This window comes from Rutidosis leptorrhynchoides, chromosome 1 (assembly GCF_046630445.1).
Source record: "Rutidosis leptorrhynchoides isolate AG116_Rl617_1_P2 chromosome 1, CSIRO_AGI_Rlap_v1, whole genome shotgun sequence".
Taxonomy (NCBI): domain Eukaryota; kingdom Viridiplantae; phylum Streptophyta; class Magnoliopsida; order Asterales; family Asteraceae; genus Rutidosis; species Rutidosis leptorrhynchoides.
Genome location: NC_092333.1, coordinates 316,178,321 through 316,322,499, shown reverse-complemented (window position 1 = coordinate 316,322,499; position 144,179 = coordinate 316,178,321).

The window sequence follows — 144,179 nt, the reverse complement described above, 5'->3', positions numbered from 1 at the left end:
TGTTGTTGTTGCGGTTATTATTGTTGTTGGGATGATTGTTGTAGTTGCTGTTGTTGTTGTTGTTGTTGTTGTTGGGCCGTTTGTTGTAGTTGCGATTGATGTTGCGATTGTTGGGATAATTGTTGCGATTATTGTTGTAATTGCTGTTGTTGTTGTATTGGTGATTCTTATCACCGTTTTCCTCCCACTTTCTTTTGACTTGCTTCACATTGGCCTCTTCAGCAGTCTGTTCTTTAATTCTTTCTTCAATCTGGTTCACTAGTTTGTGAGCCATTCTACATGCCTGTTGTATGGAGGCGGGCTCGTGTGAACTTATATCTTCTTGGATTCTTTCCGGTAATCCTTTCACAAACGCGTCGATCTTCTCTTCCTCATCTTCGAATGCTCCCGGACACAATAGGCACAATTCTGTGAATCGTCTTTCGTACGTGGTAATATCAAATCCTTGGGTTCGTAACCCTCTAAGTTCTGTCTTGAGCTTATTGACCTCGGTTCTGGGACGGTACTTCTCGTTCATCAAGTGCTTGAATGCTGACCACGGTAGTGCGTACGCATCGTCTTGTCCCACTTGCTCTAGATAGGTATTCCACCATGTTAACGCAGAACCTGTGAAGGTATGCGTAGCGTACTTTACTTTGTCCTCTTCAGTACACTTACTTATGGCAAACACCGATTCGACCTTCTCGGTCCACCGTTTCAATCCGATCGGTCCTTCGGTTCCATCAAATTCCAAAGGTTTGCAGGCAGTGAATTCTTTGTAGGTGCATCCTACATGATTTCCTGTACTGCTAGATCCAAGGTTATTGTTGGTATGTAGCGCAGCCTGTACTGCGGCTATGTTTGAAGCTAGAAAAGTACGGAATTCCTCTTCATTCATATTCACGGTGTGTCGAGTAGTCGGTGCCATTTCCTTCAAAATAGTTAAATGGAACAAGTTAATCATACAGAATATTAAGAGTAGTTAATAGTATTTCGTAGCATAATATGAACTCATTTATAAAAGCTTTTTCTTCATATTAGCGTTTTATAAGTTTAAATTCGGGTAGTACCTACCCGTTAAGTTCATACTTAGTAGCTAATATACAATTCAACTACTACAATTCTATATGAAAAACTGATTATAATAATATTTCGCGTTCAAACTTTTATACAATATTTTACAAACTTACAATACCGCTTATTTTACATAAAGCATGAAATATAGCACACAATAACTTTGATACAAGATAGTTGTGAAGATAATTCTAGCTAGTACACAAGTCGTTCAGCAAAGGCAATAAAGACACGTAATTCATACGTCCAGAAACAAGTCATGCATTCTGGTTTTACTAGGACTACTTCCCATCCTTGGTCTTGTGCAACATAACCGTTATGGCCGTTGATAAGACAGCGTGTTGTAACGTCATCAAAGGGTTACGTAATGTCCAACAGTCCCGTAATAATCTAAAAACCTCATTTCTTACCCCAATTACCGACTCCGTCACTTGTGGAAACGTTTTGTTTAATAGTTGTAGCCCGATGTTCTTGTTCTCACTTTGGTGAGAAGCGAACATTACTAATCCGTAAGCATAACATGCTTCTTTATGTTGCATGTTAGCCGCTTTTTCTAAATCACGAAGTCCAATATTCGGATATATTGAGTCAAAATAATTTCTTAACCCGTTGCGTAAAATAGCATTTGGGTTCCCCGCAATATATGCGTCAAAGTAAACACATCGTAACTTATGGGTTTCCCAATGTGATATCCCCCATCTTTCAAACAAAAGTCTCTTATAAACCAAGACATTCTTGGAACGTTCTTCGAATGTCTTACAAACTGATCTCGCCTTAAATAGTTGTGCCGAAGAATTCTGGCCGACTCTAGAAAAAATTTCATCAATCATGTCTCCGGGTAGGTCTCTTAAAATATTGGGTTGTCTATCCATTTTGTGTTTTTAAACTGTAAAATAGACAAGAGTTAGATTCATAAAAAAATACTTATTAATACAAGCAATTTTTACATATATCATAAAGCATAAGAACACTATATTACATATATTACACCACACGAATACAACTATCTTATTCCGACTCGCTCGTTTCTTCTTCTTCAGTTTTGGTTCGTTTTGCCAAGTTTCTAGGGATATATGATGTTCCCCTAATACGAGCCGTCGTTGTCCACATTGGTTTAGAAAAACCTGGTGGTTTAGAGGTTCCCGGGTCATTGTTACAACTTAAGGACTTCGGGCGTTGACGATACATATAAAGTTCATCGGGGTTGGAATTAGATTTCTCTATTTTTATGCCCTTTCCCTTATTATTTTCTTTTGCCTTTTTAAATTCAGTTGGGGTAATTTCTATAACATCATCGGAATTCTCGTCGGAATCCGATTCATCGGAGAATTGGTAATCCTCCCAATATTTTGCTTCCTTGGCGGAAACACCATTGACCATAATTAACCTTGGTCGGTTGGTTGAGGATTTTCTTTTACTTAACCGTTTTATTATTTCCCCCACCGGTTCCGATTCTTCTTCCGGTTCCGATTCTTCTTCCGGTTCCGATTCTTCTTCCGGTTCCGACTCTTCTTCCGGTTCCTCTTCGGGAACTTGTGAATCAGTCCACGAATCATTCCAATTTACATTTGACTCTTCATTATTATTAGGTGAGTCAATGGGACTTGTTCTAGAGGTAGACATCTATCACATAATATCAAACGCGTTAAGAGATTAATATATCACATAATATTCACATGTTAAAAATATATAGTTTCCAACAAAATTTGTTAAGCAATCATTTTTCAAGTAAACACGGTCGAAGTCCAGACTCACTAATGCATCCTAACAAACTCGATAAGACACACTAATGCAAAATTCTGGTTCTCTAAGACCAACGCTCTGATACCAACTGAAATGTCCCGTTCTTATTGATTAAAAACGTTCCATATTAATTGATTTCGTTGCGAGGTTTTGACCTCTATATGAGACGTTTTTCAAAGACTGCATTCATTTTTAAAACAAACCATAACCTTTATTTCATAAATAAAGGTTTAAAAAGCTTTACGTAGATTATCAAATAATGATAATTTAAAATATCCTGTTTACACACGACCATTACATAATGGTTTACAATACAAATATGTTACATCGAAATCAGTTTCTTGAATGCAGTTTTTACACAATATCATACAAACATGGACTCCAAATCTTGTCCTTATTTTAGTATGCAACAGCGGAAGCTCTTAATATTCACCTGAGAATAAACATGCTTTAAACGTCAACAAAAATGTTGGTGAGTTATAGGTTTAACCTATATATATCAAATCGTAACAATAGACCACAAGATTTCATATTTCAATACACATCCCATACATAGAGATAAAAATCATTCATATGGTGAACACCTGGTAACCGACAATAACAAGATGCATATATAAGAATATCCCCATCATTCCGGGACACCCTTCGGATATGATATAAATTTCGAAGTACTAAAGCATCCGGTACTTTGGATGGGGTTTGTTAGGCCCAATAGATCTATCTTTAGGATTCGCGTCAATTAGGGTGTCTGTTCCCTAATTCTTAGATTACCAGACTTAATAAAAAGGGGCATATTCGATTTCGATAATTCAACCATAGAATGTAGTTTCACGTACTTGTGTCTATTTTGTAAATCATTTATAAAACCTGCATGTATTCTCATCCCAAAAATATTAGATTTTAAAAGTGGGACTATAACTCACTTTCACAGATTTTTACTTCGTCGGGAAGTAAGACTTGGCCACTGGTTGATTTACGAACCTATAACAATATATACATATATATCAAAGTATGTTCAAAATATATTTACAACACTTTTAATATATTTTGATGTTTTAAGTTTATTAAGTCAGCTGTCCTCGTTAGTAACCTATAACTAGTTGTCCACAGTTAGATGTACAGAAATAAATCGATAAATATTATCTTGAATCAATCCACGACCCAGTGTATACGTATCTCAGTATTGATCACAACTCAAACTATATATATTTTGGAATCAACCTCAACCCTGTATAGCTAACTCCAACATTCACATATAGAGTGTCTATGGTTGTTCCGAAATATATATAGATGTGTCGACATGATAGGTCGAAACATTGTATACGTGTCTATGGTGTAGTGACCCGGAAATTTCCGATCAAATTTAAACTTTAATCTTTATATGTATCCGACACGATAAGCAAAATCTGTAATGTTGAGTCTCGAAAAGTTTGAAAACTATATTCATGTAATCAATTACCCTTTGACCATGTCTGACGATTCACGAACAAAAATGTGTAAATAGAAATGTATGTGTATGTACATATGTGTATTTTTTTTTTTAAGCTAAGAAATATTGATAAAACATTTAAGAGCTTGGTGATACAAAAATAGATTATGAGATTATTATGTGACTTGAAAGCATTGAACGAATTAGTTGATATGAATATAAGCTACGAGATCTATTTTATGAACATAGAAATGCTATCACAGTAGTTAGTGAATAATACTTTACTTGAACGTATTTGTTCGATGTAAGTTTATCAATGAGATTAAAAGATAATATCAAGTGATTGATTTATCAGGTACATTGAATTATAATTACGAGTCTTTGTTATGAGGTCCACTTGAATTAGAAAACTCTTACTTTTAACGGTATTCGGAATATTTAGTAAAGTGATTCCATGTAAGAACAAAAGTGTTATTATTGAGGATTAGACAGAGGTTAGCGGAGAGTCTCGTTTAATTATCAAAAGCGTACCTTGCAATGATTGACTTGTGTCACTTGGTAGGTTAATTATTTAGTTTTCTTAATATTGAAGACGTTTTACGATATAGATGAAACCTTTTAAAGAATGATTTTGAATATAACTAATTCTGGAAAACTAAATTATATTTATTCAATTTAGTACAAACACATTTTTTTTCGATATAATAGAATTTGATTATAAAATATTTTTATGGATTTTCAATGATATAAAAATAAAAATAAATATAAAATAAAGATTTCTAATGAGCACCAAAAGACTACAACATTTCATCACAAGATTGAAAGTTAAAATGTTGGAAATCACTAAACCTGCGCACTTGCACGAGAAAAATCATAACTAAATCATACTGACTCGAAAAAGGGTGATTCCGGTGTCCAAACGACCGTAACTCAAAAATCTACAACTTTCATGAAGACACCATACACGAATCGTGTACCTATCTACACGAAACGTGTAATCTTGTGCCGACATATTTTGGTGGCGGCTCACTATGCAACATGTTTTTAATTTTTATTAATATTATATTATATTATTATATTATTTATAAATCTATATATATAGGATCGATCATAATTGTTTTCTAACTATCTATCTCTCACACTCTCTCTATAATTATATTTATTATTATTATTGTTAGTGTTATTATTATTATTATTATTAGTATTATTATACATAAAATACTACGACGAGGTCATGGGCGAGTTATTTCAAAACGGGTTTTATGAGCGGGATAGAGCTAAGGAAATTATGAGTTATGGTTATGGAGGTGATGGGTATTGTTCATGGGTATGCTTGTGAGGTTAAACTAGTGTTTGTCACCTCCATTGCGTCTACGTACCTTTCCTACAATATTGAACCTCAATATTGATACGTGAGTACTCCTAATTTAATTTTTACATACTAATAGTGTATCCCTGACTAGTGCTCGAGAAAATAGGATTATGCATGCTTGTAAATTTGATAGTGCCCTTAGATAGGTTATGCCGAATCTTAAAGGTTGTTATATTATAGTTGAAGGAAGATATAAGATTTGCATGTCCTTAAAAAGCTAGAAAAAAATTAAGAACTTTTCCTTTAGATGCCAAATAGATTTGATGGACGGATTAAAAGTTATAGTCAATTAAAATTTCGTAAAAATGATTATTATCGTCGTTAATATCGTTGTCTTAATTTTTTTTATCAAATTGTTATTATTCCAAAATAACACGACTGTTACTTATTATTATTATCAATACTATATTATTAACTAGAAATGTAATACAAATTATATAACTACCTTAATAGAATCTATCGCAGTATTTTTATGATATTAAATGAACTTTATAAGTTTTATTACTTAAGATATATAAAAGTATATTTTAATATAAAATTTTATTTATAAACGAATTATATTATTTACTTTATTAAATCTTTAAAAAAAAAAAATATTTTAAAAATATAAAACGACGATATTTAAATTATATAATAAAACATTTATAAAGTTTTGAAATCATTTGGAGTTAAACTAATTTTTGTCGACCTTTGCATACTAGACTCGAGCATTAGGATTGTGGTACACTATGACTTAACTTAATGTATTAGACAAATATTGACAAATACATAATAATTTAGGTTCGTGAATCCAAGGCCAACCTTACACTTGTTCAATGATGTTATATGTATTTTTACTACAAAATACAGTATGGTGAGTTTCATTTGCCTTTTTACCCTTTATATTTTTGGGCTGAGAATACATGCGCAATTTTTATAAATGTTTTACGAAATAGACACAAGTAATCGAAACTACATTATATGGTTGAATTATTGAAATTGAATATGCCCCTTTTTATTAAGTCTGGTAATCTAAGAATTAGGGAACAGACACCCTAATTGACGCGAATCCTAAAGATAGATCTATTGGGCCTAACAAACCCCATCCAAAGTACCGGATGCTTTAGTACTTCGAAATTTATATCATGTCCGAAGGAGGATCCCGGAATGATAGGGGATATTCTTATATGCATATTGTTAATGTCGGTTACCAGGTGTTCACCATTTGAATGATTATTTTTGTCTCTATGCATGGGACGTATATTTATGAGAACTGGAAATGAAATTCTTGTGGTCTATTAAAATGATGGAAATAAATGATTATGATAAACTAATGAACTCACCAACCTTTTGGTTTGTAGTGACCCGAACTTTTCCATGTTTATATACATTAATTGAGATTGATGTTTACATGATTAAATGTTTCCAACATGTTAAGCAATCAAACTTGTTAAGACTTGATTAATTGAAATAGGTTTCATATAGACAATTGACTACCCAAGTTGACCGGTGATTCACGAACGTTAAAACTTGTAAAAAAACTATATGATGACATATATATGGTTATATATATAGTTAACATGATATTATGATAAGTAAACATATCATTAATTATATTAACAATGAACTACATATGTAAAAACAAGACTACTAACTTAATGATTTTGAAACGAGACATATATGTAACGTTTATCGTTGTAACGACATTTAATGTATATATATCATATTAAGAGATATTCGTACATCATAATATCATGATAATATAATAATTTAAAATCTCTTTTGATATTATAAACATTGGGTTAACAACATTTAACAAGATCGTTAACCTAAAGGTTTCAAAACAACACTTACATGTAACGACTAACGATGACTTAACGACTCAGTTAAAATGTATATACATGTAGTGTTTTAATATGTATTTATACACTTTTGAAAGACTTCAATACACTTATCAAAATACTTCTACTTAACAAAAATGCTTACAATTACATTCTCGTTCAGTTTCATCAACAATTCTACTCGTATGCACCCGTATTCGTACTCGTACAATACACAGCTTTTAGATGTATGTACTATTGGTATATACACTCCAATGATCAGCTCTTAGCAGCCCATGTGAGTCACCTAACACATGTGGGAACCATCATTTGGCAACTAGCATGAAATATCTCATAAGATTACAAAAATATGAGTAATCATTCATGACTTATTTACATGAAAACAAAATTACATATCCTTTATATCTAATCCATACACCAACGACCAAAAACACCTACAAACACTTTCATTCTTCAATTTTCTTCATCTAATTGAACTCTCTCAAGTTCTATCTTCAAGTTCTAAGTGTTCTTCATAAATTCCAAAAGTTCTAGTTTCATAAAATCAAGAATACTTTCAAGTTTGCTAGCTCACTTCCAATCTTGTAAGGTGATCATCCAACCTCAAGAAATCTTTGTTTCTTACAGTAGGTTATTATTCTAATACAAGGTAATAATCATATTCAAACTTTGGTTCAATTTCTATAACTATAACAATCTTATTTCAAGTGATGATCTTACTTGAACTTGTTTTCGTGTCATGATTTTGCTTCAAGAACTTTGAGCCATCCAAGGATCCATTGAAGCTAGATCCATTTTTCTCTTTTCCAGTAGGTTCATCCAAGGAACTTAAGGTAGTAATGATGTTCATAACATCATTCGATTCATACATATAAAGCTATCTTATTCGAAGGTTTAAACTTGTAATCACTAGAACATAGTTTAGTTAATTCTAAACTTGTTCGCAAACAAAAGTTAATCCTTCTAACTTGACTTTTAAAATCAACTAAACACATGTTCTATATCTATATGATATGCTAACTTAATGATTTAAAACCTGGAAACACGAAAAACACCGTAAAACCGGATTTACGCCGTCGTAGTAACACCGCGGGCTGTTTTGGGTTAGTTAATTAAAAACTATGATAAACTTTGATTTAAAAGTTGTTATTCTGAGAAAATGATTTTTATTATGAACATGAAACTATATCCAAAAATTATGGTTAAACTCAAAGTGGAAGTATGTTTTCTAAAATGGTCATCTAGACGTCGTTCTTTCGACTGAAATGACTACCTTTACAAAAACGACTTGTAACTTATTTTTCCGACTAGAAACCTATACTTTTTTTGTTTAGATTCATAAAATAGAGTTCAATATGAAACCATAGCAATTTGATTCACTCAAAACGGATTTAAAATGAAGAAGTTATGGGTAAAACAAGATTGGATAATTTTTCTCATTTTAGCTACGTGAAAATTGGTAACAAATCTATTCCAACCATAACTTAATCAACTTGTATTATATATTATGTAATCTTGAGATACCATAGACACGTATACAATGTTTCGACCTATCATGTCGACACATCTATATATATTTCGGAACAACCATAGACACTCTATATGTGAATGTTGGAGTTAGCTATACAGGGTTGAGGTTGATTCCAAAATATATATAGTTTGAGTTGTGATCAATACTGAGATACGTATACACTGGGTCGTGGATTGATTCAAGATAATATTTATCGATTTATTTCTGTACATCTAACTGTGGACAACTAGTTGTAGGTTACTAACGAGGACAGCTGACTTAATAAACTTAAAACATCAAAATATATTAAAAGTGTTGTAAATATATTTTGAACATACTTTGATATATATGTATATATTGTTATAGGTTCGTGAATCAACCAGTAGCCAAGTCTTACTTCCCGACGAAGTAAAAATCTGTGAAAGTGAGTTATAGTCCCACTTTTAAAATCTAATATTTTTGGGATGAGAATACATGCAGGTTTTATAAATGATTTACAAAATAGACACAAGTGCGTGAAACTACATTCTATGGTTGAATTATCGAAATCGAATATGCCCCTTTTTATTAAGTCTGGTAATCTAAGAATTAGGGAACAGACACCCTAATTGACGCGAATCCTAAAGATAGATCTATTGGGCCTAACAAACCCCATCCAAAGTACCGGATGCTTTAGTACTTCGAAATTTATATCATATCCGAAGGGTGTCCCGGAATGATGGGGATATTCATATATATGCATCTTGTTATTGTCGGTTACCAGGTGTTCACCATATGAATGATTTTTATCTCTATGTATGGGATGTGTATTGAAATATGAAATCTTGTGGTCTATTGTTACGATTTGATATATATAGGTTAAACCTATAACTCACCAACATTTTTGTTGACGTTTTAAGCATGTTTATTCTCAGGTGATTATTAAGAGCTTCCGCTGTCGCATACTTAAATAAGGACAAGATTTGGAGTCCATGCTTGTATGATATTGTGTAAAAACTGCATTCAAGAAACTTATTTTGTTGTAACATATTTGTATTGTAAACCATTATGTAATGGTCGTGTGTAAACAGGATATTTTAGATTATCATTATTTGATAATCTACGTAAAGCTTTTTAAACCTTTATTGATGAAATAAAGGTTATGGTTTGTTTAAAAATGAATGCAGTCTTTGAAAAACGTCTCATATAGAGGTCAAAACCTCGCAACGAAATCAATTAATATGGAACGTTTTTAATCAATAAGAACGGGACATTTCAGTTGGTATCCGAGCGTTGGTCTTAGAGAACCAGAAAATTTGCATTAGTGTGTCTTATCGAGTTTGTTAGGATGCATTAGTGAGTCTGGACTTCGACCGTGTTTTCTTTAAAAATGATTGCTTAACATTTTTGTTGGAAACTATATATTTTTAACATATGAATATTATGTGATATATTAATCTCTTAACGTGTTTGATATTATGTGATAGATGTCTACCTCTAGAACAAGTCCCATTGACTCACCTAATAATAATGAAGAGTCAAATGTAAATTGGAATGATTTGTGGACTGATTCACAAGTTCCCGAAGAGGAACCGGAAGAAGAGTCGGAACCGGAAGAAGAATCGGAACCGGAAGAAGAATCGGAACCGGATGAAGAAATAGAACCGGTGGGGGAAATAATAAAACGGTTAAGTAAAAGAAAATCCTCAACCAACCGACCAAAGTTAATTATGGTCAATGGTGTTTCCGCCAAGGAAGCAAAATATTGGGAGGATTACCAATTCTCCGATGAATCGGATTTCGACGAGAATTCCGATGATGTTATAGAAATTACCCCAACTGAATTTAAAAAGGCAAAAGAAAATAATAAGGGAAAAGGCATAAAAATAGAGAAATCTAATTCCAACCCCGATGAACTTTATATGTATCGTCAACCCCCGAAGTCCTTAAGTTGTAACAATGACCCGGGAACCTCTAAACCACCAGGTTTTTCTAAACCAATGTGGACAACGACGGCTCGTATTAGGGGAACATCATATATCCCTAGAAACTTGGCAAAACGAACCAAAACCGAAGAAGAAGAAACGAGCGAGTCGGAATAAGATAGTTGTATTCGTGTGGTGTAATATATGGAATATAGTGTTCTTATGCTTTATGATATATGTAAAAATTGCTTGTATTAATAAGTATTTTTTTTATGAATCTAACTCTTGTCTATTTTACAGTTTAAAAACACAAAATGGATAGACAACCCAATATTTTAAGAGACCTACCCGGAGACATGATTGATGAAATCTTGTCTAGAGTCGGCCAGAATTCTTCGGCACAACTATTTAAGGCGAGATCAGTTTGTAAGACATTCGAAGAACGTTCCAAGAATGTCTTGGTTTATAAGAGACTTTCGTTTGAAAGATGGGGGATATCACATTGGGAAACCCATAAATTACGATGTGTTTGTAGTGACCCGAACTTTTCCATGTTTATATATATTAATTGAGATTGATATTTACATGATTAAATGTTTCCAACATGTTAAGTAATCAAACTTGTTAAGACTTGATTAATTGAAATATGTTTCATATAGACAATTGACCACCCAAGTTGATCGGTGATTCACGAACGTTAAAACTTGTAAAAACTATATGATGACATATATATGGATATATATATATAGTTAACATGATACTATGATAAGAAAACATATCATAAAGTATATTAACAATGAACTACATATGTAAAAACAAGACTACTAACTTAATGATTTTTAAACGAGACATATATGTAACGATTATCGTTGTAAAGACATTTAATGTATATATATCATATTAAGAGATATTCATACATGATAATATCATGATAATATAATAATTTAAAATCTCATTTGATATTATAAACATTGGGTTAACAACATTTAACAAGATCGTTAACCTAAAGGTTTCAAAACAACACTTACATGTAACGACTAACGATGACTTAACGACTCAGTTAAAATGTATATACATGTAGTGTTTTAATATGTATTTATACACTTTTGAAAGACTTCAATACACTTATCAAAATACTTCTACTTAACAAAAATGCTTACAATTACATCCTCGTTCAGTTTCATCAACAATTCTACTCGTATGCACCCGTATTCGTACTCGTACAATACACAGCTTTTAGATGTATGTACTATTGGTATATACACTCCAATGATCAGCTCTTAGCAGCCCATGTGAGTCACCTAACACATGTGGGAACCATCATTTGGCAACTAGCATGAAATATCTCATAAAATTACAAAAATATGAGTAATCATTCATGACTTATTTACATGAAAACAAAATTACATATCCTTTATATCTAATCCATACACCAACGACCAAAAACACCTACAAACACTTTCATTCTTCAATTTTCTTCATCTAATTGATCTCTCTCAAGTTCTATCTTCAAGTTCTAAGTGTTCTTCATAAATTCCAAAAGTTCTAGTTTCATAAAATCAAGAATACTTTCAAGTTTGCTAGCTCACTTCCAATCTTGTAAGGTGATCATCCAACCTCAAGAAATCTTTGTTTCTTACAGTAGGTTATCATTCTAATACAAGGTAATAATCATATTCAAACTTTGGTTCAATTTCTATAACTATAACAATCTTATTTCAAGTGATGATCTTACTTGAACTTGTTTTCGTGTCATGATTCTGCTTCAAGAACTTCGAGCCATCCAAGGATCCATTGAAGCTAGATCCATTTTTCTCTTTTCCAGTAGGTTTATCCAAGGAAATTAAGGTAGTAATGATGTTCATAACATCATTCGATTCATACATATAAAGCTATCTTATTCGAAGGTTTAAACTTGTAATCACTAGAACATAGTTTAGTTAATTCTAAACTTGTTCGCAAACAAAAGTTAATCCTTCTAACTTGACTTTTAAAATCAACTAAACACATGTTCTATATCTATATGATATGCTAACTTAATGATTTAAAACCTGGAAACACGAAAAACACCGTAAAACCGGATTTACGCCGTCGTAGTAACACCGCGGGCTGTTTTGGGTTAGTTAATTAAAAACTATGATAAACTTTGATTTAAAAGTTGTTATTCTGAGAAAATGATTTTTATTATGAACATGAAACTATATCCAAAAATTATGGTTAAACTCAAAGTGGAAGTATGTTTTCTAAAATGGTCATCTAGACGTCGTTCTTTCGACTGAAATGACTACCTTTACAAAAACGACTTGTAACTTATTTTTCCGACTATAAACCTATACTTTTCTGTTTAGATTCATAAAATAGAGTTCAATATGAAACCATAGCAATTTGATTCACTCAAAACGGATTTAAAATGAAGAAGTTATGGGTAAAACAAGATTGGATAATTTTTCTCATTTTAGCTACGTGAAAATTGGTAACAAATCTATTCCAACCATAACTTAATCAACTTGTATTGTATATTATGTAATCTTGAGATACCATATACACGTATACAATGTTTCGACCTATCATGTCGACACATCTATATATCTTTCGGAACAACCATAGACACTCTATATGTGAATGTTGGAGTTAGCTATACAGGGTTGAGGTTGATTCCAAAATATATATAGTTTGAGTTGTGATCAATACTGAGATACGTATACACTGGGTCGTGGATTGATTCAAGATAATATTTATCGATTTATTTCTGTACATCTAACTGTGGACAACTAGTTGTAGGTTACTAACGAGGACAGCTGACTTAATAAACTTAAAACATCAAAATATATTAAAAGTGTTGTAAATATATTTTGAACATAATTTGATATATATGTATATATTGTTATAGGTTCGTGAATCAACCAGTGGCCAAGTCTTACTTCCCGACGAAGTAAAAATCTGTGAAAGTGAGTTATAGTCCCACTTTTAAAATCTAATATTTTTGGGATGAGAATACATGCAGGTTTTATAAATGATTTACAAAATAGACACAAGTACGTGAAACTACATTCTATGGTTGAATTATCGAAATCGAATATGCCCCTTTTTATTAAGTCTGGTAATCTAAGAATTAGGGAACAGACACCCTAATTGACGCGAATCCTAAAGATAGATCTATTGGGCCTAACAAACCCCATCCAAAGTACCGGATGCTTTAGTACTTCGAAATTTATATCATATCCGAAGGGTGTCCCGGAATGATGGGGATATTCTTATATATGCATCTTGTTATTGTCGGTTACCAGGTGTTCACCATATGAATGATTTTTATCTCTATGTATGGGATGTGTATTGAAATATGAAATCTTGTGGTCTATTGTTACGATTTGATATATATAGGTTAAACCTATAACTCACCAACATTTTTGTTGACGTTTAAAGCATGTTTATTCTCAGGTGAATATTAAGAGCTTCCGCTGTTGCATACTAAAATAAGGACAAGATTTGGAGTCCATGTTTGTATGATATTGTGTAAAAACTGCATTCAAGAAATTGATTTCGATGTAACATATTTGTATTGTAAACCATTATGTAATGGTCGTGTGTAAACAGGATATTTTAGATTATCATTATTTGATAATCTACGTAAAGCTTTTTAAACCTTTATTTATGAAATAAAGGTTATGGTTTGTTTTAAAAATGAATGCAGTCTTTGAAAAACGTCTCATATAGAGGTCAAAACCTCGCAACGAAATCAATTAATATGGAACGTTTTTTATCAATAAGAACGGGACATTTCAGTTGGTATCCGAGCGTTGGTCTTAGAGAACCAGAAAATTTGCATTAGTGTGTCTTATCGAGTTTGTTAGGATGCATTAGTGAGTCTGGACTTCGACCGTGTTTTCTTTAAAAATGATTGCTTAACATTTTTGTTGGAAACTATATATTTTTAATATATGAATATTATGTGATATATTAATCTCTTAACGTGTTTGATATTATGTGATAGATGTCTACCTCTAGAACAAGTCCCATTGACTCACCTAATAATAATGAAGAGTCAAATGTAAATTGGAATGATTTGTGGACTGATTCACAAGTTCCCGAAGAGGAACCGGAAGAAGAGTCGGAACCGGAAGAAGAATCGGAACCGGAAGAAGAATCGGAACCGGATGAAGAAATAGAACCGGTGGGGGAAATAATAAAACGGTTAAGTAAAAGAAAATCCTCAACCAACCGACCAAAGTTAATTATGGTCAATGGTGTTTCCGCCAAGGAAGCAAAATATTGGGAGGATTACCAATTCTCCGATGAATCGGATTCCGACGAGAATTCCGATGATGTTATAGAAATTACCCCAACTGAATTTAAAAAGGCAAAAGAAAATAATAAGGGAAAGGGCATAAAAATAGAGAAATCTAATTCCAACCCCGATGAACTTTATATGTATCGTCAACCCCCGAAGTCCTTAAGTTGTAACAATGACCCGGGAACCTCTAAACCACCAGGTTTTTCTAAACCAATGTGGACAACGACGGCTCGTATTAGGGGAACATCATATATCCCTAGAAACTTGGCAAAACGAACCAAAACCGAAGAAGAAGAAACGAGCGAGTCGGAATAAGATAGTTGTATTCGTGTGGTGTAATATATGTAATATAGTGTTCTTATGCTTTATGATATATGTAAAAATTGCTTGTATTAATAAGTATTTTTTTTTATGAATCTAACTCTTGTCTATTTTACAGTTTAAAAACACAAAATGGATAGACAACCCAATATTTTAAGAGACCTACCCGGAGACATGATTGATGAAATCTTGTCTAGAGTCGGCCAGAATTCTTCGGCACAACTATTTAAGGCGAGATCAGTTTGTAAGACATTCGAAGAACGTTCCAAGAATGTCTTGGTTTATAAGAGACTTTCGTTTGAAAGATGGGGGATATCACATTGGGAAACCCATAAGTTACGATGTGTTTACTTTGACGCATATATTGCGGGGAACCCAAATGCTATTTTACGCAACGGGTTAAGAAATTATTTTGACTCAATATATCCGAATATTGGACTTCGTGATTTAGAAAAAGCGGCTAACATGCAACATAAAGAAGCATGTTATGCTTACGGATTAGTAATGTTCGCTTCTCACCAAAGTGAGAACAAGAACATCGGGCTACAACTATTAAACAAAACGTTTCCACAAGTGACGGAGTCGGTAATTGGGGTAAGAAATGAGGTTTTTAGATTATTACGGGACTGTTGGACATTACGTAACCCTCGTCCCTTTGATGACGTTACAACACGCTGTCTTATCAACGGCCATAACGGTTATGTTGCACAAGACCAAGGATGGGAAGTAGTCCTAGTAAAACCAGAATGCATGACTTGTTTCTGGACGTATGAATTACGTGTCTTTATTGCCTTTGCTGAACGACTTGTGTACTAGCTAGAATTGTCTTCACAACTATCTTGTATCAAAGTTATTGTGTGCTATATTTCATGCTTTATGTAAAATAAGCGGTATTGTAAGTTTGTAAAATATTGTATAAAAGTTTGAACGCGAAATATTATTATAATCAGTTTTTCATATAGAATTGTAGTAGTTGAATTGTATATTAGCTACTAAGTATGAACTTAACGGGTAGGTACTACCCGAATTTAAACTTATAAAACGCTAATATGAAGAAAAAGCTTTTATAAATGAGTTCATATTATGCTACGAAATACTATTAACTACTCTTAATATTCTGTATGATTAACTTGTTCCATTTAACTATTTTGAAGGAAATGGCACCGACTACTCGACACACCGTGAATATGAATGAAGAGGAATTCCGTACTTTTCTAGCTTCAAACATAGCCGCAGTACAGGCTGCGCTACATACCAACAATAACCTTGGATCTAGCAGTACAGGAAATCGTGTAGGATGCACCTACAAAGAATTCACTGCCTGCAAACCTTTGGAATTTGATGGAACCGAAGGACCGATCGGATTGAAACGGTGGACCGAGAAGGTCGAATCGGTGTTTGCCATAAGTAAAAGTACTGAAGAGGACAAAGTGAAGTACGCTACGCATACCTTCACAGGTTCTGCGTTAACATGGTGGAATACCTATCTAGAGCAAGTGGGACAAGACGATGCGTACGCACTACCGTGGTCAGCATTCAAGCACTTGATGAACGAGAAGTACCGTCCCAGAACCGAGGTCAATAAGCTCAAGACAGAACTTAGAGGGTTACGAACCCAAGGATTTGATATTACCACGTACGAAAGACTATTCACAGAATTGTGCCTATTGTGTCCGGGAGCATTCGAAGATGAGGAAGAGAAGATCGACGCGTTTGTGAAAGGATTACCGGAAAGAATCCAAGAAGATATAAGTTCACACGAGCCCGCCTCCATACAACAGGCATGTAGAATGGCTCACAAACTAGTGAACCAGATTGAAGAAAGAATTAAAGAACAGACTGCTGAAGAGGCCAATGTGAAGCAAGTCAAAAGAAAGTGGGAGGAAAACGGTGATAAGAATCACCAATACAACAACAACAGCAATTACAACAATAATCGCAACAATTATCCCAACAATCGCAACATCAATCGCAACTACAACAAACGGCCCAACAACAACAACAACAACAACAACAACAGCAACTACAACAATCATCCCAACAACAATAATAACCGCAACAACAACAACAATCAGAAGCAACTATGCCAAAGGTGTGAAAAGAATCACTCGGGGTTCTGCACCAAATTTTGCAACAAGTGTAAAAGAAATGGTCATAGCGCGGCGAAGTGTGAGGTCTACGGACCAGGGATTAATAGAACGAAAGGAACAAATGGTGTCGGAACGAGTAATGGCGGAGCAAGTAGTGTCGGAGCAAGTTATGCCAATGTAGTTTGTTATAAATGTGGAAAACCGGGCCACATTATTAGAAATTGCCCGAACCAGGAGAACACGAATGGACAAGGTCGCGGAAGAGTTTTCAATATTAATGCGGCAGAGGCACAGGAAGACCCGGAGCTTGTTACGGGTACGTTTCTTATTGACAATAAATCTGCTTACGTTTTATTGGATTCGGGTGCGGATAGAAGCTATATGAGTAGAGATTTTTGTGCTAAATTAAGTTGTCCATTGACGCCTTTGGATAGTAAATTTTTACTCGAATTAGCAAACGGTAAATTAATTTCAGCAGATAATATATGTCGGAATCGAGAAATTAAACTGGTTAGCGAAACATTTAAGATTGATTTGATACCAGTAGAGTTAGGGAGTTTTGATGTGATAATCGGTATGGACTGGTTGAAAGAAGTGAAAGCGGAGATCGTTTGTTACAAAAATGCAATTCGCATTATACGAGAAAAAGGAAAACCCTTAATGGTGTACGGAGAAAAGGGCAACACGAAGCTACATCTTATTAGTAATTTGAAGGCACAAAAACTAATAAGAAAAGGTTGCTATGCTGTTCTAGCACACGTCGAGAAAGTACAAACTGAAGAAAAGAGCATCAATGATGTTCCCATTGCAAAAGAATTTCCCGATGTATTTCCGAAAGAATTACCGGGATTACCCCCACATCGATCCGTTGAATTTCAAATAGATCTTGTACCAGGAGCTGCACCAATAGCTCGTGCTCCTTACAGACTCGCACCCAGCGAGATGAAAGAACTGCAAAGCCAATTACAAGAACTTTTAGAGCGTGGTTTCATTCGACCAAGCACATCACCGTGGGGAGCTCCTGTTTTGTTTGTCAAGAAGAAAGATGGTACATTCAGGTTGTGTATCGACTACCGAGAGTTGAACAAACTTACCATCAAGAACCGCTACCCACTACCGAGAATCGACGACTTATTTGATCAACTACAAGGCTCGTCTGTTTATTCAAAGATTGACTTACGTTCCGGGTATCATCAAATGCGGGTGAAAGAAGATGATATTCCAAAGACTGCTTTTAGAACACGTTACGGTCATTACGAGTTTATGGTCATGCCGTTTGGTTTAACTAATGCACCAGCTGTGTTCATGGACCTTATGAACCGAGTGTGTGGACCATACCTTGACAAGTTTGTCATTGTTTTCATTGATGACATACTTATTTACTCAAAGAATGACCAAGAACACGGTGAACATTTGAGAAAGGTGTTAGAAGTATTGAGGAAGGAAGAATTGTACGCTAAGTTTTCAAAGTGTGCATTTTGGTTGGAAGAAGTTCAATTCCTCGGTCACATAGTGAACAAAGAAGGTATTAAGGTGGATCCGACAAAGATAGAAACTGTTGAAAAGTGGGAAACCCCGAAAACTCCGAAACACATACGCCAGTTTTTAGGACTAGCTGGTTACTACAGAAGGTTCATCCAAGACTTTTCCAGGATAGCAAAACCCTTGACTGCATTAACGCATAAAGGGAAGAAATTTGAATGGAATGATGAACAAGAGAAAGCGTTTCAGTTATTGAAGAAAAAGCTAACTACGGCACCTATATTGTCATTGCCTGAAGGGAATGATGATTTTGTGATTTATTGTGATGCATCAAAGCAAGGTCTCGGTTGTGTATTAATGCAACGAACGAAGGTGATTGCTTATGCGTCTAGACAATTGAAGATTCACGAACAAAATTATACGACGCATGATTTGGAATTAGGCGCGGTTGTTTTTGCATTAAAGACTTGGAGGCACTACTTATATGGGGTCAAAAGTATTATATATACCGACCACAAAAGTCTTCAACACATATTTAATCAGAAACAACTGAATATGAGGCAGCGTAGGTGGATTGAATTATTGAATGATTACGACTTTGAGATTCGTTACCACCCGGGGAAGGCAAATGTGGTAGCCGATGCCTTGAGCAGGAAGGACAGAGAACCCATTCGAGTAAAATCTATGAATATAATGATTCATAATAACATTACTACTCAAATAAAGGAGGCGCAACAAGGAGTTTTAAAAGAGGGAAATTTAAAGGATGAAATACCCAAAGGATCGGAGAAGCATCTTAATATTCGGGAAGACGGAACCCGGTATAGGGCTGAAAGGATTTGGGTACCAAAATTTGGAGATATGAGAGAAATGGTACTTAGAGAAGCTCATAAAACCAGATACTCAATACATCCTGGAACGGGGAAGATGTACAAGGATCTCAAGAAACATTTTTGGTGGCCGGGTATGAAAGTCGATGTTGCTAAATACGTAGGAGAATGTTTGACGTGTTCTAAGGTCAAAGCTGAGCATCAGAAACCATCAGGTCTACTTCAACAACCCGAAATCCCGGAATGGAAATGGGAAAACATTACCATGGATTTCATCACTAAATTGCCAAGGACTGCAAGTGGTTTTGATACTATTTGGGTAATAGTTGATCGTCTCACCAAATCAGCACACTTCCTACCAATAAGAGAAGATGACAAGATGGAGAAGTTAGCACGACTGTATTTGAAGGAAGTCGTCTCCAGACATGGAATACCAATCTCTATTATCTCTGATAGGGATGGCAGATTTATTTCAAGATTCTGGCAGACATTACAGCAAGCATTAGGAACTCGTCTAGACATGAGTACTGCCTATCATCCACAAACTGATGGGCAGAGCGAAAGGACGATACAAACGCTTGAAGACATGCTACGAGCATGTGTTATTGATTTCGGAAACAGTTGGGATCGACATCTACCGTTAGCAGAATTTTCCTACAACAACAGCTACCATTCAAGCATTGAGATGGCGCCGTTTGAAGCACTTTATGGTAGAAAGTGCAGGTCTCCGATTTGTTGGAGTGAAGTGGGGGATAGACAGATTACGGGTCCGGAGATTATACAAGAAACTACCGAGAAGATCATCCAAATTCAACAACGGTTGAAAACCGCCCAAAGTCGACAAAAGAGCTACGCTGACATTAAAAGAAAAGATATAGAATTTGAAATTGGAGAGATGGTCATGCTTAAAGTTGCACCTTGGAAAGGCGTTGTTCGATTTGGTAAACGAGGGAAATTAAATCCAAGGTATATTGGACCATTCAAGATTATTGATCGTGTCGGACCAGTAGCTTACCGACTAGAGTTACCTCAACAACTCGCGGCTGTACATAACACTTTCCACGTCTCGAATTTAAAGAAATGTTTTGCTAAAGAAGATCTCACTATTCCGTTAGATGAAATCCAAATCAACGAAAAACTTCAATTCATCGAAGAACCCGTCGAAATAATGGATCGTGAGGTTAAAAGACTTAAGCAAAACAAGATACCAATTGTTAAGGTTCGATGGAATGCTCGTAGAGGACCCGAGTTCACCTGGGAGCGTGAAGATCAGATGAAGAAGAAATACCCGCATCTATTTCCAGAAGATTCATCAACACCTTCAACAGCTTAAAATTTCGGGACGAAATTTATTTAACGAGTAGGTACTGTAGTGACCCGAACTTTTCCATGTTTATATATATTAATTGAGATTGATATTTACATGATTAAATGTTTCCAACATGTTAAGTAATCAAACTTGTTAAGACTTGATTAATTGAAATATGTTTCATATAGACAATTGACCACCCAAGTTGATCGGTGATTCACGAACGTTAAAACTTGTAAAAACTATATGATGACATATATATGGATATATATATATAGTTAACATGATACTATGATAAGAAAACATATCATAAAGTATATTAACAATGAACTACATATGTAAAAACAAGACTACTAACTTAATGATTTTTAAACGAGACATATATGTAACGATTATCGTTGTAAAGACATTTAATGTATATATATCATATTAAGAGATATTCATACATGATAATATCATGATAATATAATAATTTAAAATCTCATTTGATATTATAAACATTGGGTTAACAACATTTAACAAGATCGTTAACCTAAAGGTTTCAAAACAACACTTACATGTAACGACTAACGATGACTTAACGACTCAGTTAAAATGTATATACATGTAGTGTTTTAATATGTATTTATACACTTTTGAAAGACTTCAATACACTTATCAAAATACTTCTACTTAACAAAAATGCTTACAATTACATCCTCGTTCAGTTTCATCAACAATTCTACTCGTATGCACCCGTATTCGTACTCGTACAATACACAGCTTTTAGATGTATGTACTATTGGTATATACACTCCAATGATCAGCTCTTAGCAGCCCATGTGAGTCACCTAACACATGTGGGAACCATCATTTGGCAACTAGCATGAAATATCTCATAAAATTACAAAAATATGAGTAATCATTCATGACTTATTTACATGAAAACAAAATTACATATCCTTTATATCTAATCCATACACCAACGACCAAAAACACCTACAAACACTTTCATTCTTCAATTTTCTTCATCTAATTGATCTCTCTCAAGTTCTATCTTCAAGTTCTAAGTGTTCTTCATAAATTCCAAAAGTTCTAGTTTCATAAAATCAAGAATACTTTCAAGTTTGCTAGCTCACTTCCAATCTTGTAAGGTGATCATCCAACCTCAAGAAATCTTTGTTTCTTACAGTAGGTTATCATTCTAATACAAGGTAATAATCATATTCAAACTTTGGTTCAATTTCTATAACTATAACAATCTTATTTCAAGTGATGATCTTACTTGAACTTGTTTTCGTGTCATGATTCTGCTTCAAGAACTTCGAGCCATCCAAGGATCCATTGAAGCTAGATCCATTTTTCTCTTTTCCAGTAGGTTTATCCAAGGAAATTAAGGTAGTAATGATGTTCATAACATCATTCGATTCATACATATAAAGCTATCTTATTCGAAGGTTTAAACTTGTAATCACTAGAACATAGTTTAGTTAATTCTAAACTTGTTCGCAAACAAAAGTTAATCCTTCTAACTTGACTTTTAAAATCAACTAAACACATGTTCTATATCTATATGATATGCTAACTTAATGATTTAAAACCTGGAAACACGAAAAACACCGTAAAACCGGATTTACGCCGTCGTAGTAACACCGCGGGCTGTTTTGGGTTAGTTAATTAAAAACTATGATAAACTTTGATTTAAAAGTTGTTATTCTGAGAAAATGATTTTTATTATGAACATGAAACTATATCCAAAAATTATGGTTAAACTCAAAGTGGAAGTATGTTTTCTAAAATGGTCATCTAGACGTCGTTCTTTCGACTGAAATGACTACCTTTACAAAAACGACTTGTAACTTATTTTTCCGACTATAAACCTATACTTTTCTGTTTAGATTCATAAAATAGAGTTCAATATGAAACCATAGCAATTTGATTCACTCAAAACGGATTTAAAATGAAGAAGTTATGGGTAAAACAAGATTGGATAATTTTTCTCATTTTAGCTACGTGAAAATTGGTAACAAATCTATTCCAACCATAACTTAATCAACTTGTATTGTATATTATGTAATCTTGAGATACCATATACACGTATACAATGTTTCGACCTATCATGTCGACACATCTATATATCTTTCGGAACAACCATAGACACTCTATATGTGAATGTTGGAGTTAGCTATACAGGGTTGAGGTTGATTCCAAAATATATATAGTTTGAGTTGTGATCAATACTGAGATACGTATACACTGGGTCGTGGATTGATTCAAGATAATATTTATCGATTTATTTCTGTACATCTAACTGTGGACAACTAGTTGTAGGTTACTAACGAGGACAGCTGACTTAATAAACTTAAAACATCAAAATATATTAAAAGTGTTGTAAATATATTTTGAACATAATTTGATATATATGTATATATTGTTATAGGTTCGTGAATCAACCAGTGGCCAAGTCTTACTTCCCGACGAAGTAAAAATCTGTGAAAGTGAGTTATAGTCCCACTTTTAAAATCTAATATTTTTGGGATGAGAATACATGCAGGTTTTATAAATGATTTACAAAATAGACACAAGTACGTGAAACTACATTCTATGGTTGAATTATCGAAATCGAATATGCCCCTTTTTATTAAGTCTGGTAATCTAAGAATTAGGGAACAGACACCCTAATTGACGCGAATCCTAAAGATAGATCTATTGGGCCTAACAAACCCCATCCAAAGTACCGGATGCTTTAGTACTTCGAAATTTATATCATATCCGAAGGGTGTCCCGGAATGATGGGGATATTCTTATATATGCATCTTGTTATTGTCGGTTACCAGGTGTTCACCATATGAATGATTTTTATCTCTATGTATGGGATGTGTATTGAAATATGAAATCTTGTGGTCTATTGTTACGATTTGATATATATAGGTTAAACCTATAACTCACCAACATTTTTGTTGACGTTTAAAGCATGTTTATTCTCAGGTGAATATTAAGAGCTTCCGCTGTTGCATACTAAAATAAGGACAAGATTTGGAGTCCATGTTTGTATGATATTGTGTAAAAACTGCATTCAAGAAATTGATTTCGATGTAACATATTTGTATTGTAAACCATTATGTAATGGTCGTGTGTAAACAGGATATTTTAGATTATCATTATTTGATAATCTACGTAAAGCTTTTTAAACCTTTATTTATGAAATAAAGGTTATGGTTTGTTTTAAAAATGAATGCAGTCTTTGAAAAACGTCTCATATAGAGGTCAAAACCTCGCAACGAAATCAATTAATATGGAACGTTTTTTATCAATAAGAACGGGACATTTCAGTGTTTACTTTGACGCATATATTGCCGGGAACCCAAATGCTATTTTACGCAACGGGTTAAGAAATTATTTTGACTCAATATATCCGAATATTGGACTTCGTGATTTAGAAAAAGCGGCTAACATGCAACATAAAGAAGCATGTTATGCTTACGGATTAGTAATGTTCGCTTCTCACCAAAGTGAGAACAAGAACATCGGGCTACAACTATTAAACAAAACGTTTCCACAAGTGACGGAGTCGGTAATTGGGGTAAGAAATGAGGTTTTTAGATTATTACGGGACTGTTGGACATTACGTAACCCTCGTCCCTTTGATGACGTTACAACACGCTGTCTTATCAACGGCCATAACGGTTATGTTGCACAAGACCAAGGATGGGAAGTAGTCCTAGTAAAACCAGAATGCATGACTTGTTTCTGGACGTATGAATTACGTGTCTTTATTGCCTTTGCCGAACGACTTGTGTACTAGCTAGAATTGTCTTCACAACTATCTTGTATCAAAGTTATTGTGTGCTATATTTCATGCTTTATGTAAAATAAGCGGTATTGTAAGTTTGTAAAATATTGTATAAAAGTTTGAACGCGAAATATTATTACAATCAGTTTTTCATATAGAATTGTAGTAGTTGAATTGTATATTAGCTACTAAGTATGAACTTAACGGGTAGGTACTACCCGAATTTAAACTTATAAAACGCTAATATGAAGAAAAAGCTTTTATAAATGAGTTCATATTATGCTACGAAATACTATTAACTACTCTTAATATTCTGTATGATTAACTTGTTCCATTTAACTATTTTGAAGGAAATGGCACCGACTACTCGACACACCGTGAATATGAATGAAGAGGAATTCCGTACTTTTCTAGCTTCAAACATAGCCGCAGTACAGGCTGCGCTACATACCAACAATAACCTTGGATCTAGCAGTACAGGAAATCGTGTAGGATGCACCTACAAAGAATTCACTGCCTGCAAACCTTTGGAATTTGATGGAACCGAAGGACCGATCGGATTGAAACGGTGGACCGAGAAGGTTGAATCGGTGTTTGCCATAAGTAAGTGTACTGAAGAGGACAAAGTGAAGTACGCTACGCATACCTTCACAGGTTCTGCGTTAACATGGTGGAATACCTATCTAGAGCAAGTGGGACAAGATGATGCGTACGCACTACCGTGGTCAGCATTCAAGCACTTGATGAACGAGAAGTACCGTCCCAGAACCGAGGTCAATAAGCTCAAGACAGAACTTAGAGGGTTACGAACCCAAGGATTTGATATTACCACGTACGAAAGACGATTCACAGAATTGTGCCTATTGTGTTCGGGAGCATTCGAAGATGAGGAAGAGAAGATCGACGCGTTTGTGAAAGGATTACCGGAAAGAATCCAAGAAGATATAAGTTCACACGAGCCCGCCTCCATACAACAGGCATGTAGAATGGCTCACAAACTAGTGAACCAGATTGAAGAAAGAATTAAAGAACAGACTGCTGAAGAGGCCAATGTGAAGCAAGTCAAAAGAAAGTGGGAGGAAAACGGTGATAAGAATCACCAATACAACAACAACAGCAATTACAACAATAATCGCAACAATTATCCCAACAATCGCAACATCAATCGCAACTACAACAAACGGCCCAACAACAACAACAACAACAACAGCAACTACAACAATCATCCCAACAACAATAATAACCGCAACAACAACAACAACAATCAGAAGCAACTATGCCAAAGGTGTGAAAAGAATCACTCGGGGTTCTGCACCAAATTTTGCAACAAGTGTAAAAGAAATGGTCATAGCGCGGCGAAGTGTGAGGTCTACGGACCAGGGGTTAATAGAACGAAAGGAACAAATGGTGTCGGAACGAGTAATGGCGGAGCAAGTAGTGTCGGAGCAAGTTATGCCAATGTAGTTTGTTATAAATGTGGAAAACCAGGCCACATTATTAGAAATTGCCCGAACCAGGAGAACACGAATGGACAAGGCCGTGGAAGAGTTTTCAATATTAATGCGGTAGAGGCACAGGAAGACCCGGAGCTTGTTACGGGTACGTTTCTTATTGACAATAAATCTGCTTACGTTTTATTTGATTCGGGTGCGGATAGAAGCTATATGAGTAGAGATTTTTGTGCTAAATTAAGTTGTCCATTGACGCCTTTGGATAGTAAATTTTTACTCGAATTAGCAAATGGTAAATTAATTTCAGCAGATAATATATGTCGGAATCGAGAAATTAAACTGGTTAGCGAAACATTTAAGATTGATTTGATACCAGTAGAGTTAGGGAGTTTTGATGTGATAATCGGTATGGACTGGTTGAAAGAAGTGAAAGCGGAGATCGTTTGTTACAAAAATGCAATTCGCATTATACGAGAAAAAGGAAAACCCTTAATGGTGTACGGAGAAAAGGGCAACACGAAGCTACATCTTATTAGTAATTTGAAGGCACAAAAACTAATAAGAAAAGGTTGCTATGCTGTTCTAGCACACGTCTAGAAAGTACAAACTGAAGAAAAGAGCATCAATGATGTTCCCATTGCAAAAGAATTTCCCGATGTATTTCCGAAAGAATTACCGGGATTACCCCCACATCGATCCGTTGAATTTCAAATAGATCTTGTACCAGGAGCTGCACCAATAGCTCGTGCTCCTTACAGACTCGCACCCAGCGAGATGAAAGAACTGCAAAGCCAATTACAAGAACTTTTAGAGCGTGGTTTCATTCGACCAAGCACATCACCGTGGGGAGCTCCTGTTTTGTTTGTCAAGAAGAAAGATGGTACATTCAGGTTGTGTATCGACTACCGAGAGTTGAACAAACTTACCATCAAGAACCGCTACCCACTACCGAGAATCGACGACTTATTTGATCAACTACAAGGCTCGTCTGTTTATTCAAAGATTGACTTACGTTCCGGGTATCATCAAATGCGGGTTAAAGAAGATGATATTCCAAAGACTGCTTTCAGAACACGTTACGGTCATTACGAGTTTATGGTCATGCCGTTTGGTTTAACTAATGCACCAGCTGTGTTCATGGACCTTATGAACCGAGTGTGTGGACCATACCTTGACAAGTTTGTCATTGTTTTCATTGATGACATACTTATTTACTCAAAGAATGACCAAGAACACGGTGAACATTTGAGAAAGGTGTTAGAAGTATTGAGGAAGGAAGAATTGTACGCTAAGTTTTCAAAGTGTGCATTTTGGTTGGAAGAAGTTCAATTCCTCGGTCACATAGTGAACAAAGAAGGTATTAAGGTGGATCCGGCAAAGATAGAAACTGTTGAAAAGTGGGAAACCCCGAAAACTCCGAAACACATACGCCAGTTTTTAGGACTAGCTGGTTACTACAGAAGGTTCATCCAAGACTTTTCCAGAATAGCAAAACCCTTGACTGCATTAACGCATAAAGGGAAGAAATTTGAATGGAATGATGAACAAGAGAAAGCGTTTCAGTTATTGAAGAAAAAGCTAACTACGGCACCTATATTGTCATTGCCTGAAGGGAATGATGATTTTGTGATTTATTGTGATGCATCAAAGCAAGGTCTCGGTTGTGTATTAATGCAACGAACGAAGGTGATTGCTTATGCGTCTAGACAATTGAAGATTCACGAACAAAATTATACGACGCATGATTTGGAATTAGGCGCGGTTGTTTTTGCATTAAAGACTTGGAGGCACTACTTATATGGGGTCAAAAGTATTATATATACCGACCACAAAAGTCTTCAACACATATTTAATCAGAAACAACTGAATATGAGGCAGCGTAGGTGGATTGAATTATTGAATGATTACGATTTTGAGATTCGTTACCACCCGGGGAAGGCAAATGTGGTAGCCGATGCCTTGAGCAGGAAGGATAGAGAACCCATTCGAGTAAAATCTATGAATATAATGATTCATAATAACATTACTACTCAAATAAAGGAGGCGCAACAAGGAGTTTTAAAAGAGGGAAATTTAAAGGATGAAATACCCAAAGGATCGGAGAAGCATCTTAATATTCGGGAAGACGGAACCCGGTATAGGGCTGAAAGGATTTGGGTACCAAAATTTGGAGATATGAGAGAAATGGTACTTAGAGAAGCTCATAAAACCAGATACTCAATACATCCTGGAACGGGGAAGATGTACAAGGATCTCAAGAAACATTTTTGGTGGCCGGGTAAGAAAGCCGATGTTGCTAAATACGTAGGAGAATGTTTGACGTGTTCTAAGGTCAAAGCTGAGCATCAGAAACCATCAGGTCTACTTCAACAACCCGAAATCCCGGAATGGAAATGGGAAAACATTACCATGGATTTCATCACTAAATTGCCAAGGACTGCAAGTGGTTTTGATACTATTTGGGTAATAGTTGATCGTCTCACCAAATCAGCACACTTCCTACCAATAAGAGAAGATGACAAGATGGAGAAGTTAGCACGACTGTATTTGAAGGAAGTCATCTCCAGACATGGAATACCAATCTCTATTATCTCTGATAGGGATGGCAGATTTATTTCAAGATTCTGGCAGACATTACAGCAAGCATTAGGAACTCGTCTAGACATGAGTACTGCCTATCATCCACAAACTGATGGGCAGAGCGAAAGGACGATACAAACGCTTGAAGACATGCTACGAGCATGTGTTATTGATTTCGGAAACAGTTGGGATCGACATCTACCGTTAGCAGAATTTTCCTACAACAACAGCTACCATTCAAGCATTGAGATGGCGCCGTTTGAAGCACTTTATGGTAGAAAGTGCAGGTCTCCGATTTGTTGGAGTGAGGTGGGGGATAGACAGATTACGGGTCCGGAGATTATACAAGAAACTACCGAGAAGATCATCCAAATTCAACAACGGTTGAAAACCGCCCAAAGTCGACAAAAGAGCTACGCTGACATTAAAAGAAAAGATATAGAATTTGAAATTGGAGAGATGGTCATGCTTAAAGTTTCACCTTGGAAAGGCGTTGTTCGATTTGGTAAACGAGGGAAATTAAATCCAAGGTATATTGGACCATTCAAGATTATTGATCGTGTCGGACCAGTAGCTTACCGACTTGAGTTACCTCAACAACTCGCGGCTGTACATAACACTTTCCATGTCTCGAATTTGAAGAAATGTTTTGCTAAAGAAGATCTCACTATTCCGTTAGATGAAATCCAAATCAACGAAAAACTCCAATTCATCGAAGAACCCGTCGAAATAATGGATCGTGAGGTTAAAAGACTTAAGCAAAACAAGATACCAATTGTTAAGGTTCGATGGAATGCTCGTAGAGGACCCGAGTTCACCTGGGAGCGTGAAGATCAGATGAAGAAGAAATACCCGCATCTATTTCCAGAAGATTCGTCAACACCTTCAACAGCTTAAAATTTCGGGACGAAATTTATTTAACGGGTAGGTACTGTAGTGACCCGAACTTTTCCATGTTTATATACATTAATTGAGATTGATGTTTACATGATTAAATGTTTCCAACATGTTAAGCAATCAAACTTGTTAAGACTTGATTAATTGAAATAGGTTTCATATAGACAATTGACTACCCAAGTTGACCGGTGATTCACGAACGTTAAAACTTGTAAAAAAACTATATGATGACATATATATGGTTATATATATAGTTAACATGATATTATGATAAGTAAACATATCATTAATTATATTAACAATGAACTACATATGTAAAAACAAGACTACTAACTTAATGATTTTGAAACGAGACATATATGTAACGTTTATCGTTGTAACGACATTTAATGTATATATATCATATTAAGAGATATTCGTACATCATAATATCATGATAATATAATAATTTAAAATCTCTTTTGATATTATAAACATTGGGTTAACAACATTTAACAAGATCGTTAACCTAAAGGTTTCAAAACAACACTTACATGTAACGACTAACGATGACTTAACGACTCAGTTAAAATGTATATACATGTAGTGTTTTAATATGTATTTATACACTTTTGAAAGACTTCAATACACTTATCAAAATACTTCTACTTAACAAAAATGCTTACAATTACATTCTCGTTCAGTTTCATCAACAATTCTACTCGTATGCACCCGTATTCGTACTCGTACAATACACAGCTTTTAGATGTATGTACTATTGGTATATACACTCCAATGATCAGCTCTTAGCAGCCCATGTGAGTCACCTAACACATGTGGGAACCATCATTTGGCAACTAGCATGAAATATCTCATAAGATTACAAAAATATGAGTAATCATTCATGACTTATTTACATGAAAACAAAATTACATATCCTTTATATCTAATCCATACACCAACGACCAAAAACACCTACAAACACTTTCATTCTTCAATTTTCTTCATCTAATTGAACTCTCTCAAGTTCTATCTTCAAGTTCTAAGTGTTCTTCATAAATTCCAAAAGTTCTAGTTTCATAAAATCAAGAATACTTTCAAGTTTGCTAGCTCACTTCCAATCTTGTAAGGTGATCATCCAACCTCAAGAAATCTTTGTTTCTTACAGTAGGTTATTATTCTAATACAAGGTAATAATCATATTCAAACTTTGGTTCAATTTCTATAACTATAACAATCTTATTTCAAGTGATGATCTTACTTGAACTTGTTTTCGTGTCATGATTTTTCTTCAAGAACTTTGAGCCATCCAAGGATCCATTGAAGCTAGATCCATTTTTCTCTTTTCCAGTAGGTTCATCCAAGGAACTTAAGGTAGTAATGATGTTCATAACATCATTCGATTCATACATATAAAGCTATCTTATTCGAAGGTTTAAACTTGTAATCACTAGAACATAGTTTAGTTAATTCTAAACTTGTTCGCAAACAAAAGTTAATCCTTCTAACTTGACTTTTAAAATCAACTAAACACATGTTCTATATCTATATGATATGCTAACTTAATGATTTAAAACCTGGAAACACGAAAAACACCGTAAAACCGGATTTACGCCGTCGTAGTAACACCGCGGGCTGTTTTGGGTTAGTTAATTAAAAACTATGATAAACTTTGATTTAAAAGTTGTTATTCTGAGAAAATGATTTTTATTATGAACATGAAACTATATCCAAAAATTATGGTTAAACTCAAAGTGGAAGTATGTTTTCTAAAATGGTCATCTAGACGTCGTTCTTTCGACTGAAATGACTACCTTTACAAAAACGACTTGTAACTTATTTTTCCGACTAGAAACCTATACTTTTTTTGTTTAGATTCATAAAATAGAGTTCAATATGAAACCATAGCAATTTGATTCACTCAAAACGGATTTAAAATGAAGAAGTTATGGGTAAAACAAGATTGGATAATTTTTCTCATTTTAGCTACGTGAAAATTGGTAACAAATCTATTCCAACCATAACTTAATCAACTTGTATTATATATTATGTAATCTTGAGATACCATAGACACGTATACAATGTTTCGACCTATCATGTCGACACATCTATATATATTTCGGAACAACCATAGACACTCTATATGTGAATGTTGGAGTTAGCTATACAGGGTTGAGGTTGATTCCAAAATATATATAGTTTGAGTTGTGATCAATACTGAGATACGTATACACTGGGTCGTGGATTGATTCAAGATAATATTTATCGATTTATTTCTGTACATCTAACTGTGGACAACTAGTTGTAGGTTACTAACGAGGACAGCTGACTTAATAAACTTAAAACATCAAAATATATTAAAAGTGTTGTAAATATATTTTGAACATACTTTGATATATATGTATATATTGTTATAGGTTCGTGAATCAACCAGTAGCCAAGTCTTACTTCCCGACGAAGTAAAAATCTGTGAAAGTGAGTTATAGTCCCACTTTTAAAATCTAATATTTTTGGGATGAGAATACATGCAGGTTTTATAAATGATTTACAAAATAGACACAAGTGCGTGAAACTACATTCTATGGTTGAATTATCGAAATCGAATATGCCCCTTTTTATTAAGTCTGGTAATCTAAGAATTAGGGAACAGACACCCTAATTGACGCGAATCCTAAAGATAGATCTATTGGGCCTAACAAACCCCATCCAAAGTACCGGATGCTTTAGTACTTCGAAATTTATATCATATCCGAAGGGTGTCCCGGAATGATGGGGATATTCATATATATGCATCTTGTTATTGTCGGTTACCAGGTGTTCACCATATGAATGATTTTTATCTCTATGTATGGGATGTGTATTGAAATATGAAATCTTGTGGTCTATTGTTACGATTTGATATATATAGGTTAAACCTATAACTCACCAACATTTTTGTTGACGTTTTAAGCATGTTTATTCTCAGGTGATTATTAAGAGCTTCCGCTGTCGCATACTTAAATAAGGACAAGATTTGGAGTCCATGCTTGTATGATATTGTGTAAAAACTGCATTCAAGAAACTTATTTTGTTGTAACATATTTGTATTGTAAACCATTATGTAATGGTCGTGTGTAAACAGGATATTTTAGATTATCATTATTTGATAATCTACGTAAAGCTTTTTAAACCTTTATTGATGAAATAAAGGTTATGGTTTGTTTAAAAATGAATGCAGTCTTTGAAAAACGTCTCATATAGAGGTCAAAACCTCGCAACGAAATCAATTAATATGGAACGTTTTTAATCAATAAGAACGGGACATTTCATGGTTGACACTTGAAAGCATGTTTATTCTCAGGTTTGAAAGAGATCTTCCGCTGTGCATTAGCTCATTTTAAAGATATTACTTGGAGTCATTCATGACATATTTCAAAAGACGTTGCATTCGAGTCGTTGAAGTTCATTAAAGATTATTATTAAGTAAATGACAGATTAGGTCATTTATAGTTTGGATATTATGAAATGGTATGCATACATGTCAATTTTCGATGTAAAGAAAGATTGTCTTTTAAAAACGAATGCAATGTTTGTAAAATGTATCATATAGAGGTCAAATACCTCGCAATGTAATCAACTATTGTGAATCGTTTATAATGTATATGAACGGGTCCTTTCAGTTGGTATCAGAGCGGTGGTCTTAGCGAACCAGGTCTGCATTAGTGTGTCTAACTGATAAGTCGTTAGGATACATTAGTGAGTCTGGACTTCGACCGTGTCTGCATGTCAAAAGTTTTGCTTATCATTTCGTGTCGAAAATTACCTGCTTATCATTTTTAAGTCTAGACGCGCTTTCCTGCATTTATTGCATAATAGTGTTTAGACGAATTCTTATCTTAGCATATCTGATACTGTGAACTTTGACTGACATTTTTCAAAGATTCTCCGTAATTTATGGGATTTTGGTATTATATATACATATGTAAATTATGTATAGAAAGATATCAAATCTAACTCCTATAATCTATTTCATGTCAAAAATTCATTCCCTTGATCATACGAGATGGATCCCTCAACCAGTTCGAATTCCTCAGATTACGAAAGCTATTCCGATATGGAGTCTCATTCCAGCTCCGAAAGCAGTATGACCGGAATAGATCAACCAATCAATCATCACCTATTCTGGATGAAATGGGGATGGGTTCGTAGCCTCCTCAATTATTGGAGACAAGAAGAAGGTGATCCTTTCCATCCACCAAATTGCCCTATTGACAATGAACCTGAAGCACTTACCGGCGAACCTGTTCGAGAAACCATTTTCTCTCTCATCTCCAGAGTATCTCGTCACGATTATATACTACACCAAATTCTTGATTATATTTATCCGCTCGTCCGAACCGACGATCACCCCGGTGTAATAGAAGAAGTTAACGAGCTTCGCGCTCGGGTAGTGGCTTTGGAGAATACGGTGCGAAGGTTACAAACACCATCAGCAGCACCAGCAGCGTAACCAGTACCGCCAGTAACATCCACATCGCAAGTCTCAATACTAAAAGCACCAGCAGCATCACCGACATCAACATCAACCACCATTATTAACATCAACAGGATCATTACCACCACCAACAATCACATCCGCATCACACACCTCAATATCCCAATCTGTATATCGGATATCAACGTCACACGCACCAAAGATACCAAGGAGTACCAACAACAACAAACGATGAAGTATTGATTCATAACTGCATCGGAGAAACATTCTGTGGTGATTAGGTAATCTCTAAAGTTTTAGAGATTATCTATCTCAGCCTTAACCGTAAACCAGATGAGTGGACAGAGATGATAGAGAGAAGAACCGAAACCCTAACAAGACTGGTGCGTAAGGTACAAGCTAGACTTGTTTTACCAACATCATCAGCAGTACCAATAGCCTCACCAACACAGTCAATGCTGTCAACATTGTTAGAATCGTCAGCACCTCTAACCTCACAAGTTTCGCCAATTCAAGAATCACTGTGGAAACCATTACAAATTAATAACAAGTATATTGTATCAACGAGTTATGAAGTATTAACTCAGTTCCTCCGAAGAATTTATATGTATATTCTATAAAAAAAAATTTTTTACCATAATAAATCTTTCTGTACTAAGCTATTATGTATGGAACTTAACTATCTGGTTAATTCATATTACTAATTTGCTATGATGTACATTCTTCGTTAACAATTTAATCATTGTTAACTACAATCTCTGCTTCAACTCAATGAATTTTATTTCATAATAAATCAAGTGTATCATTCAATAACATGTTTGATTATACACTTTCATCTTTGATATACCCGAAATTTACGGGAAAACAATATTCGTATCTTGCGAAGTTAGCAAGAGTTCCATGAGCATCAGCATGATTCACTAAGGAAATACATATAAATATTGAAGCATTGATTACATTAGTGAAATACTCCGCAAAGTTTATGTAATCTCTACTGTTTTAGAGAAAATTCATTTCTAATTCAATCCGAAAATCAAATGAGCTTAGTATGATATTAACTCATTGAATCTGTACTACATCTGAAGAAAATATACCCACATATATTTTCATAAAGATTGTAATGAGAATTCTTGTTCAAAATATTATTTGTGAAATTTTTTTAACGGGTAGGTAATACCCGAGAGATATATAAAATCACAATTAATATGTTACATTCTTCAACTCTGATTCAATAATCATCAACTAAACCAATATACATTCTTCTATAGAAATCAAAACAATCATACTCATTCGAATCTAATTACATATTCTGATTTTGGGAATTTCAGAATTCAACTCGAGATACAACCAAAATCATCACTCTTAGATCCTTATATTTTTCAAAGCTATACTTTGACTTCAAAACTGTGATAGCACATCACTTTTAATCGTAACACACAAGATGGATATGAGAAATCATTCGGGACTTAGGACGATTTCATCATTTGGATATTGACTATGACAATCTGCAATCAAAACCCTCCGAAATTCTAGAAGACACTTCAAATAATAAACAATTGAGATGATGATCCAACCACACGTTACCCGAAGTTTTGTACCTGAAAAACTCTCTAAACCAAAGTCATAATCTAACATGTACCTGCGTCGAATTCTTCTAGCAAGAACAACATTTCGATTCCTTTTCAAAGTAGCCAATTTTGTCACGGATCCAGCAAGTCAACTTCGATTTTTTCAGTCGGACCAGTCTTATTATAACCCTGATAGATACGTTGCCCTTTCGTCATTATTACTGGGGAACCTTTCATATTCCACCATATTACCACCAGCGTTTAATCATCTAAAACACGATTCTTCTGAACCCACCTCAGATTGATAACCAGAGATTCAGATATTATTGCATTAAATGCAGAGGAAACATAAAAATGGTAGATGGTTTAAACGGTCAAAAGTTTGATGATAAAAGATAGTGAGTTGGTAAAGCTCAGAAAAAGAACGGATTTGGTACTGAAAAATGGATTGAGCAAAGTATGAAGGAAGCCATGGACAAATCACAGAGACTGAATCTGCCTTCAAAGGATCCAAATGATTTAGTGCCTGCTGAACTCGTTAGCGAACACCTTATTTCTTATTCTAAATCTCCACAGACAAATATTATTCATCATCATCATATCTTGAATATTCTAAGATATCATAGTATCTTTCATTATAAATATCCTTGATAATTCTGAAGATATTTTCATAAGTATTCTCATTTGAAATCAATTATCTCTCTGTAATATCTGCAACATAAAAAGAAACTGTGTTAGTTTCTAAATACTGAAAAATTCGAATATGAATGTTTTTGAAGTAGTGTTGGGAACTGATACATGAGTTAATATAATATAATGACACTTGATCAACGTCATTATATTACAGTAGGTCATGTTAAGTTTCTAATGGGATGTGATGATTCACAGCACCATCATCATGTGCCATTTACACGACTCTTACATTCGATCTAATCCTTAAACATAGCAAGAAAATATTTCTTGATGATTCGATCTTTTACAGGATATTCTGGTAATTTGACAAGTCAAAATCGCATCATTAAGATTTCCTTCTTAGAACATTAACTATGTTCATTCCGAAATTCATAACTGCAAATTCTGGACCATTACTCGCTTGACTCGAGGACGGGAAGAGGAAACGAAAGAATGAAGCTCCAAACTAGAAATTGGAGCATAAACCGCAGCAAATAAAAGAGAATATTAATTATGGGTGACAATGATTATAGAAGACAGATGCAGGGGCATCGAAATATAAGGGAAGATATAAAACTCAACAACCACCCTGAAGCTACAAACCGTGCATATCAATACGTATTGCCACGTAAAGGCACGGAAAAATTAATAACACTATAACCCCAAGATAATAGTAGAAGTAAATAAAATCTTCCGGTGGTAGATGAAAGAGAAGGATGACAGATGTAAAAATTAAGAGTATATCAAGGATCAAAATGGGATGGAGCATATTGACGAATGTTTTAAAGTATGAACTGAGGAGAAAGAATAGAAGGTGTGAGTTGTAAGGAAACAAAGAGGGTGGATTTATAGAAAAATATCCGACAGAGCAATCGGAACAGATTATTACATTTACTCAAAGAAGATCCTGATTTCCTAAGTCGCCGAAGAACCAAATCTTATTACGAAAATTTTCTTTAAATCCCTTAAATTCCGGAAATCAATCATAGCTACGTCATCAGTTAAAACAAATCTACATTTACTCATTTCGCTCTTTTACGATAGCTTCACTCATACGCTTCGAGAAATCGAATTATTTTATCCGTACTTCTTAATCATGATAAAACTCTATGTATCAGCTTATATTCGTCATAATAACATTCTTACTATTAGCTATGACGACCTCTATCAAATTTCGGGACGAAATTTCTTTTAACGGGTAGGTACTGTAGTGACCCGGAAATTTCCGATCAAATTTAAACTTTAATCTTTATATGTATCCGACACGATAAGCAAAATCTGTAATGTTGAGTCTCGAAAAGTTTGAAAACTATATTCATGTAATCAATTACCCTTTGACCATGTCTGACGATTCACGAACAAAAATGTGTAAATAGAAATGTATGTGTATGTACATATGTGTATTTTTTTTTAAGCTAAGAAATATTGATAAAACATTTAAGAGCTTGGTGATACAAAAATAGATTATGAGATTATTATGTGACTTGAAAGCATTGAACGAATTAGTTGATATGAATATAAGCTACGAGATCTATTTTATGAACATAGAAATGCTATCACAGTAGTTAGTGAATAATACTTTACTTGAACGTATTTGTTCGATGTAAGTTTATCAATGAGATTAAAAGATAATATCAAGTGATTGATTTATCAGGTACATTGAATTATAATTACGAGTCTTTGTTATGAGGTCCACTTGAATTAGAAAACTCTTACTTTTAACGGTATTCGGAATATTTAGTAAAGTGATTCCATGTAAGAACAAAAGTGTTATTATTGAGGATTAGACAGAGGTTAGCGGAGAGTCTCGTTTAATTATCAAAAGCGTACCTTGCAATGATTGACTTGTGTCACTTGGTAGGTTAATTATTTAGTTTTCTTAATATTGAAGACGTTTTACGATATAGATGAAACCTTTTAAAGAATGATTTTGAATATAACTAATTCTGGAAAACTAAATTATATTTATTCAATTTAGTACAAACACATTTTTTTTCGATATAATAGAATTTGATTATAAAATATTTTTATGGATTTTCAATGATATAAAAATAAAAATAAATATAAAATAAAGATTTCTAATGAGCACCAAAAGACTACAACATTTCATCACAAGATTGAAAGTTAAAATGTTGGAAATCACTAAACCTGCGCACTTGCACGAGAAAAATCATAACTAAATCATACTGACTCGAAAAAGGGTGATTCCGGTGTCCAAACGACCGTAACTCAAAAATCTACAACTTTCATGAAGACACCATACACGAATCGTGTACCTATCTACACGAAACGTGTAATCTTGTGCCGACATATTTTGGTGGCGGCTCACTATGCAACATGTTTTTAATTTTTATTAATATTATATTATATTATTATATTATTTATAAATCTATATATATAGGATCGATCATAATTGTTTTCTAACTATCTATCTCTCACACTCTCTCTATAATTATATTTATTATTATTATTGTTAGTGTTATTATTATTATTATTATTAGTATTATTATACATAAAATACTACGACGAGGTCATGGGCGAGTTATTTCAAAACGGGTTTTATGAGCGGGATAGAGCTAAGGAAATTATGAGTTATGGTTATGGAGGTGATGGGTATTGTTCATGGGTATGCTTGTGAGGTTAAACTAGTGTTTGTCACCTCCATTGCGTCTACGTACCTTTCCTACAATATTGAACCTCAATATTGATACGTGAGTACTCCTAATTTAATTTTTACATACTAATAGTGTATCCCTGACTAGTGCTCGAGAAAATAGGATTATGCATGCTTGTAAATTTGATAGTGCCCTTAGATAGGTTATGCCGAATCTTAAAGGTTGTTATATTATAGTTGAAGGAAGATATAAGATTTGCATGTCCTTAAAAAGCTAGAAAAAAATTAAGAACTTTTCCTTTAGATGCCAAATAGATTTGATGGACGGATTAAAAGTTATAGTCAATTAAAATTTCGTAAAAATGATTATTATCGTCGTTAATATCGTTGTCTTAATTTTTTTTATCAAATTGTTATTATTCCAAAATAACACGACTGTTACTTATTATTATTATCAATACTATATTATTAACTAGAAATGTAATACAAATTATATAACTACCTTAATAGAATCTATCGCAGTATTTTTATGATATTAAATGAACTTTATAAGTTTTATTACTTAAGATATATAAAAGTATATTTTAATATAAAATTTTATTTATAAACGAATTATATTATTTACTTTATTAAATCTTTAAAAAAAAAAATATTTTAAAAATATAAAACGACGATATTTAAATTATATAATAAAACATTTATAAAGTTTTGAAATCATTTGGAGTTAAACTAATTTTTGTCGACCTTTGCATACTAGACTCGAGCATTAGGATTGTGGTACACTATGACTTAACTTAATGTATTAGACAAATATTGACAAATACATAATAATTTAGGTTCGTGAATCCAAGGCCAACCTTACACTTGTTCAATGATGTTATATGTATTTTTACTACAAAATACAGTATGGTGAGTTTCATTTGCCTTTTTACCCTTTATATTTTTGGGCTGAGAATACATGCGCAATTTTTATAAATGTTTTACGAAATAGACACAAGTAATCGAAACTACATTATATGGTTGAATTATTGAAATTGAATATGCCCCTTTTTATTAAGTCTGGTAATCTAAGAATTAGGGAACAGACACCCTAATTGACGCGAATCCTAAAGATAGATCTATTGGGCCTAACAAACCCCATCCAAAGTACCGGATGCTTTAGTACTTCGAAATTTATATCATGTCCGAAGGAGGATCCCGGAATGATAGGGGATATTCTTATATGCGTATTGTTAATGTCGGTTACCAGGTGTTCACCATTTGAATGATTATTTTTGTCTCTATGCATGGGACGTATATTTATGAGAACTGGAAATGAAATTCTTGTGGTCTATTAAAATGATGGAAATAAATGATTATGATAAACTAATGAACTCACCAACCTTTTGGTTGACACTTGAAAGCATGTTTATTCTCAGGTTTGAAAGAGATCTTCCGCTGTGCATTAGCTCATTTTAAAGATATTACTTGGAGTCATTCATGACATATTTCAAAAGACGTTGCATTCGAGTCGTTGAAGTTCATTAAAGATTATTAATAAGTAAATGACAGATTAGGTCATTTATAGTTTGGATATTATGAAATGGTATGCATACATGTCAATTTTCGATGTAAAGAAAGATTGTCTTTTAAAAACGAATGCAATGTTTGTAAAATGTATCATATAGAGGTCAAATACCTCGCAATGTAATCAACTATTGTGAATCGTTTATAATGTATATGAACGGGTCCTTTCATATGGTATCTCAAGATTACATAATATACAATACAAGTTGATTAAGTTATGGTTGGAATAGATTTGTTACCAATTTTCACGTAGCTAAAATGAGAAAAATTATCCAATCTTGTTTTACCCATAACTTCTTCATTTTAAATCCGTTTTGAGTGAATCAAATTGCTATGATTTCATATTGAACTCTATTTTATGAATCTAAACAGAAAAAGTATAGGTTTATAGTCGGAAAAATAAGTTACAAGTCATTTTTGTAAAGGTAGTCATTTCAGTCGAAAGAACGACGTCTAGATGACCATTTTAGAAAACATACTTCCACTTTGAGTTTAACCATAATTTTTGGATATAGTTTCATGTTCATAATAAAAATCATTTTCTCAGAATAACAACTTTTAAATCAAAGTTTATCATAGTTTTTAATTAACTAACCCAAAACAGCCCGCGGTGTTACTACGACGGCGTAAATCCGGTTTTACGGTGTTTTTCGTGTTTCCAGGTTTTAAATCATTAAGTTAGCATATCATATAGATATAGAACATGTGTTTAGTTGCTTTTAAAAGTCAAGTTAGAAGGATTAACTTTTGTTTGCGAACAAGTTTAGAATTAACTAAACTATGTTCTAGTGATTACAAGTTTAAACCTTCGAATAAGATAGCTTTATATGTATGAATCGAATGATGTTATGAACATCATTACTACCTTAATTTCCTTGGATAAACCTTCTGGAAAAGAGAAAAATGGATCTAGCTTCAATGGATCCTTGGATGGCTCGAAGTTCTTGAAGCAGAATCATGACACGAAAACAAGTTCAAGTAAGATCATCACTTGAAATAAGATTGTTATAGTTATAGAAATTGAACCAAAGTTTGAATATGATTATTACCTTGTATTAGAATGATAACCTACTGTAAGAAACAAAGATTTCTTGAGGTTGGATGATCACCTTACAAGATTGGAAGTGAGCTAGCAAACTTGAAAGTATTCTTGATTTTATGAAACTAGAACTTTTGGAATTTATGAAGAACACTTAGAACTTGAAGATAGAACTTGAGAGAGATCAATTAGATGAAGAAAATTGAAGAATGAAAGTGTTTGTAGGTGTTTTTGGTCGTTGGTGTATGGATTAGATATAAAGGATATGTAATTTTGTTTTCATGTAAATAAGTCATGAATGATTACTCATATTTTTGTAATTTTATGAGATATTTCATGCTAGTTGCCAAATGATGGTTCCCACATATGTTAGGTGACTCACATGGGCTGCTAAGAGCTGATCATTGGAGTGTATATACCAATAGTACATACATCTAAAAGCTGTGTATTGTACGAGTACGAATACGGGTGCATACGAGTAGAATTGTTGATGAAACTGAACGAGGATGTAATTGTAAGCATTTTTGTTAAGTAGAAGTATTTTGATAAGTGTATTGAAGTCTTTCAAAAGTGTATAAATACATATTAAAACACTACATGTATATACATTTTAACTGAGTCGTTAAGTCATCGTTAGTCGTTACATGTAAGTGTTTTTTGAAACCTTTAGGTTAACGATCTTGTTAAATGTTGTTAACCCAATGTTTATAATATCAAATGAGATTTTAAATTATTATATTATCATGATATTATCATGTATGAATATCTCTTAATATGATATATATACATTAAATGTCTTTACAACGATAATCGTTACATATATGTCTCGTTTAAAAATCATTAAGTTAGTAGTCTTGTTTTTACATATGTAGTTCATTGTTAATATACTTTATGATATGTTTTCTTATCATAGTATCATGTTAACTATATATATATATCCATATATATGTCATCATATAGTTTTTACAAGTTTTAACGTTCGTGAATCACCGATCAACTTGGGTGGTCAATTGTCTATACGAAACATATTTCAATTAATCAAGTCTTAACAAGTTTGATTGCTTAACATGTTGGAAACATTTAATCATGTAAATATCAATCTCAATTAATATATATAAACATGGAAAAGTTCGGGTCACTACACCTACCCGGAGACATGATTGATGAAATCTTGTCTAGAGTCGGTCAGAATTCCTCGACACAACTATTTAAGGCGAGATCAGTTTGTAAGATATTCGAAGAACGTTCCAAGAATGCCTTGGTTTATAAAAGGCTTTCGTTCGAAAGATGGGGGATATCACATTGGGAAATCCATAAGTTACGATGTGTTTACATTGACGCATATATTGCGGGGAACCCAAATGCTATTTTACGCAACGGGTTAAGAAATTATTTTGACTCAATATATTCGAATATAGGACGGGTTAGTAATGTTCGCTTCTCACCAAAGTGAGAACAAGAACATCGGGCTACAACTATTAAACAAAACGTTCCCACAAGTGACGGAGTCGGTAATTGGGGTAAGAAATGAGGTTTTTAGGTTATTACGAGACTGTTGGACATTACGTAACCCTCGTCCCTTTGACGACGTTACAACACGCTGTCTTATCAACGGCCATAACGGTTATGTTCCACAAGACCAAGGATGGGAAGTGGTCCTAGTAAAACCAGAATGCATGACTTGTTTCTGGACGTATGAATTACGTGTCTTTATTGCCTTTGCTGAATGACTTGTGTACTAGCTAGAATTATCTTCACAACTATCTTGTATCAAAGTTATTGTGTGCTATATTTCATGCTTTATGTAAAATAAGCGGTATAGTAAGTTTGTAAAATATTGTATAAAAGTTTGAACGCGAAATATTATTATAATCAGTTTTTCATATAGAATTGTAGTAGTTGAATTGTATATTAGCTACTAAGTATGAACTTAACGGGTAGGTACTACCCGAATTTAAACTTATAAAACGCTAATATGAAGAAAAAGCTTTTATAAATGAGTTCATATTATGCTACGAAATACTATTAACTACTCTTAATATTCTGTATGATTAACTTGTTTCATTTGACTATTTTGAAGGAAATGGCACCAACTACTCGACACACCTTGAATATGAGCGAAGAGGAATTTCGTGCCTTTCTTGCTTCAAACATAGCCGCAGTACAGGCTGCGCTACATACCAACAATAACCTTGGATCTAGCAGTACAGGAAATCGTGTAGGATGCACCTACAAAGAATTCACTGCCTAACCTTTGGAATTTGATGGAACCGAAGGACCGATCGGATTGAAACGGTGGACCGAGAAGGTCGAATCGGTGTTTGCCATAAGTGTACTGAAGAGGACAAAGTGAAGTACGCTACGCATACCTTCACAGGTTCTGCGTTAACATGGTGGAATACCTATCTAGAGCAAGTGGGACAAGATGATGCGTACGCACTACCGTGGTCAGCATTCAAGCACTTGATGAACGAGAAGTACCGTCCCAGAATCGAGGTCAATAAGCTCAAGACAGAACTTAGAGGGTTACGAACCCAAGGATTTGATATTACCACATACGAAAGACGATTCACAGAATTGTGCCTATTGTGTCCGGGAGCGTTCGAAGATGAGGAAGAGAAGATCGACGCGTTTGTGAAAGGATTACCGGAAAGAATCCAAGAAGATATAAGTTCACACGAGCCCGCCTCCATACAACAGGCATGTAGAATGGCTCACAAACTAGTGAACCAGATTGAGGAAAGAATTAAAGAACAGACGGCTGAAGAGGCCAATGTGAAGCAAGTCAAAAGAAAGTGGGAGGAAAACGGTGATAAGAATCACCAATATGTAGTGACCCGAACTTTTCCATGTTTATATATATTAATTGAGATTGATATTTACATGATTAAATGTTTCCAACATGTTAAGCAATTAAACTTGTTAAGACTTGATTAATTGAAATATGTTTCATATAGACAATTGACCACCCAAGTTGACCGACGATTCACGAACGTTAAAACTTGTAAAAACGACATGACGATATATATATATGGATATACAGGTTAACATGAGATTATGATAAGTAAGTATCTCCATAAGTATATTAACAATGAGTTACATACATATAAACAAGACTACTAACTTAAGGATTTCGAAACGAGACATATATGTAACGATTATCGTTGTAACGACATTTAAATGAATATATATCATATTAAGATATATTAATATATCATAATATCATGATAATATAATAATTTAAAATCTCATTTGATATTATAAACATTGGGTTAACAACATTTAACAAGATCGTTAACCTAAAGGTTTCAAAACAACACTTACATGTAACGACTAACGATGACTTAACGACTCAGTTAAAATGTATATACATGTATTCTTTTAATATGTATTCATACACTTTTGAAAGACTTCAATACACTTATCAAAATACTTCTACTTAACAAAAATGCTTACAATTACATCCTCGTTCAGTTTCATCAACAATTCTACTCGTATGCACCCGTATTCGTACTCGTACAATACACAGCTTTTAGATGTATGTACTATTGGTATATACACTCCAATGATCAGCTCTTAGCAGCCCATGTGAGTCACCTAACACATGTGGGAACCATCATTTGGCAACTAGCATGAAATATCTCATAAAATTACAAAAATATGAGTAATCATTCATGACTTATTTACATGAAAACAAAATTACATATCCTTTATATCTAATCCATACACCAACGACCAAAAACACCTACAAACACTTTCATTCTTCAATTTTCTTCATCTAATTAATCTCTCTCAAGTTCTATCTTCAAGTTCTAAGTGTTCTTCATAAATTCCAAAAGTTCTAGTTTCATAAAATCAAGAATACTTTCAAGTTTGCTAGCTCACTTCCAATCTTGTAAGGTGATCATCCAACCTCAAGAAATCTTTGTTTCTTACAGTAGGTTATCATTCTAATACAAGGTAATAATCATATTCAAACTTTGGTTCAATTTCTATAACTATAACAATCTTATTTTAAGTGATGATCTTACTTGAACTTGTTTTCGTGTCATGATTCTGCTTCAAGAACTTCGAGCCATCCAAGGATCCATTGAAGCTAGATCCATTTTTCTCTTTTCCAGTAGGTTTATCCAAGGAACTTAAGGTAGTAATGATGTTCATAACATCATTCAATTCATACATATAAAGCTATCTTATTCGAAGGTTTAAACTTGTAATCACTAGAACATAGTTTAGTTAATTCTAAACTTGTTCGCAAACAAAAGTTAATCCTTCTAACTTAACTTTTAAAATAAACTAAACACATGTTCTATATCTGTATGATATGCTAACTTAATGATTTAAAACCTGGAAACACGAAAAACACCGTAAAACCGGATTTACGCCGTCGTAGTAACACCGCGGGCTGTTTTGGGTTAGTTAATTAAAAACTATGATAAACTTTGATTTAAAAGTTGTTATTCTGAGAAAATGATTTTTATTATGAACATGAAACTATATCCAAAAATTATGGTTAAACTAAAAGTGGAAGTATGTTTTCTAAAATGGTCATCTAGACGTCGTTCTTTCGACTGAAATGACTACCTTTACAAAAACGACTTGTAACTTATTTTTCTGACTATAGACCTATACTTTTTCTGTTTAGATTCATAAAATAGAGTTCAATATGAAACCATAGCAATTTGATTCACTCAAAACGGATTTAAAATGAAGAAGTTATGGGTAAAACAAGATTGGATAATTTTTCTCATTTTAGCTACGTGAAAATTGGTAACAAATCTATTCCAACCATAACTTAATCAACTTGTATTGTATATTATGTAATCTTGAGATACCATAGACACGTATACAATGTTTCGACCTATCATGTCGACACATCTATATATATTTCGGAACAACCATAGACACTCTATATGTGAATGTTGGAGTTAGCTATACAGGGTTGAGGTTGATTCCAAAATATATATAGTTTGAGTTGTGATCAATACTGAGATACGTATACACTGGGTCGTGGATTGATTCAAGATAATATTTATCAATTTATTTCTGTACATCTAACTGTGGACAACTAGTTGTATGTTACTAACGAGGACAGCTGACTTAATAAACTTAAAACATCAAAATATATTAAAAGTGTTGTAAATATATTTTGAACATACTTTGATATATATGTATATATTGTTATAGGTTCGTGAATCAACCAGTGGCCAAGTCTTACTTCCCGACGAAGTAACAATCTGTGAAAGTGAGTTATAGTCCCACTTTTAAAATCTAATATTTTTGGGATGAGAATACATGCAGGTTTTATAAATGATTTACAAAATAGACACAAGTACGTGAAACTACATTCTATGGTTGAATTATCGAAATTGAATATGCCCCTTTTTATTAAGTCTGGTAATCTAAGAATTAGGGAACAGACACCCTAATTGACGCGAATCCTAAAGATAGATCTATTGGGCTTAACAAACCCCATCCAAAGTACCGGATGCTTTAGTACTTCGAAATTTATATCATATCCGAAGGGTGTCCCGGAATGATGGGGATATTCTTATATATGCATCTTGTTAATGTCGGTTACCAGGTGTTCACCATATGAATGATTTTTATCTCTATGTATGGGATGTGTATTGAAATATGAAATCTTGTGGTCTATTGTTACGATTTGATATATATAGGTTAAACCTATAACTCACCAACATTTTTGTTGACGTTTTAAGCATGTTTATTCTCAGGTGATTATTAAGAGCTTCCGCTGTCGCATACTTAAATAAGGACAAGATTTGGAGTCCATTCTTGTATGATATTGTGTAAAAACTGCATTCAAGAAACTTATTTTGTTGTAACATATTTGTATTGTAAACCATTATGTAATGGTCATGTGTAAACAGGATATTTTAGATTATCATTATTTGATAATCTACGTAAAGCTTTTTAAACCTTTATTGATGAAATAAAGGTTATGGTTTATTTAAAAATGAATGCAGTCTTTGAAAAACGTCTCATATAGAGGTCAAAACCTCGTAACGAAATCAATTAATATGGAACGTTTTTAATCAATAAGAACGGGACATTTCAGTTGGTATCCGAGCGTTGGTCTTAGAGAACCAGAATTTTGCATTAGTGTGTCTTATCGAGTTTGTTAGGATGCATTAGTAAGTCTGGACTTCGACCGTGTTTACTTGAAAAATGATTGCTTAACAAATTTTGTTGGAAACTATATATTTTTAACATGTGAATATTATGTGATATATTAATCTCTTAACGCGTTTGATATTATGTGATAGATGTCTACCTCTAGAACAAGTCCCATTGACTCACCTAATAATAATGAAGAGTCAAATGTAAATTGGAATGATTCGTGGACTGATTCACAAGTTCCCGAAGAGGAACCGGAAGAAGAGTCGGAACCGGAAGAAGAATCGGAACCGGAAGAAGAATCGGAACCGGATGAAGAAATAGAACCGGTGGGGGAAATAATAAAACGGTTAAGTAAAAGGGAATCCTCAACCAACCGACCAAGGTTAATTATGGTCAATGGTGTTTAAGGAGGCAAAATATTGGGAGGATTACCAATTCTCCGATGAATCGGATTCCGACGAGAATTCCAATGATGTTATAGAAATTACCCCAACTGAATTTAAAAAGGCAAAAGAAAATAATAAGGGAAAGGGCATAAAAATAGAGAAATCTAATTCCAACCCCGATGAACTTTATATGTATCGTCAACCCCCGAAGTCCTTAAGTTGTAACAATGACCCGGGAACCTCTAAACCACCAGGTTTTTCTAAACCAATGTGGATAACGACGGCTCGTATTAGGGGAACATCATATATCCCTAGAAACTTGGCAAAACGAACCAAAACCGAAGAAGAAGAAACAAGCGAGTCGGAATAAGACAGTTGTATTCGTGTGGTGTAATATATGTAATATAGTGTGCTTATGCTTTATGATATATGTAAAAATTGCTTGTATTAATAAGTATTTTTTTTTTTATGAATCTAACTCTTGTCTATTTTACAGTATAAAAACACAAAATGGATAGACAACCCAATATTTTAAGAGACCTACCCGGAGACATGATTGATGAAATCTTGTCTAAAGTCGGTCAGAATTCTTCGGCACAACTATTTAAGGCGAGATCAGTTTGTAAGACATTCGAAGAACGTTCCAAGAATGTCTTGGTTTATAAGAGACTTTCATTTGAAAGATGGGGGATATCACATTGGGAAACCCATAAGTTACAATGTGTTTACTTTGACGCATATATTGCGGGGAACCCAAATGCTATTTTACGCAACGGGTTAAGAAATTATTTTGACTCAATATATCCGAATATTGGACTTCGTGATTTAGAAAAAGCGGCTAACATGCAATATAAAGAAGCATGTTATGCTTACGGATTAGTAATGTTCGCTTCTCACCAAAGTGAGAACAAGAACATCGGGCTACAACTATTAAACAAAACGTTTCCACAAGTGACGGAGTCGGTAATTGGGGTAAGAAATGAGGTTTTTAGATTGTTACGGGACTGTTGGACATTACGTAACCCTCGTCCCTTTGACGACGTTACAACACGCTGTCTTATCAACGGCCATAACGGTTATGTTCCACAAGACCAAGGATGGGAAGTAGTCCTAGTAAAACCAGAATGCATGACTTGTTTCTGGACGTATGAATTACGTGTCTTTATTGCCTTTGCTGAACGACTTGTGTACTAGCTAGAATTGTCTTCACAACTATCTTGTATCAAAGTTATTGTGTGCTATATTTCATGCTTTATGTAAAATAAGCGGTATTGTAAGTTTGTAAAATATTGTATAAAAGTTTGAACGCGAAATATTATTATAATCAGTTTTTCATATAGAATTGTAGTAGTTGAATTGTATATTAGCTACTAAGTATGAACTTAACGGGTAGGTACTACCCGAATTTAAACTTATAAAACGCTAATATGAAGAAAAAGCTTTTATAAATGAGTTCATATTATGCTACGAAATACTATTAACTACTCTTAATATTCTGTATGATTAACTTGTTCCATTTAACTATTTTGAAGGAAATGGCACCGACTACTCGACACACCGTGAATATGAATGAAGAGGAATTCCGTACTTTTCTAGCTTCAAACATAGCCGCAGTACAGGCTGCGCTACATACCAACAATAACCTTGGATCTAGCAGTACAGGAAATCGTGTAGGATGCACCTACAAAGAATTCACTGCCTGCAAACCTTTGGAATTTGATGGAACCGAAGGACCGATCGGATTGAAACGGTGGACCGAGAAGGTCGAATCGGTGTTTGCCATAAGTAAAAGTACTGAAGAGGACAAAGTGAAGTACGCTACGCATACCTTCACAGGTTCTGCGTTAACATGGTGGAATACCTATCTAGAGCAAGTGGGACAAGACGATGCGTACGCACTACCGTGGTCAGCATTCAAGCACTTGATGAACGAGAAGTACCGTCCCAGAACCGAGGTCAATAAGCTCAAGACAGAACTTAGAGGGTTACGAACCCAAGGATTTGATATTACCACGTACGAAAGACTATTCACAGAATTGTGCCTATTGTGTCCGGGAGCATTCGAAGATGAGGAAGAGAAGATCGACGCGTTTGTGAAAGGATTACCGGAAAGAATCCAAGAAGATATAAGTTCACACGAGCCCGCCTCCATACAACAGGCATGTAGAATGGCTCACAAACTAGTGAACCAGATTGAAGAAAGAATTAAAGAACAGACTGCTGAAGAGGCCAATGTGAAGCAAGTCAAAAGAAAGTGGGAGGAAAACGGTGATAAGAATCACCAATACAACAACAACAGCAATTACAACAATAATCGCAACAATTATCCCAACAATCGCAACATCAATCGCAACTACAACAAACGGCCCAACAACAACAACAACAACAACAACAACAGCAACTACAACAATCATCCCAACAACAATAATAACCGCAACAACAACAACAATCAGAAGCAACTATGCCAAAGGTGTGAAAAGAATCACTCGGGGTTCTGCACCAAATTTTGCAACAAGTGTAAAAGAAATGGTCATAGCGCGGCGAAGTGTGAGGTCTACGGACCAGGGATTAATAGAACGAAAGGAACAAATGGTGTCGGAACGAGTAATGGCGGAGCAAGTAGTGTCGGAGCAAGTTATGCCAATGTAGTTTGTTATAAATGTGGAAAACCGGGCCACATTATTAGAAATTGCCCGAACCAGGAGAACACGAATGGACAAGGTCGCGGAAGAGTTTTCAATATTAATGCGGCAGAGGCACAGGAAGACCCGGAGCTTGTTACGGGTACGTTTCTTATTGACAATAAATCTGCTTACGTTTTATTGGATTCGGGTGCGGATAGAAGCTATATGAGTAGAGATTTTTGTGCTAAATTAAGTTGTCCATTGACGCCTTTGGATAGTAAATTTTTACTCGAATTAGCAAACGGTAAATTAATTTCAGCAGATAATATATGTCGGAATCGAGAAATTAAACTGGTTAGCGAAACATTTAAGATTGATTTGATACCAGTAGAGTTAGGGAGTTTTGATGTGATAATCGGTATGGACTGGTTGAAAGAAGTGAAAGCAGAGATCATCTGTTACAAAAATGCAATTCGCATTATACGAGAAAAAGGAAAACCCTTAATGGTGTACGGAGAAAAGGGCAACACGAAGCTACATCTTATTAGTAATTTGAAGGCACAAAAACTAATAAGAAAAGGTTGCTATGCTATTCTAGCACACGTCGAGAAAGTACAAACTGAAGAAAAGAGCATCAATGATGTTCCCATTGCAAAAGAATTTCCCGATGTATTTCCGAAAGAATTACCTGGATTACCCCCACATCGATCTGTTGAATTTCAAATAGATCTTGTACCAGGAGCTGCACCAATAGCTCGTGCTCCTTACAGACTCGCACCCAGCGAGATGAAAGAACTGCAAAGCCAATTACAAGAACTTTTAGAGCGTGGTTTCATTCGACCAAGCACATCACCGTGGGGAGCTCCTGTTTTGTTTGTCAAGAAGAAAGATGGTACATTCAGGTTTGTATCGACTACCGAGAGTAGAACAAACTTACCATCAAGAACCGCTACCCACTACCGAGAATCGACGACTTATTTGATCAACTACAAGGCTCGTCTGTTTATTCAAAGATTGACTTACGTTCCGGGTATCATCAAATGCGGGTGAAAGAAGATGATATTCCAAAGACTGCTTTCAGAACACGTTACGGTCATTACGAGTTTATGGTCATGCCGTTTGGTTTAACTAATGCACCAGCTGTGTTCATGGACCTTATGAACCGAGTGTGTGGACCATACCTTGACAAGTTTGTCATTGTTTTCATTGATGACATACTTATTTACTCAAAGAATGACCAAGAACACGGTGAACATTTGAGAAAGGTGTTAGAAGTATTGAGGAAGGAAGAATTGTACGCTAAGTTTTCAAAGTGTGCATTTTGGTTGGAAGAAGTTCAATTCCTCGGTCACATAGTGAACAAAGAAGGTATTAAGGTGGATCCGGCAAAGATAGAAACTGTTGAAAAGTGGGAAACCCCGAAAACTCCGAAACACATACGCCAGTTTTTAGGACTAGCTGGTTACTACAGAAGGTTCATCCAAGACTTTTCCAGAATAGCAAAACCCTTGACTGCATTAACGCATAAAGGGAAGAAATTTGAATGGAATGATGAACAAGAGAAAGCGTTTCAGTTATTGAAGAAAAAGCTAACTACGGCACCTATATTGTCATTGCCTGAAGGGAATGATGATTTTGTGATTTATTGTGATGCATCAAAGCAAGGTCTCGGTTGTGTATTAATGCAACAAACGAAGGTGATTGCTTATGCGTCTAGACAATTGAAGATTCACGAACAAAATTATACGACGCATGATTTGGAATTAGGCGCGGTTGTTTTTGCATTAAAGACTTGGAGGCACTACTTATATGGGGTCAAAAGTATTATATATACCGACCACAAAAGTCTTCAACACATATTTAATCAGAAACAACTGAATATGAGGCAGCGTAGGTGGATTGAATTGTTGAATGATTATGACTTTGAGATTCGTTACGACCCGGGAAAGGCAAATGTGGTAGCCGATGCCTTGAGCAGGAAGGACAGAGAACCCATTCGAGTAAAATCTATGAATATAATGATTCATAATAACCTTACTACTCAAATAAAGGAGGCGCAACAAGGAGTTTTAAAAGAGGGAAATTTAAAGGATGAAATACCCAAAGGATTGGAGAAGCATCTTAATATTCGGGAAGACGGAACCCGGTATAGGGCTGAAAGGATTTGGGTACCAAAATTTGGAGATATGAGAGAAATGGTACTTAGAGAAGCTCATAAAACCAGATACTCAATACATCCTGGAACGGGGAAGATGTACAAGGATCTCAAGAAACATTTTTGGTGGCCGGGTATGAAAGCCGATGTTGCTAAATACGTAGGAGAATGTTTGACGTGTTCTAAGGTCAAAGCTGAGCATCAGAAACCATCAGGTCTACTTCAACAACCCGAAATCCCGGAATGGAAATGGGAAAACATTACAATGGATTTCATCACTAAATTGCCAAGGACTGCAAGTGGTTTTGATACTATTTGGGTAATAGTTGATCGTCTCACCAAATCAGCACACTTCCTACCAATAAGAGAAGATGACAAGATGGAGAAGTTAGCACGACTGTATTTGAAGGAAGTCGTCTCCAGACATGGAATACCAATCTCTATTATCTCTGATAGGGATGGTAGATTTATTTCAAGATTCTGGCAGACATTACAGCAAGCATTAGGAACTCGTCTAGACATGAGTACTGCCTATCATCCACAAACTGATGGGCAGAGCGAAAGGACGATACAAACGCTTGAAGACATGCTACGAGCATGTGTTATTGATTTCGGAAACAGTTGGGATCGACATCTACCGTTAGCAGAATTTTCCTACAACAACAGCTACCATTCAAGCATTGAGATGGCGCCGTTTGAAGCACTTTATGGTAGAAAGTGCAGGTCTCCAATTTGTTGGAGTGAAGTGGGGGATAGACAGATTACGGGTCCGGAGATTATACAAGAAACTACCGAGAAGATCATCCAAATTCAACAACGGTTGAAAACCGCCCAAAGTCGACAAAAGAGCTACGCTGACATTAAAAGAAAAGATATAGAATTTGAAATTGGAGAGATGGTCATGCTTAAAGTTGCACCTTGGAAAGGCGTTGTTCGATTTGGTAAACGAGGGAAATTAAATCCAAGGTATATTGGACCATTCAAGATTATTGATCGTGTCGGACCAGTAGCTTACCGACTTGAGTTACCTCAACAACTCGCGGCTGTACATAACACTTTCCACGTCTCGAATTTGAAGAAATGTTTTGCTAAAGAAGATCTCACTATTCCGTTAGATGAAATCCAAATCAACGAAAAACTCCAATTCATCGAAGAACCCGTCGAAATAATGGATCGTGAGGTTAAAAGACTTAAGCAAAACAAGATACCAATTGTTAAGGTTCGATGGAATGCTCGTAGAGGACCCGAGTTCACCTGGGAGCGTGAAGATCAGATGAAGAAGAAATACCCGCATCTATTTCCAGAAGATTCGTCAACACCTTCAACAGCTTAAAATTTCGGGACGAAATTTATTTAACGGGTAGGTACTGTAGTGACCCGAACTTTTCCATGTTTATATATATTAATTGAGATTGATGTTTACATGATTAAATGTTTCCAACATGTTAAGCAACCAAACTTGTTAAGACTTGATTAATTGAAATAGGTTTCATATAGACAATTGACCACCCAAGTTGACCGGTGATTCACGAACGTTAAAACTTGTAAAAAAACTATATGATGACATATATATGGTTATATATATAGTTAACATGATATTATGATAAGTAAACATATCATTAATTATATTAACAATGAACTACATATGTAAAAATAAGGCTACTAACTTAATGATTTCGAAACGAGACATATATGTAACGATTATCGTTGTAACGACATTTAACTGTATATACATCATACTAAGATATATTATATATCATAATATCATGATAATATAATAATTTAACATCTCATTTGTTATAATAAACAATGGGTTAACAACATTCAACAAGATCGTTAACCTAAAGGTTTCAAAACAACATTTACATGTAACGACTAACGATGACTTAACGACTCAGTTAAAATGTATATACATGTATTCTTTTAATATGTATTCATACACTTTTGAAAGACTTCAAGACACTTATCAAAATACTTCTACTTAACAAAAATGCTTACAATTACATCCTCGTTCAGTTTCATCAACAATTCTACTCGTATGCACCCGTATTCGTACTCGTACAATACACAGCTTTTAGATGTATGTACTATTGGTATATACACTCCAATGATCAGCTCTTAGCAGCCCATGTGAGTCACCTAACACATGTGGGAACCATCATTTGGCAACTAGCATGAAATATCTCATAAAATTACAAAAATATGAGTAATCATTCATGACTTATTTACATGAAAACAAAATTACATATCCTTTATATCTAATCCATACACCAACGACCAAAAACACCTACAAACACTTTCATTCTTCAATTTTCTTCATCTAATTGATCTCTCTCAAGTTCTATCTTCAAGTTCTAAGTGTTCTTCATAAATTCCAAAAGTTCTAGTTTCATAAAATCAAGAATACTTTCAAGTTTGCTAGCTCACTTCCAATCTTGTAAGGTGATCATCCAACCTCAAGAAATCTTTGTTTCTTACAGTAGGTTATCATTCTAATACAAGGTAATAATCATATTCAAACTTTGGTTCAATTTCTATAACTATAACAATCTTATTTCAAGTGATGATCTTACTTGAACTTGTTTTCGTGTCATGATTCTGCTTCAAGAACTTCGAGCCATCCAAGGATCCGTTGAAGCTAGATCCATTTTTCTATTTTCCAGTAGGTTTATCCAAGGAACTTAAGGTAGTAATGATGTTCATAACATCATTCGATTCATACATATAAAGCTATCTTATTCGAAGGTTTAAACTTGTAATCACTAGAACATAGTTTAGTTAATTCTAAACTTGTTCGCAAACAAAAGTTAATCCTTCTAACTTGACTTTTAAAATCAACTAAACACATGTTCTATATCTATATGATATGCTAACTTAATGATTTAAAACCTGGAAACACGAAAAATACCGTAAAACCGGATTTACGCCGTCGTAGTAACACCGCGGGCTGTTTTGGGTTAGTTAATTAAAAACTATGATAAACTTTGATTTAAAAGTTGTTATTCTGAGAAAATGATTTTTATTATGAACATGAAACTATATCCAAAAATTATGGTTAAACTCAAAGTGGAAGTATGTTTTCTAAAATGGTCATCTAGACGTCGTTCTTTCGACTGAAATGACTACCTTTACAAAAACGACTTGTAACTTATTTTTCCGACTATAAACCTATACTTTTTCTGTTTAGATTCATAAAATAGAGTTCAATATGAAACCATAGCAATTTGATTCACTCAAAACGGATTTAAAATGAAGAAGTTATGGGTAAAACAAGATTGGATAATTTTTCTCATTTTAGCTACGTGAAAATTGGTAACAAATCTATTCCAACCATAACTTAATCAACTTGTATTGTATATTATGTAATCTTGAGATACCATAGACACGTATACAATGTTTCGACCTATCATGTCGACACATCTATATATATTTCGGAACAACCATAGACACTCTATATGTGAATGTTGGAGTTAGCTATACAGGGTTGAGGTTGATTCCAAAATATATATAGTTTGAGTTGTGATCAATACTGAGATACGTATACACTGGGTCGTGGATTGATTCAAGATAATATTTATCGATTTATTTCTGTACATCTAACTGTGGACAACTAGTTGTAGGTTACTAACGAGGACAGCTGACTTAATAAACTTAAAACATCAAAATATATTAAAAGTGTTGTAAATATATTTTAAACATACTTTGATATATATGTATATATTGTTATAGGTTCGTGAATCAACCGGTGGTCAAGTCTTACTTCCCGACGAAGTAAAAATCTGTGAAAGTGAGTTATAGTCACACTTTTAAAATCTAATATTTTTGGGATGAGAATACATGCAGGTTTTATAAATGATTTACAAAATAGACACAAGTACGTGAAACTACATTCTATGGTTGAATTATCGAAATCGAATATACCCCTTTTTATTAAGTCTGGTAATCTAAGAATTAGGGAACAGACACCCTAATTGACGCGAATCCTAAAGATAGATCTATTGGGCTTAACAAACCCCATCCAAAGTACCGGATGCTTTAGTACTTCGAAATTTATATCATATCCGAAGGGTGTCCCGGAATGATGGGGATATTCTTATATATGCATCTTGTTAATGTCGGTTACCAGGTGTTCACCATATGAATGATTTTTATCTCTATGTATGAGATGTGTATTGAAATATGAAATCTTGTGGTCTATTGTTACGATTTGATATATATAGGTTAAACCTATAACTCACCAACATTTTTGTTGACGTTTTAAGCATGTTTATTCTCAGGTGATTATTAAGAGCTTCCGCTGTCGCATACTTAAATAAGGACAAGATTTGGAGTCCATTCTTGTATGATATTGTGTAAAAACTGCATTCAAGAAACTTATTTTGTTGTAACATATTTGTATTGTAAACCATTATGTAATGGTCATGTGTAAACAGGATATTTTAGATTATCATTATTTGATAATCTACGTAAAGCTTTTTAAACCTTTATTGATGAAATAAAGGTTATGGTTTATTTAAAAATGAATGCAGTCTTTGAAAAACGTCTCATATAGAGGTCAAAACCTCGTAACGAAATCAATTAATATGGAACGTTTTTAATCAATAAGAACGGGACATTTCAGCATCGGCTACCACATTTGCCTTCCCCGGGTGGTAACGAATCTCAAAGTCGTAATCATTCAATAATTCAATCCACCTACGCTGCCTCATATTCAGTTGTTTCTGATTAAATATGTGTTGAAGACTTTTGTGGTCGGTATATATAATACTTTTGACCCCATATAAGTAGTGCCTCCAAGTCTTTAATGCAAAAACAACCGCGCCTAATTCTAAATCATGCGTCGTATAGTTTTGTTCGTGAATCTTCAATTGTCTAGACGCATAAGCAATCACCTTCGTTCGTTGCATTAATACACAACCGAGACCTTGCTTTGATGCGTCACAATAAATCACAAAATCATCATTCCCTTCAGGCAATGACAATATAGGTGCCGTAGTTAGCTTTTTCTTCAATAACTGAAACGCTTTCTCTTGTTCATCATTCCATTCAAATTTCTTCCCTTTATGCTGAAGGTATTTCGTATGCCCGAGAGACATACTAAATTAATGTGGCTGACGTGTTATGATCCAAGTCGGGTCATACCCAATAACAAACTTACCGACACCTTATTCGTCTTTGATTTTAACGATTGGTTCATTGATCAAATACGCGACACTTGAACTTTAAGAAAAATGGTTTTCTTAAATATTACTTGATGTGTATTTATATAAATTATGGAATAATTTATATAATATGGATTTAATTATTTATAGGTTAAATAATTAGTTAATTTATATTACATTTTATATAAATTGGTTTTATATATATAATGTTTATATAAATTAAAGAATGTAAGTATCATGAAATAGTTTTATAAAAAAATTAATCTTTTATAAAACTTATTTTAATTACATCTTGTGAGTGGCATTGGAGTCCATGTATGCATGCCATTTGACTACCCATTTGAATGGCTACTTGCATTTTCAAGAGGAATAAGTATCTAGGTACTCTTGGAGACTACACACACATGCAATACACATCAAAACTAGCAAGAAAAATTCTGCATACTCCCCATTTTGGAGCAGCTGCTGCCGTGACCTTTCCTAAGGGTAGGAGAGTTCATTTTTCTTTTTTGCAAGTCTATCTCAAGTGTAAATTAAATCCTAACCAAAGTACAAGGTGTTGGTTACAAGTTTGGGGTATAATCTCTTGAGGTTTCATCCATTTGAAGCTCCATTCAACATCATCATCTTCATCCTTGTTCTTCACCTCCTTTTGGAGTAGGTACAACATCTTACTAGCTCTATTTTACATTTTAGTGTATTATTCAAGACTAGATCTTTTATGGAATTCATGTTTAAAAGGCTTAAACTATACATACATAAACTTTAAATTGCTTCCGCTTTATGTACACATATACACGAATTTACATTCACCCAAAATGGGTTTTGTGACTTTGTTTATGTAATGAATTCCATCAATGGTATCTAGAGCCAAAGTCTTGTTAATATGCTTCTTGTTTTGGCTAGTAAACTCATTTATTTTGCAATCTACCAACATGCATGAAAGTAGATTAAAAAAATTTTGAGCTTTGGTGGGTATTTTGGTCATGGCCGAATTATTTGGGTCCCAAAATGGGTTTGGGATTTCAAGTTTGGCCATGTTTGATGTTATGTTGTTGTTCACAATCGAGCCTAGACCGTGTGGTTGAATGTTTGGATGATTTGGTTGTTATTCATGATTTGTAATATTCATTCATATGGTTGTAATTATTTTGTAAATTTGGTTTGTAAAAGTTGTATTTGATCTTGTAATTTTGTATGTAATTTGTTCTATTTTGGTTTGTAAAATAGAATAGGTTGTTATTTCATTTTCTAGAAAGATTGTATTAGGATATAACTTTGTAAAGAGAAAATGAAGATCCATAAAGAAGGTTACAAGATGAAGCATTTGAAGATTACAAGATTAAGTGGGAGATTTTGGTAAAAATCTCTTACTTTGGTTTAACCCCTTAGGTGACATTTGTTTATTGGCTAAACAAATGTCTACCAAAATGGCTCTTGATTGTGAACACTTTGTTATGCATGTTTGTGTATGTTTGTATGTTTGGTTGCTACAAGATCATCACATGTTAACACTTGCATGATAAATTGTAATTGGTTATAATAAAACATAACAAAATGACACTAATAATTGGTTATTAGACTTAAGTAAAATGGTTTATTTAAAAAGGTAATGAAATGGTTAAAACTAGTAATTGGTTACTAAAAGGTACATGAAAATGGGTTTTTCATAAACATACTACACACCAAATGCATGTTGGTGTATAGCACTTTGTTTTCTAAACTAGAATGTAGAAAACCTAAAATCCCTTTACTAAAACAAGGTAAACAAATTAAACGCCATCCTTTTGTGGAAACACTTAGACATATTAGGAATCTCTTGATGGGATAAAGGTCACCTAACCGTCATGAGTGAACTAATATGAATAAGGTACACTTCGCATACATGTGGGATAAAGGTCACCTAACCACTTGTATGTTAAGTCTACATGTCTACACAAGTAGGACGACTTGATTTGGGAATCATGAACTTAGGGTCACCGAAGCATGAGGAACAAATAGGCGTTGATGGGATTAATATGCCATGCATAAGGATTGCATAATCCCATAAATTAGAAGTTGCAAAAGGATTGCAATTGTCATTATGACTACCTAGCTAAATCAAATGACGGGATAAAGGTCACCTAACCGAAATTTGATTTACCGTTGGATTCTAATATTTAATAAAACAAATTAAAAGGGTATTGTTTATTAAATTTGAAATCAATACTTAAATGAACTTTGTTGAATTTTGTAGATGGCCGCTAATAACAACAACAACATGAACAACGCACCACTTAACTTTAACAACCTATCATTACGGTCTCTCCTCGAGAAAGACAAACTCAACCATACAAACTTTATGGATTGGTTCCGCAATCTTCGGATTGTCCTCAAACAAGAGGATAAAATGTATGTGCTTGAGGACCCCATTCCCGATCAACCGGATGAGAGTGATGTGGAGGCAATGGCCTCTTACGACAAGTATTGCCACGACTCCCTTCAAGTCTCATGCTTAATGCTTGGGACTATGATACCCGAACTCCAAAAGGATTTCGAGCATCATAGCGCATACGACATGATAACACAATTGAAGGAGATGTTTCTCCAACAAGCACGTGTTGAGCGTTTCGAAACGGTTCGGGCGCTTCATGCTTGTCGTATGGACGATACCCAATCGGTTTCATCTTATGTACTTAAGATGAAGAGCCTTATCGATCGTGCTAACCGTCTTAACCTTAACATATCTAATGAGTTAGCCACCGATCTTATCCTTAACTCCCTATCAAAGAGGTTTGATCAATTTGTAATTAATTACAACATGAATGGGATGGATAAGAGCATAGGTGAGCTTCATGGTATGCTTAGGACGGCGGAAACAAGCATGGGTAAAAGGACTTTACCCGTGTTAGCAATCGATCAAGGTGGGTCTAAAGGTAACACCTCTAAGCCAAAGGTGGCTAAGAGAAAAGGACCCGCCCATCAAGGCAAAGGGAAGGGGAAGATGGTTACCCCAACCATCAACAAGACTAAGAAGCAAAAGGTAGCCGAGAAGGCAAACCCCAAGGAAGACCCATGTTTCGGTTGCGGTGAGATGGGTCATTGGAAACGAAACTGTCCGGTCTATCTTAAAGAGTTGAAGGACAAGAGGGATGCAGGGCAAACCTCAGGTAATATATACATGGTATATATAGAGCTTAGTATTACTTCTTCTAATACATGGGTATTAGACACGGGATGTGGAACTCATATTTGCAATACTTTGCAGGGGTTCAAAAGAAGTGATCATAAAGCGGGAACATCAAGTCTCTATATGGGCAATGGTGCAAAGGTGCATGTTAAAGCTCAAGGAGAATTTGTTTTGAAGCTTCCAAGTGGATTGAAGCTTATTTTAGAAAATGTTTTGTATGCACCGGATTTATGTCGAAACATTATTTCTATTTCTCGCTTAAGACAATGTGGTTTCAATGTTAATTTTATTGATGATGATATCCATTTTTCTAAAGATAATGTATTCTATTTCAAGGCTTCGCCTTCAAATGGAATTTATGAATTGGTTCATGATGACGCATCATCGAGCTCTATATACCATACTAGCACCAAGAAACTCAAAAGGGATTTGAGTGATTCCTATTTATGGCATTGTCGCCTTGGACATATAAACAAGAACCGAATGCATACACTTCAAAAGAATGGACTTTTGAAATCAAATGAAATGGATTCGTTTGATGTATGTGAATCTTGTTTACAAGGCAAGATGACTAAAGCACCTTTCAAAGGGACTTATGAAAGGGCTAAAGATTTATTGGGATTAATACATTCGGATGTATGTGGACCCTTTAAACCCATGACTAGGAATGGTGAAAGATACTTTGTTACTTTCATTGATGACTTTAGTCGTTTCGGATATGTCTACTTATTAAGACACAAGGACGAAACGTTTGAAGCATTCAAAGAATATCAAAACGAAGTACAAAATCAACTCAATAAGACAATTAAGGTACTACGTACCGATAGAGGAGGTGAATACCTAAGCGATGCTTTCCAAGATCATCTTAGGAGTTGTGGGATTATCTCGCAACTTACTCCACCCGGAACACCCCAACTTAATGGAGTTTCCGAAAGGAGGAACCGAACCCTAATGGATATGGTTCGATCTATGATGGCTAGAAGCTCGTTACCTCTATCATTTTGGGGTTATTGTCTAAGCTCCGCGGCTCGTATTTTAAATATGGCCCCAACCAAGAAAGTGGAACGAACTCCTCATGAGATGTGGTTTGGAAAACCTCCTTCTCTTTCATACTTGAAAGTATGGGGATGTGAAGCTTATCCTAAGCGTTATGTAGCAAATAAGCTACATGCTCGATCCACAAAGTGTATCTTCATAGGATATCCCAAAGATGACATGGGATATTACTTCTATGATCTATCCGAGCAAACGGTATTTGTTGCTCGGAAAGCGGAATTCCTTGAAACCAAGTTCCTTATGGAAGGTGATGGTGAAAGGAAAATAGATCTTGTAGAGGTACAAGATCAAGCCGATGATACACAATTGGTTGACACTAGCACTCAACATGAGGATGTTAAAAATGATCAAGTAGATGATCAAGGTACACAAGACGTTCGAAGATCTAGTAGGATTAGTAATCCTCCTGAGAGATATGGTTTTCTCGTGGATGGTTGCTATACGGTTGATTTGGATGAACCGGTAAACTACAAAGATGCTTTATCAAGGATTGATAAAGATAAATGGCAGGAAGCCATGAACGCCGAGATGCAATCCATGTATGACAACCAAGTTTGGGAACTTGTTGAGCAACCTCCTAGCTCTAAGCTAGTTGATTGCAAGTGGATTTTCAAAATGAAAACCGACATACATGGAAACTTGGATACATACAAAGCTAGACTTGTAGCAAAGGGTTTCACTCAAACTCAAGGGGTTGACTATGATGAAACTTTCTCGCCTGTGGCAATGCTAAAGTCTATTAGGATATTATTTGCCATCGCTGCTCATTATGATTACGAAATTTGGCAAATGGATGTCAAAACTGCTTTCCTAAATGGATATCTTGAGGAAGATGTCTATATGGTACAGCCCGAAGGTTTTGTCGATCCGAAAAATCCTAAAAAGGTATGCAAGTTAAAGAAATCGATCTACGGATTGAAACAAGCATCTAGAATGTGGAATCATCGTTTTAATGAAGAGGCAAAGAAATTTGGCTTCATTAAAAATGGTGATGAAGCTTGTGTATACAAGAAGGCTAGTGGGAGCTCTATAATGTTCCTTGTGCTATATGTGGATGATATATTATTATTTGGGAATGATATAACCACAATGCAAGAAGTCAAAACTTGGCTAAAGAGTTGCTTCTCCATTAAGGATCTTGGAGAAGCACAATACATATTGGGGATTGGAATCTATAGGAATAGATCCAAGAGATTGATAGGTTTAAGCCAAAGTACATACATTGATAAAGTCTTGAAAAGGTTCAAGATGGAAAACTCTAAGAAAGGTTTGGTACCTATTCAAAAGGGAACCATTCTCAGTTCATCTCAGTGTCCTACCACGAAAGATGAACAAGAGAGAATGAAGAAAGTCCCATACGCATCTGCTATTGGGTCTATCATGTATGCAATGATATGTACTAGACCGGATGTGTCATGCGCTCTAAGCTTGACAAGTAGATACCAGAATAACCCAGGAAATAGTCATTGGACTGCGGTTAAATGTATATTGAAATACCTTAGAAGGACTAAGGATATGTTTCTTATATATGGGTCTGGTGAGGAGGAACTCGCCGTAAAAGGTTACGTGGACGCGAGTTTCCAAACTGATCGAGATGACTCTCGATCACAATCCGGTTATGTCTTCATGTTAAATGGTGGTGCGGTCTCTTGGAAGAGTTCGAAACAGGAGGTTGTTGCGTTATCCACTACAGAGTCGGAGTACATTGCCGCCTCACTGGCAGCTCAGGAAGCTGCATGGATGAAGAAATTCATCGACGACTTAGGAGTGGTCCCTTCCATTCAGGACCCTCTTGAGATCTTTTGTGACAACGAGGGTGCGATTGCTCAAATCAAGGAACCTCGTGCCCATCAAAAGACTCGTCACATTGAGCGGAGATTCAACTACATAAGGGATGAAGTTGAAAAAGGAAAGATATGTATTCGCAAAGTTCACACAGATCAAAATGTTGCGGATCCTCTCACGAAGCTCTTACATGGGCCAAAACATGAGGGACATGTTTGTGCATTAGGGCTTCGATATTCTAGTGATTGGATTTGATCTATTTATGTATTGTACCGGAACGAAATTATTCAAACTCATTAATATAACTGTGGTGTTAATTTATTTGAGTTATGTTCCTATTTTGCATATTTCATCCATGAATTAGCAATTATTCAAAATTTCCGTAGTCGATCACATTTGTGGGAACAAGTGTGAGGTTTAGACTATTATGAACTCGGATTGGTATACTTTCATAGGTTGAATGTGGGGCAAGGTTGCAACCAAGGTTCATAGATATTTGTGGGAAACAAATATTGGAAGACCCGCTCTCAAGAATTACTGTATAGAGCCTTTGTGGTTGATCACATGTAATCTTGAGTAAAAGCGAATATCATTGTATCCTCTGACCTGAGATACATATTGGGTTCGGATATTCACCAAGTATTGTGCCTTGATTCATTCCTTCGCTATTCTGAAACATGGTAGTACATAAGGAAGAACTCAGGTATATTACAAAGTGTATATCTAGGACGTATGTAGTCAAGATGGAATTTGTCCCTCTTATTCGTTGAGAGTCAGATGTCTAAGGCCTGAAAAGTTAAATCTATAAGAGAGTGATCACTCTGTATCTCTTGGATTTAACATGACATCTAGGACGAACGGAAATAATGAAAGATTCACCTAATCATATTCGAGATGGGAACTCGAAAGGGATGATGTTATTGAATGGCACAAAGTCATAACATATTAGGGGTGATGGACGGTGTGTTAGGCTGTATCCATCACTTGCATTAATTTCTTATGTTTCTCGTGCAAGTGGGAGATTGAAGGTATTTCGTATGCCCGAGAGACATACTAAATTAATGTGGCTGACGTGTTATGATCCAAGTCGGGTCATACCCAATAACAAACTTACCGACACCTTATTCGTCTTTGATTTTAACGATTGGTTCATTGATCAAATACGCGACACTTGAACTTTAAGAAAAATGGTTTTCTTAAATATTACTTGATGTGTATTTATATAAATTATGGAATAATTTATATAATATGGATTTAATTATTTATAGGTTAAATAATTAGTTAATTTATATTACATTTTATATAAATTGGTTTTATATATATAATGTTTATATAAATTAAAGAATGTAAGTATCATGAAATAGTTTTATAAAAAAATTAATCTTTTATAAAACTTATTTTAATTACATCTTGTGAGTGGCATTGGAGTCCATGTATGCATGCCATTTGACTACCCATTTGAATGGCTACTTGCATTTTCAAGAGGAATAAGTATCTAGGTACTCTTGGAGACTACACACACATGCAATACACATCAAAACTAGCAAGAAAAATTCTGCATACTCCCCATTTTGGAGCAGCTGCTGCCGTGACCTTTCCTAAGGGTAGGAGAGTTCATTTTTCTTTTTTGCAAGTCTATCTCAAGTGTAAATTAAATCCTAACCAAAGTACAAGGTGTTGGTTACAAGTTTGGGGTATAATCTCTTGAGGTTTCATCCATTTGAAGCTCCATTCAACATCATCATCTTCATCCTTGTTCTTCACCTCCTTTTGGAGTAGGTACAACATCTTACTAGCTCTATTTTACATTTTAGTGTATTATTCAAGACTAGATCTTTTATGGAATTCATGTTTAAAAGGCTTAAACTATACATACATAAACTTTAAATTGCTTCCGCTTTATGTACACATATACACGAATTTACATTCACCCAAAATGGGTTTTGTGACTTTGTTTATGTAATGAATTCCATCATATGCGTTAATGCAGTCAAGGGTTTTGCTATTCTGGAAAAGTCTTGGATGAACCTTCTGTAGTAACCAGCTAGTCCTAAAAACTGGCGTATGTGTTTCGGAGTTTTCGGGGTTTCCCACTTTTCAACAGTTTCTATCTTTGCCGGATCCACCTTAATACCTTCTTTGTTCACTATGTGACTGAGGAATTGAACTTCTTCTAACCAAAATGCACACTTTGAAAACTTAGCATACAATTCTTCCTTCCTCAATACTTCTAACACCTTTCTCAAATGTTCACCGTGTTCTTGGTCATTCTTTGAGTAAATAAGTATGTCATCAATGAAAACAATGACAAACTTGTCAAGGTATGGTCCACACACTCGGTTCATAAGGTCCATGAACACAGCTGGTGCATTAGTTAAACCAAATGGCATGACCATAAACTCGTAATGACCGTAACGTGTTCTGAAAGCAGTCTTTGGAATATCATCTTCTTTCACCCGCATTTGATGATACCCGGAACGTAAGTCAATCTTTGAATAAACAGACGAGCCTTGTAGTTGATCAAATAAGTCGTCGATTCTCGATAGTGGGTAGCGGTTCTTGATGGTAAGTTTGTTCAACTCTCGGTAGTCGATACACAACCTGAATGTACCATCTTTCTTCTTGACAAACAAAACAGGAGCTCCCCACGGTGATGTGCTTAGTCGAATGAAACCATGCTCTAAAAGTTCTTGTAATTGGCTTTGCAGTTCTTTCATCTCGTTGGGTGCGAGTCTGTAAGGAGCACGAGCTATTGGTGCAGCACCTGGTACAAGATCTATTTGAAATTCAACGGATCGATGTGGGGGTAATCCTGGTAATTCTTTCGGAAATACATCGGGAAATTCTTTTGCGACGGGAACATCATTGATGCTCTTTTCTTCAGTTTGTACTTTCTCGACGTGTGCTAGAATAGCATAGCAACCTTTTCTTATTAGTTTTTGTGCCTTCAAATTACTAATAAGATGTAGCTTCGTATTGCCCTTTTCCCCGTACACCATTAAGGGTTTTCCTTTTTCTCGTATAATGCGAATTGCATTTTTGTAACAAACGATCTCTGCTTTCACTTCTTTCAACCAGTCCATACCGATTATCACATCAAAACTCCCTAACTCTACTGGTATCAAATCAATCTTAAATGTTTCGCTAACCAGTTTAATTTCTCGATTCCGACATATATTATCTGCTAAAATTAATTTACCATTTGCTAATTTGAGTAAAAATTTACTATCCAAAGGCGTCAATGGACAACTTAATTTAGCACAAAAATCTCTACTCATATAGCTTCTATCCGCACCCGAATCAAATAAAACGTAAGCAGATTTATTGTCAATAAGAAACGTACCCGTAACAAGCTCCGGGTCTTCCTGTGCCTCTGCCGCATTAATATTGAAAACTCTTCCGCGGCCTTGTCCATTCGTGTTCTCTTGGTTCGGGCAATTTCTAATAATGTGGCCCAGTTTTCCACATTTATAACAAACTACATTGGCATAACTTGCTCCGACACTACTTGCTCCGACATTACTCGTTCCGACACCATTTGTTCCTTTCGTTCTATTAACCCCTGGTCCGTAGACTTCACACTTCGCCGCGCTATGACCATTTCTTTTACACTTGTTGCAAAATTTGGTGCAGAACCCCGAGTGATACTTTTCACACCTTTGGCATAGCTGCTTCTGATTGTTGTTGTTGTTGTTGTTGTTGTTGCGGTTATTATTGTTGTTGGGATGATTGTTGTAGTTGCTGTTGTTGTTGTTGTTGTTGTTGTTGGGCCGTTTGTTGTAGTTGCGATTGATGTTGCGATTGTTGGGATAATTGTTGCGATTATTGTTGTAATTGCTGTTGTTGTTGTATTGGTGATTCTTATCACCGTTTTCCTCCCACTTTCTTTTGACTTGCTTCACATTGGCCTCTTCAGGAGTCTGTTCTTTAATTCTTTCTTCAATCTGGTTCACTAGTTTGTGAGCCATTCTACATGCCTGTTGTATGGAGGCGGGCTCGTGTGAACTTATATCTTCTTGGATTCTTTCCGGTAATCCTTTCACAAACGCGTCGATCTTCTCTTCCTCATCTTCGAATGCTCCCGGACACAATAGGCACAATTCTGTGAATCGTCTTTCGTACGTGGTAATATCAAATCCTTGGGTTCGTAACCCTCTAAGTTCTGTCTTTAGCTTATTGACCTCGGTTCTGGGACGGTACTTCTCGTTCATCAAGTGCTTGAATGCTGACCACGGTAGTGCGTAAGCATCATCTTGTCCCACTTGCTCTAGATAGGTATTCCACCATGTTAACGCAGAACCTGTGAAGGTATGCGTAGCGTACTTCACTTTGTCCTCTTCAGTACACTTACTTATGGCAAACACCGATTCGACCTTCTCGGTCCACCGTTTCAATCCGATCGGTCCTTCGGTTCCATCAAATTCCAAAGGTTTGCAGGCAGTGAATTCTTTGTAGGTGCATCCTACACGATTTCCGGTACTGCCAGATCCAAGGTTATTGTTGGTATGTAGCGCAGCCTGTACTGCGGCTATGTTTGAAGCTAGAAAAGTACGGAATTCCTCTTCATTCATATTCACGGTGTGTCGAGTAGTCGGTGCCATTTCCTTCAAAATAGTCAAATGTTACAAGTTAATCATACATAATATTAAGAGTAGTTAATAGTATTTCGTAGCATAATATGAACTCATTTATAAAAGCTTTTTCTTCATATTAGCGTTTTATAAGTTTAAATTCGGGTAGTACCTACCCGTTAAGTTCATACTTAGTAGCTAATATACAATTCAACTACTACAATTCTATATGAAAAACTGATTATAATAATATTTCGCGTTCAAACTTTTACACAATATTTTACAAACTTACAATACCGCTTATTTTACATATAGCATGAAATATAGCACACAATAAATTTGATACAAGATGGTTGTGAAGATAATTCTAGCTAGTACACAAGTCGTTCAGCAAAGGCAATAAAGACACGTAATTCATACGTCCAAAAACAAGTCATGCATTCTGGTTTTACTAGGATTACTTCCCATCCTTGGTCTTGTGGAACATAACCGTTATGGCCCATAAAACAGCGTGTTGTAACGTCGTCAAAGGGACGAGGGTTATGTAATGTCCAACAGTCCCGTAACAATCTAAAAACCTCATTTCTTACCCCAATTACCGACTCCGTCACTTGTGGAAACGTTTTGTTTAATAGTTGTAGCCCGATGTTCTTGTTCTCACTTTGGTGAGAAGCGAACATTACTAATCCGTAAGCATAACATGCTTCTTTATGTTGCATGTTAGCCGCTTTTTCTAAATCACGAAGTCCAATATTCGGATATATTGAGTCAAAATAATTTCTTAACCCGTTCCGTAAAATAGCATTTGGGTTCCCCGCAATATATGCGTCAAAGTAAACACATCGTAACTTATGGGTTTCCCAATGTGATATCCCCCATCTTTCAAACGAAAGTCTCTTATAAACCAAGACATTCTTGGAACGTTCTTCGAATGTCTTACAAACTGATCTCGCCTTAAATAGTTGTGCCGAGGAATTCTGACCGACTCTAGACAAGATTTCATCAATCATGTCTCCGGGTAGGTCTCTTAAAATATTGGGTTGTCTATCCATTTTGTGTTTTTAAACTGTAAAATAGACAAGAGTTAGATTCATAAAAAAAAATACTTATTAATACAAGCAATTTTTACATATATCATAAAGCATAAGCACACTATATTACATATATTACACCACACGAATACAACTATCTTATTCCGACTCGCTCGTTTCTTCTTCTTCGGTTTTGGTTCGTTTTGCCAAGTTTCTAGGGATATATGATGTTCCCCTAATACGAGCCGTAATTTTCCACATTGGTTTAGAAAAACCTGGTGGTTTAGAGGTTCCCGGGTCATTGTTACAACTTAAGGACTTCGGGGGTTGACGATACATATAAAGTTCATCGGGGTTGGAATTAGATTTCTCTATTTTTATGCCCTTTCCCTTATTATTTTCTTTTGCCTTTTTAAATTCAGTTGGGGTAATTTCTATAACATCATCGGAATTCTCGTCGGAATCCGATTCATCGGAGAATTGGTAATCCTCCCAATATTTTGCTTCCTTGGCGGAAACACCATTGACCATAATTAACCTTGGTCGGTTGGTTGAGGATTTTCTTTTACTTAACCGTTTTATTATTTCCCCCACCGGTTCTATTTCTTCATACGGTTCCGATTCTTCTTCCGGTTCCGATTCTTCTTCCGGTTCCGACTCTTCTTCCGGTTCCTCTTCGGGAACTTGTGAATCAGTCCACGAATCATTCCAATTTACATTTGACTCTTCATTATTATTAGGTGAGTCAATGGGACTTGTTCTAGAGGTAGACATCTATCACATAATATCAAACGCGTTAAGAGATTAATATATCACATAATATTCACATGTTAAAAATATATAGTTTCCAACAAAATTTGTTAAGCAATCATTTTTCAAGTAAACACGGTCGAAGTCCAGACTCACTAATGCATCCTAACAAACTCGATAAGACACACTAATGCAAAATTCTGGTTCTCTAAGACCAACGCTCGGATACCAACTGAAATGTCCCGTTCTTATTGATTAAAAACGTTCCATATTAATTGATTTCGTTGCGAGGTTTTGACCTCTATATGAGACGTTTTTCAAAGACTGCATTCATTTTTAAAACAAACCATAACCTTTATTTCATAGATAAAGGTTTTAAAAAGCTTTACGTAGATTATCAAATAATGATAATCTAAAATATCCTGTTTACACACGACCATTACATAATGGTTTACAATACAAATATGTTACAACAAAATAAGTTTCTTGAATGCAGTTTTTACACAATATCATACAAGCATGGACTCCAAATCTCGTCCTTATTTAAGTATGCGACAGCGGAAGCTCTTAATAATCACCTGAGAATAAACATGCTTAAAACGTCAACAAAAATGTTGGTGAGTTATAGGTTTAACCTATATATATCAAATCATAATAATAGACCACAAGATTTCATATTTCAATACACATCCCATACATAGAGATAAAAATCATTCATATGGTGAACACCTGGTAACCGACATTAACAAAATGCATATATAAGAATATCCCCATCATTCCGGGACACCCTTCGGATATGATATAAATTTCGAAGTACTAAAGCATCCGGTACTTTGGATGGGGCTTGTTAGGCCCGATAGATCTATCTTTAGGATTCGCGTCAATTAGGGTGTCTGTTCCCTAATTCTTAGATTACCAGACTTAATAAAAAGGGGCATATTCGATTTCGATAATTCAACCATAGAATGTAGTTTCACGTACTTGTGTCTATTTTGTAAATCATTTATAAAACCTGCATGTATTCTCATCCCAAAAATATTAGATTTTAAAAGTGGGACTATAACTCACTTTCACATATTTTTACTTCGTCGGGAAGTAAGACTTGGCCACTGGTTGATTCACGAACCTATAACAATATATACATATATATCAAAGTATGTTCAAAATATATTTACAACACTTTTAATATATTTTGATGTTTTAAGTTTATTAAGTCAGCTGTCCTCGTTAGTAACCTACAACTAGTTGTCCACAATTAGATGTACAGAAATAAATCGATAAATATTATCTTGAATCAATCCACGACCCAGTGTATACGTATCTCAGTATTGATCACAACTCAAACTATATATATTTTGGAATCAACCTCAACCCTGTATAGCTAACTCCAACATTCACATATAGAGTGTCTATGGTTGTTCCGAAATATATATAGATGTGTCGACATGATAGGTCGAAACATTGTATACGTGTCTATGGTATCTCAAGATTACATAATATACAATACAAGTTGATTAAGTTATGGTTGGAATAGATTTGTTACCAATTTTCACGTAGCTAAAATGAGAAAAATTATCCAATCTTGTTTTACCCATAACTTCTTCATTTTAAATCCGTTTTGAGTAAATCAAATTGCTATGGTTTCATATTGAACTCTATTTTATGAATCTAAACAGAAAAGTAGAGGTTTATAGTCGGAAAAATAAGTTACAAGTCATTTTTGTAAAGGTAGTCATTTCAGTCGAAAGAACGACGTCTAGATGACCATTTTAGAAATCATACTTCCACTTTGAGTTTAACCATAATTTTTGGATATAGTTTCATGTTCATAATAAAAATCATTTTCTCAGAATAACAACTTTTAAATCAAAGTTTATCATAGTTTTTAATTAACTAACCCAAAACAGCCCGCGGTGTTACTACGACGGCGTAAATCCGGTTTTACGGTGTTTTTCTTGTTTCCAGGTTTTAAATCATTAAGTTAGCATATCATATAGATATAGAACATGTGTTTAGTTAATTTTAAAAGTCAAGTTAGAAGGATTAACTTTTGTTTGCGAACAAGTTTAGAATTAACTAAACTATGTTCTAGTGATTACAAGTTTAAACCTTCGAATAAGATAGCTTTATATGTATGAATCGAATGATGTTATGAACATCATTACTACCTTAAGTTCCTTGGATAAACCTACTGGAAAAGAGAAAAATGGATCTAGCTTCAATGGATCCTTGGATGGCTCGAAGTTCTTGAAGCAAAATCATGACACGAAAACAAGTTCAAGTAAGATCATCACTTGAAATAAGATTGTTATAGTTATAGAAATTGAACCAAAGTTTGAATATGATTATTACCTTGTATTAGAATGATAACCTACTGTAAGAAACAAAGATTTCTTGAGGTTGGATGATATAACGACCCTCATTTTTTCCATTCTATATTTTTCCAATATTAAAAGCCCAAAAAATATAATTAAAACTTAATGATTAAACTTTAATCAACAATTGTTAAGTGTTAAGAGTTAGAAAACATATTAATTAACTTTGTACAAAAATTGACAAGTTAATAAAAGATGAAAATAATAAACTGTTAGTCGACACTCACTGCTAATTAAAATTTATGCATTTATGTAATATTATAACTAATAACCTATAAGTAATAAATAAAAAGTGACATTTATATAAATAATAAAACAATTGGGAACTAAATATATACAAGTCATGAATTAGTAAAAAGAAAATAATACTTATCATGTAGTAAATGTAAAAATAATAATAATAATAATAATAATAATAGTAATAATAATGAGACTAAAAAAATCTTACATCCTTATGTTGACTAAAAATAAAGTGTAAACTAGTACATCCTTATGTTGACTAATTATAAACTAGTACCACCTATTGTTGACTAAAAATTATAAAACAAAATAAAATCATTAATTAGAACATCCTTATGTTGACTAACACTCTAATACTTGCACTATATAAACACCTAGTTTCTCATTCACAAATCACACCAAAATCCTCTCTCAAAAACAATCTCTCCCTCTCCCTCTCTTGTGGTATTCGGATCTTCAAGCTTGTTCTTCGTGTTCTTCAAGAATCTTCAAGGAGTTCTTCAAGATTTTCAAGGCTTTGATCTTCCATCTTCATCGTGTTCATCTTTTCTTTGTTAATTATCTTGAATCTTCAAAGGTATAACATAAACCCTAAACTATTTACATAAACTTTGATCTTTGATAATTCATATTCATATTATAAACTTGTTATTCATAAGTATATACATAAACACACCTAGATTTATATATACATATATACATGTAAAAAAAATATTTTTATATATATATATACATATATATACGAATTATATATACATATACATATTAAAACCTTAAACCCTAATTACACCTAAACTATAATTCTTAAACCCTAATTAATTAAACTCTAAACATTTATGAAACCCTAGGACATTAATTACTAAACCCTAGTTATTAATTACTACTTTAATTAACTAACCCTAATTAATGAAACCCTAATACTACTTATACTAGTACTTAACATGTATACACTATTACTATTACTAGCACCTATAACCTACTAATTATATTGTAGCACAAAAACATTTTGGGATATGTATTAGAGATGTATAGATCTTCGAACTTTCTTGACGAATGGTTTCTACGAGATTCTAGGCAGAGGGTTTGGATTTCCGATTTAAAGGGTCCTATGGCTCAAGCCCCTAGATCTAAATTAGCCATTCGAAGGGAAAGGGGTGATTGGAAGCTTATCTAATACGGCAAGTATCCTAAAATGGAAACACTCATAAAAGTAGAAACTCTCTAGTCATAGAAACTTAGTAAAATAAGAAACTTTCTAAAAATAGAAACTTTATAAAAATAGTAACTTACTAGGAATAGAAACTTAGTAAAACAAACTATACTTAAACACATACTTAAGCTTAAACATGGGCAAAACACTTAACTACTCTTAAATGTCAATAGGTTGACTTTCCTGCTCACTCGTTCAACTCTCTATTCCGAGGAATAACTCTCTCTACTTACTAAGGTGAATTCATAGCCCCACTCTTTATTGCTAGCAAACTTATTTAACTTATTTGGGGTGAGACACATGCTGCTTTTACTATTTACAATTTAGACACAAGTACCAACTGCTAAAACTATGCTATACCCGGCTACGTCCGACTAAGTCCCTACAGTGATATTTTTAAGTGCTGCGGCATGCTTATTTATTGGGGGTAGGCCTATCGGGAGTAACGTCCCCGATACATTTGACTCAGTCTTTGTATTACTTGATAATGAAATTTAAACCGACAAGGACAGACACAACTTGTCATGGGGCAAACTTGAACGTTTAGTCTAAATATCACGCACTGGCATAACTTTTGGATCTGCGAGATCTACTTTTTGATCCTGCGGGAGATCAACTTTACAACTAAATCTTGTGGTCTAAAAACAACGATAACTACTTTTGTTAAACCTATGAACTTCACTCAACCTTTTTGGTTGACACTTTAGCATGTTTTGTCTCAGGTGCTGTTTGATTCAAGCTTTCTTATCTACTACTTATGTGATGCTACTTGGACTTAGGATCAAGAGATATCGCATTTATTACTTCTGCATATGAACAATTACTTTATCGTTATTTCCATTATTGTAACGACATTTCATTTTCCGCTGCGTACTCAATAAAGTTAAATTTTCTCATTTAGTATTGTTCTCGTATTATAATATGTTGGTTTATTTGATATTAGTAACGTTTCTTCCAGACCCTATTGGGAGGACGTTACAGATTGGTATCAGAGCATAACCAGGCTGTTATAGAGAACCAGGATTGCATTTTATGTGTGCCTTACTTGCTAGCTAGGGTGCCTTAGCAATCTAGGAAACTATAACCTTTCCTGCCTTACACTTAAAGCACTTAGGATTGCCTTATAATCTTAACAATCATGCTTTACCAAACTTGACTTAAAGATTCTAATCAAAGTCTCTTTCCTAATGTAGGACTACAACTTTTCTTGACCATAGTGCCTTTAATTGTTGCCTTTAACTGTTAAATGCTACACTATACTTTATAAACTTTACTTATCTTAGAATGACGAGCTAATCTAAGAACTCTGCTCACTTTCCTGAGTACTATCCAATTACACCACCGCATCTAAATGCGACACAATGATTTCAGAAATTCTTGACATTCATAAGTCATCTATCATGGTTATGTGTATTACATATGTATTACATGAAATATTATCCATGGTTTTGAAACTCTTATAATTGTTACTACTCACACACAAACGTATATAACTCCCTGTTATATCACGTACCTATATGCCTTATGCCTTTATGCATCGGTTTATGAATCGAAAAATGTCATTGGGTTATCACAGTATACGAATTGAAAGTCTTTAATCAAAAGATTATTAGATTACATACTTATCACTTTATGATCTCGACACGTCATACTGCCATTATTAAAGTATAGACACATCATATCTTATTATATCTTATCGTATCTATCCCAATAGATTTTGTCTAACACTTTTCCTAAATTCCCTCCGTAAATTACGGAAATCTTTTTGCTATATACACGTATTCGTGGAGACGAATATATCATCCAGTATTCAACACTAATCTCATATCAAAAACCCTAATTCCAAACACATAATATGGATTCCTCGAACTCTTCGAGCTCCAATGGCAGCGTAACCGGAATGAACCAACCAATCAGCCATCATCTATTTTGGATGAATTGGGGATGGGTTCGTAGTAAACTTAATCAATGGAGACAAGAAGAAGGTGATCCCTTCCACCAACCGAATTCACCTCTTGGTGAAGAACCTGAAGCACTTACTGGCGAACCCGTTCAGAACACTATTTTCACCCTCATTTCCAGGATATCCAGTCACGAATATATAATATCTAAAATTTTAGATCTTATTCATCCACTTGTCCGAACCGCCAATCATCCCGGAATAATAGAAGAAGTCAACGAGCTTCGCGCTCGAGTAGTGGCTCTGGAGAATATAGTGCGAAACCTACGAACACCAGCAGCAGCACCAGCAGCATAACCAGTACCACCAGTACCATCAGCATCACCACCAACATCACCACCAACATCACCAGCTTCACCAACGACAACATCCGCATTCCACGCCTCAACATCGCACTCAGTACCTCAAACATCAACATCATACGCCCCATAGATACCAAGGAATATTATTAATAATGAGTTAAGATGTATTGACTCATTCTTCCTGAAGAATTACATATGTATACTTTATATATATGGATTGGAACAATAATAAATCTTTTCGTACTAAGCTATTACGTGTGAATCTTAACTAGTATGTACTACATGGTTAATTCATATCACAATATGCTATGATGTACATCTTTTGTTAATAACTTAACAATCGTTAATCATTGCTTCAATACAATAAACTCCATTTCGTAATAAACCAAGTGTATTACTCAAATATATGATTGATTGTATACTTTAATTTTCGATGTACTCGAAACTTTCTAGAAAATATCATTAGTGCCTTATGAATTTCACAAGAATTCCAAGAGCACCAACATCATATACCGAAGTATATCAATAACAATGAACGATGAAGTATTAATTCATAACTTCATTAGCGAAATATTTCACGACAATTATGAAATCTCTAAGGTTTTGGAGATTATTTATTCTCGTTTCAACAGCAAATCAAATGAGTTTAATATTATATTAGCTCATTAAAACCATGATTACATCTGAAGAATACATATATGAACGTATATCTTCTCTTTTGTACAAACTGTTAATTGTAAAAAATATTTTAACGGGTAGGTAAAACCCGAGAGATATTCATATCTCATATAAATATGTTACATTGTACATTCTTCCATTCTGATTCAGCAGTTGTTAACTATACTACTTACATTCACATGATATATGTATATGTTCACCAAAGAAAAACCATTTTCATACAAATTCAGTTACATACTCTGATTTTGACATATCGAAACTTAAGTAAAGCTTTAGCAAGTGTTATCTTCCTAAAGATCACTACATTTATGAATTATATTCATTCGTATTCTATGATGAATTATCAAATCAAACCACCGAACTTACCATTCCTTACTTTTGAAAATCACAACATTTCTTCGTCAACCGTTAGATCCATTGATGGATGCATCTTACGCTTAAACACTTCAAATTTAAAATTCTTGAAAACATCCTTTGAATCTTGACGATCGCAATCAGCGTTTAATCATCTAAAAATGAAATTTCTTGAAACCATTTCGGATTGATAACCGATGATTCAAATATGGCTGCATTAAATGCAGAGGAAACAGAAAAATTGTAGATGGTCTTAAGGGCCAACAGTTTGATAATAAAGAATGGTACGTTGGAAAAGCTCAAAAGAAAATTTGGAACTGAAAAACGGATTGAGCTAACCATGGAGGAGACCAAGGACAAACACAAGGGTCAAACCCTATATTCAAAGAATCCAGGTAATTTTGGATCCGGTGAAATCTTTAGAGAATATCTTGCTCCAAAGTCATGTTAAAAGCTTGCGGAAAATTTTTCTTCATCAACTTTCGAACTTAGAAATTCCAAAATATCATCATAAATATCCTCTATATTTCGGAAGATATCTTCATAACGATTCATGTCCGCAATTAAGTATCTCTTTGCGATATCTTTATAAAGGAAACTGTTTTAGTTTCTATATTCTGTAAAATTCGAGTTTAAATTATAAATGCTTTGAAGAAGTGTTGGGAATTGAAGCATGAGTTAGTATAATATAATGACGTCAGGCCAACGTGATTATATTACAGTAAGTCATGCTAAGTTTTTAATGGAAGATGATGATTCATAGATTTTATAATCATCATTTTCCATGTTACACGACTCTTACATTCTATTTAACCTCTAAATATATCAAGAACATATTTTTCTTGATGATTCGGTCTTTTCCGGATATTCTGGTAATATGACAAATCAAATCGTGCTATTACATTTCCTTTCTACTTTATATATTATGATCATTCGAAACTTCATACCTATGAATTCTGGACCATTACTCGCTTGACTTGAAGTCGGGAAGAAGAAACAAAAGCATAAAGCTCCGACATATAAGGGAAAATATAAAGCCCGATAACGACTCCGAAATTACAAACCGTGTATATCAATGCGTATAGCAATATAAAGACACGGGATAATTAAAAACACTATAACCCCAAGAGCATAGTAGAAGTAAACAGATTCCTCTGGCGGTAAAAGAAAAAGAAGAATGACTGCATAGATGGTCAATATAATAACCAGGATCAGAACTGGATTAAGCATTTTCTTAATCTTTTGAAAGTTTGAATTGAGAAAGAAAGTATAGAAGTGGTGAAGATAATGAAACGAAAGAAGCTAATTTATAGCAAAATTCCAAACACATCAATCGAGGCAAATCACCGCATTTAATCAAACAAATCTCAAAATTTCGTAAATACCGGAGAATCAAATCTTATAGATTACGAAGATTTCCTTTAATTCCTTGAATTCCGGAAATCAATCGTGACTACGTCAAAAGTTAAGGCGAACATTTAATTTTCTCATTTCACTCTTTTATGATAGCTTCATTTATACTCTTCCTATAAACGAATCGTTTTATCCATATTATTCAATAGTGATAAAACTTTATTTTTCAACTTATATTCATCATTAAAATATTCTTGTTGTAAACAATGAAGATCTCTATCAAATTTCATGACTGTGATTTTCACGAACTCCTCTTTGTTTGTCTGCCCTAATATTGTGGCATAAAATGCTCAAGGTTTTAAATGAGCTCAGTACTATTCATAACACATTTCATGTATCCAATTTACTGAAATGACTTGTATAACATCATCATTTTGAATGATATTCGCATTAATGATAAAATGCACTTCATTGAATAACCTATAGAAATCATGGAAGGAGAGGTCAAACAAACGCGTAAAAGCAATATACCTATCGTTAAAGTCCGTTGGAATTCGCGTAGAGGCCCCGAATATACCTGGGAACGCAAAGACCATATGAAACGGAAATATCCCCATCTCTTCTCAACTGCTGATGCAAACGAGGAAACTAACTAAAAACTTCGGGACGAAGTTTTCAATAACGGGGAGGTACTATAACGACCCTCATTTTTTCCATTCTATATTTTTCCAATATTAAAAGCCCAAAAAATATAATTAAAACTTAATGATTAAACTTTAATCAACAATTGTTAAGTGTTAAGAGTTAGAAAACATATTAATTAACTTTGTACAAAAATTGACAAGTTAATAAAAGATGAAAATAATAAACTGTTAGTCGACACTCACTGCTAATTAAAATTTATGCATTTATGTAATATTATAACTAATAACCTATAAGTAATAAATAAAAAGTGACATTTATATAAATAATAAAACAATTGGGAACTAAATATATACAAGTCATGAATTAGTAAAAAGAAAATAATACTTATCATGTAGTAAATGTAAAAATAATAATAATAATAATAATAATAATAGTAATAATAATGAGACTAAAAAAATCTTACATCCTTATGTTGACTAAAAATAAAGTGTAAACTAGTACATCCTTATGTTGACTAATTATAAACTAGTACCACCTATTGTTGACTAAAAATTATAAAACAAAATAAAATCATTAATTAGAACATCCTTATGTTGACTAACACTCTAATACTTGCACTATATAAACACCTAGTTTCTCATTCACAAATCACACCAAAATCCTCTCTCAAAAACAATCTCTCCCTCTCCCTCTCTTGTGGTATTCGGATCTTCAAGCTTGTTCTTCGTGTTCTTCAAGAATCTTCAAGGAGTTCTTCAAGATTTTCAAGGCTTTGATCTTCCATCTTCATCGTGTTCATCTTTTCTTTGTTAATTATCTTGAATCTTCAAAGGTATAACATAAACCCTAAACTATTTACATAAACTTTGATCTTTGATAATTCATATTCATATTATAAACTTGTTATTCATAAGTATATACATAAACACACCTAGATTTATATATACATATATACATGTAAAAAAAATATTTTTATATATATATATACATATATATACGAATTATATATACATATACATATTAAAACCTTAAACCCTAATTACACCTAAACTATAATTCTTAAACCCTAATTAATTAAACTCTAAACATTTATGAAACCCTAGGACATTAATTACTAAACCCTAGTTATTAATTACTACTTTAATTAACTAACCCTAATTAATGAAACCCTAATACTACTTATACTAGTACTTAACATGTATACACTATTACTATTACTAGCACCTATAACCTACTAATTATATTGTAGCACAAAAACATTTTGGGATATGTATTAGAGATGTATAGATCTTCGAACTTTCTTGACGAATGGTTTCTACGAGATTCTAGGCAGAGGGTTTGGATTTCCGATTTAAAGGGTCCTATGGCTCAAGCCCCTAGATCTAAATTAGCCATTCGAAGGGAAAGGGGTGATTGGAAGCTTATCTAATACGGCAAGTATCCTAAAATGGAAACACTCATAAAAGTAGAAACTCTCTAGTCATAGAAACTTAGTAAAATAAGAAACTTTCTAAAAATAGAAACTTTATAAAAATAGTAACTTACTAGGAATAGAAACTTAGTAAAACAAACTATACTTAAACACATACTTAAGCTTAAACATGGGCAAAACACTTAACTACTCTTAAATGTCAATAGGTTGACTTTCCTGCTCACTCGTTCAACTCTCTATTCCGAGGAATAACTCTCTCTACTTACTAAGGTGAATTCATAGCCCCACTCTTTATTGCTAGCAAACTTATTTAACTTATTTGGGGTGAGACACATGCTGCTTTTACTATTTACAATTTAGACACAAGTACCAACTGCTAAAACTATGCTATACCCGGCTACGTCCGACTAAGTCCCTACAGTGATATTTTTAAGTGCTGCGGCATGCTTATTTATTGGGGGTAGGCCTATCGGGAGTAACGTCCCCGATACATTTGACTCAGTCTTTGTATTACTTGATAATGAAATTTAAACCGACAAGGACAGACACAACTTGTCATGGGGCAAACTTGAACGTTTAGTCTAAATATCACGCACTGGCATAACTTTTGGATCTGCGAGATCTACTTTTTGATCCTGCGGGAGATCAACTTTACAACTAAATCTTGTGGTCTAAAAACAACGATAACTACTTTTGTTAAACCTATGAACTTCACTCAACCTTTTTGGTTGACACTTTAGCATGTTTTGTCTCAGGTGCTGTTTGATTCAAGCTTTCTTATCTACTACTTATGTGATGCTACTTGGACTTAGGATCAAGAGATATCGCATTTATTACTTCTGCATATGAACAATTACTTTATCGTTATTTCCATTATTGTAACGACATTTCATTTTCCGCTGCGTACTCAATAAAGTTAAATTTTCTCATTTAGTATTGTTCTCGTATTATAAAATGTTGGTTTATTTGATATTAGTAACGTTTCTTCCAGACCCTATTGGGAGGATGTTACAGATGATCACCTTACAAGATTGGAAGTGAGCTAGCAAACTTGAAAGTATTCTTGATTTTATGAAACTAGAACTTTTGGAATTTATGAAGAACACTTAGAACTTGAAGATAGAACTTGAGAGAGATCAATTAGATGAAGAAAATTGAAGAATGAAAGTGTTTGTAGGTGTTTTTGGTCGTTGGTGTATGGATTAGATATAAAGGATATGTAATTTTGTTTTCATGTAAATAAGTCATGAATGATTACTCATATTTTTGTAATTTTATGAGATATTTCATGCTAGTTTCCAAATGATGGTTCCCACATGTGTTAGGTGACTCACATGGGCTGCTAAGAGCTGATCATTGGAGTGTATATACCAATAGTACATACATCTAAAAGCTGTGTATTGTACGAGTACGAATACGGGTGCATACGAGTAGAATTGTTGATGAAACTGAACGAGGATGTAATTGTAAGCATTTTTGTTAAGTAGAAGTATTTTTATAAGTGTCTTGAAGTCTTTCAAAAGTGTATGAATACATATTAAAACACTACATGTATATACATTTTAACTGAGTCGTTAAGTCATCATTAGTCGTTACATGTAAATGTTGTTTTGAAACCTTTAGGTTAACGATCTTGTTAAATGTTGTTAACCCAATGTTTATAATATCAAAAGAGATTTTAAATTATTATATTATCATGATATTATGATGTACGAATATCTCTTAATATGATATATATACATTAAATGTCGTTACAACGATAATCGTTACATATATGTCTCGTTTCAAAATCATTAAGTTAGTAGTCTTGTTTTTACATATGTAGTTCATTGTTAATATACTTAATGATATTTTTACTTATCATAATATCATGTTAACTATATATATAACCATATATATGTCATCATATAGTTTTTACAAGTTTTAACGTTCGTGAATCACCGGTCAACTTGGGTGGTCAATTGTCTACATGAAACCTATTTCAATTAATCAAGTCTTAACAAGTTTGATTGCTTAACATGTTGGAAACATTTAATCATGTAAATATCAATCTCAATTAATATATATAAACATGGAAAAGTTCGGGTCACTACATATTAGCTACTAAGTATGAACTTAACGGGTAGGTACTACCCGAATTTAAACTTATAAAACGCTAATATGAAGAAAAGCCTTTTATAAATGAGTTCATATTATGCTACGAAATACTATTAACTACTCTTAATATTCTGTATGATTAACTTGTTCCATTTGACTATTTTGAAGGAAATGGCACCGACTACTCGACACACCGTGAATATGAATGAAGAGGAATTCCGTACTTTTCTAGCTTCAAACATAGCGCAGTACAGGCTGCGCTACATACCAACAATAACCTTGGATCTAGCAGTACAGGAAATCGTGTAGGATGCACCTACAAAGAATTCACTGCCTGCAAACCTTTGGAATTTGATGGAACCGAAGGACCGATCGGATTGAAACGGTGGACCGAGAAGGTCGAATCGGTGTTTGCCATAAGTAAGTGTACTGAAGAGGACAAAGTGAAGTACGCTACGCATACCTTCACAGGTTCTGCGTTAACATGGTGGAATACCTATCTAGAGCAAGTGGGACAAGATGATGCTTACGCACTACCGTGGTCAGCATTCAAGCACTTGATGAACGAGAAGTACCGTCCCAGAACCGAGGTCAATAAGCTCAAGACAGAACTTAGAGGGTTACGAACCCAAGGATTTGATATTACCACGTACGAAAGACGATTCACAGAATTGTGCCTATTGTGTCCGGGAGCATTCGAAGATGAGGAAGAGAAGATCGACGCGTTTGTGAAAGGATTACCGGAAAGAATCCAAGAAGATATAAGTTCACACGAGCCCGCCTCCATACAATAGGCATGTAGAATGGCACACAAACTAGTGAACCAGATTGAAGAAAGAATTAAAGAACAGACTGCTGAAGAGGCCAGTGTGAAGCAAGTCAAAAGAAAGTGGGAGGAAAACGGTGATAAGAATCACCAATACAACAACAACAGCAATCGCAACAATTATCCCAACAATCGCAACATCAATCGCAACTACAACAAACGGCCCAACAACAACAACAACAACAACAACAACAACAACAGCAACAGCAACTACAACAATCATCTCAACAACAATAATAACCGCAACAACAACAACAATCAGAAGCAGCAATGCCAAAGGTGTGAAAAGTATCACTCGGGGTTCTGCACCAAATTTTGCAACAAGTGTAAAAGAAATGGTCATAGCGCGGCGAAGTGTGAGGTCTACGGACCAGGGGTTAATAGAACAAAAGGAACAAATGGTGTCGGAACGAGTAATGGCGGAGCAAGTAGTGTCGGAGCAAGTTATGCCAATGTAGTTTGTTATAAATGTGGAAAACCGGGCCACATTATTAGAAATTGCCCGAACCAGGAGAACACGAATGGACAAGGCCGCGGAAGAGTTTTCAATATTAATGCGGCAGAGGCACAAGAAGACCCGGAGCTTGTTACGGGTACGTTTCTTATTGACAATAAATCTGCTTACGTTTTATTTGATTCGGGTGCGGATAGAAGCTATATGAGTAGAGATTTTTGTGCTAAATTAAGTTGTTCATTGACGCCTTTGGATAGTAAATTTTTACTCGAATTAGCAAATGGTAAATTAATTTCAGCAGATAATATATGTCGGAATCGAGAAATTAAACTGGTTAGTGAAACATTTAAGATTGATTTGATACCAGTAGAGTTAGGGAGTTTTGATGTGATAATCGGTATGGACTGGTTGAAAGCAGAGATCGTTTGTTACAAAAATGCAATTCGCATTATACGAGAAAAAGGAAAACCCTTAATGGTGTACGGAGAAAAGGGCAACACGAAGCTACATCTTATTTGTAATTTGAAGGCACAAAAACTAATAAGAAAAGGTTGCTATGCTGTTCTAGCACACGTCGAGAAAGTACAAACTGAAGAAAAGAGCATCAATGATGTTCCTGTCGCAAAAGAATTTCCCGATGTATTTCCGAAAGAATTACCGGGATTACCCCCACATCGATCCGTTGAATTTCAAATAGATCTTTTACCAGGAGCTGCACCAATAGCTCGTGCTCCTTACAGACTCGCACCCAGCGAGATGAAAGAACTGCAAAGCCAATTACAAGAACTTTTAGAGCGTGGTTTCATTCGACCAAGCACATCACCGTGGGGAGCTCCTGTTTTGTTTGTCAAGAAGAAAGATGGTACATTCAGGTTGTGTATCGACTACCGAGAGTTGAACAAACTTACCATCAAGAACCGCTACCCACTACCGAGAATCGACGACTTATTTGATCAACTACAAGGCTCGTCTATTTATTCAAAGATTGACTTACGTTCCGGGTATCATCAAATGCTGGTGAAAGAAGATGATATTCCAAAGACTGCTTTCAGAACACGTTACGGTCATTACGAGTTTATGGTCATGCCGTTTGGTTTAACTAATGCACCAGCTGTGTTCATGGACCTTATGAACCGAGTGTGTGGACCATACCTTGACAAGTTTGTCATTGTTTTCATTGATGACATACTTATTTACTCAAAGAATGACCAAGAACACGGTGAACATTTGAGAAAGGTGTTAGAAGTATTGAGGAAGGAAAAACTGTACGCTAAGTTTTCAAAGTGTGCATTTTGGTTAGAAGAAGTTCAATTCCTCGGTCACATAGTGAACAAAGAAGGTATTAAGGTGGATCCGGCAAAGATAGAAACTGTTGAAAAGTGGGAAACCCCGAAAACTCCGAAACACATACGCCAGTTTTTAGGACTAGCTGGTTACTACAGAAGGTTCATCCAAGACTTTTCCAGAATAGCAAAACCCTTGACTGCATTAACGCATAAAGGGAAGAAATTTGAATGGAATGATGAACAAGAGAAAGCGTTTCAGTTATTGAAGAAAAAGCTAACTACGGTGAACATTTGAGAAAGGTGTTAGAAGTATTGAGGAAGGAAGAATTGTATGCTAAGTTTTCAAAGTGTGCATTTTGGTTGGAAGAAGTTCAATTCCTCGATCACATAGTGAACAAAGAAGGTATCCAGGTGGACCCGACAAAGATCGAAACCGTTGAAAAGTGGGAAACCCCAAAAACTCCGAAGCATATACGTCAATTTTTAGAATTGGCTGGTTACTACAGAAGATTCATCCAAGATTTCTCCAAAATAGCAAAACCCTTGACTGCATTAACGCATAAAGGGAAGAAATTTGAATGGAAGGATGAACAAGAGAAGGCGTTTCAATTATTGAAGAAAAAGCTAACTACGGCACCTATATTGTCATTGCCTGAAGGGAATGATGATTTTGTGATTTATTGTGACGCATCAAAGCAAGGTCTCGGTTGTGTATTAATGCAACGAATGAAGGTGATTGCTTATGCGTCTAGACAATTGAAGATTCACGAACAAAATTATACGACGCATGATTTGGAATTAGGCGCGGTTGTGTTTGCATTAAAGACTTGGAGGCACTACTTATATGGGGTCAAAAGTATTATATATACCGACCACAAAAGTCTTCAACACATATTTAATCAGAAACAACTGAATATGAGGCAGCATAGGTGGATTGAATTATTAAATGATTACGACTTTGAGATTCGTTACCACCCGGGGAAGGCAAATGTGGTAGCCGATGCCTTGAGCAGGAAGGACAGAGAACCCATTCGAGTAAAATCTATGAATATAATGATTCATAATAACCTTACTACTCAAATAAAGGAGGCGCAACAAGGAGTTTTAAAAGAGGGAAATTTAAAGGATGAAATACCCAAAGGATCGGAGAAGCATCTTAATATTCGGGAAGACGGAACCCGGTATAGGGCTGAAAGGATTTGGGTACCAAAATTTGGAGATATGAGAGAAATGGTACTTAGAGAAGCTCATAAAACCAGATACTCAATACATCCTGGAACGGGGAAGATGTACAAGGATCTCAAGAAACATTTTTGGTGGCCGGGTATGAAAGCCGATGTTGCTAAATACGTAGGAGAATGTTTGACGTGTTCTAAGGTCAAAGCTGAGCATCAGAAACCATCAGGTCTACTTCAACAACCCGAAATCCCGGAATGGAAATGGGAAAACATTACCATGGATTTCATCACTAAATTGCCAAGGACTGCAAGTGGTTTTGATACTATTTGGGTAATAGTTGATCGTCTCACCAAATCAGCACACTTCCTGCCAATAAGAGAAGATGACAAGATGGAGAAGTTAGCACGACTGTATTTGAAGGAAGTCATCTCCAGACATGGAATACCAATCTCTATTATCTCTGATAGGGATGGCAGATTTATTTCAAGATTCTAGCAGACATTACAGCAAGCATTAGGAACTCGTCTAGACATGAGTACTGCCTATCATCCACAAACTGATGGGCAGAGCGAAAGGACGATACAAACGCTTGAAGACATGCTACGAGCATGTGTTATTGATTTCGGAAACAGTTGGGATCGACATCTACCGTTAGCAGAATTTTCCTACAACAACAGCTACCATTCAAGCATTGAGATGGCGCCGTTTGAAGCACTTTATGGTAGAAAGTGCAGGTCTCCGATTTTTTGGAGTGAAGTGGGGGATAGACAGATTACGGGTCCGGAGATTATACAAGAAACTACCGAGAAGATCATCCAAATTCAACAACGGTTGAAAACCGCCCAAAGTCGACAAAAGAGCTACGCTGACATTAAAAAAAAAGATATAGAATTTGAAATTGGAGAGATGGTCATGCTTAAAGTTGCACCTTGGAAAGGCGTTGTTCGATTTGGTAAACGAGGGAAATTAAATCCAAGGTATATTGGACCATTCAAGATTATTGATCGTGTCGGACCAGTAGCTTACCGACTTGAGTTACCTCAACAACTCGCGGCTGTACATAACACTTTCCACGTCTCGAATTTGAAGAAATGTTTTGCTAAAGAAGATCTCACTATTTCGTTAGATGAAATCCAAATCAACGAAAAACTCCAATTCATCGAAGAACCCGTCGAAATAATGGATCGTGAGGTTAAAAGACTTAAGCAAAACAAGATACCAATTGTTAAGGTTCGATGGAATGCTCGTAGAGGACCCGAGTTCACCTGGGAGCGTGAAGATCAGATGAAGAAGAAATACCCGCATCTATTTCCAGAAGACTCGTCAACACCTTCAACAGCTTAAAATTTCGGGACGAAATTTATTTAACGGGTAGGTATTGTAGTGACCCGAACTTTTCCATGTTTATATATATTAATTGAGATTGATATTTACATGATTAAATGTTTCCAACATGTTAAGCAATTAAACTTGTTAAGACTTGATTAATTGAAATATGTTTCATATAGACAATTGACCACCCAAGTTGACCGGCGATTCACGAACGTTAAAACTTGTAAAAACGACATGACGATATATATATATGGATATACACATGGTTAACATGAGATTATGATAAGTAAGTATCTCCATAAGTATATTAACGATGAGTTACATACATATAAACAAGACTACTAACTTAAGGATTTCGAAACGAGACATATATGTAACGATTATCGTTGTAACGACATTTAAATGAATATATATCATATTAAGATATATTAATATATCATAATATCATGATAATATAATAATTTAAAATCTCATTTGATATTATAAACATTGGGTTAACAACATTTAACAAGATCGTTAACCTAAAGGTTTCAAAACAACACTTACATGTAACGACTAACGATGACTTAACGACTCAGTTAAAATGTATATACATGTAGTGTTTTAATATGTATTTATACACTTTTGAAAGACTTCAATACACTTATCAAAATACTTCTACTTCACAAAAATGCTTACAATTACATCCTCGTTCAGTTTCATCAACAATTCTACTCGTATGCACCCGTATTCGTACTCGTACAATACACAGCTTTTAGATGTATGTACTATTGGTATATACACTCTAATGATCAGCTCTTAGCAGCCCATGTGAGTCACCTAACACATGTGGGAACCATCATTTGGCAACTAGCATGAAATATCTCATAAAATTACAAAAATATGAGTAATCATTCATGACTTATTTACATGAAAACAAAATTACATATCCTTTATATCTAATCCATACACCAACGACCAAAAACACCTACAAACACTTTCATTCTTCAATAATTTTCTTCATCTAATTAATCTCTCTCAAGTTCTATCTTCAAGTTCTAAGTGTTCTTCATAAATTCCAAAAGTTCTAGTTTCATAAAATCAAGAATACTTTCAAGTTTGCTAGCTCACTTCCAATCTTGTAAGGTGATCATCCAACCTCAAGAAATCTTTATTTCTTACAGTAGGTTATCATTCTAATACAAGGTAATAATCATATTCAAACTTTGGTTCAATTTCTATAACTATAACAATCTTATTTTAAGTGATGTACTTGAACTTGTTTTCGTGTCATGATTCTGCTTCAAGAACTTCGAGCCATCCAAGGATCCAATGAAGCTAGATCCATTTTTCTTTTTTCCAGTAGGTTTATCCAAGGAACTTAAGGTAGTAATGATGTTCATAACATCATTCAATTCATACATATAAAGCTATCTTATTCGAAGGTTTAAACTTGTAATCACTAGAACATAGTTTAGTTAATTCTAAACTTGTTCGCAAACAAAAGTTAATCCTTCTAACTTGACTTTTAAAATAAACTAAACACATGTTCTATATCTGTATGATATGCTAACTTAATGATTTAAAACCTGGAAACACGAAAAACACCGTAAAACCGGATTTACGCCGTCGTAGTAACACCGCGGGCTGTTTTGGGTCAGTTAATTAAAAACTATGATAAACTTTGATTTAAAAGTTGTTATTCTGAGAAAATGATTTTTATTATGAACATGAAACTATATCCAAAAATTATGGTTAAACTCAAAGTGGAAGTATGTTTTCTAAAATGGTCATCTAGACGTCGTTCTTTCGACTGAAATGACTACCTTTACAAAAACGACTTGTAACTTATTTTTCTGACTATAGACCTATACTTTTTCTGTTTAGATTCATAAAATAGAGTTCAATATGAAACCATAGCAATTTGATTCACTCAAAACGGATTTAAAATGAAGAAGTTATGGGTAAAACAAGATTGGATAATTTTTCTCATTTTAGCTACGTGAAAATTGGTAACAAATCTATTCCAACCATAACTTAATCAACTTGTATTGTATATTATGTAATCTTGAGATACCATAGACACGTATACAATGTTTCGACCTATCATGTCGACACATCTATATATATTTCGGAACAACCATAGACACTCTATATGTGAATGTTGGAGTTAGCTATACAGGGTTGAGGTTGATTCCAAAATATATATAGTTTGAGTTGTGATCAATACTGAGATACGTATACACTGGGTCGTGGATTGATTCAAGATAATATTTATCAATTTATTTCTGTACATCTAACTGTGGACAACTAGTTGTATGTTACTAACGAGGACAGCTGACTTAATAAACTTAAAACATCAAAATTGTTGGGATTTAACAAGTTCATAATATACTTAAAACCATTTAAGAATCAAGAAAGCGGAAGCATGTAAATTACCATTTTAAAACTTGTTATACTTTAACCAATTAAAGTTAAATCCCAATTAGGATCAAGTTATGAAATATACTTACTAACTACAAGCAACTAAAGAGTTTATACCTTCTCCAAGCTAGGTAGTAAGTGATGAAGATGATGATGTTGAATGGAGCTTCAAATGGATGAAACCTCAAGAGATTATACCCCAAACTTGTAACCAACACCTTGTACTTTGGTTAGGATTTAATTTACACTTGAGATAGACTTGCAAAAAAGAAAAATGAACTCTCCTACCCTTAGGAAAGGTCACGGCAGCAGCTGCACCAAATGAAGGAGTATGCAGAATTTTTCTTGCTAGTTTTGATGTGTATTGCATGTGTGTGTAGTCTCCAAGAGTACCTAGGTACTTATGCCTCTTGAAAATGCAAGTAGCCATTCAAATGGGTAGTCAAATGGCATGCATACATGGACTCCAATGCCACTCACAAGATGTAATTAAAATAAGTTTTATAAAAGATTAATTTTTATAAAACTATTTCATAATACTTACATTCTTTAATTTATATAAACATTATATATATAAATCCAATTTATATAAAGTGTAATATAAATTAACTAATTATTTAACCTATAAATAATTAAATCCATATTATATAAATTATTCCATAATTTATATAAATACACATCAAGTAGTATTTAAGAAAACCATTTTTCTTAAAGTTCAAGTGTCGCGTATTTGATCAATGAACCAATCGTTAAAATCAAATACAAATAAGGTGTCAGTAAGTTTGTTATTGGGTATGACCCGACTTGGATCAAAACATATTAGCCACGTTAATTTAATATGTCTCTCGGGCATACGAAATACTTTCAATCTCCCACTTGCACGAGAAACATAAGAAATTAATGCAAGTGATGGATACAGCCTAACACACCGTCCATCACCCCTAATATGTTATGACTTTGTGCCATTCAATAACATCATCCCTTTCGAGTTCCCATCTCGAATATGATTAGGTGAATCTTTCATTATATCCTTTCGTCCTAGATGTCATGTTAAATCCAAGAGATATAGAGTGATCACTCTCTTATAGATTTAACTTTATCAGGCCTTAGACATCTGACTCTCAACAAATAAGAGGGACAAATTCCATCTTGACTACATACGTCCTAGACACTACACTTCATACCATACCTGAAGCCTCCCTTATGAGCTACCATTTTCAGAACAGCGAAGGAAAGAATCAAGGCACAATATTTGGTGAACATCTGAACCCTATATGTGTCTCAGGTCAGAGGGTACAATGATATTCTCCTTTACTCAAGATTACATGTGATCAACCACAAAGGCTCCATATAGTAAATCTTGAGAGCGGGTCTTCCAATATTTGTGTCCCACAAATATCTATGAACCTTGGTTGCAACCTTGCCCCACATTCACCATTTGAATGTTAACCAATCCGAGTTCATAATAGTCTAAACCTCACACTTGTTCCCACAAATGTGATCGACTACGGAAATTTAGAATAATTGCTTATTCATGGATGAAATATGCAACATAGGAACATAACTCAAATAAATTAACACCATAGTTATATTAATGAGTTTGAATAATTTCGTTCCGGTACAATACATAAAATAGATCATATCCAATCACTAGAATATCGAAGCCCTAATGCACAAACATGTCCCTCATGTTTTGGCCCATGTAAAAGCTTCGTGAGTGGATCCGCAACATTATGATCTGTGTGAACTTTGCGAATACATATCTTTCCTTTTTCAACTTCATCCCTTATGTAGTTGAATCTCCGCTCAATGTGACGAGTCTTTTGATGGGCACGAGGTTCCTTGATTTGAGCAATCGCACCTTCGTTGTCACAAAAGATCTCAAGAGGGTCCTGAATGGAAGGGACCACTCCTAAGTCGTCGATGAATTTCTTCATCCATGCAGCTTCCTGAGCTGCCAGTGAGGCGGCAATGTACTCCGACTCTGTAGTGGATAACGCAACAACCTCCTGTTTCGCACTCTTCCAAGAGACCGCACCACCATTTAACATGAATACATAACCGGATTGTGATCGGGAGTCATCTCGATCAGTTTGGAAACTCGCGTCCACGTAACCTTTTACAACGAGTTCCTCCTCACCAGACCCATATATTAGAAACATATCCTTAGTCCTTCTAAGGTATTTCAATATACATTTAACCGCAGTCCAATGACTATTTCCTGGGTTATTCTGGTATCTACTTGTCAAGCTAAGAGCGCATGACACATCCGGTCTAGTACATATCATTGCATACATGATAGACCCAATAGCAGATGCGTATGGGACTTTCTTCATTTTCTCTTGTTCATCTTTCGTGGTAGGACACTGAGATGAACTGAGAACAGTTCCCTTTTGAATAGGTACCAAACCTTTCTTAGAGTTTTCCATCTTGAACCTTTTCAAGACTTTATCAATGTATGTACTTTGACTTAAACCTATCAATCTCTTGGATCTATTTCTATAGATTCCAATCCCCAATATGTATTGTGCTTCTCCAAGATCCTTAATGGAGAAGCAACCTTTTAACCAAGTTTTGACCTCTTGCATTGTGGTTATATCATTCCCAAATAATAATATATCATCCACATATAGCACAAGGAACATCATGGAGCTCCCACTAGCCTTCTTGTATACACAAGCTTCATCACCATTTTTAATGAAGCCAAATTTCTTTGCCTCTTCATTAAAACGATGATTCCACATTCTCGATGCTTGCTTCAATCCGTAGATTGATTTCTTTAACTTGCATACCTTTTTAGGATTTTTCGGATCGACAAAACCTTCGGGCTGTACCATATAGACATCTTCCTCAAGATATCCATTTAGGAAAGCGGTTTTGACATCCATTTGCCAAATTTCGTAATCATAATGAGCAGCGATGGCAAACAATATCCTAATAGACTTTAGCATTGCCACAGGCGAGAAGGTTTCATCATAGTCAACCCCTTGAGTTTGAGTGAAACCTTTTGCTACAAGTCTAGCTTTGTATGTATCCAAGTTTCCATGTATGTCGGTTTTCTTCTTGAAAAGCCACTTGCAATCAACTAGCTTAAAGCTAGGAGGTTGCTCAACAAGTTCCCAAACTTGGTTATCATACATGGATTGCATCTCGGCGTTCATGGCTTCTTGCCATTTATCTTTATCAATTCTTGATAAAGCATCTTCGTAGTTTGTCGGTTCATCCAAATCAACCGTATAGCAACCTTCCACGAGAAACCCATATCTCTCGGGAGGATTACTAATCCTACTAGATCTTCGAACGTCTTGTGTACCTTGATCATCCACTTGATCATTTTCAACATCCTCATGTTGAGTGCTAGTGTCAACCAATTGTGTATCATTGGCTTGATCTTGTACCTCTACAAGATCTATTTTCCTTTCACCATCACCTTCCATAAGGAACTTGGTTTCAAGGAATTCCGCTTTCCGAGCAACAAATACCGTTTGCTCGGATGGATCATAGAAGTAATATCCCATGTCATCTTTGGGATATCCTATGAAGATACACTTTGTGGATCGAGCATGTAGCTTATTTGCTACATAACGCTTAGGATAAGCTTCACATCCCCATACTTTCAAGTATGAAAGAGAAGGAGGTTTTCCAAACCACATCTCATGAGGAGTTCGTTCCACTTTCTTGGTTGGGGCCATATTTAAAATACGAGCCGCGGAGCTTAGACAATAACCCCAAAATGATAGAGGTAACGAGCTTCTAGCCATCATAGATCGAACCATATCCATTAGGGTTCGGTTCCTCCTTTCGGAAACTCCATTAAGTTGGGGTGTTCCGGGTGGAGTAAGTTGTGAGATGATCCCACAACTCCTAAGATGATCTTGGAAGGCATCGCTTAGGTATTCACCTCCTCTATCGGTACGAAGTACCTTGATTGTCCTATTGAGTTGATTTTGTACTTCGTTTTGATATTCTTTAAATGCTTCAAACGTTTCGTCCTTGTGTCTTAGTAAGTAGACATATCCGAAACGACTAAAGTCATCAATGAAAGTAACAAAGTATCTTTCACCTTTCCTAGTCATGGGTTTAAAGGGTCCACATACATCCGAATGTATTAATCCCAATAAATCTTTAGCCCTTTCATAGGTCCCTTTGAAAGGTGTTTTAGTCATCTTGCCTTGTAAACAAGATTCGCATACATCAAATGAATCCATTTCATTTGATTTCAAAAGTCCATTCTTTTGAAGTGTATGTATTCGGTTCTTGTTTATATGACCAAGGCGACAATGCCATAAATAGGAATCACTCAAATCCCTTTTGAGTTTCTTGGTGCTAGTATGGTATATAGAGCTCGATGATGCGTCATCATGAACCAATTCATAAATTCCATTTGAAGGCGAAGCCTTGAAATAGAATACATTATCTTTAGAAAAATGGATATCATCATCAATAAAATTAACATTGAAACCACATTGTCTTAAGCGAGAAATAGAAATAATGTTTCGACATAAATCCGGTGCATACAAAACATTTTCTAAAATAAGCTCCAATCCACTTGGAAGCTTCAAGACAAATTCTCCTTGAGCTTTAACATGCACCTTTGCACCATTGCCCATATAGAGACTTGATGTTCCCGCTTTATGATCACTTCTTTTGAACCCCTGCAAAGTATTGCAAATATGAGTTCCACATCCTGTGTCTAATACCCATGTATTAGAAGAAGTAATACTAAGCTCTACATATACCATGTATATATTACCTGAGGTTTGCCCTGCATCCCTCTTGTCCTTCAACTCTTTAAGATAGACCGGACAGTTTCGTTTCCAATGACCCATCTCACCGCAACCGAAACATGGGTCTTCCTTGGGGTTTGCCTTCTCGGCTACCTTTTGCTTCTTTGCCTTGTTGATGGTTGGGGTAACCATCTTCCCCTTCCCTTTGCCTTGATGGGCGGGTCCTTTTCTCTTAGCCACCTTTGGCTTAGAGGTGTTACCTTTAGACCCACCTTGATCGATTGCTAACACGGGTAAAGTCCTTTTACCCATGCTAGTTTCCGCCGTCCTAAGCATACCATGAAGCTCACCTATACTCTTATCCATCCCATTCATGTTGTAATTAATTACAAATTGATCAAACCTCTTTGATAGTGAGTTTAGGATAAGATCGGTGGCTAACTCATTAGATATGTTAAGGTTAAGACGGTTAGCACGATCGATAAGGCTTTTCATCTTAAGTACATAAGATGAAACCGATTGGGTATCGTCCATACGACAAGCATGAAGCGCCCGAACCGTTTCGAAACGCTCAACACGTGCTTGTTGGAGAAACATCTCCTTCAATTGTGTTATCATGTCGTATGCGCTATGATGCTCGAAATCCTTTTGGAGTTCGGGTATCATAGTCCCAAGCATTAAGCATGACACTTGAAGGGAGTCGTGGCAATACTTATCGTAAGCGGCCATTGCCTCCACATCATTCTCATCCGGTTGATCGGGAATGGGGTCCTCAAGCACATACATTTTATCCTCTTGTTTGAGGACAATCCGAAGATTGCGGAACCAATCCATAAAATTTGTATGGTTGAGTTTGTCTTTCTCGAGGAGAGACCGTAACGATAGGTTGTTAAAGTTAAGTGGTGCGTTGTTCATGTTGTTGTTGTTATTAGCGGCCATCTACAAAATTCAACAAAGTTCATTTAAGTATTGATTTCAAATTTAATAAACAATACCCTTTTAATTTGTTTTATTAAATATTAGAATCCAACGGTAAATCAAATTTCGGTTAGGTGACCTTTATCCCGTTATTTGATTTTGCTAGGTAGTCATAATGACAATTGCAATCCTTTTGCAACTTCTAATTTATGGGATCATGCAATCCTTTTGCATGGCATATTAATCCCATCAACGCCTATTTGTTCCTCATGCTTCGGTGACCCTAAGTTCATGATTCCCAAATCAAGTTGTCCTACTTGTGTAGACATGTAGACTTAACATACAAGTGGTTAGGTGACCTTTATCCCACATGTATGTGAAGTGTACCTTATTCATATTAGTTCACTCATGACGGTTAGGTGACCTTTATCCCATCAAGAGATTCCTAATATGTCTAAGTGTTTCCACAAAAGGATGGCGTTTAACTTGTTTGCCTTGTTTTAGTTAAGGGATTTTAAGTTTTCATAAATTCTAGTTTAAGAAAACATTTGCCATACACCAACATGCATTTGGTGTATAGTTCATTATGAAAAGCCAATTTCATGTCTATAATTAAACCAATTACATGATGTAAACCATTTTATATATATGATCCTAATCATGATCTTAATAACCGTTTATTAATGTCCTTTTAGCCAATTTTAATTTAACCATTTAAATTGACGTTTTGCATGTCGTTAATAATGTCAATTTTAACCAATTTAAATTGCCATTTTAGATTGTTGTTAACTTGTGTGATTAACTTGTAGCAAACAAACATACAATCCACATAATCATACAAAACAACCACGCATGCAAAATCATATGTTCACAATCAAGCCATTTTTGGTAGACATTTGTTTAGCCGAAAACAAATGCCACCGGTTAAGGGTAATAACACAAAGTAGGAGATTTTAAAGTCTCCCACTTAATCTTGCATCCAAATGCTTCTTCATGTGTTCTTCAAGTCTTCATCATCTTCATCATTTTACAAAATATATCCTAATACATTTTGTCTAGAAAATGAAATACAACCTAATCTATTTTACATACCAAATATAAAATAAATTACATAACCAAATGAATATTATTACAAACCAATTGAATAATTATTACATGCCTTTTGAATGAATGATAATACATACCAAATGAATCATAAATCAACCAAACACACATGCATGCAACACAAGGTCAAGGCTAGGATTGTGAACATTACATACAACCAAAATTAGACCAAATGGAAGAACCCAAAAACCCATTTTGGGTCTCCTTAAATTCGGCCTAAATACTAAACCCACCCAAACCCTTAAATTTTTGCATTTTACTTGCATTCATGTTCATAAAATGCAAAATATAGTGGGTTTAACATATCATCTCGAAGCATATTTCATCAACTTCGGCTCTAGATACCATTGTTGGGATTTAACAAGTTCATAATATACTTAAAACCATTTAAGAATCAAGAAAGCGGAAGCATGTAAATTACCATTTTAAAACTTGTTATACTTTAACCAATTAAAGTTAAATCCCAATTAGGATCAAGTTATGAAATATACTTACTAACTACAAGCAACTAAAGAGTTTATACCTTCTCCAAGCTAGGTAGTAAGTGATGAAGATGATGATGTTGAATGGAGCTTCAAATGGATGAAACCTCAAGAGATTATACCCCAAACTTGTAACCAACACCTTGTACTTTGGTTAGGATTTAATTTACACTTGAGATAGACTTGCAAAAAAGAAAAATGAACTCTCCTACCCTTAGGAAAGGTCACGGCAGCAGCTGCACCAAATGAAGGAGTATGCAGAATTTTTCTTGCTAGTTTTGATGTGTATTGCATGTGTGTGTAGTCTCCAAGAGTACCTAGGTACTTATGCCTCTTGAAAATGCAAGTAGCCATTCAAATGGGTAGTCAAATGGCATGCATACATGGACTCCAATGCCACTCACAAGATGTAATTAAAATAAGTTTTATAAAAGATTAATTTTTATAAAACTATTTCATAATACTTACATTCTTTAATTTATATAAACATTATATATATAAATCCAATTTATATAAAGTGTAATATAAATTAACTAATTATTTAACCTATAAATAATTAAATCCATATTATATAAATTATTCCATAATTTATATAAATACACATCAAGTAGTATTTAAGAAAACCATTTTTCTTAAAGTTCAAGTGTCGCGTATTTGATCAATGAACCAATCGTTAAAATCAAATACAAATAAGGTGTCAGTAAGTTTGTTATTGGGTATGACCCGACTTGGATCAAAACATATTAGCCACGTTAATTTAATATGTCTCTCGGGCATACGAAATACTTTCAAAAATATATTAAAAGTGTTGTAAATATATTTTGAACATACTTTGATATATATGTATATATTGTTATAGGTTCGTGAATCAACCAGTGGCCAAGTCTTACTTCCCGACGAAGTAAAAATCTGTGAAAGTGAGTTATAGTCCCACTTTTAAAATCTAATATTTTTGGGATGAGAATACATGCAGGTTTTATAAATGATTTACAAAATAGACACAAGTACGTGAAACTACATTCTATGGTTGAATTATCGAAATCGAATATGCCCCTTTTTATTAAGTCTGGTAATCTAAGAATTAGGGAACAGACACCCTAATTGACGCGAATCCTAAAGATAGATCTATTGGGCCTAACAAACCCCATCCAAAGTACCGGATGCTTTAGTACTTCGAAATTTATATCATATCCGAAGGGTGTCCCGGAATGATGGGGATATTCTTATATATGCATCTTGTTAATGTCGGTTACCAGGTGTTCACCATATGAATGATTTTTATCTCTATGTATGGGATGTGTATTGAAATATGAAATCTTGTGGTCTATTGTTACGATTTGATATATATAGGTTAAACCTATAACTCACCAACATTTTTGTTGACGTTTAAAGCATGTTTATTCTCAGGTGAATATTAAGAGCTTCCGCTGTTGCATACTAAAATAAGGACAAGATTTGGAGTCCATGTTTGTATGATATTGTATAAAAACTGCATTCAAGAAACTGATTTCGATGTAACATATTTGTATTGTAAACCATTATGTAATGGTCGTGTGTAAACAGGATATTTTAGATTATCATTATTTGATAATCTACGTAAAGCTTTTTTTAAACCTTTATTTATGAAATAAAGGTTATGGTTTGTTTTAAAAATGAATGCAGTCTTTGAAAAACGTCTCATATAGAGGTCAAAACCTCGCAACGAAATCAATTAATATGGAACGTTTTTAATCAATAAGAACGGGACATTTCACAATACAACAACAACAGCAATTACAATAATAATCGCAACAATTATCCCAACAATCGCAACATCAATTGCAACTACAACAAACGGTCCAACAACAACAACAACAACAACAACAACAACAACAACAACTACAACAATTATCCCAACAATAATAATAACCGCAACAACAACAACAATCAGAAGCAGCTATGCCAAAGGTGCAAAAAGTATCAATCGGGGTTCTGCACCAAATTTTGCAACAAGTGTAAAAGAAATGGTCATAGCGCGGTGAAGTGTGAGGTCTACGGACCAGGGGTTAACAGAACGAAAGGAACAAATGGTGTCGGAACGAGTAATGGCGGAGCAAGTAGTGTCGGAGCAAGTTATGCCAATGTAGTTTGTTATAAATGTGAAAAACCGGGCCACATTATTAGAAATTACCCGAACAAGGAGAACACGAATGGACAAGGCCGCGGAAGAGTTTTCAATATTAATGCGGCAGAGGCACAGGAAGACCCGGAGCTTGTTACGGGTACGTTTCTTATTGACAATAAATCTGCTTACGTTTTATTTGATTCGGGTGCGGATAGAAGCTATATGAGTAGAGATTTTTGTGCTAAATTAAGTTGTCCATTGACGCCGTTGGATATTAAATTTTTACTCGAATTAGCAAACGGTAAATTAATTTCAGCAGATAATATATGCCGAAATCGAGAAATTAAACTGGGTAGCGAAATATTTAAGATTGATTTGATACCAGTAGAGTTAGGGAGTTTTGATGTAATAGTTGGCATGGACTGGCTGAAGAAGGTGAAAGCAGAGATCGTATGTTATAAAAATGCAATTCGCATTGTACGAGAAGAAGGAGAACCCTTAATGGTGTACGGAGAAAAGGGCAACATGAAGCTACATCTTATTAGTAATTTGAAGGCACAAAAACTAATAAGAAAAGGTTGCTATGCTGTTCTAGCACACGTCGAGAAAGTACAAACTAAAGAAAAGAGCATCAATGATGTTCCCGTCGCAAAAGAATTTCCCGATGTATTTTCGAAAGAATTACCGGGACTACCTCCACATCGATCTGTTGAATTTCAAATAGATCTTGTACCAGGAGCTGCACCAATAGCTCGTGCTCCTAATAGACTCGCACCCAGCGAGATGAAAGAACTGCAAAGCCAACTGCAAGAACTATTAGAACGTGGTTTCATTCGACCAAGCACATCACCATGGGGAGCTCCTGTTTGTTTGTCAAGAAGAAGGATGGTACATTTAGGTTGTGTATTGACTACAGAGAGTTGAACAAACTTACCATCAAAAACCGTTATCCACTGCCGAGAATTGACGACTTATTTGATCAACTACAAGGCTCGTCGGTTTATTCGAAGATCGATTTACGTTCTGGATATCATCAAATGCGAGTAAAGGAGGATGATATTCCAAAAACTGCTTTTAGGACGCGTTATGGTCATTACGAGTTTATGGTTATGCCGTTTGGATTGACTAACGCACCAGCTGTGTTCATGGACCTTATGAACCGAGTGTGTGGGCCATATCTTGACAAGTTTGTCATTGTTTTCATCGATGACATACTTATTTACTCAAAGAATGATCAAGAGCACGAAGAACATTTGAGAAAAGTGCTAGAAGTATTGAGGAAAGAAAAACTGTACGCTAAGTTTTCAAAGTGTACATTTTGGTTGGAAGAAGTTCAATTCCTCGGTCACATAGTGAACAAAGAAGGTATCCAGGTGGACCCGGCAAAGATCGAAACTGTTGAAAAGTGGGAAACCCCAAAAACTCCAAAGCATATACGTCAATTTTTAGGATTGGCTGGTTACTATAGAAGATTCATCCAAGATTTCTCCAAAATAGCAAAACCCTTGACTGCATTAACGCATAAAGGGAAGAAATTTGAATGGAAGGATGAACAAGAAAAGGCGTTTCAATTATTGAAGAAAAAGCTAACTACGGCACCTATATTGTCATTGCCTGAAGGGAATGATGATTTTGTGATTTATTGTGACGCATCAAAGCAAGGTCTCGGTGGTGTATTAATGCAATGGACGAAGGTGATTGCTTATGCGTCTAGACAATTGAAGATTCACGAGCAAAATTATACGACGCATGATTTGGAATTAGGCGCGGTTGTTTTTGCATTAAAGACTTGGAGGCACTACTTATATGGGGTCAAAAGTATTATATATACCGACCACAAAAGTCTTCAACACATATTTAATCAGAAACAACTGAATATGAGGCAGCGTAGGTGGATTGAATTGTTAAATGATTACGACTTTGAGATTCATTACCACCCGGGGAAGGCAAATGTGGTAGCCGACGCCTTGAGCAGAAAGGACAGAGAACTCATTCGAGTAAAATCTATGAATATAATGATTCACACTAACCTTACTACTCAAATAAAGGAGGCGCAACAAGGAGTTTTAAAAGAGGGAAATTTAAAGGATGAAATACCCAAAGGATTGGAGAAGCATCTTAATATTCGGGAAGACGGAACCCGGTATAGGGCTGAAAGAATTTGGGTACCAAAATTTGGAGATATGAGAGAAATGGTACTTAGAGAAGCTCATAAAACCAGATACTCAATACATCCTGGAACGGGGAAGATATACAAGGATCTCAAGAAACATTTTTGGTGGCCGGGTATGAAAGCCGATGTTGCTAAATACGTAGGATAATGTTTGACGTGTTCTAACGTCAAAGCTGAGCATCAGAAACCATCAGGTCTACTTCAACAACCCGAAATCCCGGAATGGAAATGGGAAAATATTACTATGGATTTCATCACTAAATTGCCAAGGACTGCAAGTGGTTTTGATACTATTTGGGTAATAGTTGATCGTCTCACCAAATCAGCACACTTCCTGCCAATAAGAGAAGATGACAAGATGGAGAAGTTAGCACGACTGTATTTGAAGGAAGTCGTCTCCAGACATGGAATACCAATCTCTATTATCTCTGATAGGGATGGCAGATTTATTTCAAGATTCTGGCAGACATTACAGCAAGCATTAGGAACTCGTCAAAACATGAGTACTGCCTATCATCCACAAACTGATGGACAGAACGAAAGGACGATACAAATGCTTGAAGACATGCTACGAGCATGTGTTATTGATTTCGGAAACAGTTGGGATCGACATCTACCGTTAGCAGAATTTTCCTACAACAACAGCTACCATTCAAGCATTGAGATGGCGCCGTTTGAAGCACTTTATGGTAGAAAGTGCAGGTCTCCGATTTATTGGAGTGAAGTGGGGGATAGACAGATTACGGGTCCGGAGATAATACAAGAAACTACCGAGAAAATCATCCAAATTCAACAAAGATTGAAAACCGCCCAGAGTCGACAAAAGAGCTACGCGGACAGTAAAAGAAAAGATATAGAGTTTGAAATTGGAGAAATGGTCATGCTTAAGGTTTCACCTTGGAAAGGCGTTGTTCGATTTGGTAAACGGGGGAAACTAAATCCAAGGTACATTGGACCATTCAAGATTATAGATCGTGTCGGACCAGTAGCTTACCAACTGGAGCTACCTCAACAACTCGCGGCTGTACATAACACTTTCCACGTCTCAAATTTGAAGAAATGTTTTGCTAAAGAAGATCTCACTATTCCGTTGGACGAAATCCAAATCAATGAAAAACTTCAATTCATTGAAGAACCCGTCGAAATAATGGATCATGAGGTTAAGAGACTTAAACAAACCAAGATATCGATTGTTAAGGTTCGATGGAATGCTCGTAGAGGACCCGAGTTCACCTGGGAGCGTGAAGATCAGATGAAGAAGAAATACCCGCATTTATTTCCAGAAGATACGTCAACACCTCCAACTGCTTAAAATTTCGGGACGAAATTTATTTAACGGGTAGGTACTGTAGTGACCCGAACTTTTCCATGTTTATATATATATTAAATGAAATTGTTATTTACATGATTAAGTGTTTCCAACATGTTAAGCAATTAAACTTGTTAAGACTTGATTAATTGAAATAGGTTTCATATAGACAATTGACCACCCAAGTTGACCGGTGATTCACGAACGTTAAAACTTGTAAAAACTATACGATGACATATATATGGTTATATATATAGTTAACATGATTTTATTATAAGTATGTATCTCATTAGGTATTTTAACAATGAGTTATATACATAAAAATGAGACTATTAATTTAAGAAACTCGAAAACGATATATATAACGATTATCGTTATAACAACGTCTTACTAGGTACATATGAATCATATTAAGATATTGATACACTTGGTTAACCCTTCGGATATGATATAAATTTCGAAGTACTAAAGCATCCGGTACTTTGGATGGGGTTTGTTAGGCCCAATAGATATATCTTTAGGATTCGCGTCAATTAGGGTGTCTGTTCCCTAATTCTTAGATTACCAGACTTAATAAAAAGGGGCATATTCGATTTCGATAATTCAACCATAGAATGTAGTTTCACGTACTTGTGTCTATTTTGTAAATCATTTATAAAACCTGCATGTATTCTCATCCCAAAAATATTAGATTTTAAAAGTGGGACTGTAACTCACTTTCACAGATTTTTACTTCGTCAGGAAGTAAGACTTGGCCACTGGTTGATTCACGAACCTATAACAATATATACATATATTTCAAAGTATGTTCAAAATATATTTACAACACTTTTAATATATTTTGATGTTTTAAGTTTATTAAGTCAGCTGTCCTCGTTAGTAACCTACAACTAGTTGTCCACAGTTAGATGTACAGAAATAAATCGATAAATATTATCTTAAATCAATCCACAACCCAGTGTATACGTATCTCAGTATTGATCACAACTCAAACTATATATATTTTGGAATCAACCTCAACCCTGTATAGCTAACTCCAACATTCACATATAGAGTGTCTATGGTTGTTCCGAAATATATATAGATGTGTCGACATGATAGGTCAAAACATTGTATACGTGTCTATGGTATCTCAAGATTACATAATATACAATACAAGTTGATTAAGTTATGGTTGGAATAGATTTGTTACCAATTTTCACGTAGCTAAAATGAGAAAAATTATCCAATCTTGTTTTACCCATAACTTCTTCATTTTAAATCCGTTTTGAGTGAATCAAATTGCTATGGTTTCATATTGAACTCTATTTTATGAATCTAAACAGAAAAAGTATAGGTTTATAGACGGAAAAATATGTTACAAGTCGTTTTTGTAAAGGTAGTCATTTCAGTCGAAAGAACGACGTCTAGATGACCATTTTAGAAAACATACTTCCACTTTGAGTTTAACCATAATTTTTGGATATAGTTTCATGTTCATAATAAAAATAATTTTCCCAGAATAACAACTTTTAAATCAAAGTTTATCATAGTTTTTAATTAACTAACCCAAAACAGACCGCGGTGTTACTACGACGGCGTAAATCCGATTTTACGGTGTTTTTCGTGTTTCCAGGTTTTAAATCATTAAGTTAGCATATCATATAGATATAGAAGATGTGTTTAGTTGATTTTAAAAGTCAAGTTAGAAGGATTAACTTTTATTTGCGAACAAGTTTAGAATTAACTAAACTATGTTCTAGTGATTACAAGTTTAAACCTTCGAATAAGATAGCTTTATATGTATGAATCGAATGATGTTATGAACATCATTACTACCTCAAGTTCCTTGGATAAACCTAATAGAAATGAGAAAAATAGATCTAGCTTCAAAGGATCCTTGGATAGCTTGAAAGTTCTTGAAGCAGAATCATGACACGAAAACAATTTCAAGTAAGATATAAGTTCACACGATCCCGCCTCCATACAACAGGCATGTAGAATGGCTCACAAACTAGTGAACCAGATTGAGGAAAGAATTAAAGAACAGACTGCTGAAGTGGCCAATGTGAAGCAAGTCAAAAGAAAGTGGGAGGAAAACGGTGATAAGAATCACCAATACAACAACAACAGCAATTACAACAATAATCGCAACAACTATCCCAACAATCGTAACATCAATCGCAACTACAACAAACGGCCCAACAACAACAACAACAACAACAACAACAACAACAACAACAACAACAACAACAACAGCAACTACAACAATCATCCCAACAATAATAATAACCGCAACAACAACAACAATCAGAAGCAGCTATGCCAAAGGTGTGAAAAGTATCACTCGGGGTTCTGCACCAAATTTTGCAACAAGTGTAAAAGAAATGGTCATAGCGCGGTGAAGTGTGAGGTCTACGGACCAGGGGTTAACAGAACGAAAGGAACAAATGGTGTCGGAACGAGTAATGGCGGAGCAAGTAGTGTCGGAGCAAGTTATGCCAATGTAGTTTGTTATATATGTGAAAAACCGGGCCACAATATTAGAAATTACCCGAACAAGGAGAACACGAATGGACAAGGCCGCGGAAGAGTTTTCAATATTAATGCGGCAGAGGCACAGGAAGACCCGGAGCTTGTTACGGGTACGTTTCTTATTGACAATAAATCTGCTTACGTTTTATTTGATTCGGGTGCGGATAGAAGCTATATGAGTAGAGATTTTTGTGCTAAATTAAGTTGTCCATTGACGCCGTTGGATAGTAAATTTTTACTCGAATTAGCAAACGGTAAATTAATTTCAGCAGATAATATATGCCGGAATCGAGAAATTAAACTAGGTAGCGAAATATTTAAGATTGATTTGATACCAGTAGAGTTAGGGAGTTTTGATGTAATAGTTGGCATGGACTGGCTGAAGAAGGTGAAAGCAGAGATCGTATGTTATAAAAATGCAATTCGCATTGTACGAGAAGAAGGAGAACCCTTAATGGTGTACGGAGAAAAGGGCAACACGAAGCTACATCTTATTAGTAATTTGAAGGCACAAAAACTAATAAGAAAAGGTTGCTATGCTGTTCTAGCACACGTTGAGAAAGTACAAACTGAAGAAAAGAGCATCAATGATGTTCCCGTCGCAAAAGAATTTCTCGATGTATTTCCGAAAGAATTACCGGGATTACCCCCACATCGATCCGTTGAATTTCAAATAGATCTTGTACCAGGAGCTACACCAATAGCTCGTGCTCCTTACAGACTCGCACCTAGCGAGATGAAAGAACTGCAAAGCCAATTACAAGAACTTTTAGAGCGTGGTTCATTCGACCAAGCACATCACCGTGGGGAGCTCCTATTTTGTTTGTCAAGAAGAAAGATGGTACATTCAGGTTGTGTATCGACTACCGAGAGTTGAACAAACTTACCATCAAGAACCGCTACCCACTACCGAGAATCGACGACTTATTTGATCAACTACAAGGCTCGTCTGTTTATTCAAAGATTGACTAACGTTCCGGGTATCATCAAATGCGGGTAAAAGAAGATGATATTCCAAAGACTGCTTTCAGAACACGTTACGGTCATTACGAGTTTATGGTCATGCCATTTAGTTTAACTAATTCACCAGCTGTGTTCATGGACCTTATAAACCGAGTGTGTGGACCATACCTTGACAAGTTTGTCATTCTTTTCATTGATGACATACTTATTTACTCAAAGAATGACCAAGAACATGGTGAACATTTGAGAAAGGTGTTAGAAGTATTGAGGTAGGAAGAATTGTACGCTAAGTTTTCAAAGTGTGCATTTTGGTTGGAAGAAGTTCAATTCCTTGGTCACATAGTGAACAAAGAAGGTATTCAGGTGGACCCGGCAAAGATCAAAACCGTTGAAAAGTTGGAAACCCCAAAAACTCCGAAGCATATACGTCAATTTTTAGGATTGGCTGGTTACTACAGAAGATTCATCCAAGATTTCTCCAAAATAGCAAAACCCTTGACTGCATTAACGCATAAAGGGAAGAAATTTGAGTGGAAGGATGAACAAGAGAAGGCGTTTCAATTATTGAAGAAAAAGCTAACTACGTCACGTATATTGTCATTGCCTGAAGGGAATGATGATTTTGTGATTTATTGTGACGCATCAAAGTAAGGTCTCGGTTGTGTATTAATGCAACAGACGAAGGTGATTGCTTATGCGTCTAAACAATTGAAGATTCACGAACAAAATTATACGACGCATGATTTGGAATTAGGCGTGGTTGTTTTTGCATTAAAGACTTGGAGGCACTACTTATATGGGGTCAAAAGTATTATATATACAGACCACGAAAGTCTTCAACACATATTTAATCAGAAACAACTGAATATGAGACAGCGTAGGTGGATTGAATTGTTGAATGATTACGACTTTGAGATTCGTTACCACCCGGGGAAGGCAAATGTGGTAGCCGACGCCTTGAGTAGAAAGGACAGAGAACCCATTCGAGTAAAATCTATGAATATAATGATTCACACTAACCTTACTACTCAAATAAAGGAGGCGCAACAAGGAGTTTTAAAAGAGGGAAATTTAAAGGATGAAATACCCAAAGGATCGGAGAAGCATCTTAATATTCGGGAAGACGGAACCCGGTATAGGGCTGAAAGAATTTGGGTACTAAAATTTGGAGATATGAGAGAAATGGTACTTAGAGAAGCTCATAAAACCAGATACTCAATACATCCTGGAACGGGGAAGATGTACAAGGATCTTAAGAAACATTTTTGGTGGCCAGGTATGAAAGCCGATATTGCTAAATATGTAGGAGAATGTTTGATGTGTTCTAAGGTCAAAGCTGAACATCAGAAACCATCAGGTCTACTACAACAACCTGAAATCCCGGAATGGAAATGGAAAAATATTACCATGGATTTTATTACTAAATTGCCAAGGACTGCAAGTGGTTATGATACTATTTGGGTAATAGTTGATCGTCTCACCAAGTCAGCACACTTCCTGCCAATAAGAGAAGATGACAAGATGGAGAAGTTAGTGTAACATCCCGCCTTTTTCCGTTTACTTTTTTGTTTAACTATTTAAAGTCCGTTATATGATTATGACATCCCTCGTTAATACGCGTTTTAAAATATCTCGTTTAGGTAATTCACACACCCGCAACCGAACTAGAGGGACCATTGTTGCCAAGAGAGCAAAGAGGTGACTAGGTCAACTAGTCAACCGTTCACTCTCATCCATTCATTAATTCCTTTTCTTTTTCCATTTTCTCTAATACTTTCACCAAATCTCTCAAACACCACTTCAAGGATTCATCATCCAAATCAAATCGAGCAAGCATCCATCTAAACAAATTGCATATTCGGAATCCTCTCATCTTCCTCTTCGATTCCATACCGATTTCATCAAGTTTGGGTAACTTTCTAAAATCACTAGATTTTGTGTTCTTGATGTTTTTAACTTATAAAGTTGTTAATTAGTGTCTATGGCTCAATTCTAACATGAATATATAATTTATATGTTCGACTTTGTTATTTGAAGTAACTAGCATGAACATAAACTTTGGTGTGTTTGATTTGGTAATTTGGTTGCTTAAATGTTGTTGTTATGGTAAAGTGCAAGTATTAAATGTGTTACTAGTAGCACTAGCTTCAATTTGATGTGTAGGTTGTTTTAGAAAACTTCATAAACTTGATTATTGGTTTTGGTGGATTTGGGTTAGGGTTTGATGAACTTGAAATGAACTTTTGATCAAGGTTACAAAAGACGTGAGACGGGGTCGAGACGGTCGGGTCCTAAAAAGGTCGAGACGTTCGAGACGGGGTCGAGACGGGGGTCGAGACGGACGTTGACCAAAGTTGACTTTTAAATATATAAGTATAAAAATGCATATATGTATACATATTTTAAAGCTAAAAAATTTAATTAATTAATTTGTACCCATAATTGCTATCATTGTTAATTTAATACAACAAATTCAAACTAAAACACGATATATTTTACTGATTTTCTGGCTTTTTTGAATTTTGACCGACTTTGACCCAATTTTTTTCAACTTTGACCCGAATTTTGTGCGTTGACTGTAATATTAGACGGTTTTCTTCGAGACGGGACGGATTAGTCACCAAACCGTCGAGACGGGCGTCGAGACGGCTCGAGACGGGGTGTTTTGCAACAGTGCTTTTGATGCTTTGAATGGCATGAAATATTATTTGTAAGTGTTAGGTTGTATTGTATGCTTGATCACCTTCGAAACGGCATATCATTCATGTAAATTGGTTGCCCAATCATCGAATTTCATTTATGAACTTGAGTGCATTTAATGAGGAGCTTTGAATATGATTTTTGGTTGTTGTAAAAGTAAATGTGATAGATGAAATGTGTTTAGTTGTTTTCCTTGTCAAAATACCTTTTCGATGATATAAGATACATGCTTTGGTTGTTTGCGAGTCATAAATGGTGATTGGTTGAAGTTAGGTTCGTGCATAAAACTTAAAAACTGCCAGAATTCTCTGCACAGGTAATGGCGCGGCGCGCCATATACCCGCGCGGCGCGCCAAAGTTGTCTGTCCAACTTTGTCGATTTTTGAATAATGTTTGCTATGCTACGCACCTCCGATTCACATGTAACTTGTTCTAACATGCTCATACATGATTAATGTAGTGACCCGAACTTTTCCATGTTTATATATATTAATTGAGATTGATATTTACATGATTAAATGTTTCCAACATGTTAAGCAATCAAACTAGTTAAGACTTGATTAATTGAAATATGTTTCATATAGACAATTGACCACCCAAGTTGACCGGTGATTCACGAACGTTAAAACTTGTAAAAACTATATGATGACATATATATGGATATATATATAGTTAACATGATACTATGATAAGTAAACATATCATTAAGTATATTAACAATGAACTACATATGTAAAAACAAGACTACTAACTTAATGATTTTTAAACGAGACATATATGTAACGATTATCGTTGTAAAGACATTTAATGTATATATATCATATTAAGAGATATTCATACATGATAATATCATGATAATATAATAATTTAAAATCTCATTTGATATTATAAACATTGGGTTAACAACATTTAACAAGATCGTTAACCTAAAGGTTTCAAAACAACACTTACATGTAACGACTAACAATGACTTAACGACTCAGTTAAAATGTATATACATGTAGTGTTTTAATATGTATTTATACACTTTTGAAAGACTTCAATACACTTATCAAAATACTTCTACTTAACAAAAATGCTTACAATTACATCCTCGTTTAGTTTCATCAACAATTCTACTCGTATGCACCCGTATTCGTACTCGTACAATACACAGCTTTTAGATGTATGTACTATTGGTATATACACTCCAATGATCAGCTCTTAGCAGCCCATGTGAGTCACCTAACACATGTGGGAACCATCATTTGGCAACTAGCATGAAATATCTCATAAAATTACAAAAATATGAGTAATCATTCATGACTTATTTACATGAAAACAAAATTACATATCCTTTATATCTAATCCATACACCAACGACCAAAAACACCTACAAACACTTTCATTCTTCAATTTTCTTCATCTAATTGATCTCTCTCAAGTTCTATCTTCAAGTTCTAAGTGTTCTTAATAAATTCCAAAAGTTGTAGTTTCATAAAATCAAGAATACTTTCAAGTTTGCTAGCCCACTTCCAATCTTGTAAGGTGATCATCCAACCTCAAGAAATCTTTGTTTCTTACAGTAGGTTATCATTCTAATACAAGGTAATAATCATATTCAAACTTTGATTCAATTTCTATAACTATAACAATCTTATTTCAAGTGATGATCTTACTTGAACTTGTTTTCGTGTCATGATTCTGCTTCAAGAACTTCGAGCCATCCAAGGATCCATTGAAGCTAGATCCATTTTTCTCTTTTCCAGTAGGTTTATCCATGGAACTTAAGGTAGTAATGATGTTCATAACATCATTCGATTCATACATATAAAGCTATCTTATTCGAAGGTTTAAACTTGTAATCACTAGAACATAGTTTAGTTAATTCTAAACTTGTTCGCAAACAAAAGTTAATCCTTCTAACTTGACTTTTAAAATCAACTAAACACATGTTCTATATCTATATGATATGCTAACTTAATGATTTAAAACCTGGAAACACGAAAAACACCGTAAAACCGGATTTACGCTGTCGTAGTAACACCGAGGGCTGTTTTGGGTTAGTTAATTAAAAACTATGATAAACTTTGATTTTAAAGTTGTTATTTTGAGAAAATGATTTTTATTATGAACATGAAACTATATCCAAAAATTATGATTAAACTCAAAGTGGAAGTATGTTTTCTAAAATGGTCATCTAGACGTCGTTCTTTCGACTGAAATGACTACCTTTACAAAAACGACTTGTAACTTATTTTTCCGACTATAAACCTATACTTTTCTGTTTAGATTCATAAAATAGAGTTCAATATGAAACCATAGCAATTTGATTCACTCAAAACGGATTTAAAATGAAGAAGTTATGGGTAAAACAAGATTGGATAATTTTTCTCATTTTAGCTACGTGAAAATTGGTAACAAATCTATTCCAACCATAACTTAATCAACTTGTATTGTATATTATGTAATCTTGAGATACCATAGACACGTATACAATGTTTCGACCTATCATGTCGACACATCTATATATATTTCGGAACAACCATAGACACTCTATATGTGAATGTTGGAGTTAGCTATACAGGGTTGAGGTTGATTCCAAAATATATATAGTTTGAGTTGTGATCAATACTGAGATACGTATACACTGGGTCGTGGATTGATTCAAGATAATATTTATCGATTTATTTCTGTACATCTAACTGTGGACAACTAGTTGTAGGTTACTAACGAGGACAGCTGACTTAATAAACTTAAAACATCAAAATATATTAAAAGTGTTGTAAATATATTTTGAACATACTTTGATATATATGTATATATTGTTATAGGTTCGTGAATCAACCAGTGGCCAAGTCTTACTTCCCGACGAAGTAAAAATCTGTGAAAGTGAGTTATAGTCCCACTTTTAAAATCTAATATTTTTGGGATGAGAATACATGCAGGTTTTATAAATGATTTACAAAATTGACACAAGTACGTGAAACTACATTCTATGGTTGAATTATCGAAATCGAATATGCCCCTTTTTATTAAGTCTGGTAATCTAAGAATTAGGGAACAGACACCCTAATTGACGCGAATCCTAAAAATAGATCTATTGGGCCTAACAAACCCCATCCAAAGTACCGGATGCTTTAGTACTTCGAAATTTATATCATATCCGAAGGGTGTCCCGGAATGATGGGGATATTCTTATATATGCATCTTGTTAATGTCGGTTACCAGGTGTTCACCATATGAATGATTTTTATCTCTATGTATGGGATGTGTATTGAAATATGAAATCTTGTGGTCTATTGTTACGATTTGATATATATAGGTTAAACCTATAACTCACCAACATTTTTGTTGACGTTTAAAGCATGTTTATTCTCAGGTGAATATTAAGAGCTTCCGCTGTTGCATACTAAAATAAGGACAAGATTTGGAGTCCATGTTTGTATGATATTGTGTAAAAACTGCATTCAAGAAACTGATTTCGATGTAACATATTTGTATTGTAAACCATTATGTAATGGTCGTGTGTAAACAGGATATTTTAGATTATCATTATTTGATAATCTACGTAAGGCTTTTTAAACCTTTATTTATGAAATAAAGGTTATGGTTTGTTTTAAAAATGAATGCAGTCTTTGAAAAACGTCTCATATAGAGGTCAAAACCTCGCAACGAAATTAATTAATATGGAACGTTTTTAATCAATAAGAACGGGACATTTCAGTTGGTATCCGAGCATTGGTCTTAGAGAACCAGAATTTTTCATTAGTGTGTCTTATCGAGTTTGTTAGGATGCATTAGTGAGTCTGGACTTCGACCGTGTTTACTTGAAAAATGATTGCTTAACAAATTTTGTTGGAAACTATATATTTTTAACATGTGAATATTATGTGATATATTAATCTCTTAACGCGTTTGATATTATGTGATAGATGTCTACCTCTAGAACAAGCCCCCATTGACTCACCTAATAATAATGAAGAGTCAAATGTAAATTGGAATGATTCGTGGACTGATTCACAAGTTCCCGAAGAGGAACCGGAAGAAGAGTCGGAACCGGAAGAAGAATCGGAACCGGAAGAAGAATCGGAACCGGATGAAGAAATAGAACCGGTGGGGGAAATAATAAAACGGTTAAGTAAAAGAAAATCCTCAACCAACCGACCAAGGTTAATTATGGTCAATGGTGTTTCCGCCAAGGAAGCAAAATATTGGGAGGATTACCAATTCTCCGATGAATCGGATTCCGACGAGAATTCCGATGATGTTATAGAAATTACCCCAACTGAATTTAAAAAGGAAAAAGAAAATAATAAGGGAAAGGGCATAAAAATAGAGACATCTAATTCCAACCCCGATGAACTTTATATGTATCGTCAACGCCCGAAGTCCTTAAGTTGTAACAATGACCCGGGAACCTCTAAACCACCAGGTTTTTCTAAACCAATGTGGACAACGACGGCTCGTATTAGGGGAACATCATATATCCCTAGAAACTTGGCAAAACGAACCAAAACCGAAGAAGAAGAAACGAGCGAGTCGGAATAAGATAGTTGTATTCGTGTGGTGTAATATATGTAATATAGTGTTCTTATGCTTTATGATATATGTAAAAATTGCTTGTATTAATAAGTATTTTTTTTATGAATCTAACTCTTGTCTATTTTACAGTTTAAAAACACAAAATGGATAGACAACCCAATATTTTAAGAGACCTACCCGGAGACATGATTGATGAAATCTTGTCTAGAGTCGGCCAGAATTCCTCGGCACAACTATTTAAGGCGAGATCAGTTTGTAAGACATTCGAAGAACGTTCCAAGAATGTCTTGGTTTATAAGAGACTTTCGTTTGAAAGATGGGGATATCACATTGGGAAACCCATAAGTTACGATGTGTTTACTTTGACGCATATATTGCGGGGAACCCAAATGCTATTTTACGCAACGGGTTAAGAAATTATTTTGACTCAATATATCCGAATATTGGACTTCGTGATTTAGAAAAAGCGGCTAACATGCAACATAAAGAAGCATGTTATGCTTACGGATTAGTAATGTTCGCTTCTCACCAAAGTGAGAACAAGAACATCGGGCTACAACTATTAAACAAAACGTTTCCACAAGTGACGGAGTCGGTAATTGGGGTAAGAAATGAGGTTTTTAGATTATTACAGGACTGTTGGACATTACGTAACCCTCGTCCCTTTGACGACGTTACAACACGCTGTCTTATCAACGGCCATAACGGTTATGTTGCACAAGACCAAGGATGGGAAGTAGTCCTAGTAAAACCAGAATGCATGACTTGTTTCTGGACGTATGAATTACGTGTCTTTATTGCCTTTGCTGAACGACTTGTGTACTAGCTAGAATTATCTTCACAACTATCTTGTATCAAAGTTATTGTGTGCTATATTTCATGCTTTATGTAAAATAAGCGGCATTGTAAGTTTGTAAAATATTGTATAAAAGTTTGAACGCGAAATATTATTATAATCAGTTTTTCATATAGAATTGTAGTAGTTGAATTGTATATTAGCTACTAAGTATGAACTTAAAGGGTAGGTACTACCCGAATTTAAACTTATAAAACGCTAATATGAAGAAAAAGCTTTTATAAATGAGTTCATATTATGCTACGAAATACTATTAACTACTCTTAATATTCTGTATGATTAACTTGTTCCATTTAACTTTTTTGAAGGAAATGGCACCGACTACTCGACACACCGTGAATATGAATGAAGAGGAATTCCGTACTTTTCTAGTTTCAAACATAGCCGCAGTACAGGCTGCGCTACATTCCAACAATAACCTTGGATCTAGCAGTACAGGAAATCGTGTAGGATGCACCTACAAAGAATTCACTGCCTGCAAACCTTTGGAATTTGATGGAACCGAAGGACCGATCGGATTGAAACGGTGGACCGAGAAGGTCGAATCGGTGTTTGCCATAAGTAAGTGTACTGAAGAGGACAAAGTAAAGTACGCTACGCATACCTTCACAGGTTCTGCGTTAACATGGTGGAATACCTATCTAGAACAAGTGGGACAAGACGATGCGTACGCACTACCGTGGTCAGCATTCAAGCACTTGATGAACGAGAAGTACCGTCCCAGAACCGAGGTCAATAAGCTCAAGACAGAACTTAGAGGGTTACGAACCCAAGGATTTGATATTACCATGTACGAAAGACGATTCACAGAATTGTGTCTATTGTGTCCGGGAGCATTCGAAGATGAGGAAGAGAAGATCGACGCGTTTGTGAAAGGATTACCGGAAAGAATCCAAGAAGATATAAGTTCACACGAGCCCGCCTCCATACAACAGGCATGTAGAATGGCTCACAAACTCGTGAACCAAATTGAAGAAAGAATTAAAGAACAGACTGCTGAAGAGGCCAATGTGAAGCAAGTCAAAAGAAAGTGGGAGGAAAACGGTGATAAGAATCACCAATACAACAACAACAGCAATTACAACAATAATCGCAACAATTATCCCAACAATCGCAACATCAATCGCAACTACAACAAACGGCCCAACAACAACAACAACAGCAACTACAACAATCATCCCAACAACAATAATAACCGCAACAACAACAACAATCAGAAGCAGCTATGCCAAAGGTGTGAAAAGAATCACTCGGGGTTCTGCACCAAATTTTGCAACAAGTGTAAAAGAAATGGTCATAGCGCGGCGAAGTGTGAGGTCTACGGACCAGGGGTTAATAGAACGAAAGGAACAAATGGTGTCGGAACGAGTAATGGCGGAGCAAGTAGTGTCGGAGCAAGTTATGCCAATGTAGTTTGTTATAAATGTGGAAAACCGGGCCACATTATTAGAAATTGCCCGAACCAGGAGAACACGAATGGACAAGGCCGTGGAAGAGTTTTCAATATTAATGCGACAGAGGCACAGGAAGACCCGGAGCTTGTTACGGGTACGTTTCTTATTGACAATAAATCTGCTTACGTTTTATTTGATTCGGGTGCGGATAGAAGCTATATGAGTAGAGATTTTTGTGCTAAATTAAGTTGTCCATTGACGCCTTTGGATAGTAAATTTTTACTCGAATTAGCAAATGGTAAATTAATTTTAGCAGATAATATATGTCGGAATCGAGAAATTAAACTGGTTAGCGAAACATTTAAGATTGATTTGATACCAGTAGAGTTAGGGAGTTTTGATGTGATAATCGGTATGGACTGGTTGAAAGAAGTGAAAGCGGAGATCGTTTGTTACAAAAATGCAATTCGCATTATACGAGAAAAAGGAAAACCCTTAATGGTGTACGGAGAAAAGGGCAACACGAAGCTACATCTTATTAGTAATTTGAAGGCACAAAAACTAATAAGAAAAGGTTGCTATGCTATTCTAGCACACGTCGAGAAAGTACAAACTGAAGAAAAGAGCATCAATGATGTTCCCGTCGCAAAAGAATTTCCTGATGTATTTCTGAAAGAATTACCGGGATTACCCCCACATCGATCCGTTGAATTTCAAATAGATCTTGTACCAGGAGCTGCACCAATAGCTCGTGCTCCTTACAGACTCGCACCCAGCGAGATGAAAGAACTACAAAGCCAATTACAAGAACTTTTAGAGCGTGGTTTCATTCGACCAAGCACATCACCGTGGGGAGCTCCTGTTTTGTTTGTCAAGAAGAAAGATGGTACATTCAGGTTGTGTATCGACTACCGAGAGTTGAACAAACTTACCATCAAGAACCGCTACCCACTACCGAGAATCGACGACTTATTTGATCAACTACAAGGCTCGTCTGTTTATTCAAAGATTGACTTACGTTCCAGGTATCATCAAATGCGGGTGAAAGAAGATGATATTCCAAAGACTGCTTTCAGAACACGTTACGGTCATTACGAGTTTATGGTCATGCCGTTTGGTTTAACTAATGCACCAGCTGTGTTCATGGACCTTATGAACCGAGTGTGTGGACCATACCTTGACAAGTTTGTCATTGTTTTCATTGATGACATACTTATTTACTCAAAGAATGACCAAGAACACGGTGAACATTTGAGAAAGGTGTTAGAAGTATTGAGAAAGGAAGAATTGTACGCTAAGTTTTCAAAGTGTGCATTTTGGTTGGAAGAAGTTCAATTCCTCGGTCACATAGTGAACAAAGAAGGTATTAAGGTGGATCCGGCAAAGATAGAAACTGTTGAAAAGTGGGAAACCCCGAAAACTCCGAAACACATACGCCAGTTTTTAGGACTAGCTGGTTACTACAGAAGGTTCATCCAAGACTTTTCCAGAATAGCAAAACCCTTGACTGCATTAACGCATAAAGGGAAGAAATTTGAATGGAATGATGAACAAGAGAAAGCGTTTCAGTTATTGAAGAAAAAGCTAACTACGGCACCTATATTGTCATTGCCTGAAGGGAATGATGATTTTGTTATTTATTGTGATGCATCAAAGCAAGGTCTCGGTTGTGTATTAATGCAACGAACGAAGGTGATTGCTTATGCGTCTAGACAATTGAAGATTCACGAACAAAATTATACGACGCATGATTTGGAATTAGGCGCGGTTGTTTTTGCATTAAAGACTTGGAGGTACTACTTATATGGGGTCAAAAGTATTATATATACCGACCACAAAAGTCTTCAACACATATTTAATCAGAAACAACTGAATATGAGGCAGCGTAGGTGGATTGAATTATTGAATGATTATGACTTTGAGATTCGTTACCACCCGGGGAAGGCAAATGTGGTAGCCGATGCCTTGAGCAGGAAGGACAGAGAACCCATTCGAGTAAAATCTATGAATATAATGATTCATAATAACATTACTACTCAAATAAAGGAGGCGCAACAAGGAGTTTTAAAAGAGGGAAATTTAAAGGATGAAATACCCAAAGGATCGGAGAAGCATCTTAATATTCGGGAAGACGGAACCCGGTATAGGGCTGAAAGGATTTGGGTACCAAAATTTGGAGATATGAGAGAAATGGTACTTAGAGAAGCTCATAAAACCAGATACTCAATACATCCTGGAACGGGGAAGATGTACAAGGATCTCAAGAAACATTTTTGGTGGCCGGGTATGAAAGCCGATGTTGCTAAATACGTAGGAGAATGTTTGACGTGTTCTAAGGTCAAAGCTGAGCATCAGAAACCATCAGGTCTACTTCAACCACCCAAAATCCCGGAATGGAAATGGGAAAACATTACCATGGATTTCATCACTAAATTGCCAAGGACTGCAAGTAGTTTTGATACTATTTGGGTAATAGTTGACCGTCTCACCAAATCAGCACACTTCTTGCCAATAAGAGAAGATGACAAGATGGAGAAGTTAGCACGACTGTATTTGAAGGAAGTCATCTCCAGACATGGAATACCAATCTCTATTATCTCTGATAGGGATGGCAGATTTATTTCAAGATTCTGGCAGACATTACAGCAAGCATTAGGAACTCGTCTAGACATGAGTACTGCCTATCATCCACAAACTGATGGGCAGAGCGAAAGGACGATACAAACGCTTGAATACATGCTACGAGCATGTGTTATTGATTTCGGAAACAGTTGGGATCGACATCTACCGTTAGCAGAATTTTCCTACAACAACAGCTACCATTCAAGCATTGAGATGGCGCCGTTTGAAGCACTTTATGGTAGAAAGTGCAGGTCTCCGATTTGTTGGAGTGAAGTGGGGGATAGACAGATTACGGGTCCGGAGATTATACAAGAAACTACCGAGAAGATCATCCAAATTCAACAACGGTTGAAAACCGCCCAAAGTCGACAAAAGAGCTACGCTGACATTAAAAGAAAAGATATAGAATTTGAAATTGGAGAGATGGTCATGCTTAAAGTTGCACCTTGGAAAGGCGTTGTTCGATTTGGTAAACGAGGGAAATTAAATCCAAGGTATATTGGACCATTCAAGATTATTGATCGTATCGGACCAGTAGCTTACCGACTAGAGTTACCTCAACAACTCGCGGCTGTACATAACACTTTCCACGTCTCGAATTTAAAGAAATGTTTTGCTAAAGAAGATCTCACTATTCCGTTAGATGAAATCCAAATCAACGAAAAACTTCAATTCATCGAAGAACCCGTCGAAATAATGGATCGTGAGGTTAAAAGACTTAAGCAAAACAAGATACCAATTGTTAAGGTTCGATGGAATGCTCGTAGAGGACCCGAGTTCACCTGGGAGCGTGAAGACCAGATGAAGAAGAAATACCCGCATCTATTTCCAGAAGATTCGTCAACACCTTCAACAGCTTAAAATTTCGGGACGAAATTTATTTAACGGGTAGGTACTGTAGTGACCCGAACTTTTCCATGTTTATATATATTAATTGAGATTGATATTTACATGATTAAATGTTTCCAACATGTTAAGCAATCAAACTTGTTAAGACTTGATTAATTGAAATATGTTTCATATAGACAATTGACCACCCAAGTTGACCGGTGATTCACGAACGTTAAAACTTGTAAAAACTATATGATGACATATATATGGATATATATATATAGTTAACATGATACTATGATAAGTAAACATATCATTAAGTATATTAACAATGAACTACATATGTAAAAACAAGACTACTAACTTAATGATTTTTAAACGAGACATATATGTAACGATTATCGTTGTAAAGACATTTAATGTATATATATCATATTAAGAGATATTCATACATGATAATATCATGATAATATAATAATTTAAAATCTCATTTGATATTATAAACATTGGGTTAACAACATTTAACAAGATCGTTAACCTAAAGGTTTCAAAACAACACTTACATGTAACGACTAACAATGACTTAACGACTCAGTTAAAATGTATATACATGTAGTGTTTTAATATGTATTTATACACTTTTGAAAGACTTCAATACACTTATCAAAATACTTCTACTTAACAAAAATGCTTACAATTACATCCTCATTTAGTTTCATCAACAATTCTACTCGTATGCACCCGTATTCGTACTCGTACAATACACAGCTTTTAGATGTATGTACTATTGGTATATACACTCCAATGATCAGCTCTTAGCAGCCCATGTGAGTCACCTAACACATGTGGGAACCATCATTTGGCAACTAGCATGAAATATCTCATAAAATTACAAAAATATGAGTAATCATTCATGACTTATTTACATGAAAACAAAATTACATATCCTTTATATCTAATCCATACACCAACGACCAAAAACACCTACAAACACTTTCATTCTTCAATTTTCTTCATCTAATTGATCTCTCTCAAGTTCTATCTTCAAGTTCTAAGTGTTCTTCATAAATTCCAAAAGTTCTAGTTTCATAAAATCAAGAATACTTTCAAGTTTGCTAGCTCACTTCCAATCTTGTAAGGTGATCATCCAACCTCAAGAAATCTTTGTTTCTTACAGTAGGTTATCATTCTAATACAAGGTAATAATCATATTCAAACTTTGGTTCAATTTCTATAACTATAACAATCTTATTTCAAGTGATGATCTTACTTGAACTTGTTTTCGTGTCATGATTCTGCTTCAAGAACTTCGAGCCATCCAAGGATCCATTGAAGCTAGATCCATTTTTCTCTTTTCCAGTAGGTTTATCCAAGGAACTTAAGGTAGTAATGATGTTCATAACATCATTCGATTCATACATATAAAGCTATCTTATTCGAAGGTTTAAACTTGTAATCACTAGAACATAGTTTAGTTAATTCTAAACTTGTTCGCAAACAAAAGTTAATCCTTCTAACTTGACTTTTAAAATCAACTAAACACATGTTCTATATCTATATGATATGCTAACTTAATGATTTAAAACCTGGAAACACGAAAAACACCGTAAAACCGGATTTACGCCGTCGTAGTAACACCGAGGGCTGTTTTGGGTTAATTAATTAAAAACTATGATAAACTTTGATTTTAAAGTTGTTATTTTGAGAAAATGATTTTTATTATGAACATGAAACTATATCCAAAAATTATGATTAAACTCAAAGTGGAAGTATGTTTTCTAAAATGGTCATCTAGACGTCGTTCTTTCGACTGAAATGACTACCTTTACAAAAACGACTTGTAACTTATTTTTCCGACTATAAACCTATACTTTTCTGTTTAGATTCATAAAATAGAGTTCAATATGAAACCATAGCAATTTGATTCACTCAAAACGGATTTAAAATGAAGAAGTTATGGGTAAAACAAGATTGGATAATTTTTCTCATTTTAGCTACGTGAAAATTGGTAACAAATCTATTCCAACCATAACTTAATCAACTTGTATTGTATATTATGTAATCTTGAGATACCATAGACACGTATACAATGTTTCGACCTATCATGTCGACACATCTATATATATTTCGGAACAACCATAGACACTCTATATGTGAATGTTGGAGTTAGCTATACAGGGTTGAGGTTGATTCCAAAATATATATAGTTTGAGTTGTGATCAATACTGAGATACGTATACACTGGGTCGTGGATTGATTCAAGATAATATTTATCGATTTATTTCTGTACATCTAACTGTGGACAACTAGTTGTAGGTTACTAACGAGGACAGCTGACTTAATAAACTTAAAACATCAAAATATATTAAAAGTGTTGTAAATATATTTTGAACATACTTTGATATATATGTATATATTGTTATAGGTTCGTGAATCAACCAGTGGCCAAGTCTTACTTCCCGACGAAGTAAAAATCTGTGAAAGTGAGTTATAGTCCCACTTTTAAAATCTAATATTTTTGGGATGAGAATACATGCAGGTTTTATAAATGATTTACAAAATAGACACAAGTACGTGAAACTACATTCTATGGTTGAATTATCGAAATCGAATATGCCCCTTTTTATTAAGTCTGGTAATCTAAGAATTAGGGAACAGACACCCTAATTGACGTGAATCCTAAAGATAGATCTATTGGGCCTAACAAACCCCATCCAAAGTACCGGATGCTTTAGTACTTCGAAATTTATATCATATCCGAAGGGTGTCCCGGAATGATGGGGATATTCTTATATATGCATCTTGTTAATGTCGGTTACCAGGTGTTCACCATATGAATGATTTTTATCTCTATGTATGGGATGTGTATTGAAATATGAAATCTTGTGGTCTATTGTTACGATTTGATATATATAGGTTAAACCTATAACTCACCAACATTTTTGTTGACGTTTAAAGCATGTTTATTCTCAGGTGAATATTAAGAGCTTCCGCTGTTGCATACTAAAATAAGGACAAGATTTGGAGTCCATGTTTGTATGATATTGTGTAAAAACTGCATTCAAGAAACTGATTTCGATGTAACATATTTGTATTGTAAACCATTATGTAATGGTCGTGTGTAAACAGGATATTTTAGATTATCATTATTTGATAATCTACGTAAAGCTTTTTAAACCTTTATTTATGAAATAAAGGTTATGGTTTGTTTTAAAAATGAATGCAGTCTTTGAAAAACGTCTCATATAGAGGTCAAAACCTCGCAACGAAATCAATTAATATGGAACGTTTTTAATCAATAAGAACGGGACATTTCAATTAATAACCTCAGAAAAATAGTTCGGGACCCGACCCGAACGTGTTGACTTTTTCGTTGACTTTGACAGACCAAAGTTTGACTTTTTGTCAAACTTAACCAAATGATTATGCAACCTTCCTAACTTGTTTCTATACTTGTATCTTGCATGAAACTTGACAATTTGATTTCACATGCTACATAATCGAGTCGTAACGAGCCATAGGACTAATTGAACATCTTTGACCTATCGTGTTTACCGTTATTGATACGACCTATTTGTTTAGGTCAAGACTAGCACTATCCTTCGCACACGTTATTTTGTGAAGTACTTTTCGTACGTGCACTCAAGGTGAGATCATAGTCCCATCTTTCAAACAACTTTTATGCTTTAAACTATGGGATGAGAAACATATACGTATCATACTTTTATACATTGAACACAAGTACGAAAACGAACATTCCACGTACGGGTTTGAACGAAAATCCTCAATTCAATTATCATTAGTTACACTTGCAGGGTGTAAACGTGAACTTATATTATGTGATCACATGGGCTTGACGAGCCTCATTCGGACTGTTCGCTACCGTTAGCGGATGAAATATATTTTCGGGTCTAGTGTATGTTCTAACACTACGCAAAGGGTGCAAAACAGTTAAGTTTGATAATTGAGTGCCCGCGAAACAAATAACAACTTTGGAATGCAAATGATTTTGATAATCATATTATATTAAATCTTGTGGTTCAAATGCAACGTTTACCAAAACACCTATGATTTCACCAACGTTTTCGTTGACAGTTTTCTATATGTTTTCTCAGGTCCTTGAAAGCTACTTGATACATGCTTCCGCACTCTTTTTGATACTTGCTTGGATGTCGAGTATGCATGCATAGTTGGAGCATCTTTTGACTACTTTAAATTGTGTCGCATAGGTTTCATTCGTACGTTAAACTTTGTATTGTAACTAATCTTTTGAACTACATTTGTAAACTTGAAACATCCTTTCACTTATGAAATGAATGCGACATATTTTGGTCAAACGTCATAATAAAGACTTATGACCACGCAACGGGACCGAAGTAGTCGGCGCCGTCAAACATGATTTGGTCGGGTCACTACAGATGGTATCAGAGCGTTGGTTGTAGGGATTTAGAGTTCATTGGTTCAACCCCGAGTCATAGGGTACATTGGTGAGTCTAGACTATAACCGGCATATAGACTTGAAGTAGGAATTACTTGACTACTTGTACATTATACTCGAACTCGTCTATCACATCAAATTCTTATTCAATCTTAATCTCACGTTACTTAATTTAATTGACGCGCCACCTTGACTATATGAATTAGTGTCGAATGCACATATGAATTAGGGTAATATAATTTCCGGGATTATATTACGGTGACTCATATGAACATTCTGACATTATGACATAAAGAATTTAAGGCGAGTCAAGGAAAATTTTTCTCTATCCTTATTCCATATCATGGTTAGTATTATTAAGAATACTAATCAACAGTATTCTTGTGTTTTGAAGGAACAATGCCTCCTCGTCGTGTGCCACGCCATGAGACTCCCGAACAAGCTCTACAACGAATGATAGCCACCGCCATGGAAGTGGCCATGGCCGATCACTCCTCCAACAATAACAACAACCACAACAACAACAACAATGGAGCCGGTAACTCAAACGAAGGGTGCTCCTACAAATCTTTCATGGGGTGCAAACCTCACACTTTTGATGGAACCGGGGGACCGGTTACTCTTACTCGATGGTTCGAAGAAACGGAGGCCGTCTTTAGCATAAGCGGTTGTCGGGACCAAGACAAGGTCAAATACTCCACTCACACCTTCGCCGGTGTCGCTCTTACATGGTGGAATACTTATGTACAATCGGTGGGTTCCGATGAAGCTCACGCCCTCTCTTGGGCCGATTTAAGGGAAAAGATGGTCATCGAATATTTCCCTCGCGAAGAAACCCGAAAGCTCGAACAAGAGCTAAGAACCTTAGAGGCGGTCGGAAACGATCTCAAGGCCTATAATCAACGATTCGCCGAACTATCCTTGATGTGTCCCAACCTCGTGAACCCCGAATCTCAAAGGGTCGAACTTTATATGTATGGTCTTCGAAAGAGCATCAAACAAGGGGTGATGTCATCCAAACCCGCTAACCTACAACAAGCATTGAACATGGCCCGTCAATTGATCGAAACGGTTGACGAAATCGTAGTTCCGGCATCTAAGGCCGAGGATAAATTGGGCGGCAACAAAAGAAAGTGGGAACCCTCCCAATCAAGCAACAACAACTTTGCTAAGAAGCCTTACACCTCCGATGCCAAGAAAAGTTATGGCAGAAATAAACCCTTTTGCAACAAATGCCACAAGCACCACTATGGTGAATGTAGCAATCTATTTTGCCACCGGTGCCAAAGGGGAGGTCATGTGGCCAACGATTGTAGAAGTGCCGCCCCCGTCGCTCAAAAGGTGCCCAATGCACCAAAACCGGGTACTTGTTATGAATGTGGCCAAACGGGACATTTTAGAAATGCATGTCCGAAGAAGAAAGCCAACCCCAACACACGTGGCCGAGCTTTCAACATCAACACCGAGGAAGCCCGAGATGACAATGAATTAGTCACGGGTAAGTTTCTCCTCAACAACACTTATGTTACTTGTTTATTTGATTCGGGTGCCGATAAGAGTTTTGTATCCAAGACTTTGACTCATTCTTTTAATACTCCACCACTCCCACTAGATACCACTTATACCATTGAAGTGGCCAACGGAAAACTATTGAGTGCTGACACATATTACCGGGGGTGTACGTTAAACATTTTGGGTAATGAGTTTGAAATTGACTTGATACCCATGGAACTAGGAAGCTTCGATGTATTAATCGGTATGAATTGGCTAGCCAAAATGAAATCTCACATCCTTTGTGATCTTAACGCAATCCGAATCCCCATCGAGAATGGTGAACCTTTGATCGTCTATGGCGATAAGAGTTGCACCGGACTCAACCTCGTTTTGTGTATTAAAGTTAGAAAACTACTCTGTAAGGGTTGTTTTGCGATCCTTGCTCACGTTAAGAAAGTCGAGTCCAATGAGAAGCACATCGATGATGTGCCAATTGTTAGTGACTATTCCGATGTATTTCCCGACGAATTACCAGGTCTTCCACCTCATCGACCGGTTGAATTCCAAATCAATCTTATTCCGGGAGCCGCACCCGTAGCACGTGCACCATATAGACTCGCTCCATCCGAAATGCAAGAATTGCAAAGTCAAATCCAAGAACTACTTGATCGTGGTTTTATCCAACCTAGCCATTCACCTTGGGGCGCTCCGATTTTGTTTGTTAAAAAGAAAGACGGATCCCTACGAATGTGCATTGATTATCGTGAACTAAACAAATTGACGGTTAAAAACCGATATCCTCTTCCTCGCATCGATGACCTCTTTGATCAACTACAAGGGTCTTGTGTATATTCAAAAATCGATCTCCGCTCGGGTTATCATCAATTAAGGGTTAAGGGGGAAGATGTCTCCAAAACCGCTTTCCGAACTCGTTATGGTAGTTATGAATTTCTTGTAATGCCATTTGGTCTCACTAACGCACCGGCGGTGTGTGCAAACCGTATCTTGACAAATTCGTTATCGTGTTCATCGATGATATTTTGGTTTATTCTAAAAGCGAAGAAGAACACGAGGAACACCTCCGGCTCGTGCTTGAACTTTTAAGACAAGAACGACTCTATGCCAAATTCCCCAAGTGTGAATTTTAGTTGAAGGAAGTTCAATTTCTTGGTCATGTTGTAAGTGACCAAGGTATTAAAGTCGATCCAACGAAAATCGAAGCCATTAGTAAATGGGAGACTCCCACTACTCCTACTCACATTCGTCAATTCTTGGGTCTCGCCGGATACTACCGTAGATTCATCAAGGATTTCTCTTTGGTTGCTCGTCCTCTAACCGCTTTAACTCACAAGGGAAAGAAATTCAATTGGGCGACCGAACAAGAATCCGCATTTCAAATCTTGAAAACAAAGCTAACCACCGCTCCTATCTTGTCACTTCCCGAAGGCAATGACGATTTTATTGTGTATTGCGACGCCTCGAAACATGGTTTTGGGTGTGTGTTGATGCAACGAACGAAGGTCATTTCTTATGCTTCTCGACAACTCAAGATTCATGAACGAAACTACACGACACATGATCTCGAACTCGGAGCCGTTGTCTTTGCACTTAAAATGTGGAGACACTATCTTTATGGAACCAAGAGTACTATCTTTACCGATCACAAAAGTCTCCAACACATCTTCGACCAAAAGCAACTAAACATGAGACAACGAAGGTGGATTGAAACCTTAAACGATTACGATTGCGAGCTTCGTTACCATCCCGGGAAGGCAAATGTAGTAGCCGATGCCTTAAGTCGAAAAGAAAGAGCGGTGCCTCTTCGTGTCCGAGCCTTAAACATCACCATCCACACCAACCTTAATAGCCAAATTCGGGTAGCCCAAGATGAGGCTCTCAAGGATGAAAACGTTTCATACGAGCTCTTAAACATTCTCGTCTCTCGATTCGAAATTAGAGAGACCGGACTTCGATATTTCGCCAGAAGGATTTGGGTGCCTAGTTATGGGGACCTACGAAGCCTTATTTTAGATGAAGCCCATAAGTCACGATACTCGATTCACCCCGGTCCCAATAAGATGTACCACGACCTTAAACAACTATATTGGTGGTCGAACATCAAAAGGGACGTAGCTACTTATGTTTCCAAGTGTTTGACATGTTCCAAAGTCTAAGCCGAACACCAAAGACCGTCCGGATTACTTCAACAACCCGAAATTCTGCAATGGAAGTGGGAAAGAATAACAATGGATTTTATCACCAAACTACCAAAAATGACGGGCGGTTATGATACCATTTGGGTTATTGTTGACTGTCTCACCAAATCCGCACACTTTCTCGCCATGAAGGAGACCAACAAAATGGAGAAACTTGCACGACTTTATATCAAGGAGATCGTAGCCCGACACGGTGTACCTTTATCGATTATCTCCGACCGAGATGGCCGTTTTGTTTCTAGATTTTGGCGTACCTTGCAAGAAGCATTAGGAACGCGTTTAGACATGAGCACCGCATATCATCCTCAAACCGATAGACAAAGCTAACGTACAATTCAAACCTTAGAGGACATGTTACAAGCTTGTGTGGTTGATTTTGGAAAAGCTTGGGACAAGCACTTACCTCTTGCCGAATTCTCTTACAACAATAGTTATCACGCGAGTATAAAAGCCGCCCCATTCGAAGCATTATATGGCCGAAAATGCCATTCTCCTCTTTGTTGGGCCGAAGTAGGCGACGTACAAATCATCGGACCCGAACTCATTCACGAAACCACCGAGAAGATCGTTCAAATCCGAGATAGGCTTCGGACGGCCCGGAGTCGTCAAAAGTGCTATACCGACAAAAGACGCAACAACCTTGAATTTCAAGTCGGTGACCGCGTCATGTTAAAAGTCACACCTTGGAAGGGTGTAATCCGTTTTGGGAAACGCGGGAAGCTAAATCCGCGGTATATTGGTCCTTTCGAAATCTTGGAGCGTATTGGAACCGTTGCTTATCGTTTAGATCTTCCGCCTCAATTGAACTCCGTTCATCCAACCATCCATGTATCTAACTTGAAAAAGTGTCTTGCCGAACCCGATATCGTCATCCCTCTCGAGGAACTTACTATTGATGACAAACTTCATTTTGTGGAGGAACCGGTTGAAATTGTGGACACCTCCGTCAAGACATTGAAACAAAGCCGAATCCCGATTGTTAAAGTCCGTTGGAACGCCAAAAGGGGACCCGAGTTTACTTGGGAAAGGCAAGATCAAATGCAACAGAAATACCCTCATTTATTCTCGGCTCCGGAAACGCAAGATCCCGAGGAAGAAACAACGACTACTACGCCTACTTAAATTTCGGGACGAAATTTCTTTTAAGGAGTAGGTAATGTAACATCCCGCCTTTTTCCGTTTACTTTTTCGTTTAACTATTTAAAGTCCGTTATATGATTATGACATCCCTCGTTAATATGCGTTTTAAAATATCTCGTTTAGGTAATTCACGCACCCGCAACCGAACTAGAGGGACCATTGTTGCCAAGAGAGCAAAGAGGTGACTAGGTCAACTAGTCAACCCTTCACTCTCATCCATTCATTAATTCCTTTTCTTTTTCCATTTTCTCTAATACTTTCACCAAATCTCTCAAACACCACTTCAAGGATTCATCATCCAAATCAAATCGAGCAAGCATCCATCTAAACAAATTGCATATTCGGAATCCTCTCATCTTCCTCTTCGATTCCATACCGATTTCATCAAGTTTGGGTAACTTTCTAAAATCACTAGATTTTGTGTTCTTGATGTTTTTAACTTATAAAGTTGTTAATTAGTGTCTATGGCTCAATTCTAACATGAATATATGATTTATATGTTCGACTTTGTTATTTGAAGTAACTAGCATGAACATAAACTTTGGTGTGTTTGATTTGGTAATTTGGTTGCTTAAATGTTGTTGTTATAGTAAAGTGCAAGTATTAAATGTGTTACTAGTAGCACTAGCTTCAATTTGATGTGTAGGTTGTTTTAGAAAACTTCATAAACTTGATTATTGGTTTTGGTGGATTTGGGTTAGGGTTTGATGAACTTGAAATGAACTTTTGATGCTTTGAATGACATGAAATATTATTTGTAAGTGTTAGGTTGTATTGTATGCTTGATCACCTTCGAAACGGCATATCATTCATGTAAATTGGTTGCCCAATCATCGAATTTCATTTATGAACTTGAGTGCATTTAATGAGGAGCTTTGAATATGATTTTTGGTTGTTGTAAAAGTAAATGTGATAGATGAAATGTGTTTAGTTGTTTTCCTTGTCAAAATACCTTTTCGATGATATAAGATACATGCTTTGGTTGTTTGCGAGTCATAAATGGTGATTGGTTGAAGTTAGGTTCGTGCATAAAACTTAAAAACTGCCAGAATTCTCTGCAAAGGTAATGGCGCGGCGCGCCATATACCCGCGCGGCGCGCCAAAGTGGTCTGTCCAACTTTGTCGATTTTTGAATAATGTTTGCTATGCTACGCACCTCCGATTCACATGTAACTTGTTCTAACATGCTCATACATGATTAATAACCTCAGAAAAATAGTTCGGGACCCGACCCGAACGTGTTGACTTTTTCGTTGACTTTGACCGACCAAAGTTTGACTTTTTGTCAAACTTAACCAAATGATTATGCAACCTTCCTAACTTGTTTCTATACTTGTATCTTGCATGAAACTTGACAATTTGATTTCACATGCTACATAATCGAGTCGTAACGAGCCATAGGACTAATTGAACATCTTTGACCTATCGTGTTTACCGTTATTGATACGACCTATTTGTTTAGTGTAATGACCCGAACTTTTCCATGTTTATATATGTAGTGACCCGAACTTTTCCATGTTTATATATATATTAATTGAGATTGATGTTTACATGATTAAATGTTTCCAACATGTTAAGCAATCAAACTTGTTAAGACTTGATTAATTGAAATAGGTTTCATATAGACAATTGACCACCCAAGTTGACCGGTGATTCACGAACGTTAAAACTTGTAAAAAAAACTATATGATGACATATATATGGTTATATATATAGTTAACATGATATTATGATAAGTAAACATATCATTAATTATATTAACAATGAACTACATATGTAAAAACAAGACTACTAACTTAATGATTTTGAAAAGAGACATATATGTAACGTTTATCGTTGTAACGACATTTAATGTATATATATCATATTAAGAGATATTCGTACATCATAATATCATGATAATATAATAATTTAAAATCTCTTTTGATATTATAAACATTGGGTTAACAACATTTAACAAGATCGTTAACCTAAAGGTTTCAAAACAACACTTACATGTAACGACTAACGATGACTTAACGACTCAGTTAAAATGTATATACATGTAGTGTTTTAATATGTATTTATACACTTTTGAAAGACTTCAATACACTTATCAAAATACTTCTACTTAACAAAAATGCTTACAATTACATTCTCGTTCAGTTTCATCAACAATTCTACTCGTATGCACCCGTATTCGTACTCGTACAATACACAGCTTTTAGATGTATGTACTATTGGTATATACACTCCAATGATCAGCTCTTAGCAGCCCATGTGAGTCACCTAACACATGTGGGAACCATCATTTGGCAACTAGCATGAAATATCTCATAAGATTACAAAAATATGAGTAATCATTCATGACTTATTTACATGAAAACAAAATTACATATCCTTTATATCTAATCCATACACCAACGACCAAAAACACCTACAAACACTTTCATTCTTCAATTTTCTTCATCTAATTGAACTCTCTCAAGTTCTATCTTCAAGTTCTAAGTGTTCTTCATAAATTCCAAAAGTTCTAGTTTCATAAAATCAAGAATACTTTCAAGTTTGCTAGCTCACTTCCAATCTTGTAAGGTGATCATCCAACCTCAAGAAATCTTTGTTTCTTACAGTAGGTTATCATTCTAATACAAGGTAATAATCATATTCAAACTTTGGTTCAATTTCTATAACTATAACAATCTTATTTCAAGTGATGATCTTACTTGAACTTGTTTTCGTGTCATGATTTTGCTTCAAGAACTTTGAGCCATCCAAGGATCCATTGAAGCTAGATCCATTTTTCTCTTTTCCAGTAGGTTCATCCAAGGAACTTAAGGTAGTAATGATGTTCATAACATCATTCGATTCATACATATAAAGCTATCTTATTCGAAGGTTTAAACTTGTAATCACTAGAACATAGTTTAGTTAATTCTAAACTTGTTCGCAAACAAAAGTTAATCCTTCTAACTTGACTTTTAAAATCAACTAAACACATGTTCTATATCTATATGATATGCTAACTTAATGATTTAAAACCTGGAAACACGAAAAACACCGTAAAACCGGATTTACGCCGTCGTAGTAACACCGCGGGCTGTTTTGGGTTAGTTAATTAAAAACTATGATAAACTTTGATTTAAAAGTTGTTATTCTGAGAAAATGATTTTTATTATGAACATGAAACTATATCCAAAAATTATGGTTAAACTCAAAGTGGAAGTATGTTTTCTAAAATGGTCATCTAGACGTCGTTCTTTCGACTGAAATGACTACCTTTACAAAAACGACTTGTAACTTATTTTTCCGACTAGAAACCTATACTTTTTTTGTTTAGATTCATAAAATAGAGTTCAATATGAAACCATAGCAATTTGATTCACTCAAAACGGATTTAAAATGAAGAAGTTATGGGTAAAACAAGATTGGATAATTTTTTCTCATTTTAGCTACGTGAAAATTGGTAACAAATCTATTCCAACCATAACTTAATCAACTTGTATTATATATTATGTAATCTTGAGATACCATAGACACGTATACAATGTTTCGACCTATCATGTCGACACATCTATATATATTTCGGAACAACCATAGACACTCTATATGTGAATGTTGGAGTTAGCTATACAGGGTTGAGGTTGATTCCAAAATATATATAGTTTGAGTTGTGATCAATACTGAGATACGTATACACTGGGTCGTGGATTGATTCAAGATAATATTTATCAATTTATTTCTGTACATCTAACTGTGGACAACTAGTTGTAGGTTACTAACGAGGACAGCTGACTTAATAAACTTAAAACATCAAAATATATTAAAAGTATTGTAAATATATTTTGAACATACTTTGATATATATATGTATATATTGTTATAGGTTCGTGAATCAACCAGTGGCCAAGTCTTACTTCCCGACGAAGTAAAAATCTGTGAAAGTGAGTTATAGTCCCACTTTTGAAATCTAATATTTTTGGGATGAGAATACATGCAGGTTTTATAAATGATTTACAAAATAGACACAAGTACGTGAAACTACATTCTATGGTTGAATTATCGAAATCGAATATGCCCCTTTTTATTAAGTCTGGTAATCTAAGAATTAGGGAACAGACACCCTAATTGACGCGAATCCTAAAGATATATCTATTGGGCTTAACAAACCCCATCCAAAGTACCGGATGCTTTAGTACTTCGAAATTTATATCATATCCGAAGGGTGTCCCGGAATGATGGGGATATTCTTATATATGCATCTTGTTATTGTCGGTTACCAGGTGTTCACCATATGAATGATTTTTATCTCTATGTATGGGATGTGTATTGAAATATGAAATCTTGTGGTCTATTGTTACGATTTGATATATATAGGTTAAACCTATAACTCACCAACATTTTTGTTGGCGTTTTAAGCATGTTTATTCTCAGGTGATTATTAAGAGCTTCCGCTGTCGCATACTTAAATAAGGACAAGATTTGGAGTCCATGCTTGTATGATATTGTGTAAAAACTGCATTCAAGAAACTTATTTTGTTGTAACATATTTGTATTGTAAACCATTATGTAATGGTCGTGTGTAAACAGGATATTTTAGATTATCATTATTTGATAATCTACGTAAAGCTTTTTAAACCTTTATTGATGAAATAAAGGTTATGGTTTGTTTAAAAATGAATGCAGTCTTTGAAAAACGTCTCATATAGAGGTCAAAACCTCGCAACGAAATCAATTAATATGGAACGTTTTTAATCAATAAGAACGGGACATTTCAGTTGGTATCAGAGCGTTGGTCTTAGAGAACCAGAAAATTTGCATTAGTGTGTCTTATCGAGTTTGTTAGGATGCATTAGTGAGTCTGGACTTCGACCGTGTTTTCTTTAAAAATGATTGCTTAACATTTTTGTTGGAAACTATATATTTTTAACATATGAATATTATGTGATATATTAATCTCTTAACGTGTTTGATATTATGTGATAGATGTCTACCTCTAGAACAAGTCCCATTGACTCACCTAATAATAATGAAGAGTCAAATGTAAATTGGAATGATTTGTGGACTGATTCACAAGTTCCCGAAGAGGAACCGGAAGAAGAATCGGAACCGGAAGAAGAATCGGAACCGGAAGAAGAATCGGAACCGGATGAAGAAATAGAACCGGTGGGGGAAATAATAAAACGGTTAAGTAAAATAAAATCCTCAACCAACCGACCAAAGTTAATTATGGTCAATGGTGTTTCCGCCAAGGAAGCAAAATATTGGGAGGATTACCAATTCTCCGACGAATCGGATTCCGACGAGAATTCCGATGATGTTATAGAAATCACCCCAACTGAATTTAAAAAGGCAAAAGAAAATAATAAGGGAAAGGGCATAAAAATAGAGAAATCTAATTCCAACCCCGATGAACTTTATATGTATCGTCAACCCCCGAAGTCCTTAAGTTGTAACAATGACCCGGGAACCTCTAAACCACCAGGTTTTTCTAAACCAATGTGGACAACGACGGCTCGTATTAGGGGAACATCATATATCCCTAGAAACTTGGCAAAACGAACCAAAACCGAAGAAGAAGAAACGAGCGAGTCGGAATAAGATAGTTGTATTCGTGTGGTGTAATATATGGAATATAGTGTTCTTATGCTTTATGATATATGTAAAAATTGCTTGTATTAATAAGTATTTTTTTTATGAATCTAACTCTTGTCTATTTTACAGTTTAAAAACACAAAATGGATAGACAACCCAATATTTTAAGAGACCTACCCGGAGACATGATTGATGAAATCTTGTCTAGAGTCGGCCAGAATTCTTCGGCACAACTATTTAAGGCGAGATCAGTTTGTAAGACATTCGAAGAACGTTCCAAGAATGTCTTGGTTTATAAGAGACTTTCGTTTGAAAGATGGGGGATATCACATTGGGAAACCCATAAGTTACGATGTGTTTACTTTGACGCATATATTGCGGGGAACCCAAATGCTATTTTACGCAACGGGTTAAGAAATTATTTTGACTCAATATATCCGAATATTGGACTTCGTGATTTAGAAAAAGCGGCTAACATGCAACATAAAGAAGCATGTTATGCTTACGGATTAGTAATGTTCGCTTCTCACCAAAGTGAGAACAAGAACATCGGGCTACAACTATTAAACAAAACGTTTCCACAAGTGACGGAGTCGGTAATTGGGGTAAGAAATGAGGTTTTTAGATTATTACGGGACTGTTGGACATTACGTAACCCTCGTCCCTTTGATGACGTTACAACACGCTGTCTTATCAACGGCCATAACGGTTATGTTGCACAAGACCAAGGATGGGAAGTAGTCCTAGTAAAACCAGAATGCATGACTTGTTTCTGGACGTATGAATTACGTGTCTTTATTGCCTTTGCTGAACGACTTGTGTACTAGCTAGAATTGTCTTCACAACTATCTTGTATCAAAGTTATTGTGTGCTATATTTCATGCTTTATGTAAAATAAGCGGTATTGTAAGTTTGTAAAATATTGTATAAAAGTTTGAACGCGAAATATTATTATAATCAGTTTTTCATATAGAATTGTAGTAGTTGAATTGTATATTAGCTACTAAGTATGAACTTAACGGGTAGGTACTACCCGAATTTAAACTTATAAAACGCTAATATGAAGAAAAAGCTTTTATAAATGAGTTCATATTATGCTACGAAATACTATTAACTACTCTTAATATTCTGTATGATTAACTTGTTCCATTTAACTATTTTGAAGGAAATGGCACCGACTACTCGACACACCGTGAATATGAATGAAGAGGAATTCCGTACTTTTCTAGCTTCAAACATAGCCGCAGTACAGGCTGCGCTACATACCAACAATAACCTTGGATCTAGCAGTACAGGAAATCGTGTAGGATGCACCTACAAAGAATTCACTGCCTGCAAACCTTTGGAATTTGATGGAACCGAAGGACCGATCGGATTGAAACGGTGGACCGAGAAGGTTGAATCGGTGTTTGCCATAAGTAAGTGTACTGAAGAGGACAAAGTGAAGTACGCTACGCATACCTTCACAGGTTCTGCGTTAACATGGTGGAATACCTATCTAGAGCAAGTGGGACAAGGCGATGCGTACGCACTACCGTGGTCAGCATTCAAGCACTTGATGAACGAGAAGTACCGTCCCAGAACCGAGGTCAATAAGCTCAAGACAGAACTTAGAGGGTTACGAACCCAAGGATTTGATATTACCACGTACGAAAGACGATTCACAGAATTGTGCCTATTGTGTCCGGGAGCATTCGAAGATGAGGAAGAGAAGATCGACGCGTTTGTGAAAGGATTACCGGAAAGAATCCAAGAAGATATAAGTTCACACGAGCCCGCCTCCATACAACAGGCATGTAGAATGGCTCACAAACTAGTGAACCAGATTGAAGAAAGAATTAAAGAACAGACTGCTGAAGAGGCCAATGTGAAGCAAGTCAAAAGAAAGTGGGAGGAAAACGGTGATAAGAATCACCAATACAACAACAACAGCAATTACAACAATAATCGCAACAATTATCCCAACAATCGCAACATCAATCGCAACTACAACAAACGGCCCAACAACAACAACAACAACAACAACAACAGCAACTACAACAATCATCCCAACAACAATAATAACCGCAACAACAACAACAATCAGAAGCAACTATGCCAAAGGTGTGAAAAGAATCACTCGGGGTTCTGCACCAAATTTTGCAACAAGTGTAAAAGAAATGGTCATAGCGCGGCGAAGTGTGAGGTCTACGGACCAGGGGTTAATAGAACGAAAGGAACAAATGGTGTCGGAACGAGTAATGGCGGAGCAAGTAGTGTCGGAGCAAGTTATGCCAATGTAGTTTGTTATAAATGTGGAAAACCAGGCCACATTATTAGAAATTGCCCGAACCAGGAGAACACGAATGGACAAGGCCGTGGAAGAGTTTTCAATATTAATGCAGTAGAGGCACAGGAAGACCCGGAGCTTGTTACGGGTACGTTTCTTATTGACAATAAATCTGCTTACGTTTTATTTGATTCGGGTGCGGATAGATGCTATATGAGTAGAGATTTTTGTGCTAAATTAAGTTGTCCATTGACGCCTTTGGATAGTAAATTTTTACTCGAATTAGCAAATGGTAAATTAATTTCAGCAGATAATATATGTCGGAATCGAGAAATTAAACTGGTTAGCGAAACATTTAAGATTGATTTGATACCAGTAGAGTTAGGGAGTTTTGATGTGATAATCGGTATGGACTGGTTGAAAGAAGTGAAAGCGGAGATCGTTTGTTACAAAAATGCAATTCGCATTATACGAGAAAAAGGAAAACCCTTAATGGTGTACGGAGAAAAGGGCAACACGAAGCTACATCTTATTAGTAATTTGAAGGCACAAAAACTAATAAGAAAAGGTTGCTATGCTGTTCTAGCACACGTCGAGAAAGTACAAACTGAAGAAAAGAGCATCAATGATGTTCCCATTGCAAAAGAATTTCCCGATGTATTTCCGAAAGAATTACCGGGATTACCCCCACATCGATCCGTTGAATTTCAAATAGATCTTGTACCAGGAGCTGCACCAATAGCTCGTGCTCCTTACAGACTCGCACCCAGCGAGATGAAAGAACTGCAAAGCCAATTACAAGAACTTTTAGAGCGTGGTTTCATTCGACCAAGCACATCACCGTGGGGAGCTCCTGTTTTGTTTGTCAAGAAGAAAGATGGTACATTCAGGTTGTGTATCGACTACCGAGAGTTGAACAAACTTACCATCAAGAACCGCTACCCACTACCGAGAATCGACGACTTATTTGATCAACTACAAGGCTCGTCTGTTTATTCAAAGATTGACTTACGTTCCGGGTATCATCAAATGCGGGTGAAAGAAGATGATATTCCAAAGACTGCTTTCAGAACACGTTACGGTCATTACGAGTTTATGGTCATGCCGTTTGGTTTAACTAATGCACCAGCTGTGTTCATGGACCTTATGAACCGAGTGTGTGGACCATACCTTGACAAGTTTGTCATTGTTTTCATTGATGACATACTTATTTACTCAAAGAATGACCAAGAACACGTTGAACATTTGAGAAAGGTGTTAGAAGTATTGAGGAAGGAAGAATTGTACGCTAAGTTTTCAAAGTGTGCATTTTGGTTGGAAGAAGTTCAATTCCTCGGTCACATAGTGAACAAAGAAGGTATTAAGGTGGATCCGGCAAAAATAGAAACTGTTGAAAAGTGGGAAACCCCGAAAACTCCGAAACACATACGCCAGTTTTTAGGACTAGCTGGTTACTACAGAAGGTTCATCCAAGACTTTTCCAGAATAGCAAAACCCTTGACTGCATTAACGCATAAAGGGAAGAAATTTGAATGGAATGATGAACAAGAGAAAGCGTTTCAGTTATTGAAGAAAAAGCTAACTACGGCACCTATATTGTCATTGCCTGAAGGGAATGATGATTTTGTGATTTATTGTGACGCATCAAAGCAAGGACTCGGTTGTGTATTAATGCAACGAACGAAGGTGATTGCTTATGCGTCTAGACAATTGAAGATTCACGAACAAAATTATACGACGCATGATTTGGAATTAGGCGCGGTTGTTTTTGCATTAAAGACTTGGAGGCACTACTTATATGGGGTCAAAAGTATTATATATACCGACCACAAAAGTCTTCAACACATATTTAATCAGAAACAACTGAATATGAGGCAGCGTAGGTGGATTGAATTATTGAATGATTACGATTTTGAGATTCGTTACCACCCGGGGAAGGCAAATGTGGTAGCCGATGCCTTGAGCAGGAAGGATAGAGAACCCATTCGAGTAAAATCTATGAATATAATGATTCATAATAACATTACTACTCAAATAAAGGAGGCGCAACAAGGAGTTTTAAAAGAGGGAAATTTAAAGGATGAAATACCCAAAGGATCGGAGAAGCATCTTAATATTCGGGAAGACGGAACCCGGTATAGGGCTGAAAGGATTTGGGTACCAAAATTTGGAGATATGAGAGAAATGGTACTTAGAGAAGCTCATAAAACCAGATACTCAATACATCCTGGAACGGGGAAGATGTACAAGGATCTCAAGAAACATTTTTGGTGGCCGGGTATGAAAGCCGATGTTGCTAAATATGTAGGAGAATGTTTGACGTGTTCTAAGGTCAAAGCTGAGCATCAGAAACCATCAGGTCTACTTCAACAACCCGAAATCCCGGAATGGAAATGGGAAAACATTACCATGGATTTCATCACTAAATTGCCAAGGACTGCAAGTGGTTTTGATACTATTTGGGTAATAGTTGATCGTCTCACCAAATCAGCACACTTCCTGCCAATAAGAGAAGATGACAAGATGGAGAAGTTAGCACAACTGTATTTGAAGGAAGTCGTCTCCAGACATGGAATACCAATCTCTATTATCTCTGATAGGGAAGGCAGATTTATTTCAAGATTCTGGCAGACGTTACAACAAGCATTAGGAACTCGTCTAGACATGAGTACTGCCTATCATCCACAAACTGATGGGCAGAGCGAAAGGACGATACAAACGCTTGAAGACATGCTACGAGCATGTGTTATTGATTTCGGAAACAGTTGGGATCGACATCTACCATTAGCAGAATTTTCCTACAACAACAGCTACCATTCAAGCATTGAGATGGCGCCGTTTGAAGCACTTTATGGTAGAAAGTGCAGGTCTCCGATTTGTTGGAGTGAGGTGGGGGATAGACAGATTACGGGTCCGGAGATTATACAAGAAACTACCGAGAAGATCATCCAAATTCAACAACGGTTGAAAACCGCCCAAAGTCGACAAAAGAGCTACGCTGACATTAAAAGAAAAGATATAGAATTTGAAATTGGAGAGATGGTCATGCTTAAAGTTTCACCTTGGAAAGGCGTTGTTCGATTTGGTAAACGAGGGAAATTAAATCCAAGGTATATTGGACCATTCAAGATTATTGATCGTGTCGGACCAGTAGCTTACCGACTTGAGTTACCTCAACAACTCGCGGCTGTACATAACACTTTCCACGTCTCGAATTTGAAGAAATGTTTTGCTAAAGAAGATCTCACTATTCCGTTAGATGAAATCCAAATCAACGAAAAACTCCAATTCATCGAAGAACCTGTCGAAATAATGGATCGTGAGGTTAAAAGACTTAAGCAAAACAAGATACCAATTGTTAAGGTTCGATGGAATGCTCGTAGAGGACCCGAGTTCACTTGGGAGCGTGAAGATCAGATGAAGAAGAAATACCCGCATCTATTTCCAGAAGATTCGTCAACACCTTCAACAGCTTAAAATTTCGGGACGAAATTTATTTAACGGGTAGGTACTGTAGTGACCCGAACTTTTCCATGTTTATATATATATTAATTGAGATTGATGTTTACATGATTAAATGTTTCCAACATGTTAAGCAATCAAACTTGTTAAGACTTGATTAATTGAAATAGGTTTCATATAGACAATTGACCACCCAAGTTGACCGGTGATTCACGAACGTTAAAACTTGTAAAAAAAACTATATGATGACATATATATGGTTATATATATAGTTAACATGATATTATGATAAGTAAACATATCATTAATTATATTAACAATGAACTACATATGTAAAAACAAGACTACTAACTTAATGATTTTGAAAAGAGACATATATGTAACGTTTATCGTTGTAACGACATTTAATGTATATATATCATATTAAGAGATATTCGTACATCATAATATCATGATAATATAATAATTTAAAATCTCTTTTGATATTATAAACATTGGGTTAACAACATTTAACAAGATCGTTAACCTAAAGGTTTCAAAACAACACTTACATGTAACGACTAACGATGACTTAACGACTCAGTTAAAATGTATATACATGTAGTGTTTTAATATGTATTTATACACTTTTGAAAGACTTCAATACACTTATCAAAATACTTCTACTTAACAAAAATGCTTACAATTACATTCTCGTTCAGTTTCATCAACAATTCTACTCGTATGCACCCGTATTCGTACTCGTACAATACACAGCTTTTAGATGTATGTACTATTGGTATATACACTCCAATGATCAGCTCTTAGCAGCCCATGTGAGTCACCTAACACATGTGGGAACCATCATTTGGCAACTAGCATGAAATATCTCATAAGATTACAAAAATATGAGTAATCATTCATGACTTATTTACATGAAAACAAAATTACATATCCTTTATATCTAATCCATACACCAACGACCAAAAACACCTACAAACACTTTCATTCTTCAATTTTCTTCATCTAATTGAACTCTCTCAAGTTCTATCTTCAAGTTCTAAGTGTTCTTCATAAATTCCAAAAGTTCTAGTTTCATAAAATCAAGAATACTTTCAAGTTTGCTAGCTCACTTCCAATCTTGTAAGGTGATCATCCAACCTCAAGAAATCTTTGTTTCTTACAGTAGGTTATCATTCTAATACAAGGTAATAATCATATTCAAACTTTGGTTCAATTTCTATAACTATAACAATCTTATTTCAAGTGATGATCTTACTTGAACTTGTTTTCGTGTCATGATTTTGCTTCAAGAACTTTGAGCCATCCAAGGATCCATTGAAGCTAGATCCATTTTTCTCTTTTCCAGTAGGTTCATCCAAGGAACTTAAGGTAGTAATGATGTTCATAACATCATTCGATTCATACATATAAAGCTATCTTATTCGAAGGTTTAAACTTGTAATCACTAGAACATAGTTTAGTTAATTCTAAACTTGTTCGCAAACAAAAGTTAATCCTTCTAACTTGACTTTTAAAATCAACTAAACACATGTTCTATATCTATATGATATGCTAACTTAATGATTTAAAACCTGGAAACACGAAAAACACCGTAAAACCGGATTTACGCCGTCGTAGTAACACCGCGGGCTGTTTTGGGTTAGTTAATTAAAAACTATGATAAACTTTGATTTAAAAGTTGTTATTCTGAGAAAATGATTTTTATTATGAACATGAAACTATATCCAAAAATTATGGTTAAACTCAAAGTGGAAGTATGTTTTCTAAAATGGTCATCTAGACGTCGTTCTTTCGACTGAAATGACTACCTTTACAAAAACGACTTGTAACTTATTTTTCCGACTAGAAACCTATACTTTTTTTGTTTAGATTCATAAAATAGAGTTCAATATGAAACCATAGCAATTTGATTCACTCAAAACGGATTTAAAATGAAGAAGTTATGGGTAAAACAAGATTGGATAATTTTTTCTCATTTTAGCTACGTGAAAATTGGTAACAAATCTATTCCAACCATAACTTAATCAACTTGTATTATATATTATGTAATCTTGAGATACCATAGACACGTATACAATGTTTCGACCTATCATGTCGACACATCTATATATATTTCGGAACAACCATAGACACTCTATATGTGAATGTTGGAGTTAGCTATACAGGGTTGAGGTTGATTCCAAAATATATATAGTTTGAGTTGTGATCAATACTGAGATACGTATACACTGGGTCGTGGATTGATTCAAGATAATATTTATCAATTTATTTCTGTACATCTAACTGTGGACAACTAGTTGTAGGTTACTAACGAGGACAGCTGACTTAATAAACTTAAAACATCAAAATATATTAAAAGTATTGTAAATATATTTTGAACATACTTTGATATATATATGTATATATTGTTATAGGTTCGTGAATCAACCAGTGGCCAAGTCTTACTTCCCGACGAAGTAAAAATCTGTGAAAGTGAGTTATAGTCCCACTTTTAAAATCTAATATTTTTGGGATGAGAATACATGCAGGTTTTATAAATGATTTACAAAATAGACACAAGTACGTGAAACTACATTCTATGGTTGAATTATCGAAATCGAATATGCCCCTTTTTATTAAGTCTGGTAATCTAAGAATTAGGGAACAGACACCCTAATTGACGCGAATCCTAAAGATAGATCTATTGGGCCTAACAAACCCCATCCAAAGTACCGGATGCTTTAGTACTTCGAAATTTATATCATATCCGAAGGGTGTCCCGGAATGATGGGGATATTCTTATATATGCATCTTGTTATTGTCGGTTACCAGGTGTTCACCATATGAATGATTTTTATCTCTATGTATGGGATGTGTATTGAAATATGAAATCTTGTGGTCTATTGTTACGATTTGATATATATAGGTTAAACCTATAACTCACCAACATTTTTGTTGACGTTTTAAGCATGTTTATTCTCAGGTGATTATTAAGAGCTTCCGCTGTCGCATACTTAAATAAGGACAAGATTTGGAGTCCATGCTTGTATGATATTGTGTAAAAACTGCATTCAAGAAACTTATTTTGTTGTAACATATTTGTATTGTAAACCATTATGTAATGGTCGTGTGTAAACAGGATATTTTAGATTATCATTATTTGATAATCTACGTAAAGCTTTTTAAACCTTTATTGATGAAATAAAGGTTATGGTTTGTTTAAAAATGAATGCAGTCTTTGAAAAACGTCTCATATAGAGGTCAAAACCTCGCAACGAAATCAATTAATATGGAACGTTTTTAATCAATAAGAACGGGACATTTCAATATATATTAATTGAGATTGATATTTACATGATTAAATGTTTCCAACATGTTAAGCAATCAAACTTGTTAAGACTTGATTAATTGAAATAGGTTTCATATAGACAATTGACCACCCAAGTTGACCGGTGATTCACGAACGTTAAAACTTGTAAAAACTATATGATGACATATATATGGTTATATATATAGTTAACATGATATTATGATAAGTAAACATATCATTAATTATATTAACAATGAACTACATATGTAAAAACAAGACTACTAACTTAATGATTTTGAAACGAGACATATATGTAACGATTATCGTTGTAACGACATTTAATGTATATATATCA